Below are 144179 nucleotides of genomic sequence, written 5' to 3' on the forward strand. Positions count from 1 at the left end.
AAGAGTAATGACTGGCGTATTGTGACGAGCCAGTTGCTCGGCCCCCACTGACCAGACGTTTTCAGTTGGTGAGAGATCTGGAGAATGTGCTGGCCAGGGCAGTAGTCGACCATTTTCTGTAACCATAAAGGCCCGTACAGGACCTGCAACATGCTGTCGTGCATTATCCTGCTGAAATGTAGGGTTTCGCAGGAATCGAATGAAGGGTAGAGCCACAGGTCGTAACTCATCGGAATAGCAGCGCCCACTGTTCAAAGTGGCGTCAATGCGAACAAGAGGTGACCGAGACATGTAACGAATGGCACCCCATACCATCACGCCAGGTGATACACCAGTATGGCGATGACGAATACACGCTTCCAATGTGCGTTCACCGCGATGTCGCCAAACACGGATGCGACCATCATGATGCTGTAAACAGAACCTGGATTCATCCGAAAAAATGACGTTTTGCCATTCGTGCACCCAGGTTCGTCGTTGAATACACTATCGCGTTCGCTCCTGTCTGTGATGCAGCGTCAAGGGTAACCGCAGCCACGGTCTCCGAGCTGATAGTCCATGTTGCTGCAAACGTCGTCGAACTGATCGTGCAGATGGTTGTTGTCTTGCAAACGTCCCTATCTGTTGACTCAGGGATCGAGACGTGGTTGCACGATCCGTTACAGCCATGCAGATAAGATGCCTGTCATCTCGGTATGGCACGCATTTCGCCTCCTTATATGAGGCATCACAACAACGTTTCACCAGGCAACGCCGGTCAACTGCTGTTTGTGTATGAGAAATCGGTTGAAAACGTTCCTCATGTCAGCACGTTGTAGGTGTCGCCACCGGCGCCAACTTTGTGTGAATGCTCTGAAAACCTAATCATTTGCATATCACAGCATCTCATTCCTGTCCGTTAAGTTTCTCGTCTGTAGCATGTCATCTTCGTGGTGTAGCAATTTTAATGGTCATTAGTGTAGTAGCAGGGAGAAATTGTCTTAGCGGTGTGCTGCACCAGCAGCCGTTTCACGAACTCAAAAACTCTGCCTACTGTAACAACAGTGGAAACTCGAGCTCTACAGCAGTAGCCACGAGGCCTTTACAAAAACCGGCGACGAGGGTTTACAAAACCAGTCATGAACCGTATAGAGTTGTCTCTCATTAATCTCGGACATCGCTTAGTAAAGATAATAGCGATGTGTGGCTTATGAGGAGCTTCTCGACCTTTTTACGGCATCCTTTCAACCCCCTACACTCAGCCGTTGTGCTGGATGGGTTTCTGATAGCACTTTGGAGCTCAAAAGTGACTCCTTCCCTTATTTCTTCGGATTACTTACGATGTCCCTCCTCAGTATTGAACAGCTTCCGTTCGTCTATGCATGAGGTTTGCCTGGTCTTGATTGAGCTGTGTTGTTCCTCTTCGTCTTCGTTTCTCAGTGACGTTGCCAACAGTCGGCTTGAGCAGACTGTAAAAGTTGGAAATGTCCCTGATAGAGTTGGTATTTAGCTCACGTCTGGTTACTAGTAAACGGCATTCGGGAGCACGACGGTTCAAACCCGTGTCCCGTCGTCGGTGAGTCCTCTGAGCCCCTGCAGGTAAATGCTGGAGTAGTTACTGTGAAAGGGCATTGCCGACTTCCTTCCCCATCCTATCCTAACACTAAGATACTGATGACCTCGCTCTTTGATGACGCCCCCAGTCAACCGACCAACCAGACAAGCAACCAAGTAGTAAACGTTCGAAGCAACTAAGCTGCCGTGACTTACTCATTCCCCTTTTATACTGGCAGGTCGGCCTCCTGTGACTTCATTTTGTCAGTTCCGCAATACGTGGGTGTGTCCTGATGCTTTTGATGGGAAAGTCTATAAGAGACACCCTAATTTAGATGTAGTTAAATATGAACCCCGCCTCTATATATGGCCCATCCACACTACTGGCCATTAAAATTGCTACACCACGAAGATGACGTGCTACAGACGCAAATTTTAACCGACAGAAGAAAATGCTGTGATACGCAAATGATTAACTTACCAGAGCATTCTCACAAGGTTGGCACCGGTGGCGACCAGTACAACCTGCTGACATGAGGAAAGTTTCCAACCGATTTCTCATACACAAACAGCAGTTCACCGGCGTTGCCTAGTGAAACGTTGTTGTGATGCCTCGTGTAAGGAGGAGAAGTGCGACCCATCACGTTTCCGACTTTGATGAAGGTCGGATTGTAACTTATCGCGATTGCGGTTTATCGTATCGGGACATTGCTGCTCGCGTTGGTCGAGATCCAATGACTGTTAGCAGAATATGGAATCGATGGGTTCAGGAGGGTAATACAGAACGTCGTGCTGGATCCCAACGGCCTCGTATCAGTCGAGATGACAGGCATCTTATCCGCATGGCTGTAACGGATAATACAGCCACGTCTATATCCCTGAGTCAACAGATGGGGACGTTTGCAAGACAACAACCATCTGCACGAACAGCTCGACGACGTTTCCAGCAGCATGGAGTATCAGCTCGGTGACCATGGCTGTGGTTACCCTTGACGCTGCATCACAGATAGGAGCGCCTGCGATGGTGTGTTCAACGACGAACTTGGATGCACGAATGGCAAAACGTCATTTTTTCGGGTGAATCCTGGTTCTGTTTACAGCATCATGATGGTCGGATTCGTGTTTGGCGACATCGCGGTGAACGCACATTGGAAGCCGTACTGGCGTATCACCCGGTGTGATGGTATGGGGTGCCATTTGTTACACGTCTCTGTCACCTCTTGCTCGCAACGACCGCATGTTGCAGGTCCTGTACGGACCTTTCTGGATACAGAAAATGCTCGACTGCTGCCCCGGCCAGCACATTCTGCAGATCTCTCACCAACTGAAAACGTCTGGTCAATGGTGGCCGAGCAACTGAGCTGTCACAATACGCCAGTCACTACTCTTGATGAACTGTGGTATCGTGCTGAAGCTGCATGGGCAGATGTACCTGTATACGCCATCCAAGCTCTGTTTGACTTGTAACGCCGGAAATGCATATCCTCCTATTTCCATCTATTGTACTATTATTTTTTTTCCCTGTTTTGTTACCTCAAGATATGACATTTCTGTCTCTTTATATATTGTAATAGTTTTACTGTTTGTATATATATATTTATGCACTTATGTCGATGTATAATTGGTTTGTTTCGTAAATACTAGTTGTATTTTTACGCTGGGTCTTGCCTAGGGAAAACTGCTATCGAACGATTACGTCGATAGGTCGTGTGAAGAATCAAAGTGTGTAGGATCTTTGGTAGTGTTAACTCTGCCGCGTGGAGCGCAGAGCAGAGGGAGTCTGGCGGGAGTAGCGAGTGGAGCAGGTGTGTTGTGTGACGCTCCCGCGAGTTGCCGCGCTTTCGGGGTTTGGCAGCATGTAATTGCGCTCGACTCGCGATGATAGTTTCTGACATGGTGTCGCGGACGGGAAGCATTAGCTGGCGCACATCAAGAGCCCGTTTCGCCTGGTGACCGTGTCGAGAAGAAGGTGCGTCAACATCCAGCTTCTGCAACAGCGACGGCCGACAATGAGTGACTGTCGCCACCTCCTCGATCGACGGCTTCGAACCTTCAATAAACCAACAAGGAAGACTGGTAGCACGTAAAGTTTTAGAACTGTATGGCAGACCTCAGCTTTTAATCTTGTTCCATTTGCCTCGCAAAATTACAGCAACTTAGCATGAACCTTTGTTGCTCATTGTCCCAATTGCATTGCCAAGCAGGGTCCCTTCCGTTTCCGAAATGAGCCCGAGGGTCGTTGAAATTCAAACGCCAGCATCATTCGATTTCACTGCTTTAATTTCAAAGTTCAGCTGGCTACAATATTTAAATTGCACAAGCACAAATTTAGAGTGCGAGTTTTGTTACCGTATTTTAGTTACCTGTGACTGCAGCTCAGCTTGGTACGTACTAAATTTTACTATTGTTAATTGTTCAGAATCATTTAATTCAAGTTCAAAGTTAAATCTCTTCTTTCTAAATTGCGTAGATTCAAGTAGCTTTTGAAATGATTGTTGAGGTAGTCCAAGACTAACCGTATTTTACTGAATTTCGATGTGCTTCAGAAAGAAAGCTCACTATTAACTTCAGTCACTAAATTAATTTTCGATTTTCCGGTTTTAGTAATTCTTTTGCTAAATTAAGTCAGAGTGTAGCGAAATTTATTACTTCTGATAAACTTTCAGTTTTCACACTACACGTGTCAACCTTCAGTTGCCACGCTTCTAGTGCTAATTATATGTGTAATAACCTTTCTTTTTCAGTTACTATAGTAATTGTCCTTAGGACTGGCGACCGTGATTTCCCCCAAATCTCAAATATCTAATTACCGCTAGTTAATTGTTAACGTAACGGCTGCACATTTACTTTCTTTATTAACTTTACCCTTTTCAAAATTAATTTCCACCAGTTTCATTTGCATTTTTCCTTTCATTTAGATGTAACCCTTTCCTCCCTCTTTACCGACAGGTTAACTTCGGTGACGATTGCTTTTCCAAAACTCCCATTAGGTACACGCGGTTTCATTTTTCACTGTCATTAAGGTCGATAAGTGAGGGGGGAGGTTACACGTGGCGACCTGGTGACAGGACAATCTTCAAATTTGCGGTTGTTCTGGACACGAATTTTGCATTGTGCAAATCTCGTAACAAAGTACTGGTTACGAAATGGTCGATACGTCAGCGAGAATATTCGTGTGAGGAATCCTAATTAGAGTTGAGATTTTGCATTTATATTGAAAATTATTGAAATGAGTGAAGGGAACAATTACCAAAATTTGGTAGACTTAGATACGGAACAATCGGTCGAACAGTGGGAAACGCGCACAGCGGTACCCATTGTTCCGGGGCAGGCGGCTAGCATGAAAGATGCGACCGCCGAAACGCAACAAAGAGCAGAAATGGAATTCCAGACTTTAGAAAATGTTTCGGAATCGGAAGTGAAAATCAAATCTGAATCCCTTGATGACGAATACGGGGGGACAATGAAAGAGGAAGCCGCTACAGAAGTAAAACCGGTGGTTTCCGGCAATTTAACTGATTTATTGAATGTTTTGATTAACGAAATCAAGAGTCAATCGGCAGAAATTAAAGATCAGGCTGGCAAGCAAGAAGCTCAGGCTGCCGAGCAAGCAGCTCAGGCTGCCAAGCAAGTAGCTCAGTCTGAAAAAATTGAACGAATGCTAGACAATCAGAACAAAGCTATTAATGTTGTTAACAACAATGTTGAAGTTGTTAACACAAAAGTTGATAAAATCAAAGACGATATTGTCGTGATTAATACCGAAATCGGTAACCTTAAACAGGAAATGATAGGCGTTCAGGCGGAAATTGCGAGCATAAATACTCGTTTTGATTCCGAAATTAGCAGAATCGAGAAAAGTGTAGGAGACGCAGTTGCTCCGATCATCGAGAATAAGATGACGGAACAAATTCAATTAGTGAGAAAAGAGGATCAACAGAAGGTGGAAACTTTAAAGGCTTTAGTATCCGAAGTAGATACCAAAGTGACGAAGCAGGCTAACACCTGCGAAGAGAAAAGGAGGGAAGTGGAAACGCTTGCGACAACCACTTGCCAAGTGATTACGAGGGTGTCGGAATTAGAAAGGAAACTTGACGAAAAACAGAGCTATGTGCCAATCTGTGCGCATAGTTCGGAGTTGTTGACGAAAGAGGAGCGGTTCGACCCCTTGAAAAAAGGCGGTATACACCCGACGGATTTCATTAAAAATTGTGAAAGAGTTTTACCCAGATCATGGACTAATGAGAGAAAAATTAATGCGGTTATTGATGTGTTGGCTGGTGATGCCAAGCGTTGGGGCGTAAACCTCAACATTACGAACCTGACTTTTGACGAGTTTAAAAATTTGTTTCTGGCTGAATACTGGTCAGAGCAAAAACAGCAAAGTGTCTGGCGCGAATTTGTCGTATCGAGGCCTTTCGATGCGAATTCGCGCGGTTCGATGAAGGAGTTTTGTGAGGGCTGGATCCGCAAGTTGGAATATTTGCGTGACCGCCGCTCGGAATCCGAAATAGTCTGGGAACTCTACAAGAAGCTTCCAGATGATACAAAACGATACGTAGGAAGCAATTACAGGACAATCAATGATTTCCTGGAAAGAGTGGAGGACGAGGACAATTGGCGCAATAATCGCGACAGTGGTAGAGGCCGTGGTAACAACAACGGGTACCACAGCAACCACAACAACGATAACCATGGGAATAATGCATACCGCAACCATGGCAGCAATAACAATAATGGTTCGGACCGTAATAACAATCGGTACAATGCAAATAATAACCGGAATGACGGAAACCAGTATCATACTAGCGTGATACGGGCTGCGCAGAATAGTAATAACGCCAGAGGGTGTGACCAGCCGCCTCAGCAGTATCCGGGGAGCGTATCTGCTGGGACGAGACAGGGAAACCATTAGCCGCGCCCGTGAGGGGCCGACCGGGCGTGGAGAAATTTTGGCGGCCCAATAACAGGAGAAAACCCAGGTGTCGTCGTTATGAAAATTCCGTATGGAATAATCAACGGCGGGAGAGTGTGCCAATGTTAGGAGAAAGGAGTGCGCCCACAAGTAGTAGATCAGCTGTAGACACGGCAGTAGGAAGTACATTCACTGTCAGTGAGAACAATTTAAGTAGTGTTCCGGAAATCGATTATAAAGTGGCAGCTGTAATACCCACAGCGGAACTGGAGATTGAGTTTAAGAATGATTCGCAAGTGTTGAAAGAAGATCAGATGTCGGATAAAACGTCCGTCATCGAGCGAGGAGATGCAGAGAGGGATGAGGTCTGGTTAAGGCAGTTCGGTCGCTTATACGACGAACTAAGAGATTATAGGGGCCTGTACGGGAGAAGTGTTTATGGGGAGCGCGGGCAGGATTTGCCGCGTCTCGTCCCGCAGGAAGATAGTGATTGTGAAGTGATAGAAAGTTCTGGCCCTAACCGGCAGACTTTAGTAGAAATAGTTGATGTTAATGGGGAGCACGAGCAAGATGCGTCGTGTTTCGTCCCGCAGGAGTTGAATGTTCAAGTAGTAACGGAAAGTTCTGGCCCTGGTAGAAGTAGCCAACCCATCCGACGCGAACATCCAGTTTAAACATTGCGAGAGTATTAAGGAGAAAGATTACGAAAATTTTAGTGATAGCCGAACACGATTGGTAGAGAAGCACGTAGATTACAGCGTGTATGAGGTTAGAGCTGACATTATACGGTCAGAAGATAACAGTGTGGGTTGCGCAGATCTAGAGGAAGTAATTGCAGATACTACTGGGCACATGTCTCCAGGTAGATTGGCAGATGAGATCAATCTGATTAAAGAGGAATCAACGAAGGTGACAATTAGTGAATTGATAGCAAAGCAACACTCACTAGTTGACGAGTTACAGGAAAAGGTTTCGGTATTGGAGGCGACGCTACAGACTAAGCCTCAGGACAAACGCGTTGAAATTAAAACTGTATGTGAACAGAGGCTGAAAAAGCCGCCAGATAAACCGGATTTAGGATCAAAGCCGGATGGTTTTTTCTGGAATGACCTGGATATAGACGAGGATTTACTGTGGGAAAATAAAGAAACAGTCGAGGACAAGTGTAGACAGATAGTAGTGTCTGTTAATATGCGCGACCTACAACTAAACGTGTTGATTGACACCGGTGCAGAATTGAGTGCTGTATCTGGGAAAATATTTGAGTTACTGAAAGACAGACCTGGCATCGTAGTTATGCCAGTAACAGGAGTGAAAATTATCGGTGCTACTGGGAAGGCCAGTAAACCGGTCACAAAACAGATTTTTGTCAACTTCGAGATATGTGGGGCACGATTTGAACAAGAGTTTGTCGTCGTGCCAGACTTAACTACGGAAGTAATTATCGGGTTAGATTGGCTGTTAAAGTACCGTGCAGTGATTAACTGCGAAAGCAAAACGTTGACATGTACGTCCCAAGATAAAACAATAGTAGTTAGTTTTGACGAGGCAGGAGACGGTGTGCATAGGCAATACCAGCCTATACACATTGTTAACTGGCCGAATGGTATTGACGTAGGTATGAATTTGAACTACTGTAATGTGAGGAATCTCGGCATTGACAATAGTGTAGAAAGTGAATTGGAAAGTATTGTAGACGGTGTGTCAAACGTAACACACGAACAAAGACGAGGCCTGTATGAAGTAATAATGAGGAATAAGAGTGTGTTTTCAGACAAACCGGGTCTTGTGGAAGGATATAAATGCAAGTTGCATGTAATTCCGCACGAACCATTCTTCGTGAGACCGTATGCTATACCGCTGTCCAAAAAGGAAGCAGTGCAACGGGAGATAGATAAGATGATCGAATGGGGAGTGATTGAAAGAAGTACAAGTCCATACAATAACGGTTTGGTCAATGTAGCAAAACGGGATGGTAGTGTGCGTATTGTGATTGACGCACGCACGTTGAATAGGGTCGTTCAACGTGAAACAGACAGACCAGAGAGTATGGAAGAGATTTTGCAACGTTTTCATGACGTTAAGTTCATGACTAGCCTCGATCTGACAGCTAGTTACTGGCAAATAGAACTCGAAGAAGAATCTAGGCCATACACCGCCTTCTTGTTTGCGGGCAGGTGTTATCAGTATAGAGTACTGCCGTTTGGACTTAATATATCTGTGTCCGTATTCATCAGGGCCCTAGATAAAGTGCTAGGACCGGCTTTGAGTTCAAGATTAACTGTATATGTTGACGACCTATTGTTGGCCAATGCCACTTGGCATGACCATTGTGACCTGTTAGATGAAGTTTTTAGAGCATTGCGCCGTGGCGGAATGACTCTAAAGCTAAAGAAATGCGAATTTGTGAAGCAGGAACTGAAATTTTTAGGGCATGTAATTACCACTGCTGGTATTACGAAAGACCCAGAGAAACTAGAGGCAATAAAGAATTGTCCTCCACCCAAGTCTAGGAAACAGTTAAAAAGTTTTCTAGGGCTCACAGGATTTTACCGTAAATTTGTAAAAGGACAAGTGTTTAATGATGAAAATTTGAATAACCTCTTACGCAAAAATGTTCCGTTTGTGTGGACTGACGGGTGTCAGACCGCTTTCGAGAGATTAAAAGACGAGTTGTTAAGATCTAACATACTATTTCATCCTGATTTATCGCTACCCATCCATCTGGGAACGGATTCGTCGAATTACGGGGTGGGGGTAGAACTGTTCCAAGAAGTTGGTAAAGGAGAGGATAAGGAACACCGGACGATAGCGTTCGCGAGTCGAACTTTACCAAAAAGTGAGCGAAACTACACGATTTCTGAGAAAGAGTGTCTCGCTATCGTGTGGGGATTCAAGAAGTTCAAGGGTTACCTATGTGACCGTAAGGTGATTATTCATACGGACCATAAGGCGCTCACTTATCTGAAGGATTGTAAACTACTTCACGAAAGACTGACTAGGTGGTCGCTGTATTTACAGCAATTTAACTATGACATCTGTTACGTAAAAGGGACCGACAACTGCGTAGCGGATGCGCTGTCGCGGTTGCCCGAGTCTAATCAAGGTCTATTGAAAGATGAGGCAGATGGAGTGGTCAAATTGTACTATTTTAAAGAAGTTGAGGGACGTAAATTAATAATGAACATTTGTAAGAATCTACGTCGTCATCAGAACGAGGATGGTTGTTTAAATATGGTGAAAACCCGATATGATGAAAAGAGTCCAGAAGGAGAGAAATTAAGGAAGTATTACAACATATACGATCATATCTTGTACATACGTAAGGGTGAAGATAGTAATATTTGGCGGGTATGCTGGCCCAGCAAATACGTCACGGAAATAATAGACTACTACCATTTGGCGTATGGTCACTGTGGACCAAAGAAATGTACGGAAAAGCTGAGTGAAGTAGTGCATTTCAACAACATGTTAAAACGAGTTACTGACAGAGTGAAAACTTGCGATTTATGTCAGAAGGTGAAGGTTACCAACTGTACGAGTCGTGGTCCTATGCAAAGTATAAGGCCTAACGACACCTTTGAGTTACTGTGCGTGGACTTGTACGGACCTTTGCCCAAGTCATCAGGAAACTTTGCTTACATTTTAGTAGTGCTAGAAGCTTTTTCCAAGTTCATCAAACTATACCCGATTAGGAAAGCTACAGCCAAAGCAGTCTATAGCAAGCTTGTGAACGATTATTTTGTTCATATTGGTAAGCCCAAGGCGATTCTATCAGACAATGGGGCACAATTTACTTCTAAGTTGTGGAATGAAGGCTTGGAAAGTAATGGGGTCGAGGTGATCCATATTTCAGCTTATTGTCCGGCTGGGAATCCCGCTGAGAGGTATATGCGCGAGCTAGGCCGACTGTGCCGTACCTATTGCCATCACAACCATAGGGCATGGGGCAAATATGTAGCAGTATTTGAGAGAATTATGAACACCTTGAGACATGAATCGACGGGATTTTCTCCAGAGGAAATCCTGTTGGATGACAGAAGTAAAAGTTTAGTGGAAGAGATAATCAAATTCCCTCCACGGATTGACATTAGTATTGGTGTGAAAAAAGATCGTTTGCGAGAAGTAATGAAGCTAAAAGCCGATGCTCGCATACGTCGTCATGACGCTAAAGCGCGTTTTGCTAAGTTTGCGATCGGAGACTTAGTACTTGTAAAAGCTCATGAGAAATCGAGCGAGATAGACAATGAAATCTCTAAATTTAAGTTTGTTTATAATGGACCATATAAAGTCATTGGTATACCTCACACAAATGCTTATTGCTTAGAGTATCCAAGCTCTGGAAAGCTATTAGGTATACGAAATATAATAGATTTGAAATTGTACCAACCTAGGATCGATTAATACCACACAATGGGTAATTTGTACAATATGTAAATATAGAGTGTAAGATTTAAGGTTTGCTAGATTGCCATGCTTTTGACTGACCAAGAGGACATTAAAGAAGTTGTAATTAATAAGTAATTAATTTTGACTAAATGATTTAAGAGAAAGTGATTATTTATCAATTGAAAAATCCAAGCTGCTAGTTTAAGTTTTCAGCTGAGTCACAGTAGATTAAGCAATGTAAATATGATTTTGTAACTAGCTGTAAGATTTCATGAATATGTGTTTTACTAGTCATTGCCGATGTACTTAGACGGTGTTTTAAGTTTCAGGCTAGTACATGCGTGTGATGATGGACAGTGTTGAGTTATCCACTGTGATAGTGTTAATGGACTCCTTGAGATTACTCGGGAGTGAGTTTTTCCCAAAGAATTCAGTGAAGCGGACGTTCTGGAAATGCCGTTAACAGGCGAGTGAGATCAAGCGTGCCGCACAGGCGGGCGCAACAATACCGACGAGGCGGAGCCGCTGTCGGCTCTTGTGCCGCCGTAGGCTCTCCGTGCCGCTCTCGGCATTCTTTGTACTTGCGGGTACGAAAGGCGGAATAGTTTTTCTTCCCGGACAGCTGATGTGAAAGAATTCTTCTGTCAATATTTATGTTTTTTTCGATCCACTGAATATTATTTTCTTGTTTAGCGTTAAGTAGATTCTCGTGACGAGAATATTAATTAAGAAAAGGTTATATAAAATGTGTATTCTATGTAATTAATAATTAATTTGCGTATTTTGATCTACCTGTTTTTATGACCATGTACTCTGATTAATTTTGTAAATAGTATTCCATTTCTTGATAGTGTTAAGGATTTTGACGATTTTAGAATAGCTAAACCATTTTCTATGTTTTCTATGAATTTTAATATGTTGCAAACCTGTTTTACTTTGTGCAAGATGACAGAGTGGAATAAGATTAGGAGTGTCTCCACTCAATTATTATGGTCTAAAAATTGATTTATGCTTAATTAGACGAATGCTAAATTTTGTTGATGTTTTGAGCATATGCATTTCCGCTGTTTCTTTTTTGGGACATTTTCTGAGTCTGTTTACGTTACACGAACATCCTCAGACAATGTGGGGCACGTGTAACGCCGGAAATGCATATCCTCCTATTTCCATCTATTGTACTATTATTTTTTTTCCCTGTTTTGTTACCTCAAGATATGACATTTCTGTCTCTTTATATATTGTAATTGTTTTACTGTTTGTATATATATATTTATGCACTTATGTCGATGTATAATTGGTTTGTTTCGTAAATATTAGTTGTATTTTTACGCTGGGTCTTGCCTAGGGAAAACTGCTATCGAACGATTACGTCGATAGGTCGTGTGAAGAATCAAAGTGTGTAGGATCTTTGGTAGTGTTAACTCTGCCGCGTGGAGCGCAGAGCAGAGGGAGTCTGGCGGGAGTAGCGAGTGGAGCAGGTGTGTTGTGTGACGCTCCCGCGAGTTGCCGCGCTTTCGGGGTTTGGCAGCATGTAATTGCGCTCGACTCGCGATGATAGTTTCTGACATGGTGTCGCGGACGGGAAGCATTAGCTGGCGCACATCAAGAGCCCGTTTCGCCTGGTGACCGTGTCGAGAAGAAGGTGCGTCAACATCCAGCTTCTGCAACAGCGACGGCCGACAATGAGTGACTGTCGCCACCTCCTCGATCGACGGCTTCGAACCTTCAATAAACCAACAAGGAAGACTGGTAGCACGTAAAGTTTTAGAACTGTATGGGAGACCTCAGCTTTTAATCTTGTTCCATTTGCCTCGCAAAATTACAGCAACTTAGCATGAACCTTTGTTGCTCATTGTCCCAATTGCATTGCCAAGCAGGGTCCCTTCCTTTTCCGAAATGAGCCCGAGGGTCGTTGAAATTCAAACGCCAGCATCATTCGATTTCACTGCTTTAATTTCAAAGTTCAGCTGGCTACAATATTTAAATTGCACAAGCACAAATTAAGAGTGCGAGTTTTGTTACCGTATTTTAGTTACCTGTGACTGCAGCTCAGCTTGGTACGTACTAAATTTTACTATTGTTAATTGTTCAGAATCATTTAATTCAAGTTCAAAGTTAAATCTCTTCTTCCTAAATTGCGTAGATTCAAGTAGCTTTTGAAATGATTGTTGAGGTAGTCCAAGACTAACCGTATTTTACTGAATTTCGATGTGCTTCAGAAAGAAAGCTCACTATTAACTTCAGTCACTAAATTAACTTTCGATTTTCCGGTTTTAGTAATTCTTTTGCTAAATTAAGTCAGAGTGTAGCGAAATTTATTACTTCTGATAAACTTTCAGTTTTCACACTACACGTGTCAACCTTCAGTTGCCACGCTTCTAGTGCTAATTATATGTGTAATAACCTTTCTTTTTCAGTTACTATAGTAATTGTCCTTAGGACTGGCGACCGTGATTTCCCCCAAATCTCAAATATCTAATTACCGCTAGTTAATTGTTAACGTAACGGCTGCACATTTAATTTCTTTATTAACTTTACCCTTTTCAAAATTAATTTCCACCAGTTTCATTTGCATGTTTCCTTTCATTTAGATGTAACCCTTTCCTCCCTCTTTACCGACAGGTTAACTTCGGTGACGATTGCTTTTCCAAAACTCCCATTAGGTACACGCGGTTTCATTTTTCACTGTCATTAAGGTCGATAAGTGAGGGGGGAGGTTGCAGACTCAATGCCCAGGCGTATCAAGGCCGTTATTACGGCCAGAGATGGTTGTTCTGGGTACTGATTTCTCAGGATCTATGCACGCAAAGTGCGTGAAAATGTACTCACAAGTCAGTTCTAGTATAATATGTTTGTCCAATGAATACCCGTTTATCATCTGCATTCTTCTTGATGTAACAATTTTAATGGCCAGTAGTGTAGTTGGGTAAGCTATATACCACGGGACTACGGGGGAATCAGTCTCAATGCTTTTTCGTGACGCTACCGTATTGTTTGTGTACTGTACTTGCACCATGAATGGCTCGACAATACTGTTTGCTCTGCAAAGCTTACCGTTCAGCCAACACGGACCTCCTATGTGTGTCCTCTTGCCGTTCCACTGCTTGCTGCATGCCGCAGACACACATACGCAGTCATACACACACACAAGTTGACGCACACACGCACACACGGAAACGCTATAGGAGTTCCAGCGCTGGCTCCCGGGAGGCCGGTATCTCGGCCGTTCGGTCCTCGCTGATCCACCGATAAGTCGGCCGCGCAGCGGAAAAATCCCCGCGGCCAGCCTCGACGGCGCCATTTGCCTGCGCCCGCACCGGCGCCGGCGTGTCCCGCCCGCCAGCCGTCGGTTCTTTGTTTTTCCGAGGAGCTGCGCCCGCTTTTATTGTTGACGAGAACGGGCTGGAACCCCACTGGAGGCACGCCTGGAGCTTCCCACGCCGTGCTGCGGCTGGCTGCGGCCGTGGGCGCGGCTTATCCGCGAACAGCAGCGGAAAATACCGGAGGCCAAAGTAGGCCCGACCGTCCAGCGCTATTAGGTCGGAAAACAGGAACGAGCTAGAGTCGGGGAGTCAGCTTGCTGTGGGGGAAAATGCGATTGGCTTCCGGGCGTTTCTGGCGGAGCGGGAAGTTTTATGTAAATACTTAAATCGCCTAGGCAGTTTCTCTGCTTCTCTATTTTTATGTGTTCACCAGTAATTTTTATGATTTCATACAATAAAATATATTATAAAAACTGGAAAAGTATTTTGTAATTCACTTCTTGTCCAGAGAGGTGCAATATGAAACGGCTCATCTTTAGATGGAGTCCGTATATTATGAGCAAGAGGACACAACAAATCATTATAAAGTGCACACTCAGTAACTTCACTCGTACCTGCACGTAGGGCAGGGTACGGGAAGGGACAATCCGACTGTGATGAAGCCGAGGACGATATTTTTAAAAACATCGGGTATCCGATGTATCGATGTATAAAGGGGTATTATTATTGGCCCTCGATATATACACTGAACCATGGACCTTGCCGTTGTGGGGAGGCTTGCGTGTCTCAGCGATACAGATGGCCGTACCGTAGGTGCAACCACAACGGAGGGGTATTTGTGGTTCCTGAAGAGGGGCAGCAGCCTTTTCAGTAGTTGCAGGGGCAACAGTCTGGATGATTGACTGATCTGGCCTTGTAACATTAACCAAAACGGCTTGCTGTGCTGGTACTGCGAACGGCTGAAAGCAAGGGGAAACTACAGCCGTAATTTTTCCCGAGGACATGCAGCTTTACTGTATGATCAAATGATGATGGCGTCCTCTTGGGTAAAATATTCCGGAGGTAAAATAGTCCCCCATTCGGATCTCCGGCCGAAGACTACTCAAGAGGACGCCCTTATCAGGGGCAAGAAAACTGGCGGTCTACGGATCGGAGCGTGGAATGTCAGATCCCTTAATCGGGCAGGCAGGTCAGATAATTTAAAAAGGGAAATGGATAAGTTAAAGTTAGATTTAGTGGGAATTAGTGAAGTTCGGTGGCAGGAGGAAAAAGACTTTTGGTCAGGTGATTACAGGGTTATAAACACAAAATCAAATAGGGGTAATGCAGGAGTAGGTTTAATAATGAATAAAAAAATAGGAGTGCGCGTTAGCTACTACAAACAGCATAGTGAACGCATTATTGTGGCCAAGATAGACACAAAGCCCATGCCTACTACAGTAGTACATGTTTATATGCCAACTAGTTCTGCAGTTGATGAAGAAAAAGATGAAATGTATGACGAGATAAAAGAAATTATTCAGTTAGTGAAGGGAGACGAAAATTTAATAGTCATGGGTGACTGGAATTCGTCAGTAGGAAAAGGGAGGGAAGGAAACATAGTAGGTGAATATGGATTGGGGGGAAGAAATGAAAGAGGAAGCCGCCTTGTAGAATTTTGCACAGAGCATAACTTAATCATAGCAAACACTTGGTTCAAGAATCATAAAAGAAGGTTGTATACCTGGAAGAATCCTGGCGATACTCAAAGGTATCAGATAGATTATATAATGCTAAGACAGAGATTTAGGAACCAGGTTTTAAACTGTAAGACATTTCCAGGGGCAGATGTGGATTCTGACCACAATCTATTGGTTATGAACTGCAGAATGAAACTGAAGAAACTGCAAAAAGGTGGGAATCTAAGGAGATGGGACCTGGATAAACTGAAAGAACCAGAGGTTGTAGAGAGTTTCAGGGAGAGCATAAGGGAACAATTGACAGGAATGGGGGAAAGAAATACAGTAGAAGAAGAATGGGTAGCTTTGAGGGATGAAGTAGTAAAGGCAGCAGAGGATCAAATAGGTAAAAAGACGAGGGCTAGTAGAAATCCTTGGGTCACAGAAGAAATATTGAATTTAATTGATGAAAGGAGAAAATATAAAAATGCAGTAAATGAAGCAGGCAAAAAAGAATGCAAACGTCTCTAAAATGAGATCGACGGGAAGTGCAAAATGGCTAAGCAGGGATGGCTGGAGGACAAATGTAAGGATGTAGAGGCTTGTCTCACTAGGGGTAAGATAGATACTGCCTACAGGAAAATTAAAGAGACCTTTGGAGAGAGGAGAACCACGTGTATGAATATCTAAAGCTCAGATGGCAACCCAGTTCTAAGCAAAGAAGGGAAGGCAGAAAGGTGGAAGGAGTATATAGAGGGTTTATACAAGGGGGATGTACTTGAGGACAATATTATGGAAATGGAAGAGGATGTAGACGAAGACGAAATGGGAGATAAGATACTGCGTGAAGAGTTTGACAGAGCACTGAAAGACCTGAGTCGAAACAAGGCCCCGGGAGTAGACAACATTCCATTAGAACTACTGATGGCCTTGGGAGAGCCAGTCATGACAAAACCCTACCATCTGGTGAGCAAGATGTATGAGACAGGTGAAATACCCCCTGACTTCAAGAAGAATATAATAATTCCAATCCCAAAGAAAGCAGGTGTTGACAGATGTGAAAATTACCGAACTATCAGTTTAATAGCTCACAGCTGCAAAATACTAACGCGAATTCTTTACAGACGAATGGAAAAACTGGTAGAAGCGGACCTCGGGGAAGATCAGTTTGGATTCCGTAGAAATGTTGGAACACGTGAGGCAATACTAACCTTACGACTTATCTTAGAAGAAAGATTAAGAAAAGGCAAACCTACGTTTCTAGCATTTGTAGACTTTGAGAAAGCTTTTGACAATGTTAACTGGAATACTCTCTTTCAAAATCTGAAGGTGGCAGGTATAAAATACAGGGAGCGAAAGGCTATTTACAATTTGTACAGAAATCAGATGGCAGTTATAAGAGTCGTGGGGCGTGAAAGGGAAGCAGTGGTTGGGAAAGGAGTGAGACAGGGTTGTAGCCTCTCCCCGATGTTATTCAAACTGTATATTGAGCAAGCAGTAAATGAAACAAAAGAAAAATTCGGAGTAGATATTAAAATTCATGGAGAAGAAGTAAAATCTTTGAGGTTCGCCGATGACATTGTAATTGTGTCAGAGACAGCAAAGGACTTGGAAGAGCAGTTAAACGGAATGGGCAGTGTCTTGAAAGGAGGATATAAGATGAACGTCAACAAAATCAAAACGAGGATAATGGAATGTAGTCAAATTAAATCGGGTGATGCTGAGGGAATTAGATTAGGAAGTGAGACACTTAAAGAAGTAAAGGAGTTTTGCTATTTGGGGAGCAAAATAACTGATGATGGTCGAAGTAGAGAGGATATAAAATGTAGGCTGGCAATGGCAAGGAAAGCGTTTCTGAAGAAGAGAAATTTGTTAACATCCAGTATTGATTTAAGTGTCAGGAAGTCATTTCTGAAAGTATTCGTATGGAGTGTAGCCATGTATGGAAGTGAAACATGGACGATAAATAGTTTGGACAAGAAGAGAATAGAAGCTTTCGAAATGTGGTGCTACAGAGGAATGCTGAAGATTAGATGGGTAGATCACATAACTAATGAGGAAGTATTGAATAGGATTGGGGAGAAGAGAAGTTTGTGGCACAACTTGACCAGAAGAAGGGATCGGTTGGTAGGACATGTTCTGAGGCATCAAGGGATCACCAATTTAGTATTGGAGGGCAGCGTGGAGGGTAAAAATCGTAGAGGCAGACCAAGAGATGAATACACTAAGCAGATTCAGAAGGATGTAGGTTGCAGTAGGTACTGGGAGATGAAAAAGCTTGCACAGGATAGAGTAGCATGGAGAGCTGCATCAAACCAGTCTCAGGACTGAAGACCACAACAACAACATTGTCATTTCCACTCTCCATCAGGGGCGGGCTGGCAGCAGCATAAGCCAAGAGACATAAATAGACAGGAAGACAATTAAAACCATATAAAGGAGATAACATGGTGTAATGTAGAAGCAAAAATGGGGGAACGGAAGTAAAGAAGACATACAAGGCGGTGACTGTAAATCGTAGATAAAAATCTAAGAAAGTGTGTGACAAAAAAATGACACACGATATTGAAAGGCACCAGGCAAAGTATGGCCAGAGCATAAAACTCTGTAGAACGAGTAAAGAAGCCACATGCCGGACGGCGTAGCAAGGAACTGTCATGGACAATTAACAGGTCGTGCACACAATGGAAACCTACATCACTAGATGACACTGTAGAATGGCACCGAAACACAACACTAACATAGCACGCTGACACCAAATAAAAACCAGGGAGGATCTGCAAGCAGGAGGACACGGGATGTGGGAAGAAGGGTTTATGTCATGGTGAAGTTCATCATCCGGGAGGGGGAGGTGCTGGAAATTGCCCTGATGAAGTAGATGGGGGTGTGGTGGTGGAGAGAGGGGAGGATACAGTGACAGAGGCGCAGCAATGGGCAGGGGGTGGAAAGGAAGGAGGAAACTAGGGAGTGCGGGGAATCAAGCCTGCAGACAGTGTAAAGGATGCAGAGATGTTGGAGGTAAAGGAGAAGGTGGGGGAATGGGACGTCATACAGGAGCTATGTGGGGAAGGAACGCGTTCACATAGTGTTCCAGGATTTTGAGGGCCTTATAAAAGCGGGTGGGTGTGGAGATCCAGGGAATGCTGGCATAACAGAGGATAGGACGGATGAGGGATTTGTAGGTGTGGAGGATGGTGGAAGTTGCAATCTCCATGTCTGCCCAGACAGGAGTTTCAGGAGGCTTGCTCGCCAGGTTTCGAGAGGGTGCGTTTCTGGATGAGGTATCGAATATATTGCTTGCCCCTACTTATACCTCCCGAGGAGATCTCGAATGTAAAATTAGAGAGATTCGAGGACGCACGGAGGCTTTCAGACAGTCGTTCTTCCTGCGAACCATATGCGACTGGAACAGAAAAGGGAGGTAATGACAGTGGCATGTAAAGTGCCCTCCGCCACACACGGTTGGGTGGCTTGCGGAGTATAAATGTAGATGTAGATGTAGGCAGAGGTGGAGATGGGCTTTCTGTTGGATGGTCAGGAGGTGAGGGGTCCAGGTGAGGTGACGGTCAAGGATGAGGCCAAGGAATCTCAGGGTGGGGGTGAGCTGGATGGGATAACCATAAAGGGTGAGGTAGAAATCATGGAAGGAGCAGGTGGTATGGCCTATTATGATTGCCTGGATTGCCTGGGTTTTGGAGGGGTTGAGATGAAGGAACCACTGGTTACACCAAGTGGTGAACTGGTCAAGGTGGGTTTGGAGGGCGTGTTGGGACCATTGAAGGGTAGGATAGCCAGGAATGCGGTGTCATCAGCATATTGGAGAAGGTAAACAGCTGGGGCTGGTTTGGGCATATCAGTCATATACAAGAGATAATGGAGAGGAGAGAGGACAGATCCCAAGGGGATGCGATCAGTGGGATAAGAGATACGAGAGTTGGTATTGTGGAGGGTGACATAGGAAGGACGGTGCGACGGGAAGGAAGCGACCAGACAGACAAAATTGATAGGCAGGGTGTAGGTTTGGAGTTTAAAGAGGAGAGTGGGATGCCATACACTGTTATAGGCATTTTGGAGGTCGATGGAAACAAAAATGGCGTAGTGACGGGAGTTAAACTGGAGGGAGAGAAGGTGAACAAGGTTAAGGAGTTGTTCTTCAGTGGAGAAGGAGGGTCAGAAGCCACATTTGGTAAGGGGAAGGAGGTGGTGTTAGGGTGCTGATGGATATGACAGGAGAGGATGGATTCGAAGACCTTACTGAAGATGGAGGTGAGGCAGATGGGATGATAGGAAGAGGTGATGGAAGGGGGTTTGTTGGGTTTGGGGAATAAGAGGATGCAGGAAGTCTTCCACAGGTCAGGGTAGAAGCCAGTAGAAATGATGATGTTATAGAGATGGGCAAAGATAGTCAGGAAGGAGAAGGGTAGGTGACACAGTCATGACCAGGGGCCGTGTTGTGTTTGGACTGGAGGATAAGTTTAATGTATTGTGCTGTGATTGGAGTGTTGATGTCGGAGGGGGGCAACTGCCCCAAGGACTGGAGACTAGGAGCAAGTCGAGCAACTGAGGTATCGGCAAGTTCCATGATGGTGGGGAAAAGATAATAACCAAAGTGGGTATCATCTGGGATGGAGAAGACCTCAGAAATGTGGGAAGCGAAGTTGTTGACCTTACTGAGGTTGCCAGGAAGGGGGTGGTCGTTATGGAGAAGAGGGTAGTGGGGAGTGGAATGGGAACCAGTAAGCCGCTCGAAGGCGGACCAGTACTTGGAGGAGTTGATAGGGAGGGTGGCGTGGAGTCAATTGCAGGTCTGGCGCCAGTCCTGGCGTTTCTTTGCTGTAATAAGGTTCCACACGTGCCACTGTATTTGCTAGTGGTGTTGGAGTGTATCCCTGTCATGAGTGCGCAGGAAGGAGCTATAGAGGCGGCGGGATTAGCAGAGGAGGAGGACAGCCCACAGAGGGAGAGTTGGCGGTGGGGGTGGACGGTTTTAGTAATAACAAGGGCCGCCATGGCGTCAGTAATTATCTTCTGAAGGAAGGATGAGGCATGGATGATGTCATCAGGATGGTGATAGATAAGAGGGTGGCTTTCGACATGCATGGCGATGGATTTCCTGTAGGCATCCCAGTTGGCACGGCGATAGTCATGGCCGACCTTGGGATTGGGTGCAGTGTGAGGAGCTGGATGGGGGGTGGTGGACAGACGTTATGGTGAGAAGGATGGAGAGGTGATTACTACCTGTGCGGTCAAGGATGTCCACGTCGATTGGCCCAAGGAGGTTGGCAGAGGCAATGATAACATCAGGGGTGGCGTCACTTTCAGGATGGGTGTGCTGGGGAAAGGGAACAAGGTCACCTTGGCGCGTGGAGAGGAACTGATGTCACCGCCGAAGGGCGGCAGAGGAGCACTATGGATGAGGTCGGTGGCTATCACATAGGTAGAGAACGTGCGGTCAATGTGGGAGATGAAGTCATAAGGAAGAGTGGTAGTAGAGCAGACATAGATGGTGGCACAGGTAATGGTGAGCGAGGGGAAGAAGACGCTGAGGATGAGGTGTTCTGTGGGATCTTTGAGGAGAGGTTGTGGCCAGACAGGCATATGCTTAAGGTGGCCAATCGCGACTCCACCCTGTGCTCGAGGACCGGGAGCGTCAGTGCGGTGGAGGATAAAGGGAGAGATGTGGATAGAATGGTGGGGCTGGAGAAAGGTTGACGAAGACGTTCTCCACTCTGTCTGACATAGTGCGCTGATGGTATTGCCGCGCTCTGCTGTTTCCTTACCCTAGCCAGAGGGTGATGTGGCGTTGCTGCAGCCGGCTGCCTGCTTTGTTTTCGAGAGAGCGTCGGTCTCGGGGAAGAACTCTAATTGCGGACATATGGGAGCGTAAAGGGGACCACGCCGTTTTGGTTGATGTTTGGCGTGACTCGTGTCAGTTGTGATGCATAGTCAAGGCCGTGACAGGAGCGAATGTTACTGTATTGGTTGTAGATGCATCAAAGGGGATGAGGCATGGTTGTTCATTGACACCCTTTTCCTACAGATGTCGTCGGACTTAAAGTAAGACGTTTTGACCATTAATTTGCGTTATTTGCAAGCAACTGGGCCTTCCAGCATCTACAGTAATTCAGCGAAGATTATTTGTTTCGTCGGTGTGTAAATGACTGAACAAGGAGCAGTTTATTTAATGTTCACCCTATGTCCGTATTCTGCGTCTGCTGTCTGCGAATGCAATCTTGACTCTCACCTTTGACTGTTGAGTTTGAGAGCGTCGTCAAATACTGGATCCAAGTAGTGACTTTCAATCAAGTAACTGGATTCTTCCTTTTCCTCAGCACGACGCGTGTTAAATGACCAAGTGGAATTGTAGACCATGACTTGCTACCCCATTAGCATGGCTTCAATAACAGAGCCTAACCTGTTAACTAATTAAGGCTTGTTGTAAACAAAGGTATTCAAGCATGTTGTTTCAAAATATTATCTGAAATGTGTCAATGATTTATGTTGCAGTAGTTGAGTGTGCAGTATCAACGGATGTCTTGGCACGTCTGGCATGTAAGGGAATCCTGCTAGTTTTGATTACCTTCTGGCCAGGGTGTTGCTCAACTCTTGTCTTTAAATATGCGACTATCCTGGTTAGCTTATGTTGTGGCTACTTTAAATTAATCACTGCTCAATAGTCCAACACAGTCTGTCAGCCTTTAGAAGCCGTGTATGTGTTATTTATCCGTTTATTCTAGCCAATCTATAAGCACGCTGTTCTTAACTTGTTACTCTTAGGTAGCCATTAAATTGCCAATTTATTATTTTTCCACCTGTTCCACCTGTTTGTAATAGTGCTTATCCACACACACACACACACACACACACACACACACACACACACACATATATATATATATATATATATATATATATATATATATATATATATATATGTGTGTGTGTGTCTGTGTGTGTGTGTGTGTGTGTGTGTGTGTGTGTGTGGTGTGGTGTGGGTGTGTGGGTGTGTGGAATCTAAATTTGTTATTACTATTGAGCTGTACTTAATGTCATATTGTGAAGAAAGGAACTTATTGGAGGTTAACTGTCGCCGTAATGTGTTGTGCACTGTGTATTTTCCTGTAATTCATTTTAATGTTCTAGTTAATGTGTAAACAGGCTAGTTATTTTCTCTTTACATGGAGGTTGCGTGCCTTGATGTTATAACTGACTGTTTCGTAACAAGTTCTTTAACGCGCCTAGGCACATTCTTATATTTATGGGAGAAATTTAAGTGTGTTCCCGTGTTGAACTTTAACTAAAGCGCAGAAAACTGAATCAGATGTTTATTATTGCTCTATTTCTATTATCTGCCAAGTGTAACATGCGACATTTTCTTGGCCTGTTATCAAGTGTCAAAATAAATGCAAATAGCAGCGTAGCGATTCGCTATTTCAGTTGTTCCCGTGATTTCCTATCTTCACATTGTTTAACCTAAGCTCATAATATTTATTTGTTTAAATATTGGAAGGAGGAGAGAGTGCCCCACACATACATTCTCAAATTCTTAATGAACAAGGAAATCACATGTGTAATCTGTTTGTCTGATTACCTAAGTTGTTTAAATTTGTGAATTATTTTCTACAACATGAAAACAAATACAGTCACATAATCAGTGTTGAGAGCATTAATAAATGTGCAGATCAAACATAGCCTTCACAATCAAGACAGTTCAACTGATGCATACAAAAACACAAAAAGATATTACATAGTGATATTACAGAAAGGTATCCTGTCGCTCTCTCCACAAGGGTCAGTGTGGAGACAGATTTTACAATTGAAAATGTCACACAAATTGAGCCCATTGCAATTATGCACATGCACAAACTGTGACTGGTAGGACTGAAGGACAGCAATTTGCTCCAGAGTGGAATGGCCTCTTACTCAGCGTATGATGTGGCAGAAGTGGAGGCAGACGTCTCTGGCGCTCCCCTTCTGGCAGCATCGGGTGTCTGGATGGGATCTGGCATCTTTAGCAGATTCAGGACCACAGCTGGACCCTTAGCGTCTTGCTGGTCAGGCCGCTGTCAGCCGTCAGGGACATCTGGTTAGGTCACCTTTTGTCGATGGGACACGTCACTCTCGGCACCCCGCTGAGTTGGTTAGGTTCGGCACGTGTGTCGACTGCGGTCCACGTGATTCGCTTGTCCCTCGATTAGCAGCCAGGTGGCTTGTTGGCTGCTAGGTGGCTGTTGCCGGTATGTGATGGCATTCCACTGTCTGCACTGGCCTGAGACATGCCACCTGCACTGGTAGACGACCGGGCTGCGTGAAGAAAGCCCGTCAGCTGGCAACGGCAGGTCGCAGTGTGCGGTCACCCGCACCGGGGCTGCTACAGCTCACTCATTACAGTAGCCTGTTCCTCACGCCTTTCGCTGGCTAGCGTGGGCATGACGTCCAGTCTGCCATGTTGGTTCTGGAGTCTACACAATCCTCAAGTGTGGTCAGGTGCCATAGTCTTCCACAAATGTCGTTACACCGATATAATCAATTTACAGAAAAAAATTTAATGAAAAGTTAAATTTTTTACTTAATATTTTTTTTGTAATGTTACTAATGCACAATATCCAGAAATAAATTTAATGACAGCAGGGACCTTTTAATGTTGTATGGAAATAAATTATGTGGTGTGAGGTGTCTTTGCTTGTGTGTGCACGCGTTTTTGTTAGTTTTTGGTTAGTTGTACTCCTGTTATGCACCCTAATTGTACGCTAGCGCTACATCTATATCTCCATCGAATATGCAGACTTGCACCAATACTGAATAATAACTTATTGTACTTCCTTATGCCTTTGCTAATACCACCGAACCGAAATTTCATGCATTTTATTCCCTGTAAACTCCACTTTTATTTTTCGGTGTCCGGAAGTGTTGTCTGCTGGTGCTGAGGTGGCCAGGAACTGCGTCTACTCACACAGGTGCTGGTGATTTGCTTGAAATCTTGGTACTGTCATTTATGATTATGCACATGTAGTTTTACATAGTACCAGGATGCATCTTGTCTCCTCTGTCAGGGCTGCTGGTGCTGAAATGAATCGCACGCATATTGCATTATACACACACATATATTTTTTTCTAATATAATTCTCATCCATGATCGATCCCTTCGTTTTTGCTTTCTATTTGCGGGTCTAGGGCTCGCTACTCTGCCGTGACTTGCGCTTGTCAGTACTAACTCCCCATATACAACATCTCGCCGACGGCGCTCACATGGTGCTGGAAAAATTCCACCACGAGACTGGCTACACCGCACGACTGGCTGTAGCTCATAACACACCACGTCTTAGCGTCGACACGCCCAAAGCGATACGAAACACATCCGGAAATCGAGATGCACATGCTCATAACACACTGAATCTTAGCGTCAACACGCACCCAAAGCCTGGACCGCCAACACCATACGAAACACATCCAAATATCGAGGCCGGCTGGTGTGGCCATGCGGTTCTAGGCGCTTCAGTCTGAAACCGCATGACCGCTACGGTCGCAAGTTCGAGTCATGCCATGGGCATGGGTGCGTGTGATGTCCTTAGGTTAGTTAGGTTTAAGTAGTTCTGCGTTATAGGGGACTGATGACCATAGATATCAAGTCCCATAGTGCTCAGAGCCATATGAGCCAAAGACCGAGACGCACATGCTCTATGGCACGATTTACCGTCTTGACACCACGAAATACATAAAGTGACCTACATCCGTCTGTTTGGCAGTGAACAAAAAATCGGACACAAAAATTGTGAGGCCCAAAGAAATAATAGCAGTCCTTAGTATTGAAGTACTCAGTATTGCAACGTGCCTGGTTCGGTATGCCACAAAATGTTACCATTGTTGATGTCGTTGAAACGTCCCCTTTGAATAATTATACTGTCCTTAAACTGACACACAATATTTTTAGCGCAACGCAATCTGACTTTCCCATTTCTCCTCCATAGGGCCTAACAAACCGTCCTGAACTCAAATGTGTCACTGTACAACAATGGGTTGTTACAGATAACAATACTTAACAAATCTGTCCTGTTCTGCTCTTGAAAAATTTCATTAGGGACATAGATCACGTAATACCCTGGCATCTAACTACATTTAGCATACTTATAATACGCCAAGGATAATCTATACTGAAAATTTAACTTCTTTCGCAATCTGTCTTCCCCATTTCTCTTTGGTGTTGCGTATTAATTTGATTCTGATTTTGCTTGAATCTCCTAAATTGTTCGCACTCTTCTGTGTCATTAAAGACTACCGGTTTTGTGTCATTCAGATTATCATCTACCTTCGTAGATAAATTATTTAGCTGATCCGAAAGTTCAACTACTTTCTCTGATAATGGACTAATTTCCTCCATGTGTCTTTCTACTGTGTCCTTTATGTTTTCCTGAGTTTTTGCAAGTTGCGTAACCGAATCGGTAGATGAAACTGAGTCAATTTTAGCTTGCAAGGTCTCATAATTTTCATGAACAATAGTTTGCAGTTCTTTTATGGCTGCTTCGTGATTCTGTAATGCATTTTCATGACGCAAAAAAAAGGTTGGAAATACTCACAAATTTGTGTTTTTACGTCATTACAGACTTTTTGACATTTCGATTCGATTTTATGTAACTTAGAAGTTAAATCTTCACGTGTTTGTTCAAGCGTGGTGTGAAGCTTTTGTGTAATTAGTGTAGCTTTTGTTTATTGCTAGCGCGTAATTGTAGAGAAAATCTCCTTTGTAGCTGCAGTCTTTCATTGTTGTACAGTTAAGGAGTTGTGGCATGCATGGAGATTTGCACCAAGTATTTCGCAGCTGCAATTAACTAGATATTATTTTCAGTGCTATGTTAATGTGTTCTCTTATTTTTGCTCTTCAAATTCTGTTTTTCTGTGTTATCGTGTGAAATATTGTGAGAATAATGGCGTGTGAAAAACGTAATACTAGGCTCCAAAGTAAACTGAGAAATGACAGTGAAGACGAAAGCAGTGTGTTAGCGCCACCGTGTAATGAATTAACTAATGTTCAAATTAGTAATTTGGTAATTGTGCATGGGGAAATGGAGCGGGCTGCATATAATGGTGTAGGCAGTGAAACGATTAGTGAACAGGGAAGCATTATCGATCGATCGGTCGGCAACAGCTTGCCTCAGGAATCCGAAAGGACAGGACACAATCTCGCAAATACTATAGATTCAGGTTTTGGGTCCTCACTGTTTTCTCAAATCAGTCAAGACACATTTTCTGCTTGTCAAAATGTGAATGTCGCCGGTGCAAATTCACTGCCGAAAAGCACTGAGGAACCTGTTTCACACACCAGTGCATTGTTCTTACAATTAATACAACAAACGGGACAAAGACAGCAAAAGCTTCAAAAGTTAGACACAATGGAACAAAATCTTCAAAAGTTAGACACAATGGAACAAAATCTTCAAAAGTTTGACACAATTGAACAATACCAGAGACAAACACAGCAACATTTAGACGCAATGGAACAAAATCTTCACACCACGCTTGAACAAACACGTGAAGAATTAACTACTGAGTTACATAAAATAGAATCGAAATGTCAAAAAGTCTGTAATGACGTAAAAACACAAATTTGTGAGTATTTCCAACCTTTTTTTTGCGTCATGAAAATGCATTACAGAATCAAGAAGCAGCCATAAAAGAACTGCAAACTATTGTTCATGAAAATCATGAGACCTTGCAAGCTAAAATTGACTCAGTTGCATCTACCGATTCGGTTACGCAGCTTGCAAAAACTCAGGAAAACTTAAAAGACACAGTAGAAAGACACATGGAGGAAATTAGTTCATTATCAGAGAAAGTAGTTGAACTTTCGGATCAGCTAAATAATTTATCTACGAAGGTAGATGATAATCTGAATGACACAAAACCGGTAGTCTTTAATGACACAGAAGAGTGCGAACAAATTAGGAGATTCAAACAAAATCAGAATCAAATTAATACGCAACACCAAAGAGAAACGGGGAAGACAGATTGCGAAAGAAGTTAAATTTTCAGTATAGATTATCCTCGGCGTATTATAAGTATGCTAAATGTAGTTAGATGCCAGGGTATTACTAGATCTATGTCCCTAATGAAATTTTTCAAGAGCAGAACAGGACAGATTTGTTAAGTATTGTTATCTGTAACAACCCATTGTTGTACAGTGACACATTTGAGTTCAAGACGGTTTGTTAGGCCCTATGGAGGAGAAATGGGAAAGTCAGATTGCGTTGCGCTAAAAATATTGTGTGTCAGTTTAAGGACAGTCATGTATAATTGGTCAAAGGGGACGTTTCAACGTACAACTTGAAACGGAATTTTTTATTCAATCGCCGGCCGGAGTGGCCGTGCGTTTCTAGGCGCTACAGTCTGGAACCGCGTGACCGCTACGGTCGCAGGTTCGAATCCTGCCTCGGGCATGGATGTGTGTGATGTCCTTAGGTTAGTTAGGTTTAAGTAGTTCTAAGTTCTAGGGGACTGATGACCACAGCAGTTAAGTCCCATAGTGCTCAGAACCATTTGAACCGTTTTTTTTATTCAATCTGCCACCTGCCAGTGAATGTTGGCGTGAAGACGTCACAAACACACAACTCATTTGACCACATTCAACAAGGAGTCACTCTGCAAACTAATAGAAATGACAAAGAAACAAAATACACCGAAATAGAGCAAATGGAAAATTAAGCTGAGAAAACAATATTAACATTAAACTGCGTTAAACAGTTCGTCAGTGGAGATTATTTACATAGTGAACTTTCTTTTCCCTTTGCAGTTCTCTTGTATCTTAGTACTCTAACAGGCAATTCCTGTTCGAATTTTCTCAGCATGACTCCTGCGATGGGTTAGGTGCCCTCAGTTCCACATATTCGCTACGTTGGTCATTCCATTGACCATGACCGTTGTATCTCCTGCTATTTCTTTGCTGTAGGTTCCTAGAATTCTGTTGACCGTGGTTCGAGTTCTGTTGCTAACTCCAATTTCCGTTTCGTCGGTAGTTGTTGTTGTTATGATTATAATTTTCTCGTCTTTTTCTATTTTCCCATGATGGCTAGTTATTCCCATTGAAGTCTGAAGTTTGGTTTCGATTCTATCGATGTTTTCCCCCATTTTGCCCATCGTCATTCCTATATAGTGAATCTGGACAGTTACGGTGATTATTTGTACTTTTTTCCCGCTAGTTGTGAGTTTCATTCATATACTTGAGTTGTAGCTTCTCCTCGATTTTATTCAATCTGTATATTGAGCAAGCAGTAAAGGAAACGAAAGAAAAATTCGGAGTAGGTATTAAAAACCATGGAGAAGAAATAAAAACTTTGAGGTTCGCCGATGACATTGTAATTCAGTCAGAGACATCAAAGGACTTGGAAGAGCAGTTGAACGGAATGTACAGTGTCTTGAAAGGAGGATATATGATGAACATCAACAAAACCAAAACGAGGATAATGGAATGTAGTCGCATTAAGTCGGGTAATTCTGAGGGAATTAGATTATGAAATGAGACACTTAAAGTAGTAAAGGAGTTTTGCTATTTGGGGAGCAAAATAACTGATGATGGTCGAAGTAGAGAAGATGTAAAATGTAGACTGGCAATGGCAAAGAAAGCGTTTCTGAAGAAGAGAAATTTGTTAAAATCCAGTATAAATTTAAGTGTCAGGAAGTCGTTTCTGAAAGTATTTGTATGGAGTGTAGCCATGTATGGAAGTGAAACGTGGACGATAAATAGTTTAGACTAGAAGAGAATAGAAGCTTTTGAAATGTGGTGCTACAGAAGAATGCTGAAGATTAGATGGGTAAATCACATAGCTAATGAGGAGGTATTGAATAGAATTGGGGAGAGTAGGAGTTTGTGGCACAACTTGACGAGAAGAAGGGACCGATTGGTAGGACATGTTCTGAGGCATCAAGGGATCACAAATTTAGCATTGGAGGGCAGCGTGGAGGGTAAAAATCGTAGAGGGAGACCAAGAGATGAATACACTAAGCAGATTCAGAAGGATGTAGGTTGCAGTAGGTACTGGGAGATGAAGAAACTTGCGCGGGATAGGGTAGCATGGAGAGCTGCATCAAACCAGTCTCAGGACTGAAGACCACAACAACAACAACAACAACTCGAGTTCGCACAGTGCACTCTTGAAAGCTTCGACTGAATCGCTGTATCTGGTAACATAAAGGTAGTTTAATGTACCAGTGCCTTATAATTTCCTTGGGACTGTCCTTAGGTTAGTTAGGTTTAATTAGTTCTAAGTTCTAGGCGACTGATGACCTCAGAAGTTAAGTCGCATAGTGCTCAGAGCCATTTGAACCATTTTTTTTTCTGCCTCTTGCGTGAATTGCATGAGAGCCTCAAACTGAGATTTAGCGCTACGACCGCCAGGACTTGATGAACGAGATTCCATCAGCTTGTGACTTTTCGTTCGTGATTCTGGTCTGCCAGTCTCCCTGGTGGTGCTTCTCGTACCGGCAGCGCCTACATTTCATTCTGCTGCGGTCTCCCGTTCACTTTCTTCACCTGACTGAGTCATGTCGTCATCCTCTGCAGATTCTACGTTCGACATTTCTGCCTGCCCTGCAGCTGCATTTACCTGATTGTCCGATGTAATATCTGCCTGGAAACCTCTTATAATCTGATGTGGATCCATGGTTAACGAAACACAATTACTTCCAATCATTCCATGTAGGATTTCACGGCCGGCGTCTTCATCAATAAACACTTCCGGGCTAAGTTGCCGTGGTCGATCTGTAGAACTTCTTCTCCCTGACGTTTCGTTCTCAACTACGGAGAACATCTTCCGAGGTGAGTCAACGGCTGGCTGCTAGGAGCTGGGGCCGCCGCTTATATGGATATCGTAGAGGGCGCCACCGCACGTCACGTGGCGTCGATGTGCAGCTATCTCTGGCTATCGTCTGTTCTCTCGATTGCAGGCAATCGATTGCCACGTGATTGATGCAACGTCGACCGCCATATATTATCCAATTTTAATCCTTCTTCTTTATGATTAAAATTGTATTGATATTTGTGGATATCAATTGCCTCTCTATACATACGTGTATAATAATGCGACGTCCTCGCTAGCACACTTGTTTCACCAAATTTTATTTGGTGATCTCCATCCTTACAAACATGTTCCGCTACTGCCGATTTGTCGATATGTCCCAAGCGACAGTTTCTTTTGTGCTCCGTCAACGGTGAATTGATGCTTCTTTTTGTAGTTCCTATGTACACCCTGCCACAACTACACGGAATTTTATATACTCCTGGGGTGGCTAGGGGGTGACGAGCATCTTTTGTTGATCTTAGGCATTCACTAATTTTCTTAGTAGGTCTGAAAATGGTCTCTACCTGAAACTTGGCTAGTACTTTCCCAATGCGATCCGTGATATTATGGATGAACGGAAGAAATACTTTTCCAGCTGATGGTTGTTGCTGTCTCCTATTTTTAGGCATTTTTCTATTTGGGTGAAGTGCTCGGTTAATCTCGTTTTTCGTATAACCATTTTTCGCAAAGGCCATTCGTAAATGATTTAGTTCTTCTTGTAAGTAGCCTGGTTCACAAATATTTTTGACCCCATCCACTAGTGTTCTTATGACCCCCCTCTTTTGCCTGGGGTGGTGGTTTGAGTTTTTATGGAGGTAGCGATCAGTATGTGTACCTTTCCTGTAGACCTTATGGCCTAAGGTCCCATCCGCCCATTTGATAACTGATACATCCAAGACGTTAAGTTGTCCATTCTTCTCCTTCTCCATAGTAAATTTAATCTTTGGGTTGATGCTATTTAAGTGTACCACGAAATCATTCAAGTCTTCTTCCTCATGATTCCATATTACAAAGGTATCATCCACATACCGATACCACTTCGAGGGGCTTTTTTTGGCCGACTGCAGTGCTTGATGTTCAAAATATTCCATGAATAAATTCGCAATTGCGGGACTTAGGGGGCTTCCCATGGCTACCCCATCGATCTGTTCATAAAATTCACCATTGTACTGAAAACAGGTCGAGGATAGACAGTGTTGGAACAAGGCTACTATATCAGTAGGGAACATATCGGCTATATGGGAGAGAGCTTCATCAAGTGGAACCATCGTGAACAAAGACACTATAGCAAAACTGACAAGGATGTCATTAGGACCGACAGTAATTTCCCACAATTTCTCAATGAAGTGTAGAGAGTTTTTAATATTACTCTCAGTTTTGCCTATGTAAGGCTGTAGCAAAGAGGCAAGGTGTCTTGCTAGTTCTTGGGTAGGAGCTCCAATTGCGCTGACTATTGGTCTCAAAGGAACATCAGGCTTATGTACCTTTGGTAATGCATATAATCTCGGAGGATAAGCCTCCGTTTTACAAAGATACTTTTTAACTTCTGTATGAATGGAAGACTGTTTTATCAGACGATTGGTGGCATTCAGCACATTCATTGTGGGATCCTTTTTCAACTTCTTCTATGTGCTGGATTCCAGGAGATCACTGCTCTTCTTGTGATAATCCTCAGTATTCATTAAAACAGTAACATTTCCCTTGTCAGCGGCAACTATAATAACATTCTTGTCTGCATTGATCTCCCGCAATGCCTTCCTTTCCCCTTGAGACAGATTGCTACTGGGTGGCTTAGCTTTGCGTAATATCCTGGAGGTTTCCATTCTAATTTCATCAGCAGAATATGATGGTAACTGACGAATTCCTGCCTCTATATTAGCAATAATGTCCTCCATAGGAATCTTGGATGGAGTTATTGCAAAATTCCCTTCTTTAGACAGAACAGAAAGTTCTTCCTTAGACAATTCTTTTTCCCATAAATTAATAACCGTTTGGGAATTGTTTGGAATCGGTGTTTCCATTCGACCCTCTTGTAGACGATCAAACTTCTCCTTCTGCCTATTGGAAGACACTTCTGCACTGATCTCCATAGATCTAAATGTTAAACTGTCCACTTTGTTCCAATGACAAAACTGCATAGTATTGCTAATAAGTAAATGAAGATTTAGCAGTTGACCATCACATACCACCAGTCCTCGTCGTGTCTGATGTATCCGCTCACGTAGTAATGTCAGTTCCATACGAGAGTAAATACGGTTAGCTTGTGTCGAATGAAACATTCTTCTCACTTTTAAAAACTTGGGAACTATACCGGTATCACGACAGCGTAGCAGAAAAGTGAGTGAGCAAAGTTGTTGACCTTTCTTCTTGCGTGGGTTGTCCAGTCGTCGTACCCTAGTTGACATTTCCTCCCCGTAGAGGCGTCGAATCATTCATTCCATGTAGGCTTTCACGGCCGGCGTCTTCATCAATAAACACTGCCGGGCTAAGTTGCCGTGGTCGATCTGTAGAACTTCTTCTTCCTGACGTTTCGCTCTCAACTACGGAGAACATCTTCCGAGGTGAGTCAACGACTGGTTGCTAGGAGCTGAGGCCGCCGCTTATATGGATATCCTAGAGGGCGCCACCGTACGTCACGTGGCGTCGATGTGCAGATATCTCTGGCTATCGTCTGTTCTCCCGATTGTAGGCAATCGATTGTCACGTGATTGATGCAACGCTGACCGCCATATATTATCCAATTTTAATCCTCCTTCTTTACGATTAAAATTGTATTGATGTTTGTGGATTTCAATTGCCTCTCTATACATACGTGTATAATAAGGCGACGTCCTCGCTAGCACGCTTGTTTCACCTAATTTTATTTCGTGATCTCCATCCTTAAAAACATGTTCGACTACTGCCGATTTGTCGATATGTCCCAAGCGACAGTTTCTTTTGTGCTCAGTCAACCGTGTATTGATGCTTCTTTTTGTAGTTCCTATGTAAATCCTGCCACAACTGCACGGAATTTTATACACCCCTGGGGTGGCTAGAGGGTGACGAGGATCTTTTGTTGATCTTAGGCATTCACTAATTTTCTTAGTAGGTCTGAAAATGGTCCCTACCTGAAACTTGGCTAGTACTTTCCCAATGCGATCCGTGATATTATGGGTGAACGGAAGAAATACTTTTCCAGCTGATTGAATCACAGGAATTACAATGACCACGCGCACCAACTGAACTTTAGTAACACGTACTTTCAGCACACGATCAGAACACAACTTGTGATAGACTGGAACTACGGTTAAATGAAACATACTACTTTCCTCCCTTCCTCTTCTTGTTCCCTTTTTGCTACGAACCAGTGGTAAAGATAGCGAGAAAATATACACAACTATTTATACCTGAAACTTCATCACTCTGTCTACCGTTAGCGGAAATCGAAGTCTGTGTGGGCTGGGATTGACAATGAATGCCAATAAAAAATAATTGTAATTAAATGCGACCCTCTTTCAATAAAAAAATGAGCTAATTCGAACATTTCATTGTCGTTTTCGTTATCAGCGCGATCTGCGTAGTGAACACACGTTTACTTCAGTCCAGTTACATTTTCAGTGTTGGCTAGTGTGACCATTACTAAAAAGATAGAAATCAATCTGATTTGGCTTCTCCACCTCTATAGTGAACTGAATATCCGCATGGACTGAGTTCATATGTTCTGAAACGCAGTGCAAATTCCCACTGTCACTAGGCACAGCAATAAAAAAAAGTTCAAAAGATACAATTTTCTGAAGAAGTTGCTAGCCGCAGTGAAATTGGGGAAGAACTTGTAATCTCCCCGCCCCTCCTCCACCCCCTACTTCCTTCTTCCAGCTACTGTCCACATTAATCAACGCGCAGTCCAACTAAATAATAAGCTAAGTCCTTATGAAAATTACAATAAACTTTCTTAAAACTTCCTGGCAGATTTAAACTGTGTACCGGACCAAAACTCGAACTCAGGACCTTTGCCTTTCGCGGGCCATAGGTCTACCAACTTAGCTACCGAAGCACGACTCACGCTCCGTCCTCACAGCTTCAGTTCTGCCAGTACCTCGTCTCCCAATAAACTTTCTTGTTTACTTACCTTGTCATTTTGAGATCGCTCTAGTTGTTCCTGTTTAGGGGTCTGATACTTGAAGCTGAAAATCTCACATCAGGTCCTCACGGTTGGTTTGAACTCAATAAATTTGAAGATTGTTGCTGCAAATTTTTTTACGTAAATATATTTTCTCACATTTTAGTATATCATACAGTCGTTTGATTTTTTACATTAACAAAGCCAAAACTACATTGTTCGCAACTGTTATACAAAAATACGTCCGATCACATCAGAGGCAAGCTTACGACTCTCTCACTCTGCGGAAAAAACAATATTCCGAAGGGTTTACAATCTTTCTTAACCAATTAATCCCTAAAAGTTTTCGTCTGATTATAAATTTCGATTATTATTTTATAAATGAATCCAGAAACAAACATAGTAAACATACACGATTGCATAATTAATAACAGAAATTTTAAGTGCACCAGCAATTCGTAATTTCAAATGTTTCTAAAATAAATAATTTTAACTGTATATTAGGAACTAGTAGTTATGACCATAACATGGAAACTAAAATATTTTATAAAACAATTTCTTTTCATAAATTTTAGATTGAAATATAACATACTATGTATAAAATTATATGAAAGTTTTCAGAATACCAACTGAGATAATATTTACCTGTCCAAAATTCGAAAAATAATACTGGTATCGACAACTATTGTTGAGGAAAAGTAATGCCTGAGGAGCATGTCCCGTTACAAACTGCGAATCCTCTCAAATCTAAAGATCAGTAAATGAATGAAAGACAAAAGCAAAGATGGTTAACAGAGAAAGGCATTAGCGATAAACTTAACACCAAAATTGAGGACCAGGAAATAGGCAAAATGATAAAACCTTCTACTTTGTAATAAGGTGTAGTATGGTGTAATAAGGTGAAGTAATAAGGACATGAAGAGCGCACTAGCACAGACAAATAGTGCATTTCTGGCCAAAAATAGTCTAATAGTAAACATCGGCCTTAGGTTGAGGAAGCAATTTCTGAGCACAGAGTATGCGTTTGGAGTTCAGTGTTCTATGGAAGTGAATCACGGGCTATCGGATGTGACATCACCACTGTTGTAACACTGTCGATGGAAAGCCTTATAAACGTATCTGAACGGTCATAAAGCGCGGTTGCGCATCCAGTGACAAACAATGACTTTTTACACTCGCTTGTTTCTGAGAGCGCGGCGGTCGTTAAAGAGAGTCTACACACGTGGTAGGTCGTGAACACTCGATCTCAAGACATACCCGATACGTGGCCAAGTACTATACTGAATTTTATGGTCGCGTGTCGGAACAATACGGGACAGTAATCATCGAGTAGGGGAATGTCGTCAAAGACTGAAGTTGTGTGGACATCAAGATCGAAGACAAGACATCAAGACTCTTTAGTCAGTGGTTGAGCTCTCGCCTGGAGATTGTGTAGTGTATATGTTTTCGAGTTGTATCTCTGTGTTGTATCAGCATTATTCGTCTCCCTGTGAATCATAGCAGGCAGTTTATCTAAACTCCATAAAGCATTCACGAAAACTTAAATTTTTTTTAAATTTCGTTGCATGAATTTGTTACCGTAATTCTCTAAGAGATTTAGACACAGTGTGTAGTAAATAGTGCTTAATGAACTCCATCCGGTCTATTTTAGAACAATGCTAAATACGATATAATCCACCATCGACAGCGAGAGGAGTAATTACACAGCTCTACAAAATAAATTTTTTTTTTCGTTGCCAGGGAAGTTTGAACGAAAATGGGATATTGTTATGATACTCATTCCGAGTATATTTGTACTTTTTCCAAATTGGCTCTGGTTTTTGAGATATAGGTTATTTGTGGAAATGAGAGTTTCATGTGGATAATATCGACTGCAGGGTCCATATACGGTGTAATGTATTTGCTACCTGTTTTTTAATTAGTGATATTGTACTATCTTTATTAAACAATTGTGCTCAGGGAGTGCATCTGTGTGGTTGAGGATTACATCATGCAAACATCACACTGTCAGCATGTGTTCAGTCCTGTTGTGCGGTGCGTGTGTTGAAGATATTGAGGGTTGTGCAGATTTGAATTCGGCGGTACTCGACATTCATTTGTTGGCCGAGGTAATCCCCGCAACAGCCGATAGGTAGCGTTCAGTGTAAACAAGAAAAATGGCAATGGTCGAAAGTCACACACATGTGCAGTGCAGCTTCAAGGAGATAGAACCTTTTCATCGTGACGTAGCAAATAAGAGGTGAGTATTCATTTCACACAAAACAATTAATGATGTTTGTTGGATGTGATTGACATGCAAATACAAGAAAGTTCTGCATAATATGTAGTATTTGTGAAATTTTGTTTTAGGAAAACATGAGTTCTTCACGCCGTCTTTGTGTGAACCATCCAGATGAGTTCAGCTACATTTGTGGTGAATACGTTCTTCAAAAGAACAGGAAGAATATCACTCCTTTTGTGAAGGAAGGGTATCTGGCATATTTCGGAATTAAACTTGGAGATCAAGACAAGGCGTGGGCCCCCCATAAAGTTTGTAAATGCTGTGTGGAGTGCTTACGGCAGTGGACAAAACGAAAAAGGAAAAGCTTAAACTTCGGAGTGCCTATGGTATGGCGAGAGCAGAAGAACCATACAGATGATTGCTATTTTTGCATTGTTAATGTGAAAGGTTTTAGTAGGTTCAAAAAACGAAAGTGGGAATATCCCGATTTGGAGTCAGCAAGAAGACCGGTGGTGCACAGCAACGATGATCCTGTACCAACCTTCACAACATTACCCACGCTAACATCATCAGATGACGATGTGCACGGCGAGGAATGTACAAGTAGTGGTTCGGAATACGAAGGACGTGAGACACAACCCCAGCAGTTCGACCAGAAGGAGCTCAGTGACTTGATACGAGAACTCAATCTTTCAAAGCAAGCATCAGAACTCTTAGCATCCAGGCTTAAGGAAAAGAACTGTCTTCATCCAAGTGTTAAAATAACAGCTTACCGGACGAGAGAAGAAAACCTTCTTCCATACTTCAACCAAGAAGAGGTTATAGTGTATTGCAGCAATATACCTGGACTTTTACTTGAATTGGGGCTGCCGGAATATAGACCAGAGAACTGGCGTCTCTTCATAGACAGTTCCACTAGAAGTTTAAAATGTGTTCTCCTACACATTGGCAATTGTTACGCATCTATTCCAATTGCCCACTCGACAAAACTTTGTGAAGCATATGCTAACATCAAGATGGATCTGCAGAAAATTCAGTATATGCAGCATCAGTGGTTGATTTGTGTTGATTTGAAAATGATGAACTTCTTGCTTGGACAACAAAGTGGATACACAAAGCACCCATGTTTTATCTGCATGTGGGATAGTAGGGCAAAGCACGAACATTGGAAGCAGAAAACATGGCCTCCAAGGGAACATATTGCTGTTGGTGAAGCAAACATCATTAATGAACCTCTGGTTAGTAGGGACAAGATTGTTCTTCCACCATTACATATTAAGCTAGGACTAATGAAGCAATTCACCAAAGCTTTAGACAGAAATGGTAATTGCTTCACATACATCTGCAATACGTTCCCTGGACTCAGTAGTGAAAAACTTAAGGCAGGAATATTTGATGGTCCTCAAATTCGCAGGCTCATCAACGATACCAATTTTACAAGTGTCATGGCTGTCACTGAAGCATCGGCCTGGAACAGTTTTGTCGCTGTTGTAAAATGTTTTTTGGGCAATCATAAAGCTCCCAATTACGAGGAACTGGTCACAAACATGCTCACTAACTTTCAAAACTTAGGAGCTAACATGAGCATAAAATTGCACTTCCTTCACAGCCACTTGGATCGATTTCCTCGTAATCTAGGTGATTTCAGTGAGGAACAAGGAGAGCGGTTCCATCAAGATATGAAAGGAATAGAGGAAAGATATAAAGGAAGATGGGACAGGCATATGATGGCAGATTATTGCTGGAATCTGCAACGTGACTGTTCTGAAGAGACCTATAAAAGGAAAGCGTGCAGGAAGCGGTTCGTCATGGACGGAAAATGATATACTTATAGAGAAACTTTTCAATTATGTTTTATACGTGGACAAATGCCTATCAGGTTTTCATAGAAGCTATTTATAAAGATTATTTTCTTTTTTCATTGTAGTTTGTAGCGCTCGAGTTCAGTATTAGCAATTTTTTCTAATTGTTTGAAAAAATCATGCATTATCTCAAAAACTAGAGCCAAACTGCATAAATGGTTGCTATATTCGTCCTCAGCACCACTAACCCATCCTAAAGCCACTCAAATATCCTTGGCAAGAAAATGAGTGTTGACCAGTGTTATCAACGAAGTCAGCAAACAAAGGAGTTCACAGGAAGAATCGAAAACAATGAGAATCAAAACGTTTGACATGTGGTTATATAGAAGGATGTCGAAAATTCCTTCTCGGAATCGTGGAGAGGAAATTGTGAGCAAAACTGAAAAGAATAAGGGACAGGATAGCAGGATATTTGTTAAGACATGAAGAAATGACTTCGATGTACTAGTGGGAGCTATAAAGGGTAATAACCTCAGGGCCAGACAAAGACTAGAATACGTAAAAGAAACACTCGAGGACCATGTGTGCAAGCGTCACTCTGAGAGGAATGGGTTTGCAAAGGAGGGGAATCTTGTATCGTGATTTCAGCTGCAACTGATTAGCACTCCGTCGTCAGGCAACAAGTGGCCCATCGTGACGATGCAACCGCCGTGTCATCCTTAACTGAGGATGCCGATAGGAGGGGTGTGTGGTCAGCATACCACTTTCCCGGTCGTTATGATGGTTTTCTGTGACTGGAGCCGCTACTATTCGGTCGAGTAGGTCCTCAATTGGCATCACGAGGCTGAGTGTACCCCGAAAAATGGCAACAGCGCATGGCGGCTCCGATGGTCACCCATCCAATTGCTGGCCACAACCCAAAGGGCTTAACTTCGGTGATCTGACTGGAACCGGTGTACCCACTGCGGCAATGCTGTTGCCCTGCAACTGACTGCATAAAATGAAATTTATTTTTTCTTGGTATTTCTTTTAATCAGAGCTTTAAGGAACATTTCTTTTTTGGTGAAATGTGACCTACAGCGCCAACAGTTGCAGAGAGCGGAAGCTAACCACAGGAGTTATACTTCAGTTACTTCTAAAATAAGCTATAGATAAAAACAATGTTTCAGCATCTATTTCACACTACACGTATTTCATGATCGTCCTTCACGCTGTAACGTTTCCCTTTTCGCAAAATGTGAAAAAGATGATTGTAATAGTAGAGGAAGTGGTTCAAATATGGAATACCATTTCGTTTTTCGCTCATAAATATCTCAGTTTATCACATTAAGCAGACAAATTATTTGTAGCACATACTTTGGGATATATTTTAATGGGTCCTATATTTCCGAATACATACTACATTAGTAACATTTCTAAATTAGGCTTAACACAAAGTTTGATATATATAGCAATTCAGAGAATAGGGTACAAATATGGTATACTTTATTTGTTTCAAGTTTGTTAAAGTTAAAACAAATCATAGGAAACGTATTAAGTCATTGTCAAAGAAAACCCTATAAAACATATTAATAGCACAGCAGAAAAACACACGGAATATACCATTTCAGTTTTAAATTCCTTACTCTAATAATTTCACTTGCGGAAATCACACATATTTTGTCATTTACCGTAGCTTGCGCACATTGTGCAGACCAGACACATTACCCATACATTCCAGAATGAGATTTTCGCTCTGCAGCGGAGTGTGCGCTGACTTGAAATTTCCTGTCAGATTAACCCTAGGACACCTAAGGGGGAGGGGGGGGAGGTGGTTCGTTGAACCCACAATTTCTTTATGTCCCCTGCTTTTGCCCAAGTAACTTTCATACTACATATTCCCTTTGAGTTATTGTTTGTTGGCTATTTTATGAAACGTTAGTGTCAATGTATTTTATAGAAAATTCCTGCTTTGAAAGAAAAAGGCCCCCCCATTAGGCTTCCATGCTATAGAAAATTTCCCTTAGTAGGATTTCGTATTTCTCATCTCTACAAAAATGCAAGTTAGTTTCTTGTTGGTTGGTATTCTTGATATTCACAACAATCGGTTTACTTTCAGAGGAAGTGATTGTTGATGTCAGTCAGCTGTTATTTACCTTGTTAACTTGCTGTGAGTTAGCGCAGTTCCAAACACGTAGGCCTCCAGTAACTTTGGCGTCCTACACAGCAAAAAACAAACCAAGTAAAAACTTACTGATGTTGTCAACAATGCACCAAGATAAAGGCACTGTTGGAGGAGATAAGAATAAAACCGAGATAAATGCATATTATAATTCCACTAAAGGTGGAATTGATACCATTCATCAAATGGCGCGTATGTACACCTGCAAGAGGGAAACAAAGAGACAGCCTCTATCTGTATTTTACTCTCTCATCGACATTCGTGCTATCAATGCAACCACCATATTCATCCAGCAACATCCAAGATGGAATGAAAAGAAACACAACAAACAGAAACTTTATCTTCTGCAAGCTGGGATGGAACTAGTGAAATTGCAGGCAGAAGAAAGAAGTGCCAATGCAAGAGGGTTATCTAACCTAATTTTTCAATCAATGGAGACTATTGTACAAAAGAAAATCAATGAAGGGACAACAGAAGCACGTCAGCCTCCTGCAGGGAAAGGTCGGTGCCATATTTGTGTAAGAAAAGCTAAAACAAAGAAGCAGAAGTACAACAATCTGAGTAAACCAAAACAGTATTGTGGACAGTGTCATAAACATGTGTGTAACACACATTAAGAAAAAATTGTGAAGTGTGTCTCTTGCCTTGAGGTTGAGGACCCAGAGTAGTCTACTGTATATGAACACATCTGTATTCTGTATTGTAATATGTCAATTTTTTATTCACTTAATCCAATATTTATAACAATTAACAACATTTATAAACCGATGCCTTAGTTAAAATACATAAACAATTTTGAAAGTTGTAAATTTTCGTCAGTAAACTTATTTAATATCTGTGGGCTCGCCGAACACCCCCCCTCCCCCCCCCCCTAGGCATCCAAGTTAGAAAAAAAAGGCTTCGGCGTCCTAGGGTTAAATTTGTGTGCTGGACTGAGACTCGAACTCGGGACCTTTGTCTTTCGAGGGCAGCGCTTATTCTGGAAACATCCCCCAGACTGTGGCTAAGCCATGTCTCCGCAATATCCATTCTTCCAGGAGTGCTAGTCCTGCATGGTTCGCAGAAGTGCTTCTGTGAAATTTGGTAGGTAGGAAACGAGGTACTGTCAGAAGTAAGGCTGTAAGGACGGGTCGTGAGTCGTGCTTGGGTAGCTCAAATGGTAGAGCGCTTGCCCACGAAAGGTAATGGTCCCGAGTTCGAGTCTCGGTCCAGCACACAGTTATAATCTGCCAGGAAGTTACATTATCCATTCTTCCCCTGCATCGTTCTGTGAAAATTTACCAGTGCAGAAGAGACAATTGCTATCATCATACACTGTTCTCCAGAACGGTACTAAGGGTGGACGAACCTTAGCTCACACTAAAAACATTATCCTCAGAATCAGACGATTATTAGTTCCTAGGTTTTGGTGGCCTCTTCTTCTTTGTCTCCGGTTTATTTCCTGATGCCGTCGGTACTTCAAGAGATCTCCCGTATGGAATCGATGTTAGACCTGCTGAAGGACCTGCTTTTTTCCATTCATTTCTGGCCTCTTCTTTATTTGTGCAATGGGTGAGATTTGTCAAGGCGTAATTTCAGGTGTAGCAGCAGATGTTTCCCCCTTGACTTCAATACTAGCCTTCCCATTTTAGAAGCCACAGCTCCTGCGTATCATCCATTGACTGGATCAGTAGTTAAATCCTTAATTATCCTTCATTGCTGGCCATGAAATCTGCATCCGTGAAAATATGAGGGTTCAACGGATATATTCCTATCTCCTAAACCCATTGACTGCTATATCTCTCCTGTCTGGCAATTGAGGTAGACATTCCCATTCATTTCGGCGCTGTCCATGTTCGTTACTGGACCCGCATTTTCCCTCATCAATCCAGGTACAAGACCGGAATAATAGGCTTTCAAAGGAATCATGAAAGTTCTATACGGCGGCTGAATCTTGTGGGAGGCATAAGGAGGTAGACACAAGGTTTTGACATGGTTTCGCGTGCGAGATTTATAACATTCAGATTTCTGGAGTGGTCCATTTTCTTTTCTCTAACATTTTTAATCGCTATTTGCAAATCAGACTTATCCCATTGCTTTCGACTTCCTGATGTCGTTTCTGAAGCATTCCCGTAGTAAAACTGGTTGTGAAAGTGCAGTAGAAATATGGAATACTAGGGTACGAATACTGAATATTAGTATTCCATATTAGTGACACAGTCATCTCAAAATTCAGAAACGCTAATAAAACTGAAAATCACATTTAAACAGGCAAAAAGCACGACATTTTACGGCTTAATGAATTAGCTAAACATCTGTTTACAAACTCTAATAATTTATCTATTAAGACAAGAATGAAATTGAAAACCGGCAACCTGCAACGATTATGCGTCCTAGTGAATTGGTTAAAACGGCTTCACTCGACCGCAATGGCTACCAGCTGTAATGTGAATGCATCCCAAAGCAGTCTACAGTTGCTGAACATTGTTTTTAAGCAGCAAACCGAAGTATAGCATTTGCAAGGCGGGAAATCGTAGTATTCAATATCACTAACCCTATTTCACATTTGTACCTCTTCGTCTACAGTTTTCAAGAGTCTCCTCAAAAGTTCCAAGGGTTTAATGTTTGGATTATAGGGAATCTGACAGACAGTTACATAAGTCCTCAACTGCCTGCCAGTTTGTTTAAGTTTTTTTGTAGATCACACAGTGTTCAAGTGAGTTAATTATGTTCTTATTGGCCAAATATTATGACGCCATAGGAATACGTATTCCCAGGTACTCTTAAAGGAATGCATTTAGCGGTATTAAAAATTCATAACAACATGATACGGCTTAATATTTGAGTCATTTGTCGCTTTGTACATAAACACAGTGTACATAACTGTCACCTTTCCACTTTTCACAGATTCTCCTGCGTCGCATTTATTGAACACGATTCATGTAATACAAGGAATGTGAGGTACGCTGTGTTAATTCAGCTTGAAATTAAATATTATTAATCTGCAAAAAAATCAGGGAGAACAGTGTTCCTGACTGCACGTTATTCGTCACATTTCGTCTCCCTTACGTCATTTTGGAAGCAATGAAGACGTAAGATATATACATACATTTAGACATTCAAATGTTCTTACACGCACCTACACAGCTAACGCATTCCATATGTATGGATATGCTGTTTCTTTACTGTAATCTCGTGCAGTTGACTAGCAGAGTAATGCACCATCTGAAACAATCGTCTGTTTGACGCAGTAACGATTTAGAGGAAGAGCTTTTGCTGTTTACAACTAATATATTGTTGGGGCAGTATACTACGAGTAAAATCGACAGTTCGCTCTCGTTTTCTGTTATTTTACCCTAATTATTCGGAGGTGATCCTAATGTGAATTTGGGCTAGAATTTTCCAGGTATTTGTGGATTATTCGGCTGTTAACAAAGATTTCTCGCTGTTTAATAACATTACCCTTTGACGTATACGGTACTCAGGGAGTAACTACCCAATAACTATAGATTGCAAGCTTTCACGGTCAGTATTTGCGTCACAGCTGAGATTTACGTTATGGGTACAAGGCCGTGATTCTGGTCATAATTCTCTGGCTAACCGTTCGGCTTCCACAGGTGAAGATACCAACAGAGGCCTTAAGGACTCAAAAAGCTGTTACGGACTCACAAACGTAGTCTCGTCTCCGTTTACTTTGGTCTTTTTACTGGGAAATTTTGACGCTGTTTATTATTATTATTTAGCACTATAGCCCACAACGTGTCTAATTTCAGTCCTTCTTCTTTCTGCCGATACCGTGGTTTGACAGTGATCTAATAATTACTACGCCAGGAGGTACAGAGCGAACATAACAATTCAAAAGCCCAAAAACAAATTGAAAGTATTGTTAATGTTTTAATGGCAGCCGACGTTGGTTTCTCCATTCTGTAGTCAGACATCACGTCATTCAAGGCACAATGCACGTGATGATCAAAGATGTGGTATCAGATAACAAAGTTTCAAGTAGCCTGTGTGACAACCTCAGTGAGAATTGGAATAGACAAAATATAAATGTCATGTTCATGCACTTTCAGTGAACCAGTTGAACAGCAATTTACGGTTGTTTGCTCACAACGCTGTGGTGTACGGAAATGTTTCGTCCTTGAGGGACTGTATAGAGTACAAGACGACACTACCAGAATTTCTAGATGTTGTTGCCGATTGCAGCTTGCTCTGAATGTAGACAAAATCCCAGGTAGTCCGGAAAAACAATCCTTTATCATTCGAATACAGTCACTGCTTGACACAGTTACACAGCTAACATACGTACGTGTACATCTACATTTACGTCTACACTGATACTCCGCAAGCAACCTTACGGAGCGTGGCGGAGGTTACCCTGTCTGTCTATCTACATCCAGATCCCGCTCCAGCTACTGCCGGGTCTGGGTGCTCACGAGTCCTCTCCATTTGGCTCGGTCCTCCCACCTCTTTCCTTCCCCACTTGTTGCCAGGTCACACCTCTCCTTTCCACAGATATTCTCACTCCTGTTTTCCACCGTGTTCTTGGGCGCCCTCTAGGTCTTTTTCCATCCATCTTTAGTGCTTCCATAATTTTGGGGAGCCTCTGACCATGCATCCTCTTAACATGCCTGTACCATCTTAGTATCTTTTTTCAATTTTTTCTCTCATACTTTCTTGTTTAAGATCCTTTATGGTATCTATGTTTCTTACTCTGTCCATTCTTGTTTTTCCCTAAACTGCACTGCGATATTTCATTTCCCCTGCTTGCAGTCTGCCCCAGTCCATTTCTGTCATTGTCTACGTTTCTGCTCCATAGGTGACAATATGGAAGTAATAACTCTTATACATTATGAGTTTTCCTTTTTCTGAAACATCCTTATTCCAAATCAGGTGTTTTATTGTTTGTTAGAAATTGCCTCTCTTCTGTAACCTCCTATTAATTTCGTTGGTTATTCTTCCGTCACTCGATATTTCACTCCCAAAATAAGTGAAACTGTCTATCACTTTGAGGGGTTCTCCATTCAAAGTAATATTACTGTTGATCCCCTTGTCTCTTCCAAATACCATTACTTCACTCTTAACTTTATTTATTTTTAATCCATACCTCTTCATTACCTCCTTCTACGTATGAAGTTGTAACTGTATATCTACCTTTATCGCCCCATATTACCATATCATCTGCAAAAATCATCTTTTTGTCTTTTTCTTTTACTATATCCTTAATTGACCTATTCATTCCCTCCATCACAACATTAAAAAGTACAGGAGATAGAATACTTCCTTGTTTAAGTCCTTGTCTTTTTTCGAAGTATTCGGAGTTCCCCAGTGATGTTCTAATTCTACAATTGTGTCTTTTGTACATTGTCTTTATTACATTAATGTATCCTTCTTCTATATATAGTTTCTTCATTTCTTGAAAGAGTCTTTCCCTGTTAACTGAGTCATATGCCTTTTCTATGTCTATGATAACCATTATCACCGTTTTGTATACCAGATCGATTGTGCTTCTTCCTGTTCTTCACTCAGCTCCTTTTCTATCTTTTCACTTCCTCGATTTAGTAAACTCTCAAAAAAAAAAAAAAAAAAAAGTCTGTATGACTCATAAGGGTTATTCCTCTGTAGATTTTACAAAGTCATTTATTGCCTTTTTTGACGATGGGAGCAATGTCTCCTCTTCTCCAGTCGTCAGGTATTGTACTATTTCTCCCCACACACTTGACAGTACTCCAGACAGCCACTGAATTCCCACTAGGCTTGCTGCTCTTATCATGTCCACTGATACTTCATCAGGTCCTGGGGCTTTCCCTCCCCCCCCCCCCCCCCCCCCGACCCCGCCATTCATCTTCTTCACGGGTATTTCCGTTTCTTCCCGTGTAATTTTTCCTAATTCTGTTTCCCAGCTTCTCTCAATTTCTCCATTATTTGTTGTTTCCTCGTTTACCTGTTCCTCACCGTTTAACAGCTTCATAAAATGTTCTTTCCAGAGACCTTTTATTTTCCCTTGATGTTCAACCACAGTACCATCCTCTGTTTTCATCTTTACTGGAACTTCAGAGGTCTTCCTTTCATTTTTCATAATTTTATAGAACATTTTCTTATTGCTCTTCACATCTTCTTCAAGTTTTTTGTAAACTCTTCCCCTACCTTTTTCTTTCCTGTTTCCACTATTTCGTTTCACATCTTCTTTTCCTCTATATATCTTTTATGGTCCTTGTCATTTTTGGTTTTCCACCACTTTCTCCATTCTCTATTTTTTCTTGTAACTGCTTGGATTGTGGTATCATCCCACTAACTTGTCTGACTTACTTTATCCTTTCCAGATGTTCTACCACATACTTTTTGTGCTGCTTCGACTAAAGTGTCTTTGAATAAGCTCCATTCTTTTTCTTCATCGCAGAAAGCTTCTTTTGGAAATTTTTGTGTGATTAATTCTCTACACTTCTCAGCACTTTCACTCTCCATCAGTTTCCAATCTCGTATCCTCATCACCTTCTTCTGTTTTCTATTTTTGACGCACTGATTCATTTTCAATTGTCCCACCAGTAATCTATGGTCTCCATCTGCACTCACACTTGGAATTACCTTCACATTTGTTACTTTCTGCCCCCATTCCCTATCTTCTAGAATATAATCAATTATACTCTTGGTTCTTCCATCCTAACTGTATCTGGTGATAACATGACTTTCTCTCTTCATAAACCAGATGTATGATATTTTCTTTCCATTCCTGTTACCCTGTACCACTACTAATCATTTCCTTTCCTGTTTCATTCGCAAATTGAGTGAGAGAAAAACGACTATCTACATGCGCCCGTATGAGCCCTAATTTCTCAATCTTATCCTCGTGGTCCTCGCATGCACCGTATGCTAGTGGCAGTAGAATCGTTCGGTAGTCAGCTTGAAACGCCGGTTCTCTAAATTTTCTCATTGGTATTTCTCGAAAAGAACGTCGTCTTCCCTCAAGAGATTCCCATTTGATTTCACGAAGCATGTCCGTCGTAATTGTTACGTGTTGTTCAAACCTACCGGTATCACATCTAGCAGCCCATCTCTGAGTTGCTTCGACATCTTCCTCTAATCCGACGTGGAACGGATCGCAAACACTCAAGCAGTACTCAAGAATAGGTCGCACCAGGCTCTTCTATGCGGTCTCCTTCACAGGTAAACCACTCTTCCCTAAAATTCTCCCAGTGAACCAAAGCCGACCATTCGCCCTCCCTTTCACAGTCCTCACATGCTCATTCCATCTCATATCGCTTTGCAGTGCTACCCTCAGCTATTTAAACGACGAGACTGTGTCGACAGGAGACTTCCAATGCTGTGTCCGAACATTACGCGTTCGTTTTTACTATTAATCTCCGTCAGCTTACATTTTTACATTTAGAGCTAGCTGCCATTCATCACACCAACGAGAAATTCTGTCTAAGTCGTCTTGTATCTTCCTACAGCCACTCTCGTTCGACAGCTTGCCGTTCACCACAGCAACATCAGCAGACAACCGAAGATTGCAGCCCACACTGTCCGCCAAATAATTTACAGACAGAGACCAACAGCGGTCCTATCACACTTCCCAGGGGGACTCCTGACGATACTCTTCTCTCTGATGAACACCCGCCGTCGAGGACAACTCAAGAAGTCTTCGAGCCACTCACATACCGGTGAACGTATTCAGTATATTCGTACCTTCTTTAACAGCTGGTAATGAGGCACCGTGTCGAGTGCCTTCCGGAAATCTAGAAATATGGCATCTGCCTGTTGCTCGTCATACATAGTTCGCTGTCTATCGCATGAGAAGAGGACAAGCTGAGTGTCGCACGAGCTATGCCTCTCAGTCTCAAGAAAGTTTATTATATTCGAACTGGGAATATATTCGCGGATTCTGCCGCAAACCGAAGCTAGGGAAATTCGTTTGCAATTTTGCGGCTCAGTTCTTCTACTCTTATTATACGAGGTGTTACAAAAAGGTACGGCCAAACTTTCAGGAAATATTCCTCACACACAAATAAAGAAAAGATGTTACGTGGACATGTGTCCGGAAACGCTTAATTTCCATATTAGAGCTCATTTTAGTTTCTTCTACCTACGCTCAATGGAGCACGTTATCATGATTTCATACGGGATACTCTACCTATGTTACTAGAACATGTGCCTTTACAAGCACGACACAACATGTGGTTCATGCACGACGGATCTCCTGCACATTTCAGTCGAAGTTTTCGTACGCTTCTCAACAACAGATTCGGTGACCGATGGATTGGTAGAGGCGGACCAATTCCATGGCCTCCACGCTCTCCTGACCTCAACCCTCTTGACTTTCATTTATGGGGGCATTTGAAAGCTCTTGTCTACGCATCCCCGGTACCAAATGTAGAGGCTCTTCGTGCTCGTATTTTGGACGGCTGTGATATAATACGCCATTCTCCAGGGCTGCATCAGCGCATCAGGGATTCCATGCGACGGAGGGTGGATGCATGCATCCTCGCTAACGGAGGACATTTTGAACATTTCCTGTAACAAAGTGTTTGATGTCACGCTGGTACGTTCTGTTGCTGAGTGTTTCCATTCCATGATTAATGTGATTTGAAGAGACGTAATAAAATAAGCTCTAACATGGAAAGTAAGCGTTTCCGGACACATGTCCACATAACATATTTTCTTTCTTTGTGTGTGAGGAATATTTCCTGAAAGTTTGGCCGTACCTTTTTGTAACACCCTGTATACTGGAGTCACCAGTGCTTTTTCCAGTCGCTTGGGACTCTGTGTTGGATGAAAGATTCATGGTAATTGCTGGCTAAGTAAGGTGCTAATGCCGTAGATTATTCCTTGTAAAATCGATCTGGGATTCCATCCGGACCTTGTGATTCATTTCATTTCAAACATTTCAGCTGTTTTTCCACGCCAGGGATGCTTATTACTATGCCGTCCGTAATGGAGTCTGTTTGATGGAGGCGTAACATTGTAAAACAATGTGAAATGGAATGAGCACGCCAAGGCGATAGTACGGAAGGTGAGTACTTGATTTCATTTCGATAGTAGAATTTAGGGCAACTATAGCTCATCCGTAGTGGGTGGAGGCGGCACATAGAACGATAGTGCGACCCATTCATGGGAACCTCTCGAGTGTTCGGGATCCCCACCAGGTCGGAACAAAGGAGACATCGAAGCAATTCCCAGACGGGCTTCTAGATTTGTTACCGGTCTGTTCGATCAGCACGAAAGTGTTACGGACATGGTTCGCGAACTTCGAGAGGAACACCAGCAGACAAGGCGGCGCTCTTTTCGCGAAGCGCTATTGCGCAAATTTAGACTGAAGTTCAATTCTAGTAGCGCCAACATATATGTTCGCGTATAGATCGCAAAGATAAGATGAAAGAAAACAAGACACGTACGGAGGCTTATAGACTGTCTTTTCTCTCTCCCTCTGTTTGCAAATGGAACAGGAAAGGAAATGACCAGTAGTGGTAGAGGGTATCTTCCACCATGCACCGTACCGTGGCTGGCGGACTTTGTATACAGATGTAGAAGGCGATGTAGATAAACCTTGTTTTTGCATGTGAAACTGCGAATTTCTCAAATAAATTGTTATTACTACTGATGCAAGGAGTACTCAGTGTTCCAGCGATAGCTTCATTCAACGACTTGATTGAAAACGTTATGAACCAGGTCTTTTTTCTACGCAGACTGACTACTCCAATGATAATCGTTTAGTGTCTCTCATTTTTCATGATCTTTTGCAAACATTATGATTCACCAAAACAGTTAACGCAATGCACTTCATGAAAGGAAGTCATGTTACGAGATATATCTGAAACACAATAATCAAGCTGCCAACTGCTATAGATGTTCTACATTTCGAAGCTAAGATCCAGTTGACATATATCTCGCACATCTGACATCTCCTACACAACTGACGTACTGATGGCGAACTGAACTTTGCAAAACAACTGAATTACTGATTGCATGTCATTTGGTTTTTAATAACCTCTCTATTTACGACCGAATTTTCTGGAACGGGAACATTTAGAATATTTTATAAATTGTACAGAGTTTCTGAATAGAGTAAATTTGTAGTTAATAAAAGCATACCTGAGAACGGCAATTTAAATTTAAAAAAATTACAGTTTATGCTCTTTTAATTATATTGGAACTTACGTTATAATTTTCTCGAAATACCAGAAATAATGAAATTATAGATTTTCGTAGTATCCCATGAAACATATATTTTCAATGAATTTGTCAATTGTGCACTAATTAGCAAAACAGATCTAAAGTGACGAGCGATAAATTATAACTGATAACTGTGTAAGTCAATTTTTGATTATTTCGGATTTTCCAGATATGTTTACTGAAAATTAGGAAAAAGAAGATTGTTGTTAATTAACACAGCTGTGACAAATTACTGTCCAGCATAGTTGGTGAAAACTGTGAAAGAATTGGATGAGAGTCTTCGAGGAATATTGTGGTAACGTGTGATGAGTGACAAGTTATTGTGATAACTGTAAAACTATAAGAAAGACTTCTGTATCGTGTACTTCTTTTAAAAAGAATATATAAATTATTTCGAAACTGAAACAGTATCAAAAACTTCGAAAGTAAAGTGGTACCGAAAACATCACATGATAATGTAGCCTGCTTCTTCTTGAGTTTCAGCTGACATACGTAAAGAAATAAATCTTAAATTTTTTTGTACTGTTTGTAAAATAACAATGGCTAGCAAAATCTGTCTGCTCATTTAGCGTGAATTCGGGTAAAACATTTGTAAATTTGTGGTAAGATCTTATGGGACCAAACCTCTTAGGTCATCGGCCCCTAAGCTTACACACTACTTAATGGGACTTCAACTAACTTACGCTATGGAGAACACACACACCCATGCCCGAGGGAGGACTCAAACCTCCGACGGGAGGAGCCGCGCGGACCGCGACAAGACGCCTAATACCGCGCGGCTACCCCACGTGGGCGTGATTTCAGGCTTGATTTCACTGAGATATTTTTCAGTTGTTCTAAAAGATTTAGGGTCTTACCGTGTACTGCTACCAATTTTTGTTCTGTCCTGTTGACAATGTGTTTAGTTTCCAGCGTGTGCTGCGTAATGACCGATTTTTCAAGGTGGGTAAGTCTAAAAGAATTCACGTGTACTTGGATATAGGTTTTGAAATTTCTTCTTGTAATCTCTCTGTAGTAAGCAGGAAAGCTGTGGAGTAAGACCTTATGTACTCTTTTGATGTTGACTTTTTGGGTATCGGCTTATATTTTGCGGACTAATAAGTAGTTATTAATTGAAGAATGCAACTGTTATATCGCATTTTCGATAGGGCAGCAATTTTTTGTGAAAGGAGGTCTATATATGGAATGCTGGCAAATATTTTCTATTCTTAGTACGACATTTTCCTGCTTTACTTTTGTGTATTTGTATGCCTGAATTGACAATAATTTTGGCTGTGTAGAAATTTTTTATGGCAATCTTTTCTGTTGTATTTAATGTGTTACAACTGTTTTCTTCTAGGTGAGTGTGCTGTGTGTAGTATGGCCGTAAATGCTGCATGTTCGTATGTGGATGAATGTCATACAGGTTCAGATTTAAATGACTGGCAGATGGCCTATCGAACTACTTTCAGACTATTTCTCTGCCATTGTTCTTACGTGATTACGATAATCATTACTCCCAGTGTACGTAGGCGTCAACAAAGCAATTCCGCATTTGGCAGAGAAAGCTGGTGATTGAAATTTCGTGAACAATACTTCGCAGCCGAAAACTCCCTTGTTCTAATTATTACGATCCCGACTGGCGTAACATACCTGTGACATTGTCTCCCATATTTCGCGATAACACAGAACCAGCTGTATATCTTTAAAACTTTTGCATGTCCTTCGTTATATCTGTCTGGTAAAGTTCCCACACAGTGCTGCAGTATTCCAGAAGGGGTCTGACGGAGTGTGGGAAGTCTCTTTAGTGGACCTGTAACATTTTCTAACTGTTCTGCCAATAAAATGCAGTCTTCGGTTCACCTTCTCCACAAAGTTATCTATGTTATTGTTCCAGTTTAAGTTGTTCGTTTTTGTAATCCCTAGGAATTAATTTGAATTGACGGCACTTAGTTTTGTATGATTTATAGTGTAAATGAAATTTAACGGATTCCTTTTAGTACCCATGTGGAGTCGATTGCCACTTCTCAAAGCATACATACCTATCTATCTATCACTTGAGCCTTGTCCTGCGGTTACGCAGGGTCAGCCATTGTTAATCGGATTTAGCATGTTAATGTTTAAGGGGTGGCCGGATGTAGTTCCTGCCGCCACCCCGTACCCGCCGTGATGGAATTAGTGTACCCCAACTGTCTGCGTCGCGTGTAATTCTTGGAATAGTGCGAATGTGTTCAGATGTCTGCAAGCCGACTAACTGAGGTGGAACATGGGGACCAGCCCGGTATTCACCTACCAGGATGTGGAAAACCGGCTAAAAATCACATCCAGGATGGCCGACACATGGCCCTCGTCATTAATCCGCCGGGTGTATTCGATGCGGGGCCGGCGCGCCTTCCCGAGTCCCGGAAGCAGCGCGTTAATGCTCTCGGCTACCCTGGCGGGTTTTCTCACAGCATACATATATGTAGTCTAAATAATTTTGCAATTGGTTTTGTTCTTCTGATGATTTTACTAGACGGTAAATGACAGAATCATCTGCAATGAATCTAAGAGGGCTGCTCAGATTCTCTCCTAAATCGTACGAATCTTACAAATACACATAAAAAATAACAAAAAATTGCTGCTTTAAGAAAGAAGAGAAATTATTTGCCATCATCCCACGAGTAGACCCCATTTCACTAACAGATTCTATCCTATTGATGAAAACAACAAACTACAGCATTCTCCGCTAATAGTAAATTACGACATTTAATGGTCCACATCATAAAGACCGATAAACAAAAGTTCAGCAACACTGGAGTGTATAAAATATCATGCTCCAGTCGAGCTGCCGACTACATAGGCAAAACCGACAGTAATTCCAGAACACATTTACAAGAACATATGGGTACTTCCAGGCTCACTTCCAGACTTCCTGACTGGTACTACCACACAATGTAAGGTCCTAAATCATAAAACTCTGATATCTGACACTGCATGGAAAACTTCATTTTTTGTCATCACATATTAAAATGCGTCTGTGAACAGTTTTTAAATGTAAAAATAAGTGTGTGATCTGAGCCCACACCTACTACAGTAGTACAAGTTTATATGCCAACTAGCTCTGCAGATGACGAAGAAATTGAAGAAATGTATGATGAAATAAAAGAAATTATTCAAATAGTGAAGGGAGACGAAAATTTAATAGTCATGGGTGACGGGAATTCGAGTGTAGGAAAAGGGAGAGAAGGAAACATAGTAGGTGAATATGGATTGGGGCTAAGAAATGAAAGAGGAAGTCGCCTGGTAGAATTTTGCACAGAGCACAACTTAATCATAGCTAACACTTGGTTTAAGAATCATGATAGAAGGTTGTATACATGAAAGAACCCTGGAGATACTAAAAGGTATCAGATAGATTATATAATGGTAAGACAGTGATTTAGGAACCAGGTTTTAAATTGTAAGACATTTCCAGGGGCAGATGTGGACTCTGACCACAATGTATTGGTTATGACCTGTAGATTAAAACTGAAGAAACTGCAAAAAGGTGGGAATTTAAGGAGATGGGACCCGGATAAACTGAAAGAACCAGAGGTTGTACAGAGTTTCAGGGACAGCATAAGGGAACAATTGACAGGAACGGGGGAAAGAAATACAATAGAAGAAGAATGGGTAGCTTTGAGGGATGAAATAGTGAAGGCAGCAGAGGATCAAGTAGGTAAAAAGACGAGGGCTAGTAGAAATCCTTGGATAACAGAAGAAATATTGAATTTAACTGATGAAAGGTGAAAATATAAAATGCAGTAAATGAAGCAGGCAAAAAGGAATACAAACGTCTCAAAAACGAATTCGACAGGAAGTGCAAAATGGCTAAGCAGGGATGGCTAGAGGACAAATGTAAGGATGTAGAGGCTTATCTCACTAGGGGTAAGATAGATACTGCCTACAGGAAAATTAAAGAGACCTTTGGAGATAAGAGAACCACTTGTATGAACATCAAGAGTTCAGATGGAAACCCAGTTCTAAGCAAAGAAGGGAAAGCAGAAAGGTGGAAGGAGTATATAGAGCGTCTATACAAGGGCGATGTACTTGAGGACAATATTATGGGAATGAAAGAGGATGTAGATGATGATGAAATGGGAGATACGATACTGCGTGAAGAGTTTGACAGAGCACTGAAAGATCTGAGTCGAAACAAGGCCCTGGGAGTAAACAACATTCCATTAGAACTACTGACAGTCTTGGGAGAGCCAGTCCTGACAAAACTCTACCATCTGGTGAGCAAGATGTATGAAACAGGCGAAATACCATCAGACTTCAAGAAGAATATAATAATACCAATCCCAAAGAAAGCAGGTGTTGACAGATGTGAAAATTACCGAACAATCAGTTTAATAAGTTACAGCTGCAAAATACTAAAACGAATTCTTTACAGACGAATGGAAAAAGTGGTAGAAGCCGACCTCGGGGAAGATCAGTTTGGATTCCGTAGAAATACTGGAACACGTGAGGCAATACTGACCTTACGACTTATCTTAGAAGAAAGATTAAGAAAAGGCAAACCTACGTTTCTAGCATTTGTAGACTTAGAGAAAGCTTTTGACAATGTTGATTGGAATACTCTCTTTCAAATTCTAAAGGTGGCAGAGGTAAAATACAGGGAGCGAAAGGCTATTTACAATTTGTACAGAAATCAGATGGCAGTTATAAGAGTCGACGGACATGAAAGGGAAGCAGTGTTTGGGAAGGGAGTAAGGGTTGTAGCCTCTCCCCGGTGTTATTCAATCTGTATATTGAGCAAGCAGTAAAGGAAACAAAAGAAAAATTCGGAGTAGGTATTAAAATCCATGGAGAAGAAATAAAAACTTTGAGGTTTACCGATGACATTGTAATTCTGTCAGAGACAGCAAAAGACTTGGAAGAGCAGTTGAACGGAATGGACAGTGTCTTGAAAGGAAGATATAAGATGAACATCAACAAAAGCAAAACGAGGATAATGGAATGTAGTCGAATTAAGTCGGGTGATGTTGAGGGTATTAGATTAGGAAATGAGACACTTAAAATAGTAAAGGAGTTTTGCTATTTGGGGAGCAAAATAACTGATGATGGTCGAAGTAGAGAGGATATAAAATGTAGACTGGCAATGGCAAGGAAAGCGTTTCTGATGAAGAGAAATTTGTTAACTTCGAGTGTAGATTTAAGTGTCAGGAAGCCATTTCTGAAAGTATTTGTATGGGGTGTATCCATGTATGGAAGTGAAACATGGACGGTAAATAGTTTGGACAAGAAGAGAATAGAAGCTTTTGAAATGTGGTGCTACAGAAGAATGCTGAAGATTAGATGGGTAGATCACATAACTAATGAGGAAGTATTGAATAGGATTGGGGAGAAGAGAAGCTTGTGGCACAACTGGACCAGTAGAAGGGGTCGGTTGGTAGTACATGTTCTGAGGCATCAAGGGATCACCAATTTAATATTGGAGGGCAGTGTGGAGGGTAAAAATCGTAGGGGGAGACCAAGAGATGAATACACTAAGCAGATTCAGAAGGATGTAGGTTGCAGTAGGTACTGGGAGATGAAGAAGCTTGCACAGGATAGAGTAGCATGGAGAGCTGCATCAAACCAGTCTCAGGACTGAAGACCACAACAACAACAACAACAAAATGTTTTTCATAGATTATGCTGCAAGTATTCACTGTTCCTCATCATACTTTCCTTCGTTTAAATAGTGAGCTATAAAACCTAACAGCTAACCTTCTTGCAACAACACATATATTTTGCATCATCACATTCAAGAGCAGAAATAAATAATGTATTAAAATAAATTGCAACTAATGATTGACCTACAGGGTCCGAGATCCATCGTGTGATTCAACAAAAAAAAATTGTGATTGAAGGCGTTATTATTGACACCTTCTGTGTCTTGAATACAATCGTGTCCGCAACCGCAAAATATGAATAACACCAGTTTGTACATTCTTTTTCTGATATGTTGGTTATAGCTTATTTAGCCTTATTGTAATAGGTTTTCATGTTTACTTACAAACTAGCTCACTTAAGTACTAGGTTTCATGTTTGCTCACAAACTCGCTCTCTTAAGTACTAGCATTCGTTGTTGAAGATTATCTGCACCACAGGAAAACACTGCTATGACTTCAGCATCACAAAAGTGGTACAAAAATTCTAGAATAATGCCAATATCGTGGCTACAAGGGTAAGTTAATGACTAAAAATCCGAAGTAGTACTGTCAGTCCTCAGGATTTTATTTCTTTTTCAACCTCTTTAAATTAGTTACTTATGGGGAAAATGCCAGGCTAAACCACCATGCTCGATTAACAGTGGGTTCTCTACAAATGATTATGTAATTCAGTTCAGATATCGGAGAAAGACACGGGAATGGCACCCCTAGTGCGACAATGTCTAGAAAAGCCTGACAGTGTTCAAACAAATTTTCGGATTGTGGAGATATTATAATGAATCCTTGTTAAGTCAGAGATGATGTGACTTACAATCATTTATGATCCAAAAAAGCATTTGTCTTTCATGTGTGTTCCTTCTGTACTGTGGTGTCCACTGTATATGATGTCTCACCTACGATATGACTGCTCAGTCAGAGTAAAAACAGAGAAACAAAAAGGAGAATAGAAGGAAGGAGAACAGGAATGTGATAAGAAGATCCAACTCTCAAACTTCGTATAGCTGGAGAGAATAGAAGGAAGGAGAACAGGAATGTGATAAGAAGATCCAACTCTCAAACTTCGTATAGCTGGAGTGAAGCCTATCAGTTGGGAAATCGAGATGAGGTCGAAATAAAATAGAGAAGGCCATCACAATTACAGAGATATACACGAGTTTCAGTGAGAACAGTAACCCTAATATGCTGAGCCGAATACAGTTTGCAGCACTGAAACATCGAAATACAGTACAGGCTCAGATGCACCGTTTTGTGGTGCTCCATTGCTGTTAAGCCTCTCCTCTTTCCTTAGTAGTAATCTGGCCTGCCCACGATGCTAGTGCTATGTGCTACGTTATTTGTGTTACTTTCCTTCGTCGGTTCTCCTCGATCTAACACTCCATTTATTGCATTATCCTCGAAGTATTTCAACAGTAATCCACTTAGCGTTCTCCTTTGCTAATCTGTGCCTTTTAATGTCATAAAGATACTTTCATAATATGGTAGACTCGCCAAATCATTCATTTAGGATAAAACAGTGTTCATAACTTTATATTTCTTCTCTGTTGTTAGAGTTTTTATGCAATAACGTATGGCGTGTAAGATAATTCAACGGCAGAAGCCATTCCGCAAGGAGTTTTTATGGTTATGACCTATAATGGTTTCAGATGATGATACACTTTTTTGTTACGATTAAATGCAAGTTTCATGAGCTCCCTAAAGTAATTTCATTCTAGCAAGAGAAATGTGCCATAAAACTCGGCAGTTATTTGCTAAGTCCATGCAGAAGTACTTCCGATTCCAGCATCTATAAATTTTATGTGCCTTCCTCAAATAATGCTGCAATTCGTGCCGTTAATCATGACACTTCGTACAGTGTAGTGATACTAGAGAAATCTAGCTAATATGGCCTGTATTAAATTTCACATGTTGCTGTTTCAGAAAATGATATGCAGCAATTGGGTGTATTCGTCATATAACAATGACACATTGGTTTAATAAAAATGTTGTTGGCCAGTTCAAAAAAAGACATAAAAAGACAGCACAAAGCAGTATTTAGAGGTACTTTGCATTCAGCTAGGATATTTGGCAACAGAAATTTGACGTATCAACGTTCGGCAAATAAATCACTTCTGTAAATGATTTCAGAAATATTTCACTTTTACTTCCATTTTTAATGTATAATATCTTATAACACATATATTGTGCTTTATCTTTCTTTCTAATACTCCCAAACTTTCCCAGAAATCACAAGAACGGCTTCAGTGTACTAGGCACGAGATGAAAGTGTAGGGGTGTTAAGACTTCATCTTTTTTACAGATTGATGAATTGGTCATCTCTTTATTATTCCCTTTTTAAACTGTTGGACCCCATAATAACGTCGTATGAAAGAAAAGGATCAGTAATTAACTAGATTTTCGCTGTGTAATAGTGTGACCTCCACATTGAATTCTCTTAAATCCTCGCAGATACCGGGAATTTATCGACAGCTGTGTCTGAGATGAATCTACTAGTTTGCACGTAACCCGTATTTCGAGTTTCTGGAACAAGTGTCATAGAAGTTATGTTGATGATATGGCAACAAAACGAGAATAATTTCAGTTTTCAAGAGTGTTCTTGATAAATTTTGTGGATGCTGGCAGCTGTAGAAGTGTTGATCACCTGATATTGTAGGGCTGTGTAGGAGGCGATCTCAGAATCTAAAAACGCCGGTTCTTCTCATTACAGAATTTTATTTGCCCATCTATATAAGGATGTGTAGAAAAATACACAATGGTTATTCGTTTCAGTGAAATTAAATCGCCATCTTCTGATCATTTGTATAAAAAAATTTTACAGTACCAGTCTCTTTGATCGACTGTTACTTTAACTGTACATATCTGTCATGTACATAAAGATACAATTATGGATAATTCTAACGTCAAACCAACATAAAATGCATACAAATTTAAAAGAAGAATACCTCGTAGAGACGACCATACACAGTACCGTCTCTCGTCATATAATAAGAGAATATCTGTCCGAATTGGGACAATAGTTACAAATAAACTATATAAGATGTGTATAAAATGTTTTCATTTTGTGTTCTTGTTGACATCTGACAGGAAACTTTATTAGCTAATTAACGAAATACGTTGCGTTCTGAGACGCCGTGAGATGGTAGCAGTCTTCTACAGCACATAAATATGTCCTCGAAGTATAATGTAAAATATTGTATATCCTTTATTTTACATTCTTTGTATATATAAAATCAATAAAAGTAAGAAGATTATATACCTGGTTTTCCAAATATGTTCGTAAAAATTTTTTACAAACTTGTTGTCACTGTATCTAATAGCTGTGTTATGGTCACTGTTACCAGGTAAGTAAAATGGAAAGCTATTAACCTTACAGTTATAAATTCTTACTATTAAGAGATTAGAAATATGAAAGATGTGTTGTGTGGCTTTCTTACATGTGAGTGTAGACTCTTGTATAGTAACGTGTCTTCAGTGATCAGCTGATATGTTGCGAGTAGCTCCAGGTCTAGATTATGGTCCAATGGTCCAATGTATTAAGTCTGTTATCTGGGTCATCGTCTATGGTGCAATAATCGTTACGTATTGATTCATTACATAAAAGTTTCGGACCAAACCCCATATTTAATCTGCAAGGCGGGACCATAAAAACGCAATGGGCAACGTGTCACTCTTGTGTATAAAAACGCTGGTGAGTTCTATTTTAATCTAGTGTAGCATCTCCGAAAAAGAGCTGGAGTTTAAAAGTAAAATTTTTTAGTACGACTGCATATTATAAACTGCCATCTCACCAGCTTTTTGTCTATTTGTCTTGCGTTGACACATATGAATCTATGGTAGTACATTTTGTGGTCGTATCTATACCGTTGTTGTTGCTTTCAGAATGAGATTTTTTATGTCAATTGTTTTGTGGTGTGACGCACGTATCAGAGACCTTATTTATGTTTCTCCGCCGATAGAACTCGCTCCATCGGAATATACAGCTCACCATGGAAGTCCGAAAGGTTGTATCTCAACATTCCTGGATCTCTTGGTTAAAAGAAAATCGACGATTGACTGGGACACAGTGTTACCATAAACCAACTAACACTTACGCTCTTTGGTACATAGAGCGCATGTGTCTCAGATACCGGCAGCCTGCCTGGTGAGCTACAGCACCTAAGAACGGTGATCCAACAGAACAGCTATTCCGATTGACGGATACGCCATTCATTTCATTCTAAACAAGTTCAAGGAAGGGCTGTAGTCGAAATGAAGATGTGGGCACACCCATTCCAACGAAGTTCTTGCCGTATTTTGGCGGCCTGTCTTCAAGAATAGAAAGAATTCTAAAGAGACACGACATTAAGAATATTTTTCGGCTATCAGTAACGTTGAGGGATTTCTTGTATTCGGGGCAAGGATAAACTTGGCCTTATATACACGATAACGTATCTAAGAAGTTAATCGAAGAGTTAAGTTGCATCTTACTTGTGTAATCTCTTTACGAGAAGTGAGAGAATACCGTCAATCTATCGACCAACTTAACTTTTGTTTGCATTTTGAAACCTATTTGAAAAGGTTGTGTTCAAGCGCCTTCTTCAGCAACTGACTGCAAATAATATATCGTCCAAGTCACAGTTTCGGTTCCCCCAGCGCTGCGATACAGAGACTGCTATTTACAAGTACAGTAAGAATGTACGTAATTCAATAGATAACGAATTAGAGGCTAATGGCATTTTCTGTTACCTGTCAAAAGCTTTTGACTCTTTGAATCGCAGCATTCTCATAAGTAAATTAGAATATTGTGGTGTCACTGACAGTGTTGTAAAATGTTTCGTGTCTTACCTAACTAGCAGGAAACTAAGAGTATCGTTGCGAAATGCCACCTGTGGAGTAAGCAATCTGTCTTCATCTGATTGGGAATTAATTATGTGTGGTGTTCGTCAAGGTTCCATTTTGCGTCCGTTGCTTTTTCTTGTGCACATGAATGACCTCTCGTCTATTACAATACTAGACGTTAAGTTTTTTTTCTTTTTTGCAGATGATACAAACATTTCAGTAAATAGTTACTCAAGTACAGATTTACAAATGGCTGCTAAGCAACTTGTCACTGGTATTAATAAAATTGTTTAAAGAAAACTGACTCTCACTAAACTTCGAAAAGACCTACTATATGCAATTTAAAACCTGCAAGAGATTTACTTCTAGCATATCTATAACATATGAAGACATGCAGACAGAACAGGTTGACAGTTTTAAATTTCTGTGATTACAGCTCTTTAATAATTTCAGTTGGTAGTGGCATACCACAGAACTGCTTAAGCACCTACACAAGTTGGTATTTTCATTGCGAATGATGTTTAAACGTAGGAGATATGAATATAAAAAAAACCTGCATATTTTGCTTCCTTTCATGGGATCACATTCTACGTTAACTCGTCAAGCCGAGCACACTTTTTTTAGAGTGCAAATGCATATAATAAGACTCCTCTGTGGTGCAAATTCAAGAACATCATGTAGAAGCCTGTTCAATGAACTCGGTTTTCTAATCACTGCTTCTAAGAAAATTTATTCCTTAATTAAATTCGCTGCAAATAATATGTCTCTGCAGCAAACCAATAGCTGAATACATAGTATCAATACTGGGAATGAGAACAACCTACATAAAGACCAAATATGACCTACCTCGGTCCATACAGGGGCTCAATATTCGGGAACACACACTTTCAATAAATTACTAGCAGACATTAAAAATTTGATTTCAGGTAAAGCTCAGTTGAAACAGAGTCTGAAAGACTTTTAGGTAGACAACTACTTCTACTCGACAGATGAATATCTTAACAAGGGCTGTTAAACCAACTTCAGAACAAATGTCTGTTAGATTTCAGTTTTGAGAGCACTTGGTCACAACAGTCAAGAATAGATATTGTGTGTATGATATATTTATTGAAAGTGCTTAACTGTGTTTCATTCTGATAGTGTATTAATTCTGTAAATATTAGCATTTCCAGTTTACTGTACTGCATTCACGTATCTTGACAATCTCCTGACAACTGAACAGGGAAACGGGTATTACATTCATACGGTCCATGTTTTTATGATATGCTTTCTGACTTGTTCCACACCCATGAGAATCATCTGATTTTTGAGTCTATGGAACGAAAATTCATTCTAATCTAATATCTAATGTAATCCCAGGAAACGTGCCATATATAAGATCCCATGCAAAAGTGGGAAATCTTAACTGGGCAGATACCTAGAACAGTGAAAGTGCAAGAACTATGTGGTGAACAACATCATCACACACGCCTGGACCAACCGGACAAATCGGCGACACTGAAGCATTGCCTCGACATGGGCATCGCCAAGTTTTTCTTTTACGGGAAGACTAAAGCTTTATCCTCAGAGTCATTTTTCTGTGACTGTGTTTTTAAGGAGGCCATACATATCCGAACGGCGGGCAGTCTTTAATATATTTTCAGTTGAGCGCCCTTCAGAATTCAGCACTGGCTGCCACTAAATGAAAACAGGAGAAACAACAAGTTCCCATTCATGACCCGACGCAGAAGACTGCTGAAATTTAGTATAGTGTTTGATGACAGCAACGTCCGGCAAGACAGTCGTCGCCTACAGCGCATGCACGGAAAGCTTTTCTGCGGCTCGAGGCAGGGTGTGCTGTGAGCGCCGCTTTTCTCCAAGTGCGAGCGTCTTGCCGCGCATGCGTCCTGCCTGCTCATGGCCTGATAAATTTCGGCGCCGACGCGTCTTTCAGCAGTGACAACAGGAACTAAAACCACCTGAAGACCTAAATTATTGTTGAATTTCCACAATATGGTCCGATGGCTGAGCCGTGAATAGTATGTATCTTGAGGCGGTTTATACAGCGTCATAAATAAAAAAAGAAGAACTTTACAAACTGAGGTAGAACACTGGTACACAACAAGGGTCAGCAAGTACATATGATCCGGGAATTTCAAAGGCCATCCAGGGCCACTAAATGGCTTTCCACGTATTTAGTCACTCGCTACAAATGGATGCCCAGTACAGGAGATGCTCCAAGTTTTGTCCAGATGCATCGAGACTCGCCTGATATCGACGCTGCAATGAATAGCGTACACCCTCAATGGTACCTGGTGTCTGTCGAAGACACCCTGCAGATCCTTCAGATACTCTCCATAGGAAAAAACGGACTGCAGACAGATCGGATGACCAATACAGGGGTCCGGAAAGTTTGCCTGAACATGATTGCTCACCTACCCGCTGAAATGAGCCCAAGCCCCGTTCTACATCTACATCTACATTTATACTCCGCAAGCCACCCAACGGTGTGTGGCGGAGGGCACTTTACGTGCCACTGTCATTACCTCCCTTTCCTGTTCCAGTCGCGTATGGTTCGCGGGAAGAACGATTGTCTGAAAGCCTCCGTGCGCGCTCTAATCTCTCTAATTTTACATTCGTGATCTCCTCGGGAGGTATAAGTAGGGGGAAGCAATATATTCGATACCTCATCCAGAAACGCACCCTCTCGAAACCTGGCGAGCAATCTACACCGCGATGCAGAGCGCCTCTCATGCAGAGTCTGCCACCTGAGTTTGTTAAACATCTCCGTAACGCTATCACGGTTACCAAATAACCCTGTGACGAAACGCGCCGCTCTTCTTTGGATCTTCTCTATCTCCTCCGTCAAACCGATCTGGTACGGATCCAAAACTGATGAGCAATACTCAAGTATAGGCCGAACGAGTGTTTTGTAAGCCACCTCCTTTGTTGATGGACTACATTTTCTAAGCACTCTCCCAATGAATCTCAACCTGGTACCCGCCTTACTAACAATTAATTTTATATGATCATTCCACTTCAAATCGTTCCGCACGCATACTCCCAGATATTTTACAGAAGTAACTGCTACCAGTGTTTGTTCCGCTACCATATAATCATACAATAAAGGATCCTTCTTTCTATGTATTCGCAATACATTACATTTGTCTATGTTAAGGGACAGTTGCCACTCCCTGCACCAAGTGCCTATCCGCTGCTGATCTTCCTGCATTTCGCTACAATTTTCTAATGCTGCAACTTCTCTGTATACTACAGCATCATCCGCGAAAAGCCGCATGGAACTTCCGACACTATCAACTAGGTCATTTATATATATTGTGAAAAGCAATGGTCCCATAATACTCCCCTGTGGCACGCCAGAGGTTACTTTAACGTCTGTAGACGTCTCTCCATTGATAACAACATGCTGTGTTCTGTTTGCTAAAAACTCTTCAATCCAGCCACACAGCTGGTCTGATATTCCGTAGGCTGTTACTTTGTTTATCAGGCGACAGTGCGGAACTGTATCGAACGCCTTCCGGAAGTCAAGAAAAATAGCTTCTACCTGGGAGCCTGTATCTAATATTTTCTGGGTCTCATGAACAAATAAAGCGAGTTGGATCTCACACGATCGCTGTTTCCGGAATCCATGTTGATTCCTACATAGTAGTTGTACTGAAACCGAAAGCGGCGACGAACAGGCCTGCGAAAATGATTCAGAGTGTCCGGCAGAACCTCTTGCAGGAATAGTAGATACTGTGTTTGCTTCCATCAAGTCGGCCCGGGAAAATGTACGACCCAATTAAATAGTCTCCGACGACGCCAACCCACGCGTTTATGGTAAGCGTGCATTTGAGGCATGGGTACGTGTAGCATGTGGGTTCATATCCTCCCATGAATGCAGCCTGTGAACATTCATCACACCCTCGCGTGAGAACGAAGTCTCATCAGTGAAAAGAACACTCGCTGTGAAGCTTTGGTCTCGTACCCCTTTAAGGCCCGATTTCTGTGTGATTATTGATCCCTGTTGTATGTCCAATGTTGCACATCAGTTGGTTTACTTCTTTTTAATCACCCGCAAGTGTCGTAGTCTTCATTCGTAGCGATTAGCGCATACATTGTGTTCACAATTGTTCTTCTTTACTTTAATTATGTACCTTGGATTTCGAAAAATGTAGGTCCTGTACAGTGGACTTTGTAAGGTCATGTTTGCGGTAAGTATCTTTTCATGAATGTTTCTACATAATTTTCGGCTTTATATTTCGCAGTCCTCACTGCATTTTACTGAAACTTTTATTTTGTTTTTGTATAGTACCGTACCGTTAACATGGTCCTGGACTGAGACCGGTCGATAAATAAACTGCATTAACGTCAGCATTCTTGTAATCCGTTTTCAACATTCCACAGTTATACAGGGTTATTACAAATGATTGAAGCGATTTCACAGCTCTACAATAACTTTATTATTTGAGATATTTTCACAATGCTTTAACCACACATACAAAAACTCAAAAAGATTTTTTAGGCATTCACAAATGTTCGATATGTGCCCCTTTAGCGATTCGGCAGACATCAAGCCGACAATCAAGTTCCTCCCACACTCGGGGCAGCATGTCCCCATCAATGAGTTCGAAAGCATCATTGATGCGAGCTCGCAGTTCTGGCACGTTTCTTGGTAGAGAAGGTTTAAACACTGAATCTTTCACATAACCCCACAGAAAGAAATCGCATGGGGTTAAGTCGGGAGAGCGTGGAGGCCATGACATGAATTGCTGATCATGATCTCCACCACGACCGATCCATCGGTTTTCCAATCTCCTGTTTAAGAAATGCGGAACATCATGATGGAAGTGCGGTGGAGCACCATCCTGTTGAAAGATGAAGTCGGTGCTGTCGGTCTCCAGTTGTGGCATGAGCCAATTTTCCAGCATGTCCAGATACACGTGTTCAACCGTTTCTTCACTCACTGCAGCCCGACCCGTTGATTTCCGCTTACAGAGGCATCCAGAAGCTTTAAACTGCGCATACCATCGCCGAATGGAGTTAGTAGTTGGTGGATCTTTGTTGAACTTCGTCCTGAAGTGTCCTTGCACTGTTATGACTGACTGATGTGAGTGCATTTCAAGCACGACATACGCTTTCTCGGCTCCTGTCGCCATTTTGTCTCACTGCGCTCTCGAGCGCTGTGGCGGCAGAAACCTGAAGTGCGGCTTCAGCCGAACAAAACTTTATGAGTTTTTCTACGTATCTGTAGTGTGTTGTGACCATATGTCAATGAATGGAGCTACAGTGAATTTATGAAATCGCTTCAATCATTTGTAATAGCCCTGTATATGCTGGTATCTACGTGGACAAGATCTTTACGAGAAGTGGATATGTTCAGCTATCTTGGCAGCAAAATGACAAGAGTTGTGAGGATGTAAAATGTAGATTTGCATCGACAAGATAAGTGTTACTGAAGAAGAGAACTTTGTTAACATTGAATATAATTTTAAGTGTTAGGAAGTTTTTTTCGGAGGTGTCTGTCTGGAATGAAGCTCAGTACAGAAGTGACACATGGACAAACAAAAGGATCAGACGAGACGCCAACAGAATATTTCCATTAATTGTTCGTCTTGTTTTCCCTGTGATGTCTGTCTATTGTATGTGTTGTGTCTTGCCTCCTCGTCGAATATGTGAAGCCTAGGAAACCTGCTTTCTCGGATCGCTGGACAACAATTCAAGCAAATCGTATTAATGAATTTCTATTACAGCAAGATAAATGACAATTCTTAGCTTTGACAGTTGACAATGAAGTGTCGCAAGCATTGGGTGACAGACAAAATAAGAAATCTTATCAGTATATGCAATGCCTAAAATAAGTGAAACTATACAGTTCCTAAGTCGCTGCTGTAGAGCTCGTAGAACGGTTGGTCTTGAATTGGGGGACGGCCAGGCGGCACGGCGCCTATGTCCTCTCCTTGTAGATGGCGCTGCTGTCTCGTTGTCGTTCTAGAGTGGGGGGTCAATTAGCGTACTATTGGCTGACGTCTTCTTCACAGGCCTCTCTACTCTAACGTTCCCGCTCAGCGTGCCGGAGCTTGACTTTACGCCAGAACAGTATGACTGTCAGTAGTCTAGGACAAATTATGTCATGTGTTTGTACAAATCACTGGGTAATTTCGATATAATACAGCTGGAAAGGAATATGGGATTCTTTTAAGTAATGTGTCGTACCCTACTTCCTGCATGAGGTTAATAACCGAAACCGATAGGTGACTAATGGGACAAATAAACAGCTGACGGTTAAAGAAAGAGTGTTTTGAAACGCGATGCTAATGGAGAATGTTGAAGATTAGGTGAGTGTATCAAGCTACTGAAATGAGGAGGCACTAAAAAGAATTAGTACAGTAAACTTGATTAAATGGATGTAGTTCGCAGTAGTTTTCCAGAAATTAAGTGGCTTGCATAGGATACAGTAGCGCTGAGAGTTGCATCGAAGCAGCTTTCGGACTAAAGACGTCCCCATAACAACGACTACAACGTAATGCTGTAGTTTTGTTTGAGAGAAAGTTGAGCTTTTGTTTATGGGTCTCAAGTCAACAGGATTTTAACCATTCCTACCCAGAGATTTCGGCCTTTCCTTCAGGGCCGCACTTTTCTATAACGTCACTAAAGTTCCAATTTACCGATAGTCTTTAATATTTTCGTACTCATTATTCGAGAAATGCAGCACTACTTTTGTATGTTCTATATTTTGTTCTTTACGCCCACTGCTATGTCGCAAGATAATATTTCAAGATTAACAAGAAAAGATAACGAATTACAAGATTTCTTTTTTAGATCTCTGGTAAATCTAGTCATTTTGACCAGTAATTTATTATAGTAATTATTATTATTTTAATCTTTATTTTTCGCTACTGATATCACATTGTAGGGTACAGTGACGTTTACTCTTGTTTACTTTCAGTTGTTCAAGACTGGGCCTGGTGCCATTTTTTTACAATGCTGTATGAAAGATATGTGTGACTCCCAACAGTACTACATCTTGTATTCCAATGGTATTACTTCATACTGGGATTATAGACAGAACGCTCTTCAGGATACGTACTATTGATCCCATGCCACGAACAGTGATGAGGAGACATCAGTTACAAAATTTCATAATTGAGTAACCTCTACGCTCAGATCCTTACATGTGGGCCAAAATATCATTTATGTCTGAGCCGCCTTGGCATTACCGCGAAACATCAGTGACTGTGTTACTAAGAAGTACGAGGCAATGTTCCTTCAGAAATTCATGCATGCGGGAAGGAACAGGCTCTGCAGCGACTACAACTGTCAAGAAATACAGGAAAGCACGAGTATATTCGCAATTGCGAATGTAAACCACCATCAGCTGTAAACAGGAATGACGACACTGAAAATATGTGCCGCACCAGGACTCAAATCCGGATTTCCTGCTTTATGCGAGCGGTCGTCTTAACGACTTTGGCCATCCGTGAGCGAATCTGGGCCAGACCCAAAATTGCACATGTCGCCGTTCATCTATCACAACCTGCACTCTTACGTTACGTATTTTCTCGTCCTGGGAGGACATATGTACTGAGAGATGAAGACTGGTTTTGGCGAACAATACGAAATAACAGTACCTGTGTCATTAAGGAGTTCAATGTAATATTCCTTCAGACATGCTTCAATGTCCTAAGGAACAGGCACTGTAGGATTACAGCCAACAAGAAACACAAGCACTGTTACTTCCTATTTACCTGCCACGACCAGGCTTCTACATTCAACAAATATATCATATCTGGATAGGAATACACTTAACGTACGAGTGCAGTTTGTGACAGATGAACGACGACACGTCGAAGTTTGGGTCTAGAAGTATTTTGTGCACGGATAGCCGAAACCGTTAAGGTGATCGCTCGAGTAAATCAGGAAATCCGGCTTTGAGAACCGCTCCAGCGCGAATTTTCACTGTCGTTATTCCAATATAAATCCGATGGGGGTTCATATTCACAACTGCGAATATATTTACTGCTCATAATTGATGTCCACATCACAGGCACCATCGTTTGTCAGACCGTCTGACACTACGCCAGGCTTGTTAGCCCCTACATTTCGGTCAGTATGTGTTTGTTGTCCGTACAGGCTAGTGTAATTTCCAGCCGTCGTGACTGGTTTTGGTGTACGGGCGTACTATTTCTTGGAGAAATCTGGAACTTCTAGAGCAGTATATATTTTCCATAGAACGTACGCACACTCTTTCTTAATGACTCTTGATATATTTTCATTCTTCGGCCACAGAGGACATTCTGACAAGTAACAAGTTGTCGAAGGATCGAAATTCCATAGCTCTTAGTTTTCAAGTCTTAATCTTATGAAGAACTTCTCCGGTCTCATACTCCCTCCTTTTAACCACAGATTCCTCTGATCTCTGTCAAAAAGCAGGATATTCGGGGGTTCAGGTGCTGACTATGCAGCGAGATTCCTGTCTGCAGGTTTGTTTTAGCTTATTCTGAATCGTTGTGTGGTGGTTACCCTGCGGAAATTACGCATTACAAAAACCTCCCGGTTGCTATGAGACCCTTCTTCCAATTTATTAGCTTGGACGACAATTCTGCTTCCATTTGCCATGTAAGACAATGTTATCTGACTCACTGCAGAATCATTCAAGTGCTGCGTCACATACTGGCAAATCCTAATGAAGCATTACAATATGGTGTCTCTATGGGTCTCTGACCTTACCCTTCTATAAATGTACCGTATACTCTGTTCAGCGGTGATCTGTAGATGCAATGTTTTGTTAGTTCCAATCTATCAAAGTGAAGTTGTAATCATTTATATCAACTACAAGTGATATTGCGGCCACAGTTTTGTTCTTGGAATTCAGTTTTGTTCGTACCTCCATTGTTATCCACAGGTAGTATTCAAGGAATAACTCTTTCCTTTAACGTTTCTTTTGCAGTTTCATTATTTCTCTCTATATCAAGGTAAAAGTAAGTTTATCCAGGTTCTACATTTCTAACACTGGTATTTTTCTCCAAATAAATATGCTCTGCCTTCACAAATTTCCCTCTAACCACTTTCATTTTCACGTATTTTTAGTTACAAGCTGCACGCAAATGCTGACATTAAATACATTAACATTTCATTGAGGACTTTATGATTTCTTGCGAATAATGTCAATCCATCCATGTGAATAGATGACTAGATCAATTCCACTCTTCGTGCAGCGTATAGCGGGAAGGGTGAATGCGGTTGGCTAGGGAAAGGAATTAGGCAAATGCTAAGTAAGAAGGGAGACAAAGAATCAGCCTGATGTATAAGGTATTGAATTTTTGTAATCCATAACTGTAGATACTGATGTCCAGTATTCGTGTAATGTCTTACAGAACTCTAACAATTTTGGGCGCACTTCGTTGAGTTTAAGTCATATCATTTACCAGTCATGTAGTTCATTATCTTTTGCTTCTTCCTAATCCATCCGCACAACGCTTACAATTCGCCCGCCCGCATTCTTTAGTAATATTTTATTAGGAAATAATATCTCTCTCCGCCGATGTTATTCCTTCATACTGCCTTTTTGTTACACTGGTATATATCATACCGGAAATCATTTTGTACATGATAATAAATTTTATTTCTAATACGCACTGTTTTACATCACTTACAGGGATGAAATAGGTCCATAATTTTTACAGAATCTGCTATCGTCGCTTTTGTAATGTAAGTAGATCACACTGAAGGTCAGTCACGTGTGTAGCTCATCGCTCTTGTTCAAAATACGACTTACTGTTGCAGTAAGCACACATGCTCTGACGTCAGATTATTAATCCTGTACTTTTTCGATTGCAGAGGAATTCAAGTTCTCCAGTCGTTTTAGGTTTCCCTACCTCAGTCGGTAAAAAATGAATCGTTATAGTATCAGTTCGTTGGCTGTCTGTATGTCTGTCGGACTGTTAAGGCCCCTTTTCCTCAAGAAAGGTTAGAGGTACCAATTTCAAATTTATGTTACATAGTAAGGTCTGTCGTCCCTTTGCAGTGTAAAAGACTTAAGCTTCTCAGACAATGCAATAAAGGGACACTGTGGCACGTTTTGACACCAGAAAAGTCACTTATCAGAACCTACCGGGTACGTCCCTTTAACCTAGAATCACTAAATTTGACAAGAAGTAATGTTGTTATAGCAAAGGCAAACGAAAAAAATCAGAAAAATTTTAATTTACATTCATTTCACACAAAAAATTGTTTTCTGGAACTACAATCGTACGTTCCATTTGGAATTTCGTAATAATCACAAGAACTAATGTAGGAATTTTGATCTGCTTTTCATAAGATGTAGAGTGATTCACGAGGAAGCTTTGTTTGTGTAATTTACAAATATTTGGTGATAATTAGCTGAGCTACGATGAAGTTAGGTCCTCTGCCGCCGTGAAAACGATGACTCAGCGTCTAGCGCCACGCTGGCTCATTCTATTGACAAACATCCAATAACACTCTATGCTAACGGCACGTACAACATCTGTAATGTTTCAGAGCACAGTGATACTTCCATTGTTTGGAATGAGGTTCCAATAACTCACAACACAGCAACTGAAGCGTTCTATAGAACCATTCGATGTTTACAGCCCTATTGCCGGCTGTGACGGTGTCCTCTCTCGAGATTTCCGTCGAATCTTACCAGTAATCGCAGAAGAGAAGAGATCAGACGAAGTCAAGGGTTTTGCAACTGACAGTTAGCAACGCATATGAACGTAACTCGAACATTGATAAATTAAACGAAGAATGACAATGCGAAATTACACAAAAAATTTAAACTTCAGACCCAAAATTAATACAGTCTCGAAATTCTAGGAATTCCCCGAACGGATAACTTGGAAAGTGTCAGTATCGAAAAGAGGGAAAAATCGTCGTGATTCTCGAATGTCGGGATGGTTTAACTATGTACAGAAGCTAGTTTGTACGGGAGCACTGGAGCGCGATCCCTACATGCGTTTGTCTGCTTCTGTTTTTTAATTATTTGCTGTGTTTTACCTTTACTGAAATTTTTGTTTTTCTAAATATCTACTCAGAAAGACTACCTATTCAATACTACATAGCTGAGCTGTATCCTACTTTTCTCGTGATAAACCCTGTAGAATTTTTTGAAGTCGGATTGAAAAATCTTGTTGAAATAACAAAATTTTATGCTTCTAGTTTCTTCCATATTCCCATTGCGTCCGCTAGAAATTTTTCATAACATTTTTCATTCATGATGTCTAGAACATCCTAAATTATGAAACAAATGCGTCTCCTATGATCAGTTTTATTTATTCCCTTCTATCAAAAGAGAAGTCTTCACGGACATCAGTGAGACGTAGGTTGTTGATTCTCTTTAGCCAAGGTGTTTATACATCCCTTTTACTCTGTATGGTTCTCATTTTCCCTAATCTCGGATCAGCTGCTACAGATTCCAAGCCATATATACATTTATTAATCTCTGCAGAATCTAACGGTTGTTCTTGTCCCTGAAAGACAATTTGTTGTTGCGGGAGGCAGGAATTAACAAAGTACCTTGCCAGTGTACTGTGGCCTATATAGGACAAACAACATGCACAGTGGAAGAATGTTGCACTGAAAATAAACGTTGCACTCGCCTTCTGCAGCCCAGAAAGTCTGCAGTTGGGGAATGTTGTATCTCCAATGGACTTTCAATGGAGTATGACAAAACAGTTCTGGCCCCAGCAACATCTGATTGATACTCGGTTATAGAAGAACCCATTGAAATACACATCATGGAAAATCTGACGAACTGTGACAGCAGCTACAGTCTGGATACTGTGTGGAATTCCGTCATCCCCGAGATTTTCTGCAGACGAAGACAACAGAATACTCCGATGACTGCGACAAGCAACAACGCCGAAGACAGCTGGTCTTTGCAGTTCCATCTGCAAGGGTGCTGCCACAAGGTGGTGTGGCCTGACTCTGATGCATGAGCAGCAATACTGTAAGTGTGCTAGATAAGGCGAAGTGGAGAATGTTTTCGCATGGGGATTGCATCCTTCCACCATCCTTCACACCCACAAACCCTTGACCCTCCCCATCCTTTGCTATTGCAGCGTCACTTGTATTTCCACCCGTACCAGATTCTATAGAGCCCTGCAAATCCTTGGACACCATGCACTCAGCCTCACCTTCTGTAACTTCCTCCCATCCCCCATGCAGATCCTCTATTTCCTCATCCCCTTCCCACATCATTTCCTTTTTCTCAAACACATCCGCATACTGTACATCATCCGCTGACTCGATCCCCCACACCCCCTGGTGCCTTCAATCCTCTCTACACCCAGCCCGTTGCCATGCCTTTACCGTTGGGTAATGCCTTCTCTCCATCTCCACAGCCTCCACTTCCTTTCCCATCGCAACTTCCAGCACCCACCCACACAAGATGATGGGCTTTGCCCTGATCTCTACCCATTCCACCAACTCTAACGCTACCTTTCCCCTTCTACTCCTCAGGGCTCCCTCTCCTCTCCCATCCCGTTTGCCTTGGTGGGTTTCCACCCTCGTACACCCCCTCCCTTTTCTGTGCGACCCTTCTGTGTGTCTATACTCCCTCCTGACTTGCCTTTCATCTCCACCTCCCGCTCCGCCCGTCTACTGCCCATTGGTGCACCCCCTGACCCTCCTTTTTCTTTTCATTCCACCCCCTCCAGGCCCCCTCCCCTGCTGCACCTTTATCTCGCCTCTTTTTCCCTCCTCTCACTTGGCGGGTCCCTCCAGGCAGTTTTTATTCTTTGTGTGTGCTCCATCACTTATGCGTGGTCTTTTAAGTTTCTCTCATTCTGGACTATTTATATACTGTGGCCAACATTTCCCATGTGTTTATGACTTCAGTGTATTTTATGCAATCCATGAATCGCCACTGTTTTCTTTTAGCTTTATGTCGACTTTTTTAACTCTCCCACAATGAAGGTCCCTGTGTCAGTGTATTCTTTAACTCCTACTGTCTCCACTTATTATTCTTTATGTCCCCATTTTTCCACCTTTTTTATGTATAGTTTCCTCTTTTTATCTAACTGTAAACTCACTCGGCTGAAGAGTGAAGGATTGTGCCGCTGCCATACCTCCCCTGCCCATATTGGGCAAGAGAATTATATCACAATAAAGTAAAAAACAAGTCTTCATCAGTCTTCAATGGTTCACTAGTAATTGACTGGCTGGTGTCCAGTTGAAATATCGTCGAATGAAGTTTACGACAGCTGGCAGCAATCCCCAATTCTCTTCAAAAAATAGTTGTCTCTTATTTGCTATGGATACATTCGACCAGCAGCTTTACATTTAATGGGGAGATCGCAGCCAGCGACGAGCATTTCAATTACATTCATATGACTGGGATCCATGATATCATTCAGGTTAGGTAAAATCGTGTCGTTTTCTTTAAAATGCTGGCCTTACAGGCATAACACTAGGCCTTTGCTCTCATTTTCAATCCCTTCAGAAACGACAGTCATAAGAATCCCCGTCTGTGCTGTGCATCTGTAAACTGAAGTGACTTACGAACAGATTCTATCATCCACGACTATGTTTTCAGTATATTTGTAATGTTATTACTTTTGTAATTCCAAGACGCGTTGTTTCGATGAAACCTAGGATACTGTGACTCACTGTATGTTCACAGCCACCATATATCTAGTCTGGTTGTAAACTGTATTGTAGTCCTTATGCATTTCCACTTCGTGTATTAATTATCATGCACCTTTTTCGTTGAATAATGAATTCCACAACGTGTATGTTGCCTCAATGTTTGAATCCTTAAGTATTGTTCCACGGGGAAACCTGTTTTTCTCACGTAACGTTGAATTTGCTCGAGAGTTGCATAGTCCATGCATACCATAGTGGTATTTATTTATTTATTTATTCAAGCAATTTTCAGAAAGCGAGGTAACGCATTTCTCCGAGACATCCTGAGGCTGAGATGACATAATAGCACATCATCGCTTTCACCGTACAGGGTGTTCATAAATTCTGGTTAGAAATTTCTAGGCCTTGTAGAGGAGTGTGAGTACATAATATTTTGAATGGGAACCCCTGTCCGGAAACGTACTGTTTCCGTGCTACAGCCGTTTTAAAACATGTTTGCCAGGTAGGTGTGCAACAGGATAGTCATGGTGGGGGCTCGGCGGATCTCATTTTACTTCTATCCTACCGCTATGACCTGGTTCGAGCCTCATTACGTGGCTGTGAGTGTTACAGCAACATTGTTGGGTACACGTCTACAGAATACACCGATTTGATCCTTCTGAATGGCAAAGTTCACGATAATGAAAGACCTGCTCTTCGCCTTTATCGAGATCGTTCGCCAAAACGTCCGACCCCAACGCATACCCGTTTCCTCATAATGACGAACCGTCATCAAAGAACGATACTTCCACCATCAGCAGGTTTGACTGTGGTGCCGCTACACACTCGAATTGGAAGAGGCCGTACTGCATCACATTGAAGAGAACCAGTCAACGAGTACACAAGCAATTTCTTTGGTTATTAATGAATGAAACTGCAAAATAGGTGATGCACTGGGTGACGCGTCAGCGATTACTTGTAAAAATGGTCGCATTATCAACATGTTTGCAAATGGTTGTAGCACAGAAACAGTATGTTTCCGGACATATGTTCAAGTTCAAAATATTATCTACTCATTTCTCTGTACGAGAGCTAGAGCTTTGTATAAGCATAATGTTTTCCTGTGTTGTGACTTGGCAAGACAGCCAAGGCACTAGGAGGATGCCGAAAGGCACGCGTTTAAGCTCACGCAGGCTGGCGTGAGGTCTGGAACAGGTAAAGTAATTATACTAGCAAAAAAAGTACGTAGCAGCTGGATTACTTAACTTTAATCCATAATTGGTAAACATCGGTCTGACGGTACATGCATCACAAGATAAATAGCAAATGATAATGGCGCCTTGCTAGGTCGTAGCAAATGACGTAGCTGAAGGCTATGCTATCGTGTCGGCAAAAGAGAGCGTAATTTGTCAGTGAAGCATCGCTAGCAAAGTCGGCTGTACAACTGGGGCGAGTGCTAGGAAGTCTCTCTAGACCTGCCGTGTGGCGGCGCTCGGTCTGCAATCACTGATAGTGGCGACACGCGGGTCCGACGTATACTACCGGACCGCGGCCGATTTAAAGGCTACCACCTAGCAAGTGTGGTGTCTGGCGGTGACACCACATCCTGTTATTAGGCAATGTAACTAACTAACGACCTCTGCTTGCACAAATTGGACCTCTGATGTGAGAGTTACTACATTTTGTGGCTGTGGGTGTGTGATATGTGATCTGCAGTTGATGCACATGTTTCATATCTCCCCCTGTTTTCGTTGCACTTTGTGTAGCTCGCCGTTTGCAGTTTATATTTAAGAGAGCGGTCGCGATATCAGTGCGCCATATTCACTATTTGGGAGTGTATTTCGACGTATAATTTGCGTTTGTAATCTTGCACGAATATTGGTGTCTCATTTGTAAGGTGGTGGCAGCTAACTAATTGTTTTGCACTATTTTTGTCTGGTCACCGTTCAACAGCTGAAGGATATTCCAGTTCTGGTTTACTGTTCTCCAAATCTTGATAGTAAGCGTTCATACAGTCCTCTGTCAAGGTGGTAACAGAGTATTCAGCATCATCCACGATGCGTCGTAACTCGGACATAGGTCTTTTACCGCCCGCTGCGTATCTTCAGTGTTTTTCCCTGAGAAGATTTGATTTCGCTCCTGGTCGGATTCGATAGACATCTGCTTCAGTGGCAGCACCATGCACCTTAGAGTACTAAACGCACCAGAGCACATCCTTGGCATCGTCCAGTGTCCATGTAACATCTAATACGATGGATTCGGTAGACATCTGCTTCAGTGGCAGCACCATGCACCTTAGAGTACTAAAAGCACCAGAGCACATCCTTGGCATCGTCCAGTGTCCATGTAACATCTAATACGATGGATTCGGTAGACATCTGCTTCAGTGGCAGCACCATGCACCTTAGAGTACTACAAGCACCAGAGCACATCCTTGGCATCGTCCAGTGTCCATGTAACATCTAATACGATGGATTCGATAGACATCTGCTTCAGTGGCAGCACCAAGCACCTTAGAGTACTAAAACCACCAGAGCACATCCTTGGCATCGTCCAGTGTCCATGTAACATATAATACGATGGATTCGATAGACATCTGCTTCAGTGGCAGCACCATGCACCTTAGAGAACTAAACGCACCAGAGCACATCCTTGGCATCGTCCAGTGTCCATGTAACATCTAATACGATGGATTCGGTAGACATCTGCTTCAGTGGCAGCACCATGCACCTTAGAGTACTAAAACCACCAGAGCACATCCTTGGCATCGTCCAGTGTCCATGTAACATCTAATACGATGGATTCGATAGACATCTGCTTCAGTGGCAACACCATGCACCTTAGAGTACTAAAAGCACTAGAGCACATCCTTGGCATCGTCCAGCGTCCATGTAACATCTAATACGATGGATTCGATAGACATCTGCTTCAGTGGCAGCACCAAGCACCTTAGAGTACTAAAAGCACCAGAGTACATCCTTGGCATCGTCCAGTGTCCATGTAACATCTAATACGATGGATTCGATAGACATCTGCTTCAGTGGCAGCACCATGCACCTTAGAGTACTAAAAGCACCAGAGCACATCCTTGGCATCGTCCAGTGTCCATGTAACATCTAATACGATGGATTCGATAGACATCTGCTTCAGTGGCAGCACCATGCACCTTAGAGTACTAAACGCACCAGAGCATATCCTTGGCATCGTCCAGTGTCCATGTAACATCTAATACGGTGGAATTGATAGACATCTGCTTCAGTGGCAGCACCATGCACCTTAGAGTTTTAAACACACCAGAGCACATCCTTGGCATCGTCTAGTGTCCATGTAACATCTAATACGATGGATTCGATAGACATCTGCTTCAGTGGCAGCACCATGCACCTTAGAGTACTAAAAGCACCAGAGCACATACTTGGCATCGTCCAGTGTCCATGTAACATCTAATACGATGGATTCGATAAACATCTGCTTCAGTGGCAGCACCATGCACCTTAGAGTACTAAACGCACCTGAGCACATCCTTGGCATCGTCCAGTGTCCATGTAACATCTAATACGATGGATTCGATAGACATCTGCTTCAGTGGCAGCACCATGCACCTTAGAGTACTAAAAGCACCAGAGCACATCCTTGGCATCATCCAGTGTCCATGTAACATCTAATACGATGGATTCGAAAGACATCTGCTTCAGTGGCAGCACCGTGCACCTTAGAGTACTAAAAGCACCAGAGCACATCCTTGGCATCGTACAGTGTCCATGTAACATCTAATACGATGGATTCGATAGACATCTGCTTCAGTGGCAGCACCATGCACCTTAGAGTACTAAAAGCACCAGAGCACATCCTTGGCATCGTCCAGTGTCCATGTAACATCTAATACGAATGATTCGATAGACATCAGCTTCAGTGGCAGCACCATGCACCTTAGAGTACTAAACGCACCAGAGCACATCCTTGGCATCGTCCAGTGTCCATGTAACATCTAATACGATGGATTCGATAGACATCTGCTTCAGTGGCAGCACCATGCACCTTTGAGTACTGAAGGCACCAGAGCACATCCTTTGCATCGTCCAGTGTCCATGTAACATCTAATACGATGGATTCGATAGACATCTGCTTCAGTGGCAGCACCATGCACCTTAGAGTACTAAACGCACCAGAGCACATCCTTGGCATCGTCCAGTGTCCTTGTAACATCTAATACGATGGATTCGATAGACATCTGCTTAAGTGGCAGCACCATGCACCTTAGAGTACTAAAAGCACCAGAGCACATCCTTGGCATCGTCCAGTGTCCATGTAACATCTAATACGATGGATTCGATAGACATCTGCTTCAGTGGCAGCACCATGTACCTTAGAGTACTAAAACCACCAGAGCACATCCTTGGCATCGTCCAGTGTCCATGTAGCATCTAATACGATGGATTCGATAGACATCTGCTTCAGTGGCAGCACCATGCACCTTAGAGTACTAAACGCACCAGAGCACATCCTTGGCATCGTCCAGTGTCCATGTAACATCTAATACGATGGATTCGGTAGACATCTGCTTCAGTGGCAGCACCATGAACCTTAGAGTACTAAAAGCACGAGAGCACATCCATGGCATCGTCCACTGTCCATGTATCATCTAATACGATGGATTCGATAGACATCTGCTTCAGTGGCAACACCATGCACCTTAGAGTACTAAAAGCACCAGAGCACATCCTTGGCATCGTCCAGTGTCCATGTAACATCTAATACGATGGATTCGATAGACATATGCTTCAGTGGCATCACCAAGCACCTTAGAGTACTAAAAGCATCAGAGCACATCCTTGGCATCGTCCGGTGTCCATGTAACATCTAATACTATGGATTCGATAGACATCTGCTTCAGTGGCAGCACCATGCACCTTAGAGTACTAAAAGCACCAGAGCACATCCTTGGCATCGTCCAGTGTCAATGTAACATCTAATACGATGGATTCGATAGACATCTGCTTCAGTGGCAGCACCATGCACCTTAGAGTACTAAAAGCACCAGAGCACATCCTTGGCATCGTCCAGTGTCCATGTAACATCTAATACGATGGATTCGATAGACATCTGCTTCAGTGGCAGCACCATGCACCTTAGAGTACTAAACGCACCAGAGCACATCCTTGGCATCGTCCAGTGTCCATGTAACATCTAATACGATGGATTCGATAGACATCTGCTTCAGTGGCAGCACCATGCTCCTTAGAGTACTAAAAGCACCAGAGCACATCCTTGGCATCGTCCAGTGTCCATGTAACATCTAATACGATGGATTCGATAGACATCTGCTTCAGTGGCAGCACCATGCACCTTAGAGTACTAAAACCACCAGAGCACATCCTTGGCATCGTCCAGTGTCCATGTAACATCTAATACGATGGATTTGATAGACATCTGCTTCAGTGGCAGCACCATGCACCTTAGAGTACTAAACGCACCAGAGCACATCCTTGGCATCGTCCAGTGTCCATGTAACATCTAATACGATGGATTCGGTAGACATCTGCTTCAGTGGCAGCACCATGAACCTCAGAGTACTAAAAGCACGAGAGCACATCCTTGGCATCGTCCAGTGTCCATGTATCATCTAATACGATGGATTCGATAGACATCTGCTTCAGTGGCAACACCATGCACCTTAGAGTACTAAAAGCACCAGAGCACATCCTTGGCATCGTCCAGTGTCCATGTAACATCTAATACGATGGATTCGATAGACATATGCTTCAGTGGCAGCACCAAGCACCTTAGAGTACTAAAAGCATCAGAGCACATCCTTGGTATCGTCCAGTGTCCATGTAACATCTAATACGATGGATTCGATAGACATCTGCTTCAGTGGCAGCACCATGCACCTTAGAGTACTAAAAGCACCAGAGCACATCCTTGGCATCGTCCAGTGTCCATGTAACATCTAATACGATGGATTCGATAGACATCTGCTTCAGTGGCAGCACCATGCACCTTAGAGTACTAAAAGCACCAGAGCACATCCTTGGCATCGTCCAGTGTCCATGTAACATCTAATACGATGGATTCGATAAACATCTGTTCAGTGGCAGCACCATGCACCTTAGAGTACTAAACGCACCAGAGCACATCCTTGGCATCGTCCAGTGTCCATGTAACATCTAATACGATGGATTCGATAGACATCTGCTTCAGTGGCAGCACCATGCACCTTAGAGTACTAAACGCACCAGAGCACATCCTTGGCATCGTCCAGTGTCCATGTAACATCTAATACGATGGATTCGATAGACATCTGCTTCAGTGGCAGCACCATGCACCTTAGAGTACTAAACGCACCAGAGCACATCCTTGGCATCGTCCAGTGTCCATGTAACATCTAATACGATGGATTCGATAGACATCTGCTTCAGTGGCAGCACCATGCACCTTAGAGTACTAAAAGCACCAGAGCACATCCTTGGCATCGTGCAGTGTCCATGTAACATCTATTACGATGGATTCGATAGACATCGGCTTCAGTGGCAGCACCATGCACCTTAGACTACTAAACGCACCAGAGCACATCCTTGGCATCGTCCAGTGTCCATGTAACAACTAATACGATGGATTCGATAGACATCTGCTTCAGTGGCAGCACCATGCACCTTAGAGTACTAAAAGCACCAGAGCACATCCTTGGCATCTTCCAGTGTCCATGTAACATCTAATACGATGGATTCGCAAGACATCTGCTTCAGTGGCAGCACCATGCACCTTAGAGTACTAAAAGCGCCAAAGCACATCCTTGGCATCGTACAGTGTCCATGTTACATCTAATACGATGGATTCGATAGACATCTGCTTCAGTGGCAGCACCATGCACCTTAGAGTACTAAAAGCACCAGAGCACATCCCTGGCATCGTCCAGGGTCCATGTAACATCTAATACGATGGATTCGATAGACATCTGCTTCAGTGGCAGCACCATGCACCTTAGAGTACTAAACGCACCAGAGCACATCCTTTGCATCGTCCAGTGTCCATGTAACATCTAATACGATGGATTCGATAGACATCTGCCTCAGTGGCAGCACCATGCACCTTAGAGTACTAAACGCACCAGAGCACATCCTTGGCATCGTCCAGTGTCCATGTAACATCTAATACGATGGATTCGATAGACATCTGCTTCAGTGGCAGCACCATGCACCTTAGAGTACTAAAAGCACCAGAGCACATCCTTGGCATCGTCCAGTGTCCATGTAACATCTAATACGATGGATTCGATAGACATCTGCTTCAGTGGCAGCACCATGCACCTTAGAGTACTAAAACCACCAGAGCACATCCTTGGCATCGTCCAGTGTCCATGTAACATGTAATACGATGGATTTGATAGACATCTGCTTCAGTGGCAGCACCATGCACCTTAGAGTACTAAACGCACCAGAGCACATCCTTGGCATCGTCCAGTGTCCATGTAACATCTAATACGATGGATTCGGTAGACATCTGCTTCAGTGGCAGCACCATGAACCTTAGAGTACTAAAAGCACGAGAGCACATCCTTGGCATCGTCCAGTGTCCATGTATCATCTAATACGATGGATTCGATAGACATCTGCTTCAGTGGCAACACCATGCACCTTAGAGTACTGAAAGCACCAGAGCACATCCTTGGCATCGTCCAGTGTCCATGTAACATCTAATACGATGGATTCGATAGACATATGCTTCAGTGGCAGCACCAAGCACCTTAGAGTACTAAAAGCATCAGAGCACATCCTTGGTATCGTCCAGTGTCCATGTAACATCTAATACGATGGATTCGATAGACATCTGCTTCAGTGGCAGCACCATGCACCTTAGAGTACTAAAAGCACCAGAGCACATCCTTGGCATCGTCCAGTGTCCATGTAACATCTAATACGATGGATTCGATAGACATCTGCTTCAATGGCAGCACCATGCACCTTAGAGTACTAAAAGCACCAGAGCACATCCTTGGCATCGTCCAGTGTCCATGTAACATCTAATACGATGGATTCGATAGACATCTGCTTCAGTGGCAGCACCATGCACCTTAGAGTACTAAACGCACCAGAGCACATCCTTGGCATCGTCCAGTGTCCATGTAACATCTAATACGATGGATTCGATAGACATCTGCTTCAGTGGCAGCACCATGCACCTTAGAGTACTAAACGCACCAGAGCACATCCTTGGCATCGTCCAGTGTCCATGTAACATCTAATACGATGGATTCGATAGACATCTGCTTCAGTGGCAGCACCATGCACCTTAGAGTACTAAACGCACCAGAGCACATCCTTGGCATCGTCCAGTGTCCATGTAACATCTAATACGATGGATTCGATAGACATCTGCTTCAGTGGCAGCACCATGCACCTTAGAGTACTAAAAGTACCAGAGCACATCCTTGGCATCGTGCAGTGTCCATGTAACATCTATTACGATGGATTCGATAGACATCGGCTTCAGTGGCAGCACCATGCACCTTAGACTACTAAACGCACCAGAGCACATCCTTGGCATCGTCCAGTGTCCATGTAACAACTAATACGATGGATTCGATAGACATCTGCTTCAGTGGCAGCACCATGCACCTTAGAGTACTAAAAGCACCAGAGCACATCCTTGGCATCTTCCAGTGTCCATGTAACATCTAATACGATGGTTTCGAAAGACATCTGCTTCAGTGGCAGCACCATGCACCTTAGAGTACTAAAAGCACCAGAGCACATCCTTGGCATCGTCCAGTGTCCATGTAACATCTAATACGATGGATTCGATAGACATATGCTTCAGTGGCAGCACCAAGCACCTTAGAGTACTAAAAGCATCAGAGCACATCCTTGGTATCGTCCAGTGTCCATGTAACATCTAATACGATGGATTCGATAGACATCTGCTTCAGTGGCAGCACCATGCACCTTAGAGTACTAAAAGCACCAGAGCACATCCTTGGCATCGTCCAGTGTCCATGTAACATCTAATACGATGGATTCGATAGACATCTGCTTCAGTGGCAGCACCATGCACCTTAGAGTACTAAAAGCACCAGAGCACATCCTTGGCATCGTCCAGTGTCCATGTAACATCTAATACGATGGATTCGATAAACATCTGTTCAGTGGCAGCACCATGCACCTTAGAGTACTAAACGCACCAGAGCACATCCTTGGCATCGTCCAGTGTCCATGTAACATCTAATACGATGGATTCGATAGACATCTGCTTCAGTGGCAGCACCATGCACCTTAGAGTACTAAACGCACCAGAGCACATCCTTGGCATCGTCCAGTGTCCATGTAACATCTAATACGATGGATTCGATAGACATCTGCTTCAGTGGCAGCACCATGCACCTTAGAGTACTAAACGCACCAGAGCACATCCTTGGCATCGTCCAGTGTCCATGTAACATCTTATACGATGGATTCGATAGACATCTGCTTCAGTGGCAGCACCATGCACCTTAGAGTACTAAAAGCACCAGAGCACATCCTTGGCATCGTGCAGTGTCCATGTAACATCTATTACGACGGATTCGATAGACATCGGCTTCAGTGGCAGCACCATGCACCTTAGACTACTAAACGCACCAGAGCACATCCTTGGCATCGTCCAGTGTCCATGTAACATCTAATACGATGGATTCGATAGACATCTGCTTCAGTGGCAACACCATGCACCTTAGAGTACTGAAAGCACCAGAGCACATCCTTGGCATCGTCCAGTGTCCATGTAACATCTAATACGCTGGATTCGATAGACATATGCTTCAGTGGCAGCACCAAGCACCTTAGAGTACTAAAAGCATCAGAGCACATCCTTGGTATCGTCCAGTGTCCATGTAACATCTAATACGATGGATTCGATAGACATCTGCTTCAGTGGCAGCACCATGCACCTTAGAGTACTAAAAGCACCAGAGCACATCCTTGGCATCGTCCAGTGTCCATGTAACATCTAATACGATGGATTCGATAGACATCTGCTTCAGTGGCAGCACCATGCACCTTAGAGTACTAAAAGCACCAGAGCACATCCTTGGCATCGTCCAGTGTCCATGTAACATCTAATACGATGGATTCGATAGACATCTGCTTCAGTGGCAGCACCATGCACCTTAGAGTACTAAACGCACCAGAGCACATCCTTGGCATCGTCCAGTGTCCATGTAACATCTAATACGATGGATTCGATAGACATCTGCTTCAGTGGCAGCACCATGCACCTTAGAGTACTAAACGCAATAGAGCACATCCTTGGCATCGTCCAGTGTCCATGTAACATCTAATACGATGGATTCGATAGACATCTGCTTCAGTGGCAGCACCATGCACCTTAGAGTACTAAACGCACCAGAGCACATCCTTGGCATCGTCCAGTGTCCATGTAACATCTAATGCGATGGATTCGATAGACATCTGCTTCAGTGGCAGCACCATGCACCTTAGAGTACTAAAAGTACCAGAGCACATCCTTGGCATCGTGCAGTGTCCATGTAACATCTATTACGATGGATTCGATAGACATCGGCTTCAGTGGCAGCACCATGCACCTTAGACTACTAAACGCACCAGAGCACATCCTTGGCATCTTCCAGTGTCCATGTAACATCTAATACGATGGTTTCGAAAGACATCTGCTTCAGTGGCAGCACCATGCACCTTAGAGTACTAAAAGCACCAAAGCACATCCTTGGCATCGTACAGTGTCCATGTAACATCTAATACGATGGATTCGATAGACATCTGCTTCAGTGGCAGCACCATGCACCTTAGAGTACTAAAAGCACCAGAGCACATCCCTGGCATCGTCCAGGGTCCATGTAACATCTAATACGATGAATTCGATAGACATCTGCTTCAGTGGCAGCACCATGCACCTTAGAGTACTAAACGCACCAGAGCACATCCTTGGCATCGTCCAGTGTCCATGTAACATCTAATACGATGGATTCGATAGACATCTGCTTCAGTGGCAGCACCATGCACCTTAGAGTACTAATGGAACCAGAGCACATCCTTGGCATCGTCCAGTGTCCATGTAACATCTAATACGATGGATTCGATAGACATCTGCTTCAGTGGCAGCACTGTGCACCATAGAGTACTAAAAGCACCAGAGCACATCCTTGGCATCGTCCAGTGTCCATGTAACATCTAATACGATGGATTCGATAGACATCTGCTTCAGTGGCAGCACCATGCACCTTAGAGTACTAAAAGCACCAGAGCACATCCTTGGCATCGTCCAGTGTCTATGTAACATCTAATACGATGGATTCGATAGACATCTGCTTCAGTGGCAGCACCATGCACCTTAGAGTACTAAACGCACCAGAGCACAACTTTGGCATCGTCCAGTGTCCATGTAACATCTAATACGATGGATGCGATAGACATCTGCTTCAGTGGCAGCACCTTGCACCTTAGAGTACTAAAAGCACCAGAGCACATACTTGGCATCTTCCACTGTCCATGTAACATCTAATACGATGGATTCGATAGACATCTGCTTCAGTGGCAGCACCATGCACCTTAGAGTACTAAACGCACCAGAGCACATCCTTGGCATCGTCCAGTGTCCATGTAACATCTAATACGATGGATTCGATAGACATCTGCTTAAGTGGCAGCACCATGCACCTTAGAGTACTAAAAGCACCAGAGCACATCCTTGGCATTGTCCACTGTCCATGTAACATCTAATACGATGGATTCGATAGATATCTGCTTCACTGGCAGCACTATGCACCTTAGAGTACTAAAACCAAAGGGCACATCCTTGGCATCGTCCAGTGTCCATGTAACATCTAATACGATGGATTCGACACACATCTGCTTCAGTGGCAGCACCATGCACCTTAGAGTACTAAACACACCAGAGCACATCCTTGGCATCGTCCAGTGTCAATGTAACATCTAATACGATGGATTCGATAGACATCTGCTTCAGTGGCAGCACCATGCACCTTAGAGTACTAAACGCACCAGAGCACATATTTGGCATCGTCCAGTGTCCATGTAACATCTAATACGATGGATTCGATAGACATCTGCTTCAGTGACAGCACCTTGCACCTTAGAGTACTAAAAGCACCAGAGCATATACTTGGCATCGTCCAGTGTCCATGTAACATCTAATACGATGGATTCGATAGACATCTGCTTCAGTGGCAGCACCATGCACCTTAGAGTACTAAACGCACCAGAGCACATCCTTGGCATCGTCCAGTGTCCATGTAACATCTAATACGATGGATTTCATAGACATCTGCTTAAGTGGCAGCACCATGCACCTTAGAGTACTAAAAGCACCAGAGCACATCCTTGGCATTGTCCAGTGTCCATGTAACATCTAATACGATGGATTCGATAGACATCTGCTTCAGTGGCAACACCATGCACCTTAGAGTACTAAAAGCACCAGAGCACATCCTTGGCATCGTCCAGTGTCCATGTAACATCTAATATGATGGATTCGATAGACATCTGCTTCAGTGGCAGCACCATGCACCTTACAGTACTAAACGCACCAGAGCACATCCTTGGCATCGTCCAGTGTCCATGTAACATCTAATACGATGGATTCGATAGACATCTGCTTCAGTGGCAGCACCATGCACCTTAGAGTACTAAACGCACCAGAGCACATCCTTGGCATCGTCCAGTGTCCATGTAACATCTAATACAATGGATTCGATCGACATCTGCTTAAGTGGCAGCACCATGCACCTTAGAGTACTAAAAGCACCAGAGCACATCCTTGGCATCGTCCAGTGTCCATGTAACATCTAATACGATGGATTCGAAAGACATCTGCTTCAGTGGCAGCACCATGCACCTTAGAGTACTAAAAGCACCAAAGCACATCCTTGGCATCGTACAGTGTCCATGTAACATCTAATACGATGGATTCGATAGACATCTGCTTCAGTGGCAGCACCATGCACCTTAGAGTACTAAAAGCACCAGAGCACATCCCTGGCATCGTCCACGGTCCATGTAACATCTAATACGATGAATTCGATAGACATCTGCTTCAGTGGCAGCACCATGCACCTTAGAGTACTAAACGCACCAGAGCACATCCTTGGCATCGTCCAGTGTCCATGTAACATCTAATACGATGGATTCGATAGACATCTGCTTCAGTGGCAGCACCATGCACCTTAGAGTACTAATGGAACCAGAGCACATCCTTGGCATCGTCCAGTGTCCATGTAACATCTAATACGATGGATTCGATAGACATCTGCTTCAGAGGCAGCACCGTGCACCATAGAGTACTATAAGCACCAGAGCACATCCTTGGCATCGTCCAGTGTCCATGTAACATCTAATACGATGGATTCGATAGACATCTGCTTCAGTGGCAGCACCATGCACCTTAGAGTACTAAAAGCACCAGAGCACATCCTTGGCATCGTCCAGTGTCTATGTAACATCTAATACGATGGATTCGATAGACATCTGCTTCAGTGGCAGCACCATGCACCTTAGAGTACTAAACGCACCAGAGCACAACTTTGGCATCGTCCAGTGTCCATGTAACATCTAATACGATGGATGCGATAGACATCTGCTTCAGTGGCAGCACCTTGCACCTTAGAGTACTAAAAGCACCAGAGCACATACTTGGCATCTTCCACTGTCCATGTAACATCTAATACGATGGATTCGATAGACATCTGCTTCAGTGGCAGCACCATGCACCTTAGAGTACTAAACGCACCAGAGCACATCCTTGGCATCGTCCAGTGTCCATGTAACATCTAATACGATGGATTCGATAGACATCTGCTTAGGTGGCAGCACCATGCACCTTAGAGTACTAAAAGCACCAGAGCACATCCTTGGCATTGTCCACTGTCCATGTAACATCTAATACGATGGATTCGATAGATATCTGCTTCACTGGCAGCACTATGCACCTTAGAGTACTAAAACCAAAGGGCACATCCTTGGCATCGTCCAGTGTCCATGTAACATCTAATACGATGGATTCAACACACATCTGCTTCAGTGGCAGCACCATGCACCTTAGAGTACTAAACACACCAGAGCACATCCTTGGCATCGTCCAGTGTCAATGTAACATCTAATACGATGGATTCGATAGACATCTGCTTCAGTGGCAGCACCATGCACCTTAGAGTACTAAACGCACCAGAGCACATATTTGGCATCGTCCAGTGTCCATGTAACATCTAATACGATGGATTCGATAGACATCTGCTTCAGTGACAGCACCTTGCACCTTAGAGTACTAAAAGCACCAGAGCACATACTTGGCATCGTCCAGTGCCCATGTAACATCTAATACGATGGATTCGATAGACATCTGCTTCAGTGGCAGCACCATGCACCTTAGAGTACTAAACGCACCAGAGCACATCCTTGGCATCGTCCAGTGTCCATGTAACATCTAATACGATGGATTTCATAGACATCTGCTTAAGTGGCAGCACCATGCACCTTAGAGTACTAAAAGCACCAGAGCACATCCTTGGCATTGTCCAGTGTCCATGTAACATCTAATACGATGGATTCGATAGACATCTGCTTCAGTGGCAACACCATGCACCTTAGAGTACTAAAAGCACCAGAGCACATCCTTGGCATCGTCCAGTGTCCATGTAACATCTAATATGATGGATTCGATAGACATCTGCTTCAGTGGCAGCACCATGCACCTTACAGTACTAAACGCACCAGAGCACATCCTTGGCATCGTCCAGTGTCCATGTAACATCTAATACGATGGATTCGATAGACATCTGCTTCAGTGGCAGCACCATGCACCTTAGAGTACTAAACGCACCAGAGCACATCCTTGGCATCGTCCAGTGTCCATGTAACATCTAATACGATGGATTCGATCGACATCTGCTTAAGTGGCAGCACCATGCACCTTAGAGTACTAAAAGCACCAGAGCACATCCTTGGCATCGTCCAGTGTCCATGTAACATCTAATACGATGGATTCGATAGACATCTGCTTCAGTGGCAGCACCATGTACCTTAGAGTACTAAAAGCACCAGAGCACATCCTTGGCATCGTCCAGTGTCCATGTAACATCTAATACGATGGATTCGATAGACATCTGCTTCAGTGGCAGCACCATGCACCTTAGAGTACTAAATGCACCAGAGCACATCCTTGGCATCGTCCAGTGTACATGTAACATCTAATACGATGGATTCGGTAGACATCTGCTTCAGTGGCAGCACCATGCACCTTAGAGTACTAAAAGCACGAGAGCACATCCTTGGCATCGTCCATTGTCCATGTATCATCTAATACGATGGATTCGATAGACATCTGCTTAAGTGGCAACACCATGCACCTTAGAGTACTAAAAGCGCCAGAGCACATCCTTGGCATGGTCCAGTGTCCATGTAACATCTAATACGATGGATTCGATAGACATCTGCTTCAGTGGCAGCACCAAGCGCCTTAGAGTACTAAAAGCATCAGAGCACATCCTTGGCATCGTCCAGTGTCCATGTAATATCTAATACGATGGATTCGATAGACATCTGCTTCAGTGGCAGCACCATGCACCTTAGAGTACTAAAAGCACCAGAGCACATCCTTGGCATCGTCCAGTGTCCATGTAACATCTAATACGATGGATTCGATAGACATCTGCTTCAGTGGCAGCACCATGCACCTTACAGTACTAAAAGCACCAGAGCACATCCTTGGCATCGTCCAGTGTCCATGTAACATCTAATACGATGGATTCGATAGACATCTGCTTCAGTGGCAGCACCATGCACCTTAGAGTACTAAACGCACCAGAGCACATCCTTGGCATCGTCCGGTGTCCATGTAACATCTAATACGATGGATTCGATAGACATCTGCTTCAGTGGCAGCACCATGCACCATAGAGTACTAAAAGCACCAGAGCACATCCTTGGCATCGTCCAGGTCCATGTAACATCTAATACGATGGATTCGATAGACATCTGCTTCAGTGGCAGCACCATGCACCTTAGAGTACTAAAAGCACCAGAGCACATCCTTGGCATCGTCCAGTGTCTATGTAACATCTAATACGATGGATTCGATAGACATCTGCTTCAGTGGCAGCACCACGCACCTTAGAGTACTAAACGCACCAGAGCACATTTTTGGCATTGTCCAGTGTCCATGTAACATCTAATACGATGGATTCGAAAGACATATGCTTCAGTGGCAGCACCTTGCACCTTAGAGTACTAAAAGCACCAGAGCACATACTTGGCATCGTCCATTGACCATGTAACATCTAATACGATGGATTCGATGGACATCTGCTTCAGTGGCAGCACCATGCACCTTAGAGTACTATCCGGACCAGAGCACATCCTTGGCATCGTCCAGTGTCCATGTAACATCTAATACGATGGATTCGATAGACATCTGCTTAAGTGGCAGCACCATGCACCTTAGAGTACTAAAAGCACCAGAGCACATCCTTGGCATTGTCCATTGTCCATGTAACATCTAATACGATGGATTCGATAGATATCCGCTTCAGTGGCAACACCATGCACCTTAGAGTACTAAAAGCACCAGAGCACATCCTTGGCATCGTCCAGTGTCCATGTAACATCTATTACGATGAATTCGATAGACATCTGCTTCAGTGGCAGCACCATGCACCTTAGAGTACTAAACGCACCAGAGCACATCCTTGGCATCGTCCAGTGTCCATGTAACATCTAATACGATGGATTCGATAGACATCTGCTTCTGTGGCAGCACCATGCACCTTAGAGTACTAAACGCACCAGAGCACATATTTGGCATCGTCCAGTGTCCATGTAACATCTAATACGATGGATTCGATAGACATCTGCTTCAGTGACAGCACCTTGCACCTTAGAGTACTAAAAGCACCAGAGCACATACTTGGCATCGTCCAGTGTCCATGTAACATCTAATACGATGGATTCGATAGACATCTGCTTCAGTGGCAGCACCATGCACCTTAGAGTACTAAACGCACCAGAGCACATCCTTGGCATCGTCCAGTGTCCATGTAACATCTAATACGATGGATTTCATAGACATCTGCTTAAGTGGCAGCACCATGCACCTTAGAGTACTAAAAGCACCAGAGCACATCCTTGGCATTGTCCATTGTCCATGTAACATCTAATACGATGGATTCGATAGACATCTGCTTCAGTGGCAACACCATGCACCTTAGAGTACTAAAAGCACCAGAGCACATCCTTGGCATCGTCCAGTGTCCATGTAACATCTAATATGATGGATTCGATAGACATCTGCTTCAGTGGCAGCACCATGCACCTTACAGTACTAAACGCACCAGAGCACATCCTTGGCATCGTCCAGTGTCCATGTAACATCTAATACGATGGATTCGATAGACATCTGCTTCAGTGGCAGCACCATGCACCTTAGAGTACTAAACGCACCAGAGCACATCCTTGGCATCGTCCAGTGTCCATGTAACATCTAATACGATGGATTCGATCGACATCTGCTTAAGTGGCAGCACCATGCACCATAGAGTACTAAAAGCACCAGAGCGCATCCTTGGCATCGTCCAGTGTCCATGTAACATCTAATACGATGGATTCGATAGACATCTGCTTCAGTGGCAGCACCATGTACCTTAGAGTACTAAAAGCACCAGAGCACATCCTTGGCATCGTCCAGTGTCCATGTAACATCTAATACGATGGATTCGATAGACATCTGCTTCAGTGGCAGCAACATGCACCTTAGAGTACTAAACGCACCAGAGCACATCCTTGGCATCGTCCAGTGTACATGTAACATCTAATACGATGGATTCGGTAGACATCTGCTTCAGTGGCAGCACCATGCACCTTAGAGTACTAAAAGCACGAGAGCACATCCTTGGCATCGTCCATTGTCCATGTATCATCTAATACGATGGATTCGATAGACATCTGCTTCAGTGGCAACACCATGCACCTTAGAGTACTAAAAGCGCCAGAGCACATCCTTGGCATCGTCCAGTGTCCATGCAACATCTAATACGATGGATTCGATAGACATCTGCTTCAGTGGCAGCACCAAGCGCCTTAGAGTACTAAAAGCATCAGAGCACATCCTTGGCATCGTCCAGTGTCCATGTAATATCTAATACGATGGATTCGATAGACATCTGCTTCAGTGGCAGCACCATGCACCTTAGAGTACTAAAAGCACCAGAGCACATCCTTGGCATCGTCCAGTGTCCATGTAACATCTAATACGATGGATTCGATAGACATCTGCTTCAGTGGCAGCACCATGCACCTTACAGTACTAAAAGCACCAGAGCACATCCTTGGCATCGTCCAGTGTCCATGTAACATCTAATACGATGGATTCGATAGACATCGGCTTCAGTGGCAGCACCATGCACCTTAGAGTACTAAACGCACCAGAGCATATCCTTGGCATCGTCCAGTGTCCATGTAACATCTAATACGATGGATTCGATAGACATCTGCTTCAGTGGCAGCACCATGCACCTTAGAGTACTAAACGCACCAGAGCACATCCTTGGCATCGTCCAGTGTCCATGTAACATCTAATACGATGGATTCGATAGACATCTGCTTCAGTGGCAGCACCATGCATCTTAGAGTACTAAACGCACCAGAGCACATATTTGGCATCGTCCAGTGTCCATGTAACATCTAATACGATGGATTCGATAGACATCTGCTTCAGTGGCAGCACCATGCACCTTAGAGTACTAAAAGCACCAGAGCACATCCTTGGCATCGTCCAGTGTCCATGTAACATCTATTACGATGGATTCGATAGACATCTGCTTCAGTGGCCGCACCATGCACCTTAGAGTACTAAACGCATCAGAGCACATCCTTGGCATCGTCCAGTGTCCATGTAACATCTAATACGATGGATTCGATAGACATCTGCTTCAGTGGCAGCACCATGCACCTTAGAGTACTAAAGGCACGAGAGCACATCCTTGGCATCGTCCAGTGTCCATGTAACATCTAATACGATGGATTCGATAGACATCTGCTTCAGTGGCAGCACCATGCACCATAGAGTACTAAAAGCACCAGAGCACATCCTTGGCATCGTCCAGGTCCATGTAACATCTAATACGATGGATTCGATAGACATCTGCTTCAGTGGCAGCACCATGCACCTTAGAGTACTAAAAGCACCACAGCACATCCTTGGCATCGTCCAGTGTCTATGTAACATTTAATACGATGGATTCGGTAGACATCTGCTTCAGTGGCAGCACCACGCACCTTAGAGTACTAAACGCACCAGAGCACATTTTTGGCATCGTCCAGTGTCCATATAACATCTAATACGATGGATTCGATAGACATATGCTTCAGTGGCAGCACCTTGCACCTTAGAGTACTAAAAGCACCAGAGCACATACTTGGCATCGTCCATTGACCATGTAACATCTAATACGATGGATTCGATAGACATCTGCTTCAGTGGCAGCACCATGCACCTTAGAGTACTATCCGGACCAGAGCACATCCTTGGCATCGTCCAGTGTCCATGTAACATCTAATACGATGGATTCGATAGACATCTGCTTAAGTGGCAGCACCATGCACCTTAGAGTACTAAAAGCACCAGAGCACATCCTTGGCATTGTCCATTGTCCATGTAACATCTAATACGATGGATTCGATAGATATCCGCTTCAGTGGCAACACCATGCACCTTAGAGTACTAAAAGCACCAGAGCACATCCTTGGCATCGTCCAGTGTCCATGTAACATCTATTACGATGGATTCGATAGACATCTGCTTCAGTGGCAGCACCATGCACCTTAGAGTACTAAACGCACCAGAGCACATCCTTGGCATCGTCCAGTGTCCATGTAACATCTAATACGCTGGATTCGATAGACATCTGCTTCTGTGGCAGCACCATGCACCTTAGAGTACTAAACGCAACAGAGCACATCCTTGGCATCGTCCAGTGCCCATGTAACATCTAATACGATGGATTCGATAGACATCTGCTTCAGTGGCAGCACCATGCACCTTAGAGTACTAAAAGCACCAGAGCACATCCTTGGCATCGTCCAGTGTCCATGTAACATCTAATACGTTGGATTCGATAGACATCTGCTTCAGTGGCAGCACCATGCACCTTAGAGTACTAAACGCACCAGACCACATCCGTGGCATCGCCCAGTGTCCATGTAACATCTAATACGATGGATTCGATAGACATCTGCTTCAGTGGCAGCACGATGCACCTTAGAGTATTAAACGCACCAGAGCACATCCTTGGCATCGTCCAGTGTCCATGTAATATCTAATACGATGGATTCGATAGACATCTGCTTCAGTGGCAACACCATGCACCTTAGAGTACTAAAAGCACCAGAGCACATCCTTGGCATCGTCCACTGTCCATGTAACATCTAATACGATGGATTCGATAGACATCTGCTTCAGTGGCAGCACCATGCACCTTACAGTACTAAAAGCACCAGAGCACATCCTTGGCATCGTCCAGTGTCCATGTAACATCTAATACGATGGATTCGATAGACATCTGCTTCAGTGGCAGCACCATGCACCTTAGAGTACTAAACGCACCAGAGCACATATTTGGCATCGTCCAGTGTCCATGTAACATCTAATACGATGGATTCGATAGACATCTGCTTCAGTGGCAGCACCATGCACCTTAGAGTACTAAAAGCACCAGAGCACATCCTTGGCATCGTCCAGTGTCCATGTAACATCTATTACGATGGATTCGATAGACATCTGCTTCAGTGGCCGCACCATGCACCTTAGAGTACTAAACGCATCAGAGCACATCCTTGGCATCGTCCAGTGTCCATGTAACATCTAATACGATGGATTCGATAGACATCTGCTTCAGTGGCAGCACCATGCACCTTAGAGTACTAAAGGCACGAGAGCACATCCTTGGCATCGTCCAGTGTCCATGTAACATCTAATACGATGGATTCGATAGACATCTGCTTCAGTGGCAGCACCATGCACCATAGAGTACTAAAAGCACCAGAGCACATCCTTGGCATCGTCCAGGTCCATGTAACATCTAATACGATGGATTCGATAGACATCTGCTTCAGTGGCAGCACCATGCACCTTAGAGTACTAAAAGCACCAGAGCACATCCTTGGCATCGTCCAGTGTCTATGTAACATCTAATACGATGGATTCGATAGACATCTGCTTCAGTGGCAGCACCACGCACCTTAGAGTACTAAACGCACCAGAGCACATTTTTGGCATCGTCCAGTGTCCATGTAACATCTAATACGATGGATTCGATAGACATATGCTTCAGTGGCAGCACCTTGCACCTTAGAGTACTAAAAGCACCAGAGCACATACTTGGCATCGTCCATTGACCATGTAACATCTAATACGATGGATTCGATAGACATCTGCTTCAGTGGCAGCACCATGCACCTTAGAGTACTATCCGGACCAGAGCACATCCTTGGCATCGTCCAGTGTCCATGTAACATCTAATACGATGGATTCGATAGACATCTGCTTAAGTGGCAGCACCATGCACCTTAGAGTACTAAAAGCACCAGAGCACATCCTTGGCATTGTCCATTGTCCATGTAACATCTAATACGATGGATTCGTTAGATATCCGCTTCAGTGGCAACACCATGCACCTTAGAGTACTAAAAGCACCAGAGCACATCCTTGGCATCGTCCAGTGTCCATGTAACATCTATTACGATGGATTCGATAGACATCTGCTTCAGTGGCAGCACCATGCACCTTAGAGTACTAAACGCACCAGAGCACATCCTTGGCATCGTCCAGTGTCCATGTAACATCTAATACGATGGATTCGATAGACATCTGCTTCTGTGGCAGCACCATGCACCTTAGAGTACTAAACGCACCAGAGCACATATTTGGCATCGTCCAGTGTCCATGTAACATCTAATACGATGGATTCGATAGACATCTGCTTCAGTGACAGCACCTTGCACCTTAGAGTACTAAAAGCACCAGAGCACATACTTGGCATCGTCCAGTGTCCATGTAACATCTAATACGATGGATTCGATAGACATCTGCTTCAGTGGCAGCACCATGCACCTTAGAGTACTAAACGCACCAGAGCACATCCTTGGCATCGTCCAGTGTCCATGTAACATCTAATACGATGGATTTCATAGACATCTGCTTAAGTGGCAGCACCATGCACCTTAGAGTACTAAAAGCACCAGAGCACATCCTTGGCATTGTCCATTGTCCATGTAACATCTAATACGATGGATTCGATAGACATCTGCTTCAGTGGCAACACCATGCACCTTAGAGTACTAAAAGCACCAGAGCACATCCTTGGCATCGTCCAGTGTCCATGTAACATCTAATATGATGGATTCGATAGACATCTGCTTCAGTGGCAGCACCATGCACCTTACAGTACTAAACGCACCAGAGCACATCCTTGGCATCGTCCAGTGTCCATGTAACATCTAATACGATGGATTCGATAGACATCTGCTTCAGTGGCAGCACCATGCACCTTAGAGTACTAAACGCACCAGAGCACATCCTTGGCATCGTCCAGTGTCCATGTAACATCTAATACGATGGATTCGATCGACATCTGCTTAAGTGGCAGCACCATGCACCATAGAGTACTAAAAGCACCAGAGCGCATCCTTGGCATCGTCCAGTGTCCATGTAACATCTAATACGATGGATTCGATAGACATCTGCTTCAGTGGCAGCACCATGTACCTTAGAGTACTAAAAGCACCAGAGCACATCCTTGGCATCGTCCAGTGTCCATGTAACATCTAATACGATGGATTCGATAGACATCTGCTTCAGTGGCAGCACCATGCACCTTAGAGTACTAAACGCACCAGAGCACATCCTTGGCATCGTCCAGTGTACATGTAACATCTAATACGATGGATTCGGTAGAGATCTGCTTCAGTGGCAGCACCATGCACCTTAGAGTACTAAAAGCACGAGAGCACATCCTTGGCATCGTCCATTGTCCATGTATCATCTAATACGATGGATTCGATAGACATCTGCTTCAGTGGCAACACCATGCACCTTAGAGTACTAAAAGCGCCAGAGCACATCCTTGGCATCGTCCAGTGTCCATGTAACATCTAATACGATGGATTCGATAGACATCTGCTTCAGTGGCAGCACCAAGCGCCTTAGAGTACTAAAAGCATCAGAGCACATCCTTGGCATCGTCCAGTGTCCATGTAATATCTAATACGATGGATTCGATAGACATCTGCTTCAGTGGCAGCACCATGCACCTTAGAGTACTAAAAGCACCAGAGCACATCCTTGGCATCGTCCAGTGTCCATGTAACATCTAATACGATGGATTCGATAGACATCTGCTTCAGTGGCAGCACCATGCACCTTACAGTACTAAAAGCACCAGAGCACATCCTTGGCATCGTCCAGTGTCCATGTAACATCTAATACGATGGATTCGATAGACATCTGCTTCAGTGGCAGCACCATGCACCTTAGAGTACTAAACGCACCAGAGCACATCCTTGGCATCGTCCAGTGTCCATGTAACATCTAATACGATGGATTCGATAGACATCTGCTTCAGTGGCAGCACCATGCACCTTACAGTACTAAACGCACCAGAGCACATCCTTGGCATCGTCCAGTGTCCATGTAACATCTAATACGATGGATTCGATAGACATCTGCTTCAGTGGCAGCACCATGCATCTTAGAGTACTAAACGCACCAGAGCACATATTTGGCATCGTCCAGTGTCCATGTAACATCTAATACGATGGATTCGATAGACATCTGCTTCAGTGGCAGCACCATGCACCTTAGAGTACTAAAAGCACCAGAGCACATCCTTGGCATCGTCCAGTGTCCATGTAACATCTATTACGATGGATTCGATAGACATCTGCTTCAGTGGCCGCACCATGCACCTTAGAGTACTAAACGCATCAGAGCACATCCTTGGCATCGTCCAGTGTCCATGTAACATCTAATACGATGGATTCGATAGACATCTGCTTCAGTGGCAGCACCATGCACCTTAGAGTACTAAAGGCACGAGAGCACATCCTTGGCATCGTCCAGTGTCCATGTAACATCTAATACGATGGATTCGATAGACATCTGCTTCAGTGGCAGCACCATGCACCATAGAGTACTAAAAGCACCAGAGCACATCCTTGGCATCGTCCAGGTCCATGTAACATCTAATACGATGGATTCGATAGACATCTGCTTCAGTGGCAGCACCATGCACCTTAGAGTACTAAAAGCACCAGAGCACATCCTTGGCATCGTCCAGTGTCTATGTAACATCTAATACGATGGATTCGATAGACATCTGCTTCAGTGGCAGCACCACGCACCTTAGAGTACTAAACGCACCAGAGCACATTTTTGGCATCGTCCAGTGTCCATATAACATCTAATACGATGGATTCGATAGACATATGCTTCAGTGGCAGCACCTTGCACCTTAGAGTACTAAAAGCACCAGAGCACATACTTGGCATCGTCCATTGACCATGTAACATCTAATACGATGGATTCGATAGACATCTGCTTCAGTGGCAGCACCATGCACCTTAGAGTACTATCCGGACCAGAGCACATCCTTGGCATCGTCCAGTGTCCATGTAACATCTAATACGATGGATTCGATAGACATCTGCTTAAGTGGAAGCACCATGCACCTTAGAGTACTAAAAGCACCAGAGCACATCCTTGGCATTGTCCATTGTCCATGTAACATCTAATACGATGGATTCGATAGATATCCGCTTCAGTGGCAACACCATGCACCTTAGAGTACTAAAAGCACCAGAGCACATCCTTGGCATCGTCCAGTGTCCATGTAACATCTATTACGATGGATTCGATAGACATCTGCTTCAGTGGCAGCACCATGCACCTTAGAGTACTAAACGCACCAGAGCACATCCTTGGCATCGTCCAGTGTCCATGTAACATCTAATACTATGGATTCGATAGACATCTGCTTCTGTGGCAGCACCATGCACCTTAGAGTACTAAACGCAACAGAGCACATCCTTGGCATCGTCCAGTGTCCATGTAACATCTAATACGATGGATTCGATAGACATCTGCTTCAGTGGCAGCACCATTCACCTTAGAGTACTAAAAGCACCAGAGCACATCCTTGGCATCGTCCAGTGTCCATGTAACATCTAATACGGTGGATTCGATAGACATCTGCTTCAGTGGCAGCACCATGCACCTTAGAGTACTAAACGCACCAGACCACATCCGTGGCATCGCCCAGTGTCCATGTAACATCTAATACGATGGATTCGATAGACATCTGCTTCAGTGGCAGCACGATGCACCTTAGAGTATTAAACGCACCAGAGCACATCCTTGGCATCGTCCAGTGTCCATGTAACATCTAATACGATGGATTCGATAGACATCTGCTTCAGTGGCAGCACCATGCACCTTAGAGTACTAAAAGCACCAGAGCACATCCTTGGCATCGTCCAGTGTCCATGTAACATCTAATACGATGGATTCGATAGACATCTGCTTCAGTGGCAGCACCATGCACCTTAGAGTACTAAACGCACCAGAGCACATCCTTGGCATCGTCCAGTGTCCATGTAACATGTAATACGATGGATTCGATAGACATCTGCATCAGTGGCAACACCATGCACCTTAGAGTACTAAACGCACCAGAGCACATCCTTGGCATCGTCCAGTGTCCATGTAACATCTAATAGAATGGATTCGATAGACATCTGCTTCAGTGGCAGCACCATGCACCTTAGAGTACTAAAAGCACCAGAGCACATCCTTGGCATCGTCCAGTGTCCATGTAACATCTAATACGATGGATTCGATAGACATCTGCTTCAGTGGCAGCACCATGCACCTTAGAGTACTAAACGCACCAGACCACATCCTTGGCATCGTCCAGTGTCCATGTAACATCTAATACGATGGATTCGATAGACATCTGCTTCAGTGGCAGCACCATGTACCTTAGAGTACTAAAACCACCAGAGCATATCCTCGGCATCGTCCAGTGTCCATGTAACATCTAATACGATGGATTCGATAAACATCTGCTTCAGTGGCAGCACCATGCACCTTAGAGTACTAAACGCACCAGAGCACATCCTTGGCATCGCCCAGTGTCTATGTTACATCTAATACGATGGATTCGATAGACATCTGCTTCAGTGGCAGCACCATGCACCTTAGAGTACTAAACGCACCAGAGCACGTCTTTGGCATCGTCCAGTGTCCATGTAACATCTAATACGATGGATTCGATAGACATCTGCTTCAGTGGCAGCACCTTGCACCTTAGAGTACTAAAAGCACCAGAGCACATACTTGGCATCGTCCAGTGTCCATGTAACATCTAATACGATGGATTCGATAGACATCTGCTTCAGTGGCAGCACCATGCACCTTAGAGTACTAAACGCACCAGAGCACATCCTTGGCATCGTCCAGTGTCCATGTAACATCTAATACGATGGATTCGATAGACATCTGCTTAAGTGGCAACACCATGCACCTTAGAGTACAAAAAGCACCTGAGCACATCCTTGGCATCGTCCTGTGTCCATGTAACATCTAACATGATGGATTCGATAGACATCTGCTTCAGTGGCAGCACCATGCACCTTAGAATACTAAACGCACCAGAGCACATCCTTGGCATCGTCCAGTGTCCATGTAACATCTAATATGATGGATTCGATAGACATCTGGTTCAGTGGCAGCACCATGCACCTTAGAGTACTAAACGCACCAGAGCACATCCTTGGCATCATCCAGTGTCCATGTAACATCTAATACGATGGATTCGATAGACATCTGCTTCAGTGGCAGCACCATGCACCTTAGAGTACTAAACGCACCAGAGCACATCCTTGGCATCGTCCAGTGTCCATGTAACATCTAATACGATGGATTCCATAGACATCCGCTTAAGTGGCAGCACCGTGCACCTTAGAGTACTAAAAGCACCAGAGCACATCCTTGGCATTGTCCATTGTCCATGTAACATCTAATACGATGGATTCGATAGACATCTGCTTCAGTGGCAACACCATGCACCTTAGAGTACTAAAAGCACCAGAGCACATCCTTGGCATCGTCCAGTGTCCATGTAACATCTAATATGATGGATTCGATAGACATCTGCTTCAGTGGCAGCACCATGCACCTTACAGCACCAAACGCACCAGAGCACATCCTTGGCATCGTCCAGTGTCCGTGTAACATCTAATACGATGGATTCGATAGACATCTGCTTCAGTGGCAGCACCATGCACCTTAGAGTACTAAACGCACCAGAGCACATCCTTGGCATCGTCCAGTGTCCATGTAACATCTAACACGATGGATTCGATAGACATCTGCTTAAGTGGCAGCACCATGCACCTTAGAGTACTAAAAGCACCAGAGCACATCCTTGGCATTGTCCATTGTCCATGTAACATCTAATACGATGGATTCGATAGATATCCGCTTCAGTGGCAGCACCATGCACCTTAGAGTACTGAAAGCACCAGAGCACATCCTTGGCATCGTCCAGTGTCCATGTAACATCTAATATGATGGATTCGATAGACATCTGCTTCAGTGGCAGCACCATGCACCTTAGAGTACTAAACGAACCAGAGCACATCCTTGGCATCGTCCAGTGTCCATGTAACATCTAATACGATGGATTCGATAGACATCTGCTTCAGTGGCAGCACCATGCACCTTAGAGTACTAAACGCACCAGAGCACATCCTTGGCATCGTCCAGTGTCCATGTAACATCTAATACGATGGATTCGATAGACATCTGCTTCAGTGGCAGCACCATGCACCTTAGAGTACTAAAAGCACCAGAGCACATCCTTGGCATCGTCCAGTGTCCATGTAACATCTAATACGGTGGATTCGATAGACATCTGCTTCAGTGGCAGCACCATGCACCTTAGAGTACTAAACGCACCAGACCACATCCGTGGCATCGCCCAGTGTCCATGTAACTTCTAATATGATGGATTCGATAGACATCTGCTTCAGTGGCAGCACGATGCACCTTAGAGTATTAAACGCACCAGAGCACATCCTTGGCATCGTCCAGTGTCCATGTAACATCTAATACGATGGATTCGATAGACATCTGCTTCAGTGGCAGCACCATGCACCTTAGAGTACTAAAAGCACCAGAGCACATCCTTGGCATCGTCCAGTGTCCATGTAACATCTAATACGATGGATTCGATAGACATCTGCTTCAGTGGCAGCACCATGCACCTTAGAGTAATAAACGCACCAGAGCACATCCTTGGCATCGTCCAGTGTCCATGTAACATCTAATACGATGGATACGATAGACATCTACATCAGTGGCACACCATTCACCTTAGAGTACTAAACGCACCAGAGCACATCCTTGGCATCGTCCAGTGTCCATGTAACATCTAATACAATGGATTCGATAGACATCTGCTTCAGTGGCAGCACCATGCACCTTAGAGTACTAAAAGCACCAGAGCACATCCTTGGCATCGTCCAGTGTCCATGTAACATCTAACACGATGGATTCGATAGACATCTGCTTCAGTGGCAGCACCATGCACCTTAGAGTACTAAACGCACCAGAGCACATCCTTGGCATCGTCCAGTGTCTATGTAACATCTAATACGATGGATTCGATAGACATCTGCTTCAGTGGCAGCACCATGTACCTTAGAGTACTAAAACCACCAGAGCACATCCTTGGCATCGTCCAGTGTCCATGTAACATCTAATACGATGGATTCGATAGACATCTGCTTCAGTGGCAGCACCTTGCACCTTAGAGTACTAAAAGCACCAGAGCACATACTTGGCATCGTCCAGTGTCCATGTAACATCTAATATGATGGATTCGATAGACATCTGCTTCAGTGGCAGCACCATGCACCTTAGAGTACTAAACGCACCAGAGCACATCCTTGGCATCGTCCAGTGTCCATGTAACATCTAATATGATGGATTCGATAGACATCTGCTTCAGCGGCAGCACCATGCACCTTAGAGTACTAAACGCACCAGAGCACATCCTTGGCATCATCCAGTGTCCATGTAACATCTAATACGATGGATTCGATAGACTTCTGCTTCAGTGGCAGCACCATGCACCTTAGAGTACTAAACGCACCAGAGCACATCCTTGACATCGTCCAGTGTCCATGTAACATCTAACACGATGGATTCCATAGACATCCGCTTAAGTGGCAGCACCATGCACCTTAGAGTACTAAAAGCACCAGAGCACATCCTTGGCATTGTCCATTGTCCATGTAACATCTAATACGATGGATTCGATAGACATCTGCTTCAGTGGCAACACCATGCACCTTAGAGTACTAAAAGCACCAGAGCACATCCTTGGCATCGTCCAGTGTCCATGTAACATCTAATACGATGGATTCGATAGACTTCTGCTTCAGTGGCAGCACCATGCACCTTAGAGTACTAAACGCACCAGAGCACATCCTTGACATCGTCCAGTGTCCATGTAACATCTAACACGATGGATTCCATAGACATCCGCTTAAGTGGCAGCACCATGCACCTTAGAGTACTAAAAGCACCAGAGCACATCCTTGGCATTGTCCATTGTCCATGTAACATCTAATACGATGGATTCGATAGACATCTGCTTCAGTGGCAACACCATGCACCTTAGAGTACTAAAAGCACCAGAGCACATCCTTGGCATCGTCCAGTGTCCATGTAACATCTAATATGATGGATTCGATAGACATCTGCTTCAGTGGCAGCACCATGCACCTTACAGCACTAAACGCACCAGAGCACATCCTTGGCATCGTCCATTGTCCATGTAACATCTAATACGATGGATTCGATAGACATCTGCTTCAGTGGCAGCACCATGGACCTTAGAGTACTAAACGCACCAGAGCACATCCTTGGCATCGTCCAGTGTCCATGTAACATCTAATACGATGGATTCGATAGACATCTGCTTAAGTGGCAGCACCATGCACCTTAGAGTACTAAAAGCACCAGAGCACATCCTTGGCATCGTCCAGTGTCCATGTAACATCTAATACGATGGATTCTATAGACATCTGCTTAAGTGGCAGCACCATGCACCTTAGAGTACTAAAAGCACCAGAGCTCATCCTTGGCATTGTCCATTGTCCATGTAACATCTAATACGATGGATTCGATAGACATCTGCTTCAGTGGCAACACCATGCACCTTAGAGTACTAAAAGCACCAGAGCACATCCTTGGCATCGTCCAGTGTCCATGTAACATCTAATACGATGGATTCGATAGACATCTGCTTCAGTGGCAGCACCATGCACCTTAGAGTACTAAACGCACCAGAGCACATCCTTGGCATCGTCCAGTGTCCATGTAACATCTAATACGATGGATTCGACACACATCTGCTTCAGTGGCAGCACCATGCACCTTAGAGTACTAAAAGCACCAGAGCACATCCTTGGCATCGTCCAGTGTCCATGTAACATCTAATACGATGAATTCGATAGACATCTGCTTCAGTGGCAGCACCATGCACCTTAGAGTACTAAACGCACCAGAGCACATCCTTGGCATCGTCCAGTGTCCATGTAACATCTAATACGATGGATTCGATAGACATCTGCTTCAGTGGCAGCACCATGCACCTTAGAGTACTAATGGAACCAGAGCACATCCTTGGCATCGTCCAGTGTCCATGTAACATCTAATACGATGGATTCGATAGACATCTGCTTCAGTGGCAGCACTGTGCACCATAGAGTACTAAAAGCACCAGAGCACATCCTTGGCATCGTCCAGTGTCCATGTAACATCTAATACGATGGATTCGATAGACATCTGCTTCAGTGGCAGCACCATGCACCTTAGAGTACTAAAAGCACCAGAGCACATCCTTGGCATCGTCCAGTGTCTATGTAACATCTAATACGATGGATTCGATAGACATCTGCTTCAGTGGCAGCACCATGCACCTTAGAGTACTAAACGCACCAGAGCACAACTTTGGCATCGTCCAGTGTCCATGTAACATCTAATACGATGGATGCGATAGACATCTGCTTCAGTGGCAGCACCTTGCACCTTAGAGTACTAAAAGCACCAGAGCACATACTTGGCATCTTCCACTGTCCATGTAACATCTAATACGATGGATTCGATAGACATCTGCTTCAGTGGCAGCACCATGCACCTTAGAGTACTAAACGCACCAGAGCACATCCTTGGCATCGTCCAGTGTCCATGTAACATCTAATACGATGGATTCGATAGACTTCTGCTTAAGTGGCAGCACCATGCACCTTAGAGTACTAAAAGCACCAGAGCACATCCTTGGCATTGTCCACTGTCCATGTAACATCTAATACGATGGATTCGATAGATATCTGCTTCACTGGCAGCACTATGCACCTTAGAGTACTAAAACCAAAGGGCACATCCTTGGCATCGTCCAGTGTCCATGTAACATCTAATACGATGGATTCGACACACATCTGCTTCAGTGGCAGCACCATGCACCTTAGAGTACTAAACACACCAGAGCACATCCTTGGCATCGTCCAGTGTCAATGTAACATCTAATACGATGGATTCGATAGACATCTGTTTCAGTGGCAGCACCATGCACCTTAGAGTACTAAACGCACCAGAGCACATATTTGGCATCGTCCAGTGTCCATGTAACATCTAATACGATGGATTCGATAGACATCTGCTTCAGTGACAGCACCTTGCACCTTAGAGTACTAAAAGCACCAGAGCATATACTTGGCATCGTCCAGTGTCCATGTAACATCTAATACGATGGATTCGATAGACATCTGCTTCAGTGGCAGCACCATGCACCTTAGAGTACTAAACGCACCAGAGCACATCCTTGGCATCGTCCAGTGTCCATGTAACATCTAATACGATGGATTTCATAGACATCTGCTTAAGTGGCAGCACCATGCACCTTAGAGTACTAAAAGCACCAGAGCACATCCTTGGCATTGTCCAGTGTCCATGTAACATCTAATACGATGGATTCGATAGACATCTGCTTCAGTGGCAACACCATGCACCTTAGAGTACTAAAAGCACCAGAGCACATCCTTGGCATCGTCCAGTGTCCATGTAACATCTAATATGATGGATTCGATAGACATCTGCTTCAGTGGCAGCACCATGCACATTACAGTACTAAACGCACCAGAGCACATCCTTGGCATCGTCCAGTGTCCATGTAACATCTAATACGATGGATTCGATAGACATCTGCTTCAGTGGCAGCACCATGCACCTTAGAGTACTAAACGCACCAGAGCACATCCTTGGCATCGTCCAGTGTCCATGTAACATCTAATACGATGGATTCGATCGACATCTGCTTAAGTGGCAGCACCATGCACCTTAGAGTACTAAAAGCACCAGAGCACATCCTTGGCATCGTCCAGTGTCCATGTAACATCTAATACGATGGATTCGAAAGACATCTGCTTCAGTGGCAGCACCATGCACCTTAGAGTACTAAAAGCACCAAAGCACATCCTTGGCATCGTACAGTGTCCATGTAACATCTAATACGATGGATTCGATAGACATCTGCTTCAGTGGCAGCACCATGCACCTTAGAGTACTAAAAGCACCAGAGCACATCCCTGGCATCGTCCACGGTCCATGTAACATCTAATACGATGAATTCGATAGACATCTGCTTCAGTGGCAGCACCATGCACCTTAGAGTACTAAACGCACCAGAGCACATCCTTGGCATCGTCCAGTGTCCATGTAACATCTAATACGATGGATTCGATAGACATCTGCTTCAGTGGCAGCACCATGCACCTTAGAGTACTAATGGAACCAGAGCACATCCTTGGCATCGTCCAGTGTCCATGTAACATCTAATACGATGGATTCGATAGACATCTGCTTCAGAGGCAGCACCGTGCACCATAGAGTACTAAAAGCACCAGAGCACATCCTTGGCATCGTCCAGTGTCCATGTAACATCTAATACGATGGATTCGATAGACATCTGCTTCAGTGGCAGCACCATGCACCTTAGAGTACTAAAAGCACCAGAGCACATCCTTGGCATCGTCCAGTGTCTATGTAACATCTAATACGATGGATTCGATAGACATCTGCTTCAGTGGCAGCACCATGCACCTTAGAGTACTAAACGCACCAGAGCACAACTTTGGCATCGTCCAGTGTCCATGTAACATCTAATACGATGGATGCGATAGACATCTGCTTCAGTGGCAGCACCTTGCACCTTAGAGTACTAAAAGCACCAGAGCACATACTTGGCATCTTCCACTTCCCATGTAACATCTAATACGATGGATTCGATAGACATCTGCTTCAGTGGCAGCACCATGCACCTTAGAGTACTAAACGCACCAGAGCACATCCTTGGCATCGTCCAGTGTCCATGTAACATCTAATACGATGGATTCGATAGACATCTGCTTAAGTGGCAGCACCATGCACCTTAGAGTACTAAAAGCACCAGAGCACATCCTTGGCATTGTCCACTGTCCATGTAACATCTAATACGATGGATTCGATAGATATCTGCTTCACTGGCAGCACTATGCACCTTAGAGTACTAAAACCAAAGGGCACATCCTTGGCATCGTCCAGTGTCCATGTAACATCTAATACGATGGATTCGACACACATCTGCTTCAGTGGCAGCACCATGCACCTTAGAGTACTAAACACACCAGAGCACATCCTTGGCATCGTCCAGTGTCAATGTAACATCTAATACGATGGATTCGATAGACATCTGCTTCAGTGGCAGCACCATGCACCTTAGAGTACTAAACGCACCAGAGCACATATTTGGCATCGTCCAGTGTCCATGTAACATCTAATACGATGGATTCGATAGACATCTGCTTCAGTGACAGCACCTTGCACCTTAGAGTACTAAAAGCACCAGAGCACATACTTGGCATCGTCCAGTGCCCATGTAACATCTAATACGATGGATTCGATAGACATCTGCTTCAGTGGCAGCACCATGCACCTTAGAGTACTAAACGCACCAGAGCACATCCTTGGCATCGTCCAGTGTCCATGTAACATCTAATACGATGGATTTCATAGACATCTGCTTAAGTGGCAGCACCATGCACCTTAGAGTACTAAAAGCACCAGAGCACATCCTTGGCATTGTCCAGTGTCCATGTAACATCTAATACGATGGACTCGATAGACATCTGCTTCAGTGGCAACACCATGCACCTTAGAGTACTAAAAGCACCAGAGCACATCCTTGGCATCGTCCAGTGTCCATGTAACATCTAATATGATGGATTCGATAGACATCTGCTTCAGTGGCAGCACCATGCACCTTACAGTACTAAACGCACCAGAGCACATCCTTGGCATCGTCCAGTGTCCATGTAACATCTAATACGATGGATTCGATAGACATCTGCTTCAGTGGCAGCACCATGCACCTTAGAGTACTAAACGCACCAGAGCACATCCTTGGCATCGTCCAGTGTCCATGTAACATCTAATACGATGGATTCGATCGACATCTGCTTAAGTGGCAGCACCATGCACCTTAGAGTACTAAAAGCACCAGAGCACATCCTTGGCATCGTCCAGTGTCCATGTAACATCTAATACGATGGATTCGATAGACATCTGCTTCAGTGGCAGCACCATGTACCTTAGAGTACTAAAAGCACCAGAGCACATCCTTGGCATCGTCCAGTGTCCATGTAACATCTAATACGATGGATTCGATAGACATCTGCTTCAGTGGCAGCACCATGCACCTTAGAGTACTAAATGCACCAGAGCACATCCTTGGCATCGTCCATTGTACATGTAACATCTAATACGATGGATTCGGTAGACATCTGCTTCAGTGGCAGCACCATGCACCTTAGAGTACTAAAAGCACGAGAGCACATCCTTGGCATCGTCCATTGTCCATGTATCATCTAATACGATGGATTCGATAGACATCTGCTTCAGTGGCAACACCATGCACCTTAGAGTACTAAAAGCGCCAGAGCACATCCTTGGCATGGTCCAGTGTCCATGTAACATCTAATACGATGGATTCGATAGACATCTGCTTCAGTGGCAGCACCAAGCGCCTTAGAGTACTAAAAGCATCAGAGCACATCCTTGGCATCGTCCAGTGTCCATGTAATATCTAATACGATGGATTCGATAGACATCTGCTTCAGTGGCAGCACCATGCACCTTAGAGTACTAAAAGCACCAGAGCACATCCTTGGCATCGTCCAGTGTCCATGTAACATCTAATACGATGGATTCGATAGACATCTGCTTCAGTGGCAGCACCATGCACCTTACAGTACTAAAAGCACCAGAGCACATCCTTGGCATCGTCCAGTGTCCATGTAACATCTAATACGATGGATTCGATAGACATCTGCTTCAGTGGCAGCACCATGCACCTTAGAGTACTAAACGCACCAGAGCACATCCTTGGCATCGTCCAGTGTCCATGTAACATCTAATACGATGGATTCGATAGACATCTGCTTCAGTGGCAGCACCATGCACCTTAGAGTACTAAACGCACCAGAGCACATCCTTGGCATCGTCCAGTGTCCATGTAACATCTAATACGATGGATTCGATAGACATCTGCTTCAGTGGCAGCACCATGCATCTTAGAGTATTAACGCACCAGAGCACATATTTGGCATCGTCCAGTGTCCATGTAACATCTAATACGATGGATTCGATAGACATCTGCTTCAGTGGCAGCACCATGCACCTTAGAGTACTAAAAGCACCAGAGCACATCCTTGGCATCGTCCAGTGTCCATGTAACATCTATTACGATGGATTCGATAGACATCTGCTTCAGTGGCCGCACCATGCACCTTAGAGTACTAAACGCATCAGAGCACATCCTTTGCATCGTCCAGTGTCCATGTAACATCTAATACGATGGATTCGATAGACATCTGCTTCAGTGGCAGCACCATGCACCTTGGAGTACTAAAGGCACGAGAGCACATCCTTGGCATCGTCCGGTGTCCATGTAACATCTAATACGATGGATTCGATAGACATCTGCTTCAGTGGCAGCACCATGCACCATAGAGTACTAAAAGCACCAGAGCACATCCTTGGCATCGTCCAGGTCCATGTAACATCTAATACGATGGATTCGATAGACATCTGCTTCAGTGGCAGCACCATGCACCTTAGAGTACTAAAAGCACCAGAGCACATCCTTGGCATCGTCCAGTGTCTATGTAACATCTAATACGATGGATTCGATAGACATCTGCTTCAGTGGCAGCACCACGCACCTTAGAGTACTAAACGCACCAGAGCACATTTTTGGCATTGTCCAGTGTCCATGTAACATCTAATACGATGGATTCGATAGACATATGCTTCAGTGGCAGCACCTTGCACCTTAGAGTACTAAAAGCACCAGAGCACATACTTGGCATCGTCCATTGACCATGTAACATCTAATACGATGGATTCGATAGACATCTGCTTCAGTGGCAGCACCATGCACCTTAGAGTACTATCCGGACCAGAGCACATCCTTGGCATCGTCCAGTGTCCATGTAACATCTAATACGATGGATTCGATAGACATCTGCTTAAGTGGCAGCACCATGCACCTTAGAGTACTAAAAGCACCAGAGCACATCCTTGGCATTGTCCATTGTCCATGTAACATCTAATACGATGGATTCGATAGATATCCGCTTCAGTGGCAACACCATGCACCTTAGAGTACTAAAAGCACCAGAGCACATCCTTGGCATCGTCCAGTGTCCATGTAACATCTATTACGATGAATTCGATAGACATCTGCTTCAGTGGCAGCACCATGCACCTTAGAGTACTAAACGCACCAGAGCACATCCTTGGCATCGTCCAGTGTCCATGTAACATCTAATACGATGGATTCGATAGACATCTGCTTCTGTGGCAGCACCATGCACCTTAGAGTACTAAACGCACCAGAGCACATATTTGGCATCGTCCAGTGTCCATGTAACATCTAATACGATGGATTCGATAGACATCTGCTTCAGTGACAGCACCTTGCACCTTAGAGTACTAAAAGCACCAGAGCACATACTTGGCATCGTCCAGTGTCCATGTAACATCTAATACGATGGATTCGATAGACATCTGCTTCAGTGGCAGCACCATGCACCTTAGAGTACTAAACGCAAAAGAGCACATCCTTGGCATCGTCCAGTGTCCATGTAACATCTAATACGATGGATTTCATAGACATCTGCTTAAGTGGCAGCACCATGCACCTTAGAGTACTAAAAGCACCAGAGCACATCCTTGGCATTGTCCATTGTCCATGTAACATCTAATACGATGGATTCGATAGACATCTGCTTCAGTGGCAACACCATGCACCTTAGAGTACTAAAAGCACCAGAGCACATCCTTGGCATCGTCCAGTGTCCATGTAACATCTAATATGATGGATTCGATAGACATCTGCTTCAGTGGCAGCACCATGCACCTTACAGTACTAAACACACCAGAGCACATCCTTGGCATCGTCCAGTGTCCATGTAACATCTAATACGATGGATTCGATAGACATCTGCTTCAGTGGCAGCACCATGCACCTTAGAGTACTAAACGCACCAGAGCACATCCTTGGCATCGTCCAGTGTCCATGTAACATCTAATACGATGGATTCGATCGACATCTGCTTAAGTGGCAGCACCATGCACCATAGAGTACTAAAAGCACCAGAGCGCATCCTTGGCATCGTCCAGTGTCCATGTAACATCTAATACGATGGATTCGATAGACATCTGCTTCAGTGGCAGCACCATGTACCTTAGAGTACTAAAAGCACCAGAGCACATCCTTGGCATCGTCCAGTGTCCATGTAACATCTAATACGATGGATTCGATAGACATCTGCTTCAGTGGCAGCACCATGCACCTTAGAGTACTAAACGCACCAGAGCACATCCTTGGCATCGTCCAGTGTACATGTAACATCTAATACGATGGATTCGGTAGACATCTGCTTCAGTGGCAGCACCATGCACCTTAGAGTACTAAAAGCACGAGAGCACATCCTTGGCATCGTCCATTGTCCATGTATCATCTAATACGATGGATTCGATAGACATCTGCTTCAGTGGCAACACCATGCACCTTAGAGTACTAAAAGCGCCAGAGCACATCCTTGGCATCGTCCAGTGTCCATGTAACATCTAATACGATGGATTCGATAGACATCTGCTTCAGTGGCAGCACCAAGCGCCTTAGAGTACTAAAAGCATCAGAGCACATCCTTGGCATCGTCCAGTGTCCATGTAATATCTAATACGATGGATTCGATAGACATCTGCTTCAGTGGCAGCACCATGCACCTTAGAGTACTAAAAGCACCAGAGCACATCCTTGGCATCGTCCAGTGTCCATGTAACATCTAATACGATGGATTCGATAGACATCTGCTTCAGTGGCAGCACCATGCACCTTACAGTACTAAAAGCACCAGAGCACATCCTTGGCATCGTCCAGTGTCCATGTAACATCTAATACGATGGATTCGATAGACATCTGCTTCAGTGGCAGCACCATGCACCTTAGAGTACTAAACGCACCAGAGCACATCCTTGGCATCGTCCAGTGTCCATGTAACATCTAATACGATGGATTCGATAGACATCTGCTTCAGTGGCAGCACCATGCACCTTAGAGTACTAAACGCACCAGAGCACATCCTTGGCATCGTCCAGTGTCCATGTAACATCTAATACGATGTATTCGATAGACATCTGCTTCAGTGGCAGCACCATGCATCTTAGAGTACTAAACGCACCAGAGCACATATTTGGCATCGTCCAGTGTCCATGTAACATCTAATACGATGGATTCGATAGACATCTGCTTCAGTGGCAGCACCATGCACCTTAGAGTACTAAAAGCACCAGAGCACATCCTTGGCATCGTCCAGTGTCCATGTAACATCTATTACGATGGATTCGATAGACATCTGCTTCAGTGGCCGCACCATGCACCTTAGAGTACTAAACGCATCAGAGCACATCCTTGGCATCGTCCAGTGTCCATGTAACATCTAATACGATGGATTCGATAGACATCTGCTTCAGTGGCAGCACCATGCACCTTAGAGTACTAAAGGCACGAGAGCACATCCTTGGCATCGTCCAGTGTCCATGTAACATCTAATACGATGGATTCGATAGACATCTGCTTCAGTGGCAGCACCATGCACCATAGAGTACTAAAAGCACCAGAGCACATCCTTGGCATCGTCCAGGTCCATGTAACATCTAATACGATGGATTCGATAGACATCTGCTTCAGTGGCAGCACCATGCACCTTAGAGTACTAAAAGCACCACAGCACATCCTTGGCATCGTCCAGTGTCTATGTAACATTTAATACGATGGATTCGGTAGACATCTGCTTCAGTGGCAGCACCACGCACCTTAGAGTACTAAACGCACCAGAGCACATTTTTGGCATCGTCCAGTGTCCATATAACATCTAATACGATGGATTCGATAGACATATGCTTCAGTGGCAGCACCTTGCACCTTAGAGTACTAAAAGCACCAGAGCACATACTTGGCATCGTCCATTGACCATGTAACATCTAATACGATGGATTCGATAGACATCTGCTTCAGTGGCAGCACCATGCACCTTAGAGTACTATCCGGACCAGAGCACATCCTTGGCATCGTCCAGTGTCCATGTAACATCTAATACGATGGATTCGATAGACATCTGCTTAAGTGGCAGCACCATGCACCTTAGAGTACTAAAAGCACCAGAGCACATCCTTGGCATTGTCCATTGTCCATGTAACATCTAATACGATGGATTCGATAGATATCCGCTTCAGTGGCAACACCATGCACCTTAGAGTACTAAAAGCACCAGAGCACATCCTTGGCATCGTCCAGTGTCCATGTAACATCTATTACGATGGATTCGATAGACATCTGCTTCAGTGGCAGCACCATGCACCTTAGAGTACTAAACGCACCAGAGCACATCCTTGGCATCGTCCAGTGTCCATGTAACATCTAATACGCTGGATTCGATAGACATCTGCTTCTGTGGCAGCACCATGCACCTTAGAGTACTAAACGCAACAGAGCACATCCTTGGCATCGTCCAGTGCCCATGTAACATCTAATACGATGGATTCGATAGACATCTGCTTCAGTGGCAGCACCATGCACCTTAGAGTACTAAAAGCACCAGAGCACATCCTTGGCATCGTCCAGTGTCCATGTAACATCTAATACGGTGGATTCGATAGACATCTGCTTCAGTGGCAGCACCATGCACCTTAGAGTACTAAACGCACCAGACCACATCCGTGGCATCGCCCAGTGTCCATGTAACATCTAATACGATGGATTCGATAGACATCTGCTTCAGTGGCAGCACGATGCACCTTAGAGTATTAAACGCACCAGAGCACATCCTTGGCATCGTCCAGTGTCCATGTAATATCTAATACGATGGATTCGATAGACATCTGCTTCAGTGGCAGCACCATGCACCTTAGAGTACTAAAAGCACCAGAGCACATCCTTGGCATCGTCCACTGTCCATGTAACATCTAATACGATGGATTCGATAGACATCTGCTTCAGTGGCAGCACCATGCACCTTACAGTACTAAAAGCACCAGAGCACATCCTTGGCATCGTCCAGTGTCCATGTAACATCTAATACGATGGATTCGATAGACATCTGCTTCAGTGGCAGCACCATGCACCTTAGAGTACTAAACGCACCAGAGCACATATTTGGCATCGTCCAGTGTCCATGTAACATCTAATACGATGGATTCGATAGACATCTGCTTCAGTGGCAGCACCATGCACCTTAGAGTACTAAAAGCACCAGAGCACATCCTTGGCATCGTCCAGTGTCCATGTAACATCTATTACGATGGATTCGATAGACATCTGCTTCAGTGGCCGCACCATGCACCTTAGAGTACTAAACGCATCAGAGCACATCCTTGGCATCGTCCAGTGTCCATGTAACATCTAATACGATGGATTCGATAGACATCTGCTTCAGTGGCAGCACCATGCACCTTAGAGTACTAAAGGCACGAGAGCACATCCTTGGCATCGTCCAGTGTCCATGTAACATCTAATACGATGGATTCGATAGACATCTGCTTCAGTGGCAGCACCATGCACCATAGAGTACTAAAAGCACCAGAGCACATCCTTGGCATCGTCCAGGTCCATGTAACATCTAATACGATGGATTCGATAGACATCTGCTTCAGTGGCAGCACCATGCACCTTAGAGTACTAAAAGCACCAGAGCACATCCTTGGCATCGTCCAGTGTCTATGTAACATCTAATACGATGGATTCGATAGACATCTGCTTCAGTGGCAGCACCACACACCTTAGAGTACTAAACGCACCAGAGCACATTTTTGGCATCGTCCAGTGTCCATGTAACATCTAATACGATGGATTCGATAGACATATGCTTCAGTGGCAGCACCTTGCACCTTAGAGTACTAAAAGCACCAGAGCACATACTTGGCATCGTCCATTGACCATGTAACATCTAATACGATGGATTCGATAGACATCTGCTTCAGTGGCAGCACCATGCACCTTAGAGTACTATCCGGACCAGAGCACATCCTTGGCATCGTCCAGTGTCCATGTAACATCTAATACGATGGATTCGATAGACATCTGCTTAAGTGGCAGCACCATGCACCTTAGAGTACTAAAAGCACCAGAGCACATCCTTGGCATTGTCCATTGTCCATGTAACATCTAATACGATGGATTCGTTAGATATCCGCTTCAGTGGCAACACCATGCACCTTAGAGTACTAAAAGCACCAGAGCACATCCTTGGCATCGTCCAGTGTCCATGTAACATCTATTACGATGGATTCGATAGACATCTGCTTCAGTGGCAGCACCATGCACCTTAGAGTACTAAACGCACCAGAGCACATCCTTGGCATCGTCCAGTGTCCATGTAACATCTAATACGATGGATTCGATAGACATCTGCTTCTGTGGCAGCACCATGCACCTTAGAGTACTAAACGCACCAGAGCACATATTTGGCATCGTCCAGTGTCCATGTAACATCTAATACGATGGATTCGATAGACATCTGCTTCAGTGACAGCACCTTGCACCTTAGAGTACTAAAAGCACCAGAGCACATACTTGGCATCGTCCAGTGTCCATGTAACATCTAATACGATGGATTCGATAGACATCTGCTTCAGTGGCAGCACCATGCACCTTAGAGTACTAAACGCACCAGAGCACATCCTTGGCATCGTCCAGTGTCCATGTAACATCTAATACGATGGATTTCATAGACATCTGCTTAAGTGGCAGCACCATGCACCTTAGAGTACTAAAAGCACCAGAGCACATCCTTGGCATTGTCCATTGTCCATGTAACATCTAATACGATGGATTCGATAGACATCTGCTTCAGTGGCAACACCATGCACCTTAGAGTACTAAAAGCACCAGAGCACATCCTTGGCATCGTCCAGTGTCCATGTAACATCTAATATGATGGATTCGATAGACATCTGCTTCAGTGGCAGCACCATGCACCTTACAGTACTAAACGCACCAGAGCACATCCTTGGCATCGTCCAGTGTCCATGTAACATCTAATACGATGGATTCGATAGACATCTGCTTCAGTGGCAGCACCATGCACCTTAGAGTACTAAACGCACCAGAGCACATCCTTGGCATCGTCCAGTGTCCATGTAACATCTAATACGATGGATTCGATCGACATCTGCTTAAGTGGCAGCACCATGCACCATAGAGTACTAAAAGCACCAGAGCGCATCCTTGGCATCGTCCAGTGTCCATGTAACATCTAATACGATGGATTCGATAGACATCTGCTTCAGTGGCAGCACCATGTACCTTAGAGTACTAAAAGCACCAGAGCACATCCTTGGCATCGTCCAGTGTCCATGTAACATCTAATACGATGGATTCGATAGACATCTGCTTCAGTGGCAGCACCATGCACCTTAGAGTACTAAACGCACCAGAGCACATCCTTGGCATCGTCCAGTGTACATGTAACATCTAATACGATGGATTCGGTAGACATCTGCTTCAGTGGCAGCACCATGCACCTTAAAGTACTAAAAGCACGAGAGCACATCCTTGGCATCGTCCATTGTCCATGTATCATCTAATACGATGGATTCGATAGACATCTGCTTCAGTGGCAACACCATGCACCTTAGAGTACTAAAAGCGCCAGAGCACATCCTTGGCATCGTCCAGTGTCCATGTAACATCTAATACGATGGATTCGATAGACATCTGCTTCAGTGGCAGCACCAAGCGCCTTAGAGTACTAAAAGCATCAGAGCACATCCTTGGCATCGTCCAGTGTCCATGTAATATCTAATACGATGGATTCGATAGACATCTGCTTCAGTGGCAGCACCATGCACCTTAGAGTACTAAAAGCACCAGAGCACATCCTTGGCATCGTCCAGTGTCCATGTAACATCTAATACGATGGATTCGATAGACATCTGCTTCAGTGGCAGCACCATGCACCTTACAGTACTAAAAGCACCAGAGCACATCCTTGGCATCGTCCAGTGTCCATGTAACATCTAATACGATGGATTCGATAGACATCTGCTTCAGTGGCAGCACCATGCACCTTAGAGTACTAAACGCACCAGAGCACATCCTTGGCATCGTCCAGTGTCCATGTAACATCTAATACGATGGATTCGATAGACATCTGCTTCAGTGGCAGCACCATGCACCTTAGAGTACTAAACGCACCAGAGCACATCCTTGGCATCGTCCAGTGTCCATGTAACATCTAATACGATGGATTCGATAGACATCTGCTTCAGTGGCAGCACCATGCATCTTAGAGTACTAAACGCACCAGAGCACATATTTGGCATCGTCCAGTGTCCATGTAACATCTAATACGATGGATTCGATAGACATCTGCTTCAGTGGCAGCACCATGCACCTTAGGGTACTAAAAGCACCAGAGCACATCCTTGGCATCGTCCAGTGTCCATGTAACATCTATTACGATGGATTCGATAGACATCTGCTTCAGTGGCCGCACCATGCACCTTAGAGTACTAAACGCATCAGAGCACATCCTTGGCATCGTCCAGTGTCCATGTAACATCTAATACGATGGATTCGATAGACATCTGCTTCAGTGGCAGCACCACGCACCTTAGAGTACTAAAAGCATCAGAGCACATCCTTGGCATCGTCCAGTGTCCATGTAACATCTAATACGATGGATTCGATAGACATCTGCTTCAGTGGCAGCACCATGCACCATAGAGTACTAAAAGCACCAGAGCACATCCTTGGCATCGTCCAGGTCCATGTAACATCTAATACGATGGATTCGATAGACATCTGCTTCAGTGGCAGCACCATGCACCTTAGAGTACTAAAAGCACCAGAGCACATCCTTGGCATCGTCCAGTGTCTATGTAACATCTAATACGATGGATTCGATAGACATCTGCTTCAGTGGCAGCACCACGCACCTTAGAGTACTAAACGCACCAGAGCACATTTTTGGCATCGTCCAGTGTCCATATAACATCTAATACGATGGATTCGATAGACATATGCTTCAGTGGCAGCACCTTGCACCTTAGAGTACTAAAAGCACCAGAGCACATACTTGGCATCGTCCATTGACCATGTAACATCTAATACGATGGATTCGATAGACATCTGCTTCAGTGGCAGCACCATGCACCTTAGAGTACTATCCGGACCAGAGCACATCCTTGGCATCGTCCAGTGTCCATGTAACATCTAATACGATGGATTCGATAGACATCTGCTTAAGTGGAAGCACCATGCACCTTAGAGTACTAAAAGCACCAGAGCACATCCTTGGCATTGTCCATTGTCCATGTAACATCTAATACGATGGATTCGATAGATATCCGCTTCAGTGGCAACGCCATGCACCTTAGAGTACTAAAAGCACCAGAGCACATCCTTGGCATCGTCCAGTGTCCATGTAACATCTATTACGATGGATTCGATAGACATCTGCTTCAGTGGCAGCACCATGCACCTTAGAGTACTAAACGCACCAGAGCACATCCTTGGCATCGTCCAGTGTCCATGTAACATCTAATACGATGGATTCGATAGACATCTGCTTCTGTGGCAGCACCATGCACCTTAGAGTACTAAACGCAACAGAGCACATCCTTGGCATCGTCCAGTGTCCATGTAACATCTAATACGATGGATTCGATAGACATCTGCTTCTGTGGCAGCACCATTCACCTTAGAGTACTAAAAGCACCAGAGCACATCCTTGGCATCGTCCAGTGTCCATGTAACATCTAATACGGTGGATTCGATAGACATCTGCTTCAGTGGCAGCACCATGCACCTTAGAGTACTAAACGCACCAGACCACATCCGTGGCATCGCCCAGTGTCCATGTAACATCTAATACGATGGATTCGATAGACATCTGCTTCAGTGGCAGCACGATGCACTTTAGAGTATTAAACGCACCAGAGCACATCCTTGGCATCGTCCAGTGTCCATGTAACATCTAATACGATGGATTCGATAGACATCTGCTTCAGTGGCAGCACCATGCACCTTAGAGTACTAAAAGCACCAGAGCACATCCTTGGCATCGTCCAGTGTCCATGTAACATCTAATACGATGGATTCGATAGACATCTGCTTCAGTGGCAGCACCATGCACCTTAGAGTACTAAACGCACCAGAGCACATCCTTGGCATCGTCCAGTGTCCATGTAACATGTAATACGATGGATTCGATAGACATCTGCATCAGTGGCAACACCATGCACCTTAGAGTACTAAACGCACCAGAGCACATCCTTGGCATCGTCCAGTGTCCATGTAACATCTAATAGAATGGATACGATAGACATCTGCTTCAGTGGCAGCACCATGCACCTTAGAGTACTAAAAGCACCAGAGCACATCCTTGGCATCGTCCAGTGTCCACGTAACATCTAATACGATGGATTCGATAGACATCTGCTTCAGTGGCAGCACCATGCACCTTAGAGTACTAAACGCACCAGACCACATCCTTGGCATCGTCCAGTGTCCATGTAACATCTAATACGATGGATTCGATAGACATCTGCTTCAGTGGCAGCACCATGTACCTTAGAGTACTAAAACCACCAGAGCATATCCTTGGCATCGTCCAGTGTCCATGTAACATCTAATACGATGGATTCGATAAACATCTGCTTCAGTGGCAGCACCATGCACCTTAGAGTACTAAACGCACCAGAGCACATCCTTGGCATCGTCCAGTGTCTATGTTACATCTAATACGATGGATTCGATAGACATCTGCTTCAGTGGCAGCACCATGCACCTTAGAGTACTAAACGCACCAGAGCACGTCTTTGGCATCGTCCAGTGTCCATGTAACATCTAATACGATGGATTCGATAGACATCTGCTTCAGTGGCAGCACCTTGCACCTTAGAGTACTAAAAGCACCAGAGCACATACTTGGCATCGTCCAGTGTCCATGTAACATCTAATACGATGGATTCGATAGACATCTGCTTCAGTGGCAGCACCATGCACCTTAGAGTACTAAACGCACCAGAGCACATCCTTGGCATCGTCCAGTGTCCATGTAACATCTAATACGATGGATTCGATAGACATCTGCTTAAGTGGCAACACCATGCACCTTAGAGTACAAAAAGCACCTGAGCACATCCTTGGCATCGTCCTGTGTCCATGTAACATCTAACATGATGGATTCGATAGACATCTGCTTCAGTGGCAGCACCATGCACCTTAGAATACTAAACGCACCAGAGCACATCCTTGGCATCGTCCAGTGTCCATGTAACATCTAATATGATGGATTCGATAGACATCTGGTTCAGTGGCAGCACCATGCACCTTAGAGTACTAAACGCACCAGAGCACATCCTTGGCATCATCCAGTGTCCATGTAACATCTAATACGATGGATTCGATAGACATCTGCTTCAGTGGCAGCACCATGCACCTTAGAGTACTAAACGCACCAGAGCACATCCTTGGCATCGTCCAGTGTCCATGTAACATCTAATACGATGGATTCCATAGACATCCGCTTAAGTGGCAGCACCGTGCACCTTAGAGTACTAAAAGCACCAGAGCACATCCTTGGCATTGTCCATTGTCCATGTAACATCTAATACGATGGATTCGATAGACATCTGCTTCAGTGGCAACACCATGCACCTTAGAGTACTAAAAGCACCAGAGCACATCCTTGGCATCGTCCAGTGTCCATGTAACATCTAATATGATGGATTCGATAGACATCTGCTTCAGTGGCAGCACCATGCACCTTACAGCACCAAACGCACCAGAGCACATCCTTGGCATCGTCCAGTGTCCGTGTAACATCTAATACGATGGATTCGATAGACATCTGCTTCAGTGGCAGCACCATGCACCTTAGAGTACTAAACGCACCAGAGCACATCCTTGGCATCGTCCAGTGTCCATGTAACATCTAACACGATGGATTCGATAGACATCTGCTTAAGTGGCAGCATCATGCACCTTAGAGTACTAAAAGCACCAGAGCACATCCTTGGCATTGTCCATTGTCCATGTAACATCTAATACGATGGATTCGATAGATATCCGCTTCAGTGGCAGCTCCATGCACCTTAGAGTACTGAAAGCACCAGAGCACATCCTTGGCATCGTCCAGTGTCCATGTAACATCTAATATGATGGATTCGATAGACATCTGCTTCAGTGGCAGCACCATGCACCTTAGAGTACTAAACGAACCAGAGCACATCCTTGGCATCGTCCAGTGTCCATGTAACATCTAATACGATGGATTCGATAGACATCTGCTTCAGTGGCAGCACCATGCACCTTAGAGTACTAAACGCACCAGAGCACATCCTTGGCATCGTCCAGTGTCCATGTAACATCTAATACGATGGATTCGATAGACATCTGCTTCAGTGGCAGCACCATGCTCCTTAGAGTACTAAAAGCACCAGAGCACATCCTTGGCATCGTCCAGTGTCCATGTAACATCTAATACGGTGGATTCGATAGACATCTGCTTCAGTGGCAGCACCATGCACCTTAGAGTACTAAACGCACCAGACCACATCCGTGGCATCGCCCAGTGTCCATGTAACTTCTAATATGATGGATTCGATAGACATCTGCTTCAGTGGCAGCACGATGCACCTTAGAGTATTAAACGCACCAGAGCACATCCTTGGCATCGTCCAGTGTCCATGTAACATCTAATACGATGGATTCGATAGACATCTGCTTCAGTGGCAGCACCATGCACCTTAGAGTACTAAAAGCACCAGAGCACATCCTTGGCATCGTCCAGTGTCCATGTAACATCTAATACAATGGATTCGATAGACATCTGCTTCAGTGGCAGCACCATGCACCTTAGAGTAATAAACGCACCAGAGCACATCCTTGGCATCGTCCAGTGTCCATGTAACATCTAATACGATGGATACGATAGACATCTACATCAGTGGCACACCATTCACCTTAGAGTACTAAACGCACCAGAGCACATCCTTGGCATCGTCCAGTGTCCATGTAACATCTAATACAATGGATTCGATAGACATCTGCTTCAGTGGCAGCACCATGCACCTTAGAGTACTAAAAGCACCAGAGCACATCCTTGGCATCGTCCAGTGTCCATGTAACATCTAATACGATGGATTCGATAGACATCTGCTTCAGTGGCAGCACCATGCACCTTAGAGTACTAAACGCACCAGAGCACATCCTTGGCATCGTCCAGTGTCCATGTAACATCTAATACGATGGATTCGATAGACATCTGCTTCAGTGGCAGCACCATGTACCTTAGAGTACTAAAACCACCAGAGCACATCCTTGGCATCGTCCAGTGTCCATGTAACATCTAATACGATGGATCCGATAGACATCTGCTTCAGTGGCAGCACCTTGCACCTTAGAGTACTAAAAGCACCAGAGCACATACTTGGCATCGTCCAGTGTCCATGTAACATCTAATATGATGGATTCGATAGACATCTGCTTCAGTGGCAGCACCATGCACCTTAGAGTACTAAACGCACCAGAGCACATCCTTGGCATCGTCCAGTGTCCATGTAACATCTAATATGATGGATTCGATAGACATCTGCTTCAGCGGCAGCACCATGCACCTTAGAGTACTAAACGCACCAGAGCACATCCTTGGCATCATCCAGTGTCCATGTAACATCTAATACGATGGATTCGATAGACTTCTGCTTCAGTGGCAGCACCATGCACCTTAGAGGACTAAACGCACCAGAGCACATCCTTGACATCGTCCAGTGCCCATGTAACATCTAACACGATGGATTCCATAGACATCCGCTTAAGTGGCAGCACCATGCACCTTAGAGTACTAAAAGCACCAGAGCACATCCTTGGCATTGTCCATTGTCCATGTAACATCTAATACGATGGATTCGATAGACATCTGCTTCAGTGGCAACACCATGCACCTTAGAGTACTAAAAGCACCAGAGCACATCCTTGGCATCGTCCAGTGTCCATGTAACATCTAATATGATGGATTCGATAGACATCTGCTTCAGTGGCAGCACCATGCACCTTACAGCACTAAACGCACCAGAGCACATCCTTGGCATCGTCCATTGTCCATGTAACATCTAATACGATGGATTCGATAGACATCTGCTTCAGTGGCAGCACCATGGACCTTAGAGTACTAAACGCACCAGAGCACATCCTTGGCATCGTCCAGTGTCCATGTAACATCTAATACGATGGATTCGATAGACATCTGCTTAAGTGGCAGCACCATGCACCTTAGAGTACTAAAAGCACCAGAGCACATCCTTGGCATCGTCCAGTGTCCATGTAACATCTAATACGATGGATTCTATAGACATCTGCTTAAGTGGCAGCACCATGCACCTTAGAGTACTAAAAGCACCAGAGCTCATCCTTGGCATTGTCCATTGTCCATGTAACATCTAATACGATGGATTCGATAGACATCTGCTTCAGTGGCAACACCATGCACCTTAGAGTACTAAAAGCACCAGAGCACATCCTTGGCATCGTCCAGTGTCCATGTAACATCTAATACGATGGATTCGATAGACATCTGCTTCAGTGGCAGCACCATGCACCTTAGAGTACTAAACGCACCAGAGCACATCCTTGGCATCGTCCAGTGTCCATGTAACATCTAATACGATGGATTCGACACACATCTGCTTCAGTGGCAGCACCATGCACCTTAGAGTACTAAAAGCACCAGAGCACATCCTTGGCATCGTCCAGTGTCCATGTAACATCTAATATGATGGATTCGTTAGACATCTGCTTCAGTGGCAGCACCATGCACCTTAGAGTACTAAACGCACCAGAGCACATCCTTGGCATCGTCCAGTGTCCATGTAACATCTAATACGATGGATTCGATAGACATCTGCTTCAGTGGCAGCACCATGCACCTTAGAGTACTAAAGGCACCAGAGCACATCCTTGGCATCGTCCAGTGTCCATGTAACATCTAATACGATGGATTCGATAGACATCTGCTTCAGTGGCAGCACCATGCACCATAGAGTACTAAAAGCACCAGAGCACATCCTTGGCATCGTCCAGTGTCCATGTATCATTTAATACGATGGATTTGATAGACATCTGCTTCAGTGGCAGCACCATGCACCTTAGAGTACTAAAAGCAACAGAGCACATCCTTGGCATCGTCCAGTGTCTATGTAACATCTAATACGATGGATTCGATAGACATCTGCTCCAGTGGCAGCACCATGCACCTTAGAGTACTAAACGAACCAGAGCACATCTTTGTCATCGTCCAGTGTCCATGTAACAACTAATACGATGGATTCGATAGACATCTGCTTCAGTGGCAGCACCTTGCACCTTAGAGTACTAAAAGCACCAGAGCACATACTTGGCATCGTCCAGTGTCCATGTAACATCTAATACGATGGATTCGATAGACATCTGCTTCAGTGGCAGCACAATGCACCTTAGAGTACTAAACGCAGCAGAGCACATCCTTGGCATCGTCCAGTGTCCATGTAACATCTAATACGATGGATTCGATAGACATCTGCTTAAGTGGCAGCACCATGCACCTTAGAGTACTAAACGCACCAGAGCACATCCTTGGCATCGTCCAGTGTCCATGTAACATCTAATACGATGGATTCGACAGACATCTGCTTCAGTGGCAGCACCATGCACCTTAGAGTACTAAAAGCACCAAAGCACATCCTTGGCATCGTACAGTATCCATGTAACATCTAATAGGATGGATTCGATAGACATCTGCTTCAGTGGCAGCACCATGCACATTAGAGTACTAAAAGCACCAGAGCACATCCTTGGCATCGTCCAGTGTCCATGTAACATCTAATACGATGGATTCGATAGACATCAGCTTCAGTGGCAGCACCATGCACCTTAGAGTACTAAACGCACCAGAGCACATCCTTGGCATCGTCCAGTGTCCATGTAACATCTAATACGATGGATTCGATAGACATCTGCTTCAGTGGCAGCACCATGTACCTTAGAGTACTAAAACGACCAGTGCACATCCTTGGCATCGTCCAGTGTCCATGTAACATCTAATCCGATGGATTCGATAGACATCTGCTTCAGTGGCCGCACCATGCACCTTAGAGTACTAAACGCACCAGAGCACATCCCTGGCATCGTCCAGTGTCTATGTAACATCTAATACGATGGATTCGATAGACATCTGCTTCAGTGGCAGCACCATGCACCTTAGAGTACTAAACGCACCAGAGCACATCTTTGGCATCGTCCAGTGTCCAGGTAACATCTAATACGATGGATTCGATAGACATCTGCTTCAGTGGCAGCACTTTGCACCTTAGAGAACTAAAAGCACCAGAGCACATACTTGGCATCGTCCAGTGTCCATGTAACATCTAATACGATGGATTCTATAGACATCTGCTTCAGTGGCAGCACCATGCACCTTAGAGTACTAAACGCACCAGAGCACATCCTTGGCATCGTCCAGTGTCCATGTAACATCTAATACGATGGATTCGGTAGACATCTGCTTAGGTGGCAGCACCATGCACCTTAGAGTACTAAAAGCACCAGAGCACATCCTTGGCATTGTCCATTGTCCATGTAACATCTAATACGATGGATTCGATAGACATCTGCTTCAGTGGCAACACCGTGCACCTTAGAGTACAAAAAGCACCAGAGCACATCCTTGGCATCGTCCAGTGTCCATGTAACATCTAATATGATGGATTCGATAGACATCTGCTTCAGTGGCAGCACCATGCACCTTAGAGTACTAGACGCACCAGAGCACATCCTTGGCATCGTCCAGTGTCCATGTAACATCTAATACGATGGATTCGATAGACATCTGCTTCAGTGGCAGCACCATGCACCTTAGAGTACTAAACGCACCAGAGCACATCCTTGGCATCGTCCAGTGTCCATGTAACATCTAATACGATGGATTCGATAGACATCTGCTTCAGTGGCAGCACCATGCACCTTAGAGTACTAAAAGCACCAGAGCACATACTTGTCATCGTCCAGTGTCCATGTAACATCTAATACGGTGGATTCGATAGACATCTGCTTCAGTGGCAGCACCATGCACCTTAGAGTACTAAACGCACCAGAGCACATCCGTGGCATCGTCCAGTGTCCATGTAACATCTAATACGATGGATTCGATAGACATCAGCTTCAGTGGCAGCACCATGCACCTTAGAGTACTAAACGCACCAGAGCACATCCTTGGCATCGTCCAGTGTCCATGTAACATCTAATACGATGGATTCGATAGACATCTGCTTCAGTGGCAGCACCATGTACCTTAGAGTACTAAAACGACCAGTGCACATCCTTGGCATCGTCCAGTGTCCATGTAACATCTAATCCGATGGATTCGATAGACATCTGCTTCAGTGGCCGCACCATGCACCTTAGAGTACTAAACGCACCAGAGCACATCCCTGGCATCGTCCAGTGTCTATGTAACATCTAATACGATGGATTCGATAGACATCTGCTTCAGTGGCAGCACCATGCACCTTAGAGTACTAAACGCACCAGAGCACATCTTTGGCATCGTCCAGTGTCCAGGTAACATCTAATACGATGGATTCGATAGACATCTGCTTCAGTGGCAGCACCTTGCACCTTAGAGAACTAAAAGCACCAGAGCACATACTTGGCATCGTCCAGTGTCCATGTAACATCTAATACGATGGATTCTATAGACATCTGCTTCAGTGGCAGCACCATGCACCTTAGAGTACTAAACGCACCAGAGCACATCCTTGGCATCGTCCAGTGTCCATGTAACATCTAATACGATGGATTCGGTAGACATCTGCTTAGGTGGCAGCACCATGCACCTTAGAGTACTAAAAGCACCAGAGCACATCCTTGGCATTGTCCATTGTCCATGTAACATCTAATACGATGGATTCGATAGACATCTGCTTCAGTGGCAACACCGTGCACCTTAGAGTACAAAAAGCACCAGAGCACATCCTTGGCATCGTCCAGTGTCCATGTAACATCTAATATGATGGATTCGATAGACATCTGCTTCAGTGGCAGCACCATGCACCTTAGAGTACTAGACGCACCAGAGCACATCCTTGGCATCGTCCAGTGTCCATGTAACATCTAATACGATGGATTCGATAGACATCTGCTTCAGTGGCAGCACCATGCACCTTAGAGTACTAAACGCACCAGAGCACATCCTTGGCATCGTCCAGTGTCCATGTAACATCTAATACGATGGATTCGATAGACATCTGCTTCAGTGGCAGCACCATGCACCTTAGAGTACTAAAAGCACCAGAGCACATACTTGTCATCGTCCAGTGTCCATGTAACATCTAATACGGTGGATTCGATAGACATCTGCTTCAGTGGCAGCACCATGCACCTTAGAGTACTAAACGCACCAGAGCACATCCGTGGCATCGTCCAGTGTCCATGTAACATCTAATACGATGGAATCGATATACATCTGCTTCAGTGGCAGCACGATGCACCTTAGAGTATTAAACGCACCAGAGCACATCCTTGGCATCGTCCAGTGTCCATGTAACATCTAATACGATGGATTCGATAGACATTTGCTTCAGTGGCAGCACCATGCACCTTAGAGTACTAAAAGCACCAGAGCACATCCTTGGCGTCGTCCAGTGTCCATGTAACATCTAATACGATGGATTCGATATACATCTGCTTCAGTGGCAGCACCATGCACCTTAGAGTACTAAACGCACCAGAGCACATCCTTGGCATCGTCCAGTGTCCATGTAACATCTAATACGATGGATTCGATAGACATCTGCTTCAGTGGCAGCACCATGCACCTTAGAGTACTAAACGCACCAGAGCACATCCTTGGCATCGTCCAGTGTCCATGTAACATCTAATACGATGGATTCGATAGACATCTGCTTCAGTGGCAGCACCATGCACCATACAGTACTAAATGCACCAGAGCACATCCTTGTCATCGTCCAGTGTCCATGTAACATCTAATACGATGGATTCGAAAGACATCAGCTTCAGTGGCAGCACCATGCACCTTAGAGTACTAAAAGCACCAGAGCACATCCTTGGCATCGTCCAGTGTCTATGCAACATCTAATACGATGGATTCGATAGACATCTGCTTCAGTGGCAGCACCATGCACCTTAGAGTACTAAACGCACCAGAGCACATCTTTGGCATCGTCCAGTGTCCATGTAACATCTAATACGATGGATTCGATAGACATCTGCTTCAGTGGCAGCACCATGCACCTTAGAGTACTAAAAGCACCAGAGCACATACTTGGCATCGTCCAGTGTCCATGTAACATCTAATACGATGGATTCGATAGACATCTGCTTCAGTGGCAGCACCATGCACCTTAGAGTACTAAAAGCACCAGAGCACATCCTTGGCATCGTCCAGTGTCCATGTAACATCTAATACGATGGATTCGATAGACATCTGCTTCAGTGGCAGCACCATGCACCTTAGAGTACTAAAAGCACCAGAGCACATCCTTGGCATCGTCCAGTGTCCATGTAATATCTAATACGATGGATTCGATAGACATCTGCATCAGTGGCAGCAGCATGCACCTTAGAGTACTAAACGCACCAGAGCACATCCTTGGCATCGTCCAGTGTCCATGTAACATCTAATACGATGGATTCGATAGACATCTGCTTCAGTGGCAGCACCATGCTCCATAGAGTACTAAACGCACCAGAGCACATCTTTGGCATCGTCCAGTGTCCATGTAACATCTAATACGATGGATTCGATAGACATCTGCTTCAGTGGCAGCACCATGCACCTTAGAGTACTAAACGCACCAGAGCACATCCTTGGCATCGTCCAGTGTCCATGTAACATCTAATACGATGGATTCGATAGACATCTGCTTCAGTGGCAGCACCATGCACCTTAGAGTACTAAACGCACCAGAGCACATCCTTGGCATCGTCCAGTGTCCATGTAACATCTAATACGATGGATTCGATAGACATCTGCTTCAGTGGCAGCACCATGCACCTTAGAGTACTAAAAGCACCAGAGCACATCCTTGGCATCGTCCAGTGTCCATGTAACATCTAATACGATGGATTCGATAGACATCTGCTTCAGTGGCAGCACCATGCACCTTAGAGTACTAAACGCACCAGAGCACATCCTTGGCATCGTCCAGTGTCCATGTAACATCTAATACGATGTATTCGATAGACATCTGCTTCAGTGGCAGCACCATGCACCTTAGAGTACTAAAAGCACCAGAGCACATCCTTGGCATCGTCCAGTGTCCATGTAGCATCTAAGACGATGGACTCGATAGACATCTGCTTCAGTGGCAGCACCATGCACCTTAGAGTACTAAAAGCACCAGAGCACATCCTTGGCATCGTCCAGTGTCCATGTAATATCTAATACGATGGATTCGATAGACATCTGCATCAGTGGCAGCACCATGCACCTTAGAGTACTAAACGCACCAGAGCACATCCTTGGCATCGTCCAGTGTCCATGTAACATCTAATACGATGGATTCGATAGACATCTGCTTCAGTGGCAGCACCATGCTCCATAGAGTACTAAACGCACCAGAGCACATCTTTGGCATCGTCCAGTGTCCATGTAACATCTAATACGATGGATTCGATAGACATCTGCTTCAGTGGCAGCACCATGCACCTTAGAGTACTAAACGCACCAGAGCACATCCTTGGCATCGTCCAGTGTCCATGTAACATCTAATACGATGGATTCGATAGACATCTGCTTCAGTGGCAGCACCATGCACCATAGAGTACTAAAAGCACCAGAGCACATCCTTGTCATCGTCCAGTGTCCATGTAACATCTAATACGATGGATTCGATAGACATCAGCTTCAGTGGCAGCACCATGCACCTTAGAGTACTAAAAGCACCAGAGCACATCCTTGGCATCGTCCAGTGTCTATGCAACATCTAATACGATGGATTCGATAGACATCTGCTTCAGTGGCAGCACCATGCACCTTAGAGTACTAAACGCACCAGAGCACATCTTTGGCATCGTCCAGTGTCCATGTAACATCTAATACGATGGATTCGATAGACATCTGCTTCAGTGGCAGCAAAATACACCTTAGAGTACTAAAAGCACCAGAGCACATACTTGGCATAATCCAGTGTCCATGGAACATCTAATACGATGGATTCGATAGACATCTGCTTCAGTGGCAGCACCATGCACCTTAGAGTACTAAAAGCACCAGAGCACATCCTTGGCATCGTCCAGTGTCCATGTAACATCTAATACGATGGATTCGATAGACATCTGCTTCAGTGGCAGCACCATGCACCTTAGAGTACTAAACGCACCAGAGCACATCCTTGGCATCGTCCAGTGTCCATGTAACATCTAATACGATGGATTCGATAGACATCTGCTTCAGTGGCAGCACCATGCACCTTAGAGTACTAAAAGCACCAGAGCACATCCTTGGCATCGTCCAGTGTCCATGTAACATCTAATACGATGGATTCGATAGACATCTGCTTCAGTGGCAGCACCATGTACCTTAGAGTACTAAAAGCAACAGAGCACATCCTTGGCATCGTCCAGTGTCCATGTAGCATCTAATACGGTGGATTCGATAGACATCTGCTGCAGTGGCAGCACCATGCACCTTAGAGTACTAAACGCACCAGAGCACATCCTTGGCATCGTCCAGTGTCCATGTAACATCTAATACTATGGATTCAATAGACATCTGCTTCAGTGGCAGCACCATGCTCTTTACAGTACTAAACGCACCAGAGCACATCCTTGGCATCGTTCAGTGTCCATGTAACATCTAATACGACGGATTCGATAGACATCTGCTTCAGTGGCAGCAACATTCACCTTAGAGTACTAAACGCACCATAGCACATCCTTGGCATCGTCCAGTGTCCATGTAACATCTAATACGATGGATTCGATAGACATCTGCTTCAGTGGCAGCACCATGCACCTTAGAGTACTAAAAGCACCAGAGCACATCCTTGGCATCGTCCAGTGTCCATGTAACATCTAATACGATGGATTCGATAGACATCTGCTTCAGTGGCAGCACCATGCACCTTAGAGTACTAAACGCACCAGAGCACATCCTTGGCATCGTCCAGTGTGCATGTAACATCTAATACGATGGATTCAATAGACATCTGCTTCAGTGGCAGCACCATGCACCTTAGAGTACTGAACGCACCAGAGCACATCCTTGGCATCGTCCAGTGTCCATGTAACATCTAATACGATGGATTCGATAGACATCTGCTTCAGTGGCAGCACCATGCACCTTAGTGTACTAAACGCACCAGAGCACATCCTTGGCATCGTCCAGTGTCCATGTAACATCTAATACGATGGATTCGATAGACATCTGCTTCAGTGGCAGCACCATGCACCTTAGAGTACTAAAAGCACCAGAGCACATCCTTGGCATTGTCCAGTGTCCATGTAAGATCTAATACGATGGATTCGATAGACATCTGCTTCAGTGGCAGCACCATGCACCTTAGAGTACTAAAAGCACCAGAGCACATCCTTGGCATCGTCCAGTGTCCATGTAACATCTAATATGATGGATTCGATAGACATCTGCTTCAGTGGCAGCACCATGCACCTTAGAGTACTAAACGCACCAGAGCACATCCTTGGCATCGTCCAGTGTCCATGTAACATCTACTACGTTGGATTCGATAGACATCTGCTTCAGTGGCAGCACCATGCACCTTAGAGTACTAAACGCACCAGAGCACATCCGTGGCATCGTCCAGTGTCCATGTAACATCTAATACGATGGATTCGATAGACATCTGCTTCAGTGGCAGCACCATGCAACTTAGAGTACTAAAAGCACCAGAGCACATCCTTGGCATCGTCCAGTGCCCATGTAACATCTAATACGGTGGATTCGATAGACATCTGCTTCAGTGGCAGCACCATGCACCTTAGAGTACTAAACGCACCAGAGCACATCCTTGGCATCGTCCAGTGTCCATGTAACATCTAATACGATGAATTCGATAGACATCTGCTTCAGTGGCAGCACCATGCACCTTAGAGTAGTAAAAGCTCCAGAGCACATCCTTGGCATCGTCCAGTGTCCATGTAACATCTAATACGATGGATTCGATAGACATCTGCTTCAGTGGCAGCACCATGCACCTTAGAGTACTAAAAGCACCAGAGCACATCCTTGTCATCGTCCAGTGTCCATGTAACATCTAATACGATGGATTCGATAGACATCAGCTTCAGTGGCAGCACCATGCACCTTAGAGTACTAAAAGCACCAGAGCACATCCTTGGCATCGTCCAGTGTCTATGCAACATCTAATACGATGGATTCGATAGACATCTGCTTCAGTGGCAGCACCATGCACCTTAGAGTACTAAACGCACCAGAGCACATCTTTGGCATCGTCCAGTGTCCATGTAACATCTAATACGATGGATTCGATAGACATCTGCTTCAGTGGCAGCAAAATGCACCTTAGAGTACTAAAAGCACCAGAGCACATACTTGGCATAGTCCAGTGTCCATGGAACATCTAATACGATGGATTCGATAGACATCTGCTTCAGTGGCAGCACCATGCACCTTAGAGTACTAAAAGCACCAGAGCACATCCTTGGCATCGTCCAGTGTCCATGTAACATCTAATACGATGGATTCGATAGACATCTGCTTCAGTGGCAGCACCATGCACCTTAGAGTACTAAACGCACCAGAGCACATCCTTGGCATCGTCCAGTGTCCATGTAACATCTAATACGATGGATTCGATAGACATCTGCTTCAGTGGCAGCACCATGCACCTTAGAGTACTAAAAGCACCAGAGCACATCCTTGGCATCGTCCAGTGTCCATGTAACATCTAATACGATGGATTCGATAGACATCTGCTTCAGTGGCAGCACCATGTACCTTAGAGTACTAAAAGCAACAGAGCACATCCTTGGCATCGTCCAGTGTCCATGTAGCATCTAATACGGTGGATTCGATAGACATCTGCTACAGTGGCAGCACCATGCACCTTAGAGTACTAAACGCACCAGAGCACATCCTTGGCATCGTCCAGTGTCCATGTAACATCTAATACTATGGATTCAATAGACATCTGCTTCAGTGGCAGCACCATGCACTTTACAGTACTAAACGCACCAGAGCACATCCTTGGCATCGTTCAGTGTCCATGTAACATCTAATACGACGGATTCGATAGACATCTGCTTCAGTGGCAGCAACATTCACCTTAGAGTACTAAACGCACCATAGCACATCCTTGGCATCGTCCAGTGTCCATGTAACATCTAATACGATGGATTCGATAGACATCTGCTTCAGTGGCAGCACCATGCACCTTAGAGTACTAAAAGCACCAGAGCACATCCTTGGCATCGTCCAGTGTCCATGTAACATCTAATACGATGAATTCGATAGACATCTGCTTCAGTGGCAGCACCATGCACCTTAGAGTACTAAACGCACCAGAGCACATCCTTGGCATCGTCCAGTGTGCATGTAACATCTAATACGATGGATTCAATAGACATCTGCTTCAGTGGCAGCACCATGCACCTTAGAGTACTGAACGCACCAGAGCACATCCTTGGCATCGTCCAGTGTCCATGTAACATCTAATACGATGGATTCGATAGACATCTGCTTCAGTGGCAGCACCATGCACCTTAGTGTACTAAACGCACCAGAGCACATCCTTGGCATCGTCCAGTGTCCATGGAACATCTAATACGATGGATTCGATAGACATCTGCTTCAGTGGCAGCACCATGCACCTTAGAGTACTAAAAGCACCAGAGCACATCCTTGGCATCGTCCAGTGTCCATGTAACATCTAATACGATGGATTCGATAGACATCTGCTTCAGTGGCAGCACCATGCACCTTAGAGTACTAAACGCACCAGAGCACATCCTTGGCATCGTCCAGTGTCCATGTAACATCTAATACGATGGATTCGATAGACATCTGCTTCAGTGGCAGCACCATGCACCTTAGAGTACTAAAAGCACCAGAGCACATCCTTGGCATCGTCCAGTGTCCATGTAACATCTAATACGATGGATTCGATAGACATCTGCTTCAGTGGCAGCACCATGTACCTTAGAGTACTAAAAGCAACAGAGCACATCCTTGGCATCGTCCAGTGTCCATGTAGCATCTAATACGGTGGATTCGATAGACATCTGCTACAGTGGCAGCACCATGCACCTTAGAGTACTAAACGCACCAGAGCACATCCTTGGCATCGTCCAGTGTCCATGTAACATCTAATACTATGGATTCAATAGACATCTGCTTCAGTGGCAGCACCATGCACTTTACAGTACTAAACGCACCAGAGCACATCCTTGGCATCGTTCAGTGTCCATGTAACATCTAATACGACGGATTCGATAGACATCTGCTTCAGTGGCAGCAACATTCACCTTAGAGTACTAAACGCACCATAGCACATCCTTGGCATCGTCCAGTGTCCATGTAACATCTAATACGATGGATTCGATAGACATCTGCTTCAGTGGCAACACCATGCACCTTAGAGTACTAAAAGCACCAGAGCACATCCTTGGCATCGTCCAGTGTCCATGTAACATCTAATACGATGGATTCGATAGACATCTGCTTCAGTGGCAGCACCATGCACCTTAGAGTACTAAACGCACCAGAGCACATCCTTGGCATCGTCCAGTGTGCATGTAACATCTAATACGATGGATTCAATAGACATCTGCTTCAGTGGCAGCACCATGCACCTTAGAGTACTGAACGCACCAGAGCACATCCTTGGCATCGTCCAGTGTCCATGTAACATCTAATACGATGGATTCGATAGACATCTGCTTCAGTGGCAGCACCATGCACCTTAGTGTACTAAACGCACCAGAGCACATCCTTGGCATCGTCCAGTGTCCATGTAACATCTAATACGATGGATTCGATAGACATCTGCTTCAGTGGCAGCACCATGCACCTTAGAGTACTAAAAGCACCAGAGCACATCCTTGGCATTGTCCAGTGTCCATGTAAGATCTAATACGATGGATTCGATAGACATCTGCTTCAGTGGCAGCACCATGCACCTTAGAGTACTAAAAGCACCAGAGCACATCCTTGGCATCGTCCAGTGTCCATGTAACATCTAATATGATGGATTCGATAGACATCTGCTTCAGTGGCAGCACCATGCACCTTAGAGTACTAAACGCACCAGAGCACATCCTTGGCATCGTCCAGTGTCCATGTAACATCTACTACGTTGGATTCGATAGACATCTGCTTCAGTGGCAGCACCATGCACCTTAGAGTACTAAACGCACCAGAGCACATCCGTGGCATCGTCCAGTGTCCATGTAACATCTAATACGATGGATTCGATAGACATCTGCTTCAGTGGCAGCACCATGCAACTTAGAGTACTAAAAGCACCAGAGCACATCCTTGGCATCGTCCAGTGCCCATGTAACATCTAATACGGTGGATTCGATAGACATCTGCTTCAGTGGCAGCACCATGCACCTTAGAGTACTAAACGCACCAGAGCACATCCTTGGCATCGTCCAGTGTCCATGTAACATCTAATACGATGAATTCGATAGACATCTGCTTCAGTGGCAGCACCATGCACCTTAGAGTAGTAAAAGCTCCAGAGCACATCCTTGGCATCGTCCAGTGTCCATGTAACATCTAATACGATGGATTCGATAGACATCTGCTTCAGTGGCAGCACCATGCACCTTAGAGTACTAAAAGCACCAGAGCACATCCTTGGCATCGTCCAGTGTCCATGTAACATCTAATACGATGGATTCGATAGACATCTGCTTCAGTGGCAGCACCATGCACCTTAGAGTACTAAACGCACCAGAGCACATCCTTGGCATCGTCCAGTGTCCATGTAACATCTAATACGATGGATTCGATAGACTTCTGCTTCAGTGGCAGCACCATGCACCTTAGAGTACTAAACGCACCAGAGCACATCCTTGGCATCGTCCAGTGTCCATGTAACATCTAATACGATGGATTCGATAGACATCTGCTTCAGTGGCAGCACCATGCACCTTAGAGTACTAAAAGCACCAGAGCACATCCTTGGCATTGTCCAGTGTCCATGTAAGATCTAATACGATGGATTCGATAATCTGCTTCAGTGGCAGCACCATGCACCTTAGAGTACTAAAAGCACCAGAGCACATCCTTGGCATCGTCCAGTGTCCATGTAACATCTAATATGATGGATTCGATAGACATCTGCTTCAGTGGCAGCACCATGCACCTTAGAGTACTAAACGCACCAGAGCACATCCTTGGCATCGTCCAGTGTCCATGTGACATCTAATACGATGGATTCGATAGACATCTGCTTCAGTGGCAGCACCATGCACCTTAGAGTACTAAACGCACCAGAGCACATCCTTGGCATCGTCCTGTGTCCATGTAACATCTAATACGATGGATTCGATAGACATCTGCTTCAGTGGCAGCACCATGCACCTTAGAGTACTAAACGCACCAGAGCACATCCTTGGCATCGTCCAGTGTCCATGTAACATCTAATACGATGGATTCGATAGACATCTGCTTCAGTGGCAGCACCATGCACCATAGAGTACTAAATGCACCAGAGCACATCCTTGTCATCGTCCAGTGTCCATGTAACATCTAATACGATGGATTCGATAGACATCAGCTTCAGTGGCAGCACCATGCACCTTAGAGTACTAAAAGCACCAGAGCACATCCTTGGCATCGTCCAGTGTCTATGCATCATCTAATACGATGGATTCGATAGACATCTGCTTCAGTGGCAGCACCATGCACCTTAGAGTACTAAACGCACCAGAGCACATCTTTGGCATCGTCCAGTGTCCATGTAACATCTAATACGATGGATTCGATAGACATCTGCTTCAGTGGCAGCACCATGCACCTTAGAGTACTAAAAGCACCAGAGCACATACTTGGCATCGTCCAGTGTCCATGTAACATCTAATACGATGGATTCGATAGACATCTGCTTCAGTGGCAGCACCATGCACCTTAGAGTACTAAAAGCACCAGAGCACATCCTTGGCATCGTCCAGTGTCCATGTAACATCTAATACGATGGATTCGATAGACATCTGCTTCAGTGGCAGCACCATGCACCTTAGAGTACTAAAAGCACCAGAGCACATCCTTGGCATCGTCCAGTGTCCATGTAACATCTAATACGATGGATTCGATAGACATCTGCTTCAGTGGCAGCACCATGTACCTTAGAGTACTAAAAGCAACAGAGCACATCCTTGGCATCGTCCAGTGTCCATGTAACATCTAATACGATGTATTCGATAGACATCTGCTTCAGTGGCAGCACCATGCACCTTAGAGTACTAAAAGCACCAGAGCACATCCTTGGTATCGTCCAGTGTCCATGTAGCATCTAATACGATGGACTCGATAGACATCTGCTTCAGTGGCAGCACCATGCACCTTAGAGTACTAAAAGCACCAGAGCACATCCTTGGCATCGTCCAGTGTCCATGTAATATCTAATACGATGGATTCGATAGACATCTGCATCAGTGGCAGCACCATGCACCTTAGAGTACTAAACGCACCAGAGCACATCCTTGGCATCGTCCAGTGTCCATGTAACATCTAATACGATGGATTTGATAGACATCTGCTTCAGTGGCAGCACCATGCTCCATAGAGTACTAAACGCACCAGAGCACATCTTTGGCATCGTCCAGTGTCCATGTAACATCTAATACGATGGATTCGATAGACATCTGCTTCAGTGGCAGCACCATGCACCTTAGAGTACTAAACGCACCAGAGCACATCCTTGGCATCGTCCAGTGTCCATGTAACATCTAATACGATGGATTCGATAGACATCTGCTTCAGTGGCAGCACCATGCACCATAGAGTACTAAAAGCACCAGAGCACATCCTTGTCATCGTCCAGTGTCCATGTAACATCTAATACGATGGATTCGATAGACATCAGCTTCAGTGGCAGCACCATGCACCTTAGAGTACTAAAAGCACCAGAGCACATCCTTGGCATCGTCCAGTGTCTATGCAACATCTAATACGATGGATTCGATAGACATCTGCTTCAGTGGCAGCACCATGCACCTTAGAGTACTAAACGCACCAGAGCACATCTTTGGCATCGTCCAGTGTCCATGTAACATCTAATACGATGGATTCGATAGACATCTGCTTCAGTGGCAGCAAAATGCACCTTAGAGTACTAAAAGCACCAGAGCACATACTTGGCATAGTCCAGTGTCCATGGAACATCTAATACGATGGATTCGATAGACATCTGCTTCAGTGGCAGCACCATGCACCTTAGAGTACTAAAAGCACCAGAGCACATCCTTGGCATCGTCCAGTGTCCATGTAACATCTAATACGATGGATTCGATAGACATCTGCTTCAGTGGCAGCACCATGCACCTTAGAGTACTAAACGCACCAGAGCACATCCTTGGCATCGTCCAGTGTCCATGTAACATCTAATACGATGGATTCGATAGACATCTGCTTCAGTGGCAGCACCATGCACCTTAGAGTACTAAAAGCACCAGAGCACATCCTTGGCATCGTCCAGTGTCCATGTAACATCTAATACGATGGATTCGATAGACATCTGCTTCAGTGGCAGCACCATGTACCTTAGAGTACTAAAAGCAACAGAGCACATCCTTGGCATCGTCCAGTGTCCATGTAGCATCAAATACGGTGGATTCGATAGACATCTGCTACAGTGGCAGCACCATGCACCTTAGAGTACTAAACGCACCAGAGCACATCCTTGGCATCGTCCAGTGTCCATGTAACATCTAATACTATGGATTCAATAGACATCTGCTTCAGTGGCAGCACCATGCACTTTACAGTACTAAACGCACCAGAGCACATCCTTGGCATCGTTCAGTGTCCATGTAACATCTAATACGAAGGATTCGATAGACATCTGCTTCAGTGGCAGCAACATTCACCTTAGAGTACTAAACGCACCATAGCACATCCTTGGCATCGTCCAGTGTCCATGTAACATCTAATACGATGGATTCGATAGACATCTGCTTCAGTGGCAGCCCCACGCACCTTAGAGTACTAAAAGCACCAGAGCACATCCTTGGCATCGTCCAGTGTCCATGTAACATCTAATACGATGGATTCGATAGACATCTGCTTCAGTGGCAGCACCATGCACCTTAGAGTACTAAACGCACCAGAGCATATCCTTGGCATCGTCCAGTGTGCATGTAACATCTAATACGATGGATTCAATAGACATCTGCTTCAGTGGCAGCACCATGCACCTTAGAGTACTGAACGCACCAGAGCACATCCTTGGCATCGTCCAGTGTCCATGTAACATCTAATACGATGGATTCGATAGACATCTGCTTCAGTGGCAGCACCATGCACCTTAGTGTACTAAACGCACCAGAGCACATCCTTGGCATCGTCCAGTGTCCATGTAACATCTAATACGATGGATTCGATAGACATCTGCTTCAGTGGCAGCACCATGCACCTTAGAGTACTAATAGCACCAGAGCACATCCTTGGCATTGTCCAGTGTCCATGTAAGATCTAATACGATGGATTCGATAGACATCTGCTTCAGTGGCAGCACCATGCACCTTAGAGTACTAAAAGCACCAGAGCACATCCTTGGCATCGTCCAGTGTCCATGTAACATCTAATATGATGGATTCGATAGACATCTGCTTCAGTGGCAGCACCATGCACCTTAGAGTACTAAACGCACCAGAGCACATCCTTGGCATCGTCCAGTGTCCATGTAACATCTACTACGTTGGATTCGATAGACATCTGCTTCAGTGGCAGCACCATGCACCTTAGAGTACTAAACGCACCAGAGCACATCCGTGGCATCGTCCAGTGTCCATGTAACATCTAATACGATGGATTCGATAGACATCTGCTTCAGTGGCAGCACCATGCAACTTAGAGTACTAAAAGCACCAGAGCACATCCTTGGCATCGTCCAGTGCCCATGTAACATCTAATACGGTGGATTCGATAGACATCTGCTTCAGTGGCAGCACCATGCACCTTAGAGTACTAAACGCACCAGAGCACATCCTTGGCATCGTCCAGTGTCCATGTAACATCTAATACGATGAATTCGATAGACATTTGCTTAAGTGGCAGCACCATGCACCTTAGAGTAGTAAAAGCTCCAGAGCACATCCTTGGCATCGTCCAGTGTCCATGTAACATCTAATACGATGGATTCGATAGACATCTGCTTCAGTGGCAGCACCATGCACCTTAGAGTACTAAAAGCAACAGAGCACATCCTTGTCATCGTCCAGTGTCCATGTAACATCTAATACGATGGATTCGATAGACATCAGCTTCAGTGGCAGCACCATGCACCTTAGAGTACTAAAAGCACCAGAGCACATCCTTGGCATCGTCCAGTGTCTATGCAACATCTAATACGATGGATTCGATAGACATCTGCTTCAGTGGCAGCACCATGCACCTTAGAGTACTAAACGCACCAGAGCACATCTTTGGCATCGTCCAGTGTCCATGTAACATCTAATACGATGGATTCGATAGACATCTGCTTCAGTGGCAGCAAAATGCACCTTAGAGTACTAAAAGCACCAGAGCACATACTTGGCATAGTCCAGTGTCCATGGAACATCTAATACGATGGATTCGATAGACATCTGCTTCAGTGGCAGCACCATGCACCTTAGAGTACTAAAAGCACCAGAGCACATCCTTGGCATCGTCCAGTGTCCATGTAACATCTAATACGATGGATTCGATAGACATCTGCTTCAGTGGCAGCACCATGCACCTTAGAGTACTAAACGCACCAGAGCACATCCTTGGCATCGTCCAGTGTCCATGTAACATCTAATACGATGGATTCGATAGACATCTGCTTCAGTGGCAGCACCATGCACCTTAGAGTACTAAAAGCACCAGAGCACATCCTTGGCATCGTCCAGTGTCCATGTAACATCTAATACGATGGATTCGATAGACATCTGCTTCAGTGGCAGCACCATGTACCTTAGAGTACTAAAAGCAACAGAGCACATCCTTGGCATCGTCCAGTGTCCATGTAGCATCTAATACGATGGATTCGATAGACATCTGCTACAGTGGCAGCACCATGCACCTTAGAGTACTAAACGCACCAGAGCACATCCTTGGCATCGTCCAGTGTCCATGTAACATCTAATACTATGGATTCAATAGACATCTGCTTCAGTGGCAGCACCATGCACTTTACAGTACTAAACGCACCAGAGCACATCCTTGGCATCGTTCAGTGTCCATGTAACATCTAATACGACGGATTCGATAGACATCTGCTTCAGTGGCAGCAACATTCACCTTAGAGTACTAAACGCACCATAGCACATCCTTGGCATCGTCCAGTGTCCATGTAACATCTAATACGATGGATTCGATAGACATCTGCTTCAGTGGCAGCACCATGCACCTTAGAGTACTAAAAGCACCAGAGCACATCCTTGGCATCGTCCAGTGTCCATGTAACATCTAATACGATGGATTCGATAGACATCTGCTTCAGTGGCAGCACCATGCACCTTAGAGTACTAAACGCACCAGAGCACATCCTTGGCATCGTCCAGTGTGCATGTAACATCTAATACGATGGATTCAATAGACATCTGCTTCAGTGGCAGCACCATGCACCTTAGAGTACTGAACGCACCAGAGCACATCCTTGGCATCGTCCAGTGTCCATGTAACATCTAATACGATGGATTCGATAGACATCTGCTTCAGTGGCAGCACCATGCACCTTAGTGTACTAAACGCACCAGAGCACATCCTTGGCATCGTCCAGTGTCCATGTAACATCTAATACGATGGATTCGATAGACATCTGCTTCAGTGGCAGCACCATGCACCTTAGAGTACTAAAAGCACCAGAGCACATCCTTGGCATTGTCCAGTGTCCATGTAAGATCTAATACGATGGATTCGATAGACATCTGCTTCAGTGGCAGCACCATGCACCTTAGAGTACTAAAAGCACCAGAGCACATCCTTGGCATCGTCCAGTGTCCATGTAACATCTAATATGATGGATTCGATAGACATCTGCTTCAGTGGCAGCACCATGCACCTTAGAGTACTAAACGCACCAGAGCACATCCTTGGCATCGTCCAGTGTCCATGTAACATCTACTACGTTGGATTCGATAGACATCTGCTTCAGTGGCAGCACCATGCACCTTAGAGTACTAAACGCACCAGAGCACAT

Source organism: Schistocerca serialis, chromosome 6 (genome assembly GCF_023864345.2).
Source record: "Schistocerca serialis cubense isolate TAMUIC-IGC-003099 chromosome 6, iqSchSeri2.2, whole genome shotgun sequence".
NCBI lineage: Eukaryota > Metazoa > Arthropoda > Insecta > Orthoptera > Acrididae > Schistocerca > Schistocerca serialis.